At 46.2% G+C, this 144,179-nt stretch overlaps 3 protein-coding genes across 3 annotated transcripts; 1 reads left to right on the forward strand and 2 right to left on the reverse strand.

Annotated features, from left to right (window-relative positions):
• Positions 1 to 2,318: 2,318 nt before the first annotated feature.
• On the forward strand, positions 2,319 to 3,199 carry LOC142573229 (protein D2-like). Its single transcript, XM_075682827.1, has one exon. It carries the CDS (start codon positions 2,478 to 2,480, stop codon positions 3,078 to 3,080), a length of 603 nt encoding a protein of 200 aa, XP_075538942.1. The 5' UTR covers positions 2,319 to 2,477; the 3' UTR covers positions 3,081 to 3,199.
• A 35,713-nt stretch (positions 3,200 to 38,912) lies between these two features.
• LOC142570756 (uncharacterized) lies at positions 38,913 to 59,302 on the reverse strand. Its single transcript, XM_075679096.1, has 2 exons — positions 59,158 to 59,302; positions 38,913 to 39,818 (listed from the first exon to the last, which is right to left on the reverse strand). The coding sequence occupies exons 1-2, from the start codon at positions 59,300 to 59,302 to the stop codon at positions 39,646 to 39,648; spliced, it is 318 nt and encodes a 105-aa protein (XP_075535211.1). The 3' UTR covers positions 38,913 to 39,645.
• A 6,395-nt stretch (positions 59,303 to 65,697) lies between these two features.
• On the reverse strand, positions 65,698 to 119,799 carry LOC142570757 (uncharacterized). The gene is made up of 3 exons (XM_075679097.1): positions 119,625 to 119,799; positions 91,498 to 91,668; positions 65,698 to 66,280 (listed from the first exon to the last, which is right to left on the reverse strand). The coding sequence occupies exons 1-3, from the start codon at positions 119,797 to 119,799 to the stop codon at positions 65,883 to 65,885; spliced, it is 744 nt and encodes a 247-aa protein (XP_075535212.1). The 3' UTR covers positions 65,698 to 65,882.
• Between the last annotated feature and the right edge of the window lie 24,380 nt (positions 119,800 to 144,179).

Genomic DNA, 144,179 nt, shown 5'->3' on the forward strand with positions numbered 1-144,179 from the left:
GCAAGAGCTTGGTGGCAGAACCCACCGCCCCGTTCCAAAGGGAACGCTCATAACATCCATCCATCCTTCCATCCATCTATTACGAACTAATGGTTAGTCTGCCTGAACGACTAGCCTCAAGAGTGTGTTAGTCGTCCTGAACTCGTTGGCTGACTGGATGTGTGTGGGTTCATTTCGGAGGTTTTAACAGGAAACAAAAATATTGAAACCACTACTTTCGTCGTGACACGTTGTTACTTTGAGCTGAAAAGCGGTGCAATTTACTCATTCATTTATTTAGCATACCCTCCGGGCCAGAGCCATAATAGAAGGGAGTGGTACAAAATGAAATATAGTACATTGAAAGTAAAGGAGAACGCAGGTTGATTATTGAGTGCAAAACACATTGTTAGATTACAAAAAGTTTCGTTCTATAGAATCATGGCTGGCATGCCACAAAACAACAACAGCAAAAATCCAGGTTCGAGAATGTTAGCTAAAGTTTCACGAAGAAGGCTGTTATCACTCACATATACATTATCAGTGGGAAGGTGGTTCCAATCTATACACGTGGGAGGGAAAAGAGACTGGGGAAAATGCCTTGTGTTAGATAGGTTTCGGACAGCGATCAACTTAAATGCCCAAGTTGGTGGGTGATCGATCGATGGCCGCCACCGCAGCTCAGTCGGCAGTGCAACGCAATGCGAAGGGGTTCGGCGGCCGCCGGCGACAAGTGATCCGTTCGTCCACTTTCGTTTCCCTTCACTATGTTCTACATTAACATTTCAACTACAGCTAATTTGCCTGATGCTTTCCTTGGCTTCATTGTCTCTTGGCTTTATTTGGTCATGATCAGCAAATATGAGCCCATCTGCTTCCTTTCTCGACGAACACGGAGTGATACATAATGTGGTCTTGTAATGAATTGCGTGTGCGTTGTAAGATAAATGATAAAGGCCATTAAACAGTGCTAGATGTGCAATTCTACGTCGAACAGACAACAAAGGAAGATTAAGATTACATCTGATGGACTAGCAAAACCGCTGGAAGATTTCAGCCAGCACTGTAGTTACTTCGTGAAAAGTTGGATTTCGCGAGCGGTTTCCAAGTGTCCCGAATAATATACCTCACAGATATTATTGCGCTGGTTTTGCCTCCTGGTTAGTTTAGTGGCCACTATCTTGGATTTGTCCTGAACACGGTGCTTTTCCGTTGCAAATAAAGCTAGCTAAAGAAAGGCAACCACAAAGGTTGGCTTCCTTCAGGTTGCGATCCAACTACAGGCAAGTATGTTTACTACTTGTCTCTCTAAAGTCACAAAACACCTGTCTCATTTTTTAGAACGAAATCCTGTTATAACAGCTTCATTGCAGGACTTTAAGATAAATTGTTCCAGAGAAACAGCACTTCTAATTCATAAAGAATATCTATAAAAATTTTAAACGCAGATAGCTAGTCTTAGAATATTTTTATATACTTTAAGAAGGCTCACGATAGCTTAAACAATGACGCCTTTTTGGTGAAAAGAGGAAAAAAATGATCAGAGGCCCTGCGCTAGAGCTCGTACGTTTTTAATTGAACCGTATCAGTGTGTCGACGTGACTGGTTAGATATGTGGCGAACAATGTCAATCAAGAACGGGGCACTTCAAGGAAGTGTTTTGGGGCCACTTCTCTCTTATCTCTAGATTAATGTCGCCGTAAATGCTAACAAAAATGCAACCTTTATTATATATGCCAACGAAACGAGTATATGTTTTGGTGGAAGCGACCCGAATAACTGAATTGATGCTGCAAACACCAACCTTTCTAGTCTTCACCACTGGGAGAATTGAAATGCTTTACAAGTTAGCGTGTCAAAAACTTAATCAAGCCAGTGAATTACTCGAGAATGCTTCTACGCTACTGGCTGGCTGAATTTGCAAGAGCAGTAGGGGTGCAAGCGGGGCCTAAGAGTCGCAATATGGCGTGTTTGTTTTTCTGCCAAAGAGAGAAAACTCACGAAATGAAAAATAATTAAAAAAGCATCAAGTGACCATGTGCCCGCGCGCACAAAGTAGCAGTGCCATTAAACGGTCTCAGTGGGAGAGCAGGCTGCTTATCTGAGGCTCGCCACTTAGGGCAGCGCGTTCCTTTGATGACACCGTTGTCAGTGGCGTCTGTTTACGCGTCGTGGGAAGAACGCGCGTGCTATTATTATCGCCGCCGCTCGGCCCACGTGACTGGTGAATAGCTGGCTGTCGCTCAATTTCCATGTTGTGGTCTCCGTCCACTGCCCAGCGGGGACGGTAACAGCGAAGGCGGCAGTGTGGCCTTGCGAGCCCGGTGCACCTTGACCGAACCGGTTCCCCACCTTAGGCGGAAGGAGATTCCTTCCCGCGCGTCCTTGTACGATAACGTTGTTCGCGCTCGGCAGCGCGGCATCCATTCGCCAGGCGTCCACTGGCGCAGTGAGGCACAGCTTGAGCGCCTGCTGCGGGGGCGTCGCACGGCGCAGCGATGCAGCTGGCGGTAGCTGCTGCAACGATCCTGGTGCTTTTCACGTGCCGCGCGACGGAGCTGGACAGCAGGCAGATGGAGCTCCTTGACAAGGCCAACAAGAGCAGGATTGCACCCGACTTGATCGAGGCAATTCCGGGGGCCATTTTCGAAGCGAGATTCGAGGCGGGCCCGATCGCCATGGGAAACCGCTTCACCCCGGAGCAGGCGTCCGCCGCACCGTCGGCCATCGAGTTCCCGAGAACCGCCGGAACAATGTACACGATCACCATGCTGGACCCGGACGCGCCCAGCATGAGCGACCCCAAGTTCGGGCCCATCCTACACTGGCTAGTGGTCAACGTGGAGGCGGGAGACGTCAACGAGCCCGTCAACTACGAGCGGGGAAATGAGCTGTTCGGCTACCGCGGTCCCAAGCCCCCCGCAGGATCGGGTCCGCATCGGTACGTCTTTCTGGCATACAAGCAACAAAATATCATCGAGTCGCCCCAGATGGTTCCGTTCGACAAGAGGAAGAACTTCAAGATTGCCGAGTTTACAAAAGAACACAACCTGGGTAATCCGATAGCGCTAAATTACTTTCTCGCCGAGAACGCAATATAAACTACTCTCTCGCAGATAATGCAATATGCATGTAACGACACATTGCAGTTTGTGTACATGTTTTGTTAAACTACGTTTTGTCATGAAGCGTCTTTTTCAAATAAAGTTCTTTGTAATCACCTTTTTGTAATGGGTCTGGTAGCAGCCTAGGCTGCGGTGGACTTAAACGATTTTACACATATATTACACATTATACAGCAGCTGAGCGTTCGAAATTATGTGTCATTTCGTTTCAGATATTTACCCTAAGGGCCCGGCATCAGGCACTACATAGGGGCGATAAAAACAAGAAACTTCGAAAGCGGGTTATAAGCATGAAGAACAAAACATAACTAAAGAACGCAAATGTTTTCAGCATTAAACGTAAACAGTACATCTAGTAGCAGCATGAAGTAATAAATATGTAATGCAATAATACAAGATTGAGCTGCAATGCTATTAGTATAATACAACAAATGCATGATAGTGTTCAACGTTAATAAGGCGCGGGGTAACATTGTTCTTTAGAATAAATCAGCTGGAACGGCAGGTTTGCTTATTAACCCCTGTATTCAAGAACATTACCCAAGTTGAAGCCTTGTCTTGACTTAAATGACGCCTCTCGTAAACGCGCCCGAGGAAACGCAATGAGCGTCATGGGCACGTCCGCGCCAGGCGTCTCTCTGATCAAGTCAAGCGCGGGCTTCAAGATGCATTCTTGAATCGGGCTTCAAGTTAAGATGCGTTCTTGAACTGGGCTTCAAGTTAAGATGCGTTGTTGTATACGGCGGTAAGGTGGGTTATTACTAGAGCCGATTGTAAAAAAGATAATTCCTTGATGTTGGCAATGGAAGGGCGCTCCACCTTTAGTCTTGATAAGACTAAAGGTAAGTGTAAATATTTTTTAGCCCGAGCGAAAAGTGGATATTTCTTGTGTTCGTGGTCAATGCGGGCGGAGATTTCGGCTGCTGGATGAATGAATTTGCGTGAAAGGCGCTGTCACGAAAATGAACAGTTTCAACAAAGAATAATCGCAAATATTTTCTGCTTAATAGGAAAGTTAAAATGCCAAGTGTTGTTTGTATGGATGACACAGTGGGGCAGCGAGAATACTAGGAATAGATTAATCCAGCGGCTTTAAATTGACTGAATTGATTCCAGCATCTCAGAAAGGCAAGCTTTATGGGGAGGCCATACGTTAGAAGCGTACTCTAGTGTCCATTCATTTAGCGAAATAAATGCCTGAAGTTTGGTGTCTGACTTAGGCGCAAGCAACGTTTTAGAACGCAAGGCTCTCTAAATGCTTTGGTAGTGATTAATTCAACATGATCAATCCATTTTAGATTGTGATTGAGCAGAACACTTAAGCATTTAATCACCGAAACTGCTTCAGCTGCAGAATGTTTAATTAGATATTCGTTAGGCAAGAAATTGATACAGGGACGAATGTTAATTTTCATCTGCCATTTGCTGCACCATTCTGAAAGGGTCGGTAAGTCGGATTGCAGAATCCGTCTGGTTGGTTATTTCTTTATATATTGCGCAGTCATCTGCAAAAACACGCATAGAAGTCTACATGTTGGTCGATATATTGTTTCTGTCGATTAAAAATGACAGTGGTACCAAAACTGATCTTTTTGGGACATGCGTTTGGTGAGATACGTAATGACTGATTTTAATACTCTGAAGTCTGCCTTGTTTGTCAGTTAGTTTGGCTTGTCCATCTGTCCATTGTGTTACGCTGACGACGACCGTTGTCGCCAATGACGACATCGAACGACAATTGTAGTAGTTGCCAGACCACGTCTTCATCCTCAGCTTCACCATCTACACATGGTGAAGAAAAAAAAGAAGCTTATCAACAATCGCCAGCTATATGATTCGGACAAATGTGACTCGGGAAATGTGTGGTGGAGTCCTTTTCTATTATTCGAGGCACTTGGCGCATTGCATACGAACAAAAAAACTTTGAAAAAATGCATCAAATGAATACACCCAACCGTCTTTGGTCCAGGTACTTGAGCAATGATTGGTGCATTCGTTTCCCGTTATCCAATGGGTAAAATCATTTGCCACATTCGGCTGACCTCCTTGAGCATGTTGCGCCTAATGTCCAGGGGAGAGACACGAATAGTGTAACCAGTGTCCGCCATGTACACATTCGTCGGGCACTTAGCGCACGTTAGGGTCACCATTCGCAGAACCACAGGCGCATGTGACCGCGCAACCTCAGCCAGAAGCCTGTTGAGCGTGCTCACTATTGAACTATCGCACAAGAATAGCGCTGGGCAATTACTAAAAGTTTTTGCGTTCCACACAGACTCTGAGAGCTGTGCAAACAGTGCACGTATTTTGTAGGCTAGAACAAGCGATAATGTAGTGGACGAGCATTTTATTGCGTGCATAGCATAGAAGTTGTTCCTCACAAGACTGCGGTGTTTTGCCGTTGAATTCTTTGGTCGTGCTTCTAGAAACAGCGTCAGCGCCGCAAAAGAGGCGTACACGAAACCTATCAGTATCAACCTGAAATATGGCACATTTCCACAATATAAGATGCGCCGAGACGCAAGGGTTCGGTGAAAAGTAATGCCGAAAGCATCGATGGCGTGAATGCTGACAACGATGTCGCAGCACTAACATCACACACTTCACAGAATTAGTAGCCTACACAATTCACAACAAGCAGTGTCTTATGTTGCAGCCCCGCAAATTTACTTGTAAAAGAATGGCTCAGGTTTTATAGGGACCACTGCGTCATTTAACTTGTGACATCAATTAATTGTAGCAGAAGTTTTGGTCTCATAGATGAACAATGCCCAGGCGGAGCCTTGAGAATGACTCTTGTAGCTACCCGCCGTGGTTGCTCAGTGGCTATGGTGTTGGGCTGCTGAGCACGAGGTCGCGGGATCGAATCCCGGCCACGGCGGCCGCATTTCGATGGGGGCGAAATGCGAAAACACCCGTGTGCTTAGATTTAGGCGCACGTTAAAGAACCCCAGGTGGTCAAAATTTCCGGAGTCCTCCACTACGGCGTGCCTCATAATCAGAAAGTGGTTTTGGCACGTAAAACCCCAAATATTATATTATTATTATTATAGACTCTTGTAGCTCGAAAGGCAAGAAGTCTTTAAAATACACCAACTTCCTCGTTGCTACCAGATCAACTATGGATTTGAAGAAACACTGAATTGAATGAAGGGTGGAAAAAACTTTATATTTGAAGGTTACCTCATATTCCAAGCTGCCAATGCATCGGCCAAGTAGTTGCTTGAACGTTGTCCTACTGAATGATTGGATCAGGTATGACTGTGTTCACAACTGTTTGAAGCTTATTGCACTGACCACAACGCAACACTACCATAATAACAAAGATGAAAAAAGATATGCAACGAGATTGTCTCGCAAATATATAGAAAAAAATCAAAACTTATGCACCTACAGTCTGCACTTTTCTTTTTGGTAAACCACAAAATGTAAGAATAAACAAAAATGAAATAATAAATAAAATTAGAATTTTTTCATATTCATACTTTAAGTAATGCATTTCATATGAACACATCCCTCCCCATTAAACCAGCTAATAACCGCTGGATTCTCGTTATTCTGCCGGTAGTAAGTGAGCACAATTATTTGAGGAAAAGCAGGCCAGTAAAATTATATGGTGGTCTTCAAAGTGGCAGAATGCTGTTGTCGAAGTAAATGAGTTGAGAGCCGGAGGAACTGCTGAAGATTTTGTTTGTTCTTGGCGTGGGGAAGGGGTGCGGGCGTAACTATTAAAAGTGAAAATAAAGTTAATATTTTCACTTCCTGTATGTCATAAGTGCCGCTAATTGGACAACCGTTCACCGCGCAGCCTTTCCGATCTGTGCCGTTCGACCACGTTTCTTACAGCGAAGCTGGCTAGCCGATTCGCCCGTCCGCCCGTCCGTCGCGCCTGTACGTCGAAAACTCCTCCGACGCTACCCCAGGAGCATGCGCGAAAAAGAAGGAGTCGCGGCGGTCGCTCTGAATGTTATCGACCATCTTATGACGCATGACCTTCATGGCCACATAGAAAACATAGGATGGCGGCGCTCCTTCACTCTCATGGGAGGGTCGAAAAGCATGACAAAACGCAATCGTGTACCCCCAATCGTTGACTTTAACGTTGGCCGAGCGCGCACCGACGGCAAGTGAATTGTATCCTTCCTGTTGGAATGGTTTGGAATTGAGTTCTAGACGGGCGTCAGTGTGCCGACTACGCGTCACCGGCCGTGTATAGATTTAATCTTTGGCAAAAACTTGTATAACATAGCAGTCCAACCGATAGCGGTGTACCACAGCGACCACAAAGCTATGGCCACAGTTGTAACGAATGAGACAAATAAAGACAATAAAAACCACCAAGTCAAATGTATGTGTCTTTATTCAATGAATATAGCAATCGTATAGAAATAAATATAAATCAGTATAGTTGTCAACATAGTCATCCGAATACAGCTTCGCCGGTTATCCTTCTTGACAGAGTGGTAGGGCACTAAATTTTTGTTTCTTTAAAAGTTCCTTACGGAAGGGGAAGGCAAGTGTATACAAATACGAAAGAACGTTGCACCTGGGCTTCCGCGCGGTTGCGAAACAACTCAGGAGGCGATTAGAAGCATTCTATTTCGATTAAACTTCGTAAAGCGCATAGGCCTCACGATCAAGGCGCTCCAGTGTTGCTACAGCGGAGTGTGTTATAATCTTGGAGGTCAGGTTTTGAAGCACGGCGAATTCTCCACCTTTGCGAACAATGGTAATCTGCAACGTAAGGAGGCTATAATTGAATGCAAATTACAAGATTGTTCTAGTAGGCTTTGTATCATTCAAGTCATCGTGTTAGGGCGGCGTCTGTGCACGTCTGCCAGCTACGGCACCCCATTAGCTGAGCGTGGAGTCGCTGCACAGACGTCCTTCGTTTGGTTGAATCCATCCCTGGTACATGATCTGAGAAGTGGGTCGCCTTCCCGTTTAGGCAAGAAGCTGACGGAACGGCATCTGCTGGGATGGAATTAGCGAAACCAACGGATCTTCTTCTTCTGTCGGGCAGCATCTCGAAAAACTGGAACCGCTTCAAACCGAAGTTTGAGTTCTTCCTCATGGCAACAGCGTCAACGATGGTACCAGGGTAGCAAGGCGCAAAGAAACAGTACATGGTTAGTATTGCTGGAAACAAAGCGCTGTTAGTATTTAACTGTATTTTTTCAAAAATTGGACAAACAAGACAATGAGACTTTTGGAGAAAATTGGAGGAATACCAAATGAGGTGCACGAACCTATTTGAACGAACATTTGGAATGAACATTTTTTCCCGACTTACGGAAGGAAGCCTGCAGCTGTAACATCGTAAAACAGGTCAACTCCAGAATGACGAGATTATGTCCGGCACCAATAATCCCAAACCGCATGGAAAAATTCCTAACGAGAAGACCTTGGTAGTGTCAAAGACAGTACAGATGTTTAATTTTGCGCAAGTAGCTGCTATTCAAAATCAGGCATGGACACAATGAGCAAGTGCGGTGCAGAAAGCATAAATCTGCAGTGAAACTACAACCAACTTCAACCGGGTCCAAATGCGGCAGATACAACTGGCTTCACGAGCGTAGAAGATAATCAGCTTTTGGCAAGGCCAGCTTTGTTGGTAAAACTACGAATAATTTTGCACTGTGCTCTAACAACGGCCCTCGTGTACACCAGTTACTCAGCAAAGACGACAACGGCTTCACCATTTTGGACATCAACGCCTGCACCGTTGGAACCAAAGCTGAATGGTTCATAGAGGAGAACATAGGCGGCCAAGCAGTCTTCTTCAAGGTAGAGACGGGCCCTCCCGCTAACCTGCTGCCTTATTCAGTCTTCCAAAGGTGCCAAGTAAATCTGAAGTGAAGTAGAGCGGTACTTTGCACCTATAGCGGGCATATTATTAAGCACGTTCAGTGTGGTCACTCTGCAAGTTATCGTAAACGACCGACCTTGTAAGGAGGAGATTTTCATTGCCAAGAAAGCAAGCACTATTAGCAAGCGAAGCGCTCGGTTTTGCGTCGCGTTGAGAGGATGTCGTAAGCACGTAATGCGCAGATAAAACCATGAAAGAATTTCATTCGCTGTTTCGCGACACTGTGTACGTGCACACTAAACATTTTAACACCCTTAAGGGTGTAAATCAGTTTGTCGCCAGACGAACACCCTAAGGGTGCTGTTGTCTACACCCTACAGTTGGGGTGCCACTATAGCACCCTAAAGGAAGGGTGTCCAGCAAAATAAATTTAGGGTGTAAGGGTGCTCGTCCAAATTAACACCCATCTGTGTGGGTGTTGGAAGGGTGTACACCCTTTTATTTCTAGCGTGTATGGAAGGCAGACTCGGCAGTACACGCCTTCAATTACTACTATGTACAGCGATCCCCGCGCAACTATTGCGTGTGCCAGAAGGTTCAAGTTCGGCTACCAAACGCACTGTCGAACAGCCGGCCTTGAAGCTTCGATGGGCATACAGAACACCTATACGTGTGGATCACATTACATATTAGTAATTCATGGTGTATATTGGAAAACCTGTCTTCGCTGCACAAATACAACCTAGCAAACTTGACACTTTTGAGCATGTATATCAACACCAAGGTTATCACGATTTCCATATCCAAATAATATGCAACACAGACTGGTAAGATATATGCTGCATTTGCAAGAAAACGCAAATATATTTATTGCATGCTGCAATACAGAGTACAACATATACATAAATCACATGAAATATAAACATGCACAATCACCAAACACATCGGTAAGTACAAGAACATGTACATTCCCCACAAAGGTACCTAAAATATATGTATTGATCAAATCTGTTATTAGAGAAGAAACTATGTATAGCGGCACTGAAAGAGCCTGGGTTGATTCGCAGTGTTTTGGGCCACATAAAGGAATAAATTTTTAGTATTAGGCTCCAGTGAACGAAAATTCAAGTTTTGATGCCTTAAAAAAAGGCATATTGCAAAGGTGAATTAGGGAAGCAATTGAAATGCAGAGCAAACGCACAAGAAAGGCACGTGTTATTTTGTACACTAATGTAATCGCAAAGCATTATGAAAAGTTTGGAAAGTCGATGTAAAGCATAACTGGCCAACATTTTTCAGACTGAAACAATACTTTCCAAGCATAGACATGCTTTAAGTGAGGTTTATGCCAGAAGCCTTATTGCTAATTTTCTATTTCCAACAAGATTACTTGAGCACAAAAAATACGTAGAATTTTTTAGTGCCTACATAGTTTGTCCTCTTTTCTGAAACGAGAGTTCTCTGGGCTAAAGGTGCTGTGTAGCGGTTTTTCTAACTACAATACCAGTTTCTATAAATTTTTGTTTTGTAACTCTAAGGCACTGGTACATATACAATATGTAGTTTGAAAATAGGTTCTTTTCTTACTATAAATCAAAAGAGTGCATATTCCACATCTACTAGTGCCTGGGTGCAAAGTGCAGTAGGAGGCCTGATAAAAACAAACCACTGTTGATTAAACGATTTTGCTGAGCACAAAATGTGGACAGTGTTTTAAAATACATAGTAAATTTCTAAATTATTTGCACTTAGATGCAGTAATTCAAGATTAAGGCATGCTATAGCATGTGAGCATGCAAATTAGCAAATATGGTTTAATAAATTAGCCATACTCTGGTTACTAAAAGAACACAGGCATAGGCAGTCATGCAAAAGTTCAAGTTAAATATCACACTGTTAACATTTGCCAGCAAATGGCCGTATCAAACATTATAATTATACTGAACAAGGGTAGTTTCTTGGGATAGTTTGCAATTAATGAGATAAAATTACGTACAGCTTGAATGACAAGAACTGCGAGAGATGACAGACTGCGCTGACTTCCAACAATATTTAATTATGTTGCCACATCATGTGTACTTGTACAAAAGCGGGCATGCGCAGAATATGAGTCACAAGGGGTGTCTAACAGCAAGTGACTGTACTAAGAACATCGCCCTTTGAAAAAAATAAACATTATAATTTCTATTTGTTGAGATACAAGACTTCACTAGGAGTCAGCACGATAGAGGGGTTACTAACGCACACACTAACCAGTTTTCTAGTGAAATCTGTTTCTATAGTTTCCCGGATGACCTGTGTCTCGCTAAAGCTTCCGTACCTTCAAAGAGGGGCACGCAGCCGCAGTCCCAGCAATGGATGCCGAAGTGGCCTTGAATAGTGTTATGGACGTTGTTATCGTGCTCTCCTAAATGATTGTTTAGGCACCTGCCTGTCTGTCCAACAAAGTCAAATGAGATATTGTAAAGCTTTGCCTCCTTAACCGCCTCAATAAATCTTGCTCACACGAGATGCAACATAGCGTTGCTGCACAGGCTGATTGCCTTTCTTGGGTTGGCTACCCTTTGGCCTTAATTTCAGGCATAGCGGAACAGCTTCTGAAGTGCACAAAACATGATGAGCGTGCTCGGTCAAGGAACCAGCCGGTTGATAGACACAGGTTTGCAGTGCTACCGTATGTTCATGATGTCTCCCATAGGCTAAAAAAGATTAGGGAACCTACAGAAATCGCAGTCCTTTTCTCAGCCCCGGAAAAGCTGGCAAGGCTCTGTAAGTGTGTAAACACGCCTGAATCACGTCAGAGTTGTTGCTCTGCCGGGCACAGAAAACGTTTTGCGATGTGTGCAACGAATGTGGTTTCCCAAATTCCCATTTTGAGGCAGTAAATATATTGGACAGATAGGCAGGCGCCTAAATGATCGTTTAAGAGCACTATAACAACGTCAATAACACTGTTCAAGGCCACTTGGGCATTCATTGCCGGGACTGCGGCTGCATGCCCCTCTTTAAGATACGGAAGTTTCAGCGAGACACAGCTCACCCGGTAAATTATTGAAGCTGATTTCACCAGAAAACTGGGTAGTGTGTGCGTTAGTGGCCCCTCTATCACGCTGACCCCTAGTGAAATTTTGTATCTAAACAGATAGAAATTGTGATGTTTTTTTTTTTCAAGTGACCATGTTCTTTTTACAATGACTTGCTGTTAGAACACCCCTTGCGACTGGCTTTCATTTTCTGCGCATGACCCCTCTGTGTATACACACACGATGTGGCAACGCAATAAAATATTGTTGAAAGTCAGTGGAGTGTGTCTCTCGCAGTCCTTGTCCTTCACGCTGTACGTCATTTTTTATACTGAACAGCCAATATTGATTCAAAATTAGAAAAATATAGTACACATCTGAGCTGCAAAAATGCAAGTGATGCAGCAAATGGCCTTTAGCTTTCCAAAAGAAAAAGAAATGTTCACGGTTAACCACGAGGTGCAGGGACTCCATTCTCTGAGCATCTTGACCAATAAATGCAGCGCATGGCATTGCTGGAATCTTGCATCCTGCATTAGCAAAATAAGAAGAGAATCATGAGAATTCAGCCCGTGCAATTACACACGTACTTTGCAGAAAAATGATAATTAATGTGACTGGGCAGAATGCACCGCTCAGGCAACTGGGCAAGACAAGTGAAAGGTAGGAAAAGTTTCTATTTTGCAAATTAAGGAATTGCATGTTACTGTGAATGCTAAACCACTATGTCATTGTGAACACACGGTACATACAGCAGCAAAAACATAAATTTACAGCAGCCTTTTCACCATAGAAAATAAGAGTGAATAAAGTTTAAAGACTACCAATGACATCTCTCAACAACAGACATTTGTCCAAGAGTGTGTATGTGACCTTAACACAAAATTGACATTATGAAATCTGCAATATATCTGCATTACACTTTATAAGTACTGCAGGTGAGAAGCTTACGGGATATGGCACATTAAGAGTTAAATGCACAAGGCATTAAAAAATGACTGTTTTTACACAACATTATTACACTAGGAGACAAAGAGAACTGTTTTACAGAGTGTGCACACAAAATGAAAATGAGGGAATCCCCACTGGCATTCTCATTTGCCCTGAAATACATGCATCCAGCCCAACAATATCCAACTCTACAATGCAGTTTATTAGACACTTTCTGCATCCTAAAATTTATCGTGTATTTCTTATTTATTAATTTAGTAATGGGCATTTTGGCATACTTTCCTCGAAAATTTAGCATGTGTGATCAACTATTTTTCTTAGAGCACGCCCCCTTCTTTCAATGGGTTAGCTTGGCAATGCACTGACAAGTAGTATTCCCTTATTTAAACTTATGATCCTTCCTCATGCTCCCACTTCATGCTCTAAACTGTGATGCCACTCCGATGCAGTTTATGTTAATCTGTGACTATTTACATGGTCCTTCTTTCTGTAGCCTCTCAACTAGAGCCTGAAATTTCTTGTCTCCTAGAACAATCGTTTTTCTTGCCCAAAACATATTGCACGGTTACCCCTCATAGGGGGTGGGGGGGTGTACTGTATATGAGTTTTCACATATTCAATGAACCTCAGTGACACAACCATTTCTCATCCTGTGTTGCTACTACCCGCATGAGTCACAATGGTTGTAAATTGGCTACCTGCCCTCTCTCGCTTAAAAGTACATTTTGCATGTGGAAAATAACCACAAGCATCACATTTCATTGAATGAGTGCTCCTGTGCATGTTTTTTTTTCCGTCCTGTAATGGCTAAGTTCAACATGGTCAAGTTGTTTGAAAACTGTCTAGCCTCAACCAATACTTTGTGTAGTTTCAAAATTATGATACATTCATTTTTCAAAACTTGTCCCAAATTCAGCACGAGACATTTTCATGATGCAAATGAGGTAAGGTTGTGCTCAGAGACTATGATAGGCCTGCTATATCCTGCAAAACTATGTGAAATGAAATATGCTTGCAATTTTCGTGAGCAGCTAGCTCAGTACAATTAGGCACATTACCTGCGGAAACGTTTTTTTAACGCTCTCGAGAGGTCCTGGTTTCTTGTAATTTCTTCAAATCCCTTGCAGTCTAGATTGCAATCCGGTGCATTTTGATTTTGATATTGTATTCAAAATAAAAACAGCTGAAATTTCAAGGTTTTGATAATTATATGGGAATAAATTAACGGTAGAAGAGTGTAATGCAATGAGCAAATAACAAGCTCATTGCAGAGTAAACAAATCTTCCTTTCCTGCAAATAAATTGGTAGCAGGAAGGTCATACGAAATTAGCAGTGAATGCACAATAAAGAATATGATGCTACAATGCCCCGGCATTCTGTGAATATTCTTGCACAAAGAAAATCCTCATTATGAAAGACCATCAAGAAAATGCAAATGTATACTTTGGATCAGCAGTCATACCTGCAGTATGGACTGTACCATCAAAAACAAAATACAAAAAATCAAATACAAAAGCTCAAGTTTACCCGCCATGTCACCTGTAAATATTAGTATCAGGTCCACTCGGACATTTCATATTTACTTTTATCCTTTTTTTCTCGAACTCTTTTCTGCAATCTTTTAATCCCATTCCCCATCCCTATACAGAGTAGCATGCCAGCAGTTATATACGCGCCGGCAAAATTCTCTGTTTTTCCAATAAAGAGCCCTCTCTCTCTCTCTCGGCAATATTTACAACCACACACAACTGCACATCATATCAAGCTTAGGCGGCCAAGGAGCCTGAGTTTTAAATTATAACTTGACTTATTATATTACACTACACAACTATATCTACTTACAATGTTGTCTTCTCAACCGCTTTCAAGAAGACATTAACCATCTGTCTGAAGGCGAACGCAAGTGGCTTGCTCTTGATGGGGGGCGCCAAGGCTGGGCATTGTGAAATTGCTGCTACCATCTGCATGACCTGCGAGAAACGACGCTCTAAGTACAAGATAAACAAATGCTATTAGAGCAAAAGACAAGATCATTGGCAATGAGCCTCGTTTTGGTTTGAACGAGAAAAGCCAAGAATATGGACTTTGTGCTGCTTACTGAAGAAGCAAGCCTCCTTCCAGATGTTGCAGTCATGCATTAAGATTGTCACACAGCTGCATGCTTGTATGCTGCTGTCGCCAGTACGCCAGTATGCTTTGAAGTTTATTATTTCAAGTTAAATTGATTTTGTGTTTTCTTGCCAATTCTTGGCAAACAGACCAGCAATGAAATAGCTCACTTACACACATACTCCCTTTTGAGGAGAGAATTCACACACACGCACGCATGCATGGGCGCACACACACACACGCACACACATGCTTCTACAATATGAGCAGCTTCGTGTGCTGGACACACATACATTTTTTTTATCCTGTGTCACTCCTACTGCTAAGGCATAAAAAATCCTTTGTGTTACCAACCACAAACTCCTCAACCTACACCACCAGCTTAAACACTTTCTCGAGAGCCAGGACAAGCCTTCTAGCTTCCCCAGTGCTCCAAACTGTAGTTACGAATTTCAATAGGGCTATAGGCGACAGCTCTCGAAGGGCATGCAAATTACTCGGAGACCTAAAGCTTGTATATGATACCTCTAAAGCACAACGCTTCAAATTTTCAAAATTCATTAAAGCTCCTGAAGACAATTGCTATATACGTAGAACGTCTCGAATAACCTGCCGCTAACAATTTCTGCGGTTGTCTGCATCAAAAGAAATGTGGGCTAATGGGAAATCCACGTCTTTAAAACACACTACCAGATTTCTTAATCATTTATTTATGCTCTGGATGTACCGTTCCTTTCACAATAAAAAACAAGGCTATTGATTTATCAGTGCATGGGAGGAAAAAGGACGAAGCGTATACTTGGCGCCTTCCCACTGGTCCTCCCGAGAAACGGCGCCTCTACAGCAGTTGTCCAGGGTGGCTTGAAACCAAACTCGGCTTTCAGGCGGGAACATTCGCTGCACCAAATCGGAAGAGTTTTATTGCGAGTAAAACTCTACCGGCCTCATGCAATACACACGCACGCACACAAAACGCACCCACACGCACACACAAGTATACGCACTCTCAAAGCGCAGACACAAAAGCGCGCACGCGCACATTGATGAACACAAACAAGCACACATACATGCATGCAGGCAGACACGCTAACACGTGCACGCACACACAGCGACCCACAGACAACACACTCACAAAACACGTACGCACTAGACACGCGCAAACACGCCGGCCCATACAAACCGGCATGTACTGAACGCGCGCACGCACGCGCGCGCGCGCACACACACACACACAGCGAGCCGAGCGCACGCACGCACACACACACAAAGCGAGCTGAGCTGAGCGCACACACGCACACACAAATCAAGCCGAGCGCGAGCACGCGCACACGCACAGACAAAGCGAGCCGAAAAAATGCTGAAGGCGTCCGGCAAGCAGCAACAGCAGCACGCGACCGCATCAGGGAGAACCAATACCGCGCCGGTTCCTTCGAAAGGTGGCTAGGCCAGTCCTTTTTCTACGCGACGCAAAAGTGGTCGACCACATTTAACTGAAGTGCGAACGACCGTATTACAAGCAGCCGCGCTGAACGCACAAGAGAATCACATCAATGAACGTTCAAGCGCTGAGAAACAAAGCGTAACTATGCAGGCGCACCACGCCCGATGTAGATTTGACAAACATTAGTCACACGGGACGCGATCGAGGTAGTTAACTTGCCCTAGTAGGAGTGCAGCTGCTCTTGCTCTTACATTAGCGAATTATGAATTATGCTACGAGATCACAGTGAGATATTTCTAAAGCGAACAAAACAAATACCAAATAAACGGGCACTTGCCTGAAAGTTTCCATCATGCCAGTACTACCGACCGGGCACGTTGCAACTTCTCGTTTCAGCCTTCGTGGATCCATCTTCCAGTGCGTACGAACGCTTTGCTTTGAAGTGGGGCACGAGTAATACACAAAGCATGGGCCACATCTTTTTCTACCCCGCGCGCAAAACTAATCACACGTTTAAAATTACTTCGCACAGCGCGCGACGCGAACGCACGCGAAAACGAGCATGATGGCGCAGCTTCCGCCTTCCCGTCCTGCCGCGCGCCGAAGTGATGGTACAGCGTCGGCCGTCACTTCCGGTGGCTTTTCATTGGGCATGGGGTGGCCGCGCAAATTGAACGTTTATTCTGACAGGTTTGCTTGCTCGCATGGCCGCCTGTTTGCTGCTGCTTCGTTGTGGTCTCTAACTAGAGCGGTGAGGCGGGTAGTTACTACTACGTTTCGTGCGGGGCATTTTATTTTGGGGTGGGGGGCGCAGTCTGTGCTGCATCACTGAGGGTACAGTACACAAATCGGGACCGTGAGCGAGACGATCGGTGCTCTTCTGCTGGTGCGATTAGATTATTCGCTGCGTCCGAACGAAGCAACTTTGCGAGGTCACAGCGTAGTTTCAGCGATATCATGGCTCGATAAAGACGCTCACATCTTGGTCGTGCGACAGCGACGCGTAAACATTCATGAGGAGACTGAAGACTGCGTTTGCAAGTGCGTATGCTCTGGATAAGAAATTACAGCTTTGACGACACCAGCCCTTAATATATAGGCTCAGCCTTACAAGCTGTATTTGAGGATGCACTTAGAAAGCAGATCAGTAGCTTAGTAAGCCTCTGAATGAATTAGGCAAGTTACGTGGAAATTCGGGTTTGAGAACTTCCAACGTGATCTCGCCTCTATAAGTCTTCTTTATGGATTCACCATGCAAATTGTATGTTGATGCCATTGTACAGCAGAGGCTCGTCCAACAGCACGTCCCTGTTTGTTCAGCAATGTATCCAAACAGCTTCTTCCATTTCACCACTTTTTGTTGGGCTATTAAGGGCACCGAAATATTAGTGCAGAATTGCGCAAGTTGCTCTCGTGTTTTCGCTCTGCTACTGCAGTTTTTCTAGAAGTGTTTAATTGCATGTTAATATTCCTGTGAGCACGAAAAATAATGATAATGGAATTGTAAGTGAAAGGGCGTTCTTTTTCTGGATGATACATTTTTGGAGTGGCCGTCATGCCAGTAACATCAGAATCCTTGAAGAAAAATCGACAGTCACTTAGGAATGGGAAAACTTAATCGCTTCACGCATCTACACTTGCAATTGTCACGTGACCATAATACGTTAGTTCATACATTCTCACGTGTTCTTCACAATACTACCTTAATCTCCCGTAATCCACCGTGCTATAGTTTGTACGAACCTTAATGCAATTTATTCCACCCTTATTCACATTATTTCACATTATTTACCCATAATTGCTCATACTTAACGTTGTTGTATTTACTACCTTCTGTATCACTACTGACGTCATACAAGACGGTGATGACTTCACATTTTATTTATTTATTATATACATTCAAGGCCTAGTAGGCACAACAGAAAGAAGTGGTGAAAATATGCAATAATTGCAATGCAGCGCAAAAATAGAAAATCAAACCATAAGATAATTTGAACGGTGACTTTGAATTAGTGGTGTCACAAATTGAGACTGTTGAGGCGGGAAGGCGGTTGCATTCAGTGGCTGTTCTTGGCAAAAAGGAAGAATGGCACATCAATTTTGTGTTGATGGTCGATGCGAGACGAGAACTTGGTGTGGTGAAAAGATTTTCTTTACGGGAAGGGTTAAATTAGCATATTCTATGAAAAAGACAGAGACGAAAGTATTTGCGACGTAACCAAAGGTCAGGTTCACCTATTGTTCTTTTCATGGACGTGACGCTAGAATGAAGTGAATAATTTGAGAGAATAAAACGGGCGGCGCGGTTCTGAATGCTTTCTGAATGCTTTCAAGGGAAATGACAAGATTGGCATGAGCAGGGTCCCGTATGGATTGTTGTTGCAGAGAACACCACTTTTCCTACCTGAAAGGCCATGAAACGCTTTCGCATTAAAAATGAAATACATACACACATTGCTCAATGCGTGGACGTGTACACGTTACTCAGATTTATGCATCAATACGTTCAACACCCTTCAGGCGTCGATTTAACACCCTTCTTTGAGCAAAGTCACACCTTATGTGTGGTATCCACCCTTGTGATAGGGTGCATTGGCCGAAAAGGGTGCTAAAAGGGTGTGGGCATGGGTGTAAATGCCGAAAGCACCCCTATTAACACCCATAAGGGTGTAAAAATGTTTAGTGTGTGCGTTATTCAGTAGTTGGGCAAGAAAGACTGCTTAAAAATAAAATTCTGGGGATTCGGGAGTCAACACCACGATCTGATTATGAGGCGCACGCCATAATGGAGGACTCGGGTTAATTTTGATCGCCTGGAGATCTTTAACGCGCCCTCAATACGGGACACGGGTGGTTTTGCATTTCGCCTCCATCGAGATGCGGCCGCCGTGACCGGGATTCGATCCCGCGACCATGGCGGCTGTGTAGTCGCGCTGTTAAGGACGAGGTCGCGGGATCAAATCCCGGTCGCGGCGCCCGCATTTCGATGAGGGCGAAATGCAAACCCACTTGTGTACTTAGATTTAAGTACACGTTAAAGAACCCCAGGTGGCACAAATTAATGCCGAGTTCCTCACTATACTGTGCGTCATAACCAAACTGTGGTTTTGGCGATCGAAACCCCAGAATCTAGCCATAGCCGCTAGGCGACCGCGGCAGGTCGTCCAGTCTAAAACAAGCCATTTCCTCTATAGTTGCCGTTGTACAAGGAGTACAGTTAAAACTATGAAAAATAGTGATTCCGAAGTCAATGAAACCGGAAATGCTTAAGCGCATGCATACACGAGAAGTATTTAGGGCTGAAAAATAGCAAAGCAATAGCTCGGAATTTAGTGTTTTGATTATGACTCAATGTTCATGTTGAACACATGTTACACAACTGCAGTGGTTGCCCGAAGTATGTCTAGCGCAAACAAGCGAAACAATCATATTGAGACGAGCCCCAGCGCATGCGTGCTACCAATTTGGTGTAGACATTTTCTAGCACGGCGCTAGCTCGTATTTGTGTCTTCCATGCACTAACATATTTTCCAGAATTTGAAAAAAAAAACTAGGTGATGCAACAGCGACTACCCTAATCTCAATATGGAGCGTTGCCATTGCAAAATGGGATTACCGTTAGAAGTTTGTAGTTACAACTGGCACCAGCTTCCTCTCATCAATCGGCTTTTTTTTGCATCAAGGGACGACTTCCATCATACAACATTGAATACCAGTTTACTTGCTCGCTCTAGTGCGCTCAGAAGGGTGATGTTTTGGGGTAGACAGTTTTCAAGCTAGCCCAGTGGGCTTAGTGGGCTCGTAGATAAACGTGTCTAGATCGTAAATGGAATAATGAAGAAAACTTCAAAAACCAGGCAAGTACCCGGGGGGGGGGGGAGGCTCGGCCTTCCCAACGAAAATTAAACGGCATACCGCCCTTCCTCCCCGCCCACACCATCACTCCTCGCACACGTTCCTAAAGCACTGACAAATCAATCTATTCGGTAGTTAACATTTTGATGCCTTTTACAGCGAGAGCTTTTGCATATGACTAACCTTACATAGTTCTTTCGTCATCCGTCAACAGAAAAAATCATCGTGTGGTCCGATCCTGGCGATAGTGCAAAAAGAGTCCAAGCTCAATGGCACGTACCCCTTGTTGCGTCTCCGGGGTAGCGTACCGTACTGCTGCCGAGAAGTAGCGACGCCTGCATATCGAAGCTCGACCGACATTACTTATTGGGTAGCGTGGCGTTGTCGGCGGGCTGCAAGCATCCGGTAGACCATGGCGACGAGCAAGGGCGAGACGATTTGCTAGTGCGGAACTTGCACGGTTTATTCAAAGGTAGTTGAAAGTAAATAAGAAAAGCACGAAGTATCAAGTATGAAGTATAAAGTATGAAGTATATCACAAGTACATTTCGGAGCCCCTTAAATAGGCTCTCTACAAGTGTGGGCGGGATCTTGCTTCCGTCGATGACACGTGACAGGCACAGAGAGAGGGCCCCTCCTCCTGCATTATCGAGCACGGGGAGGAGAAGTCGATCCTCTTTTCGACGAATACGGGGAGGAGGTCGGGTGAACGACCTCTTCGGCGCCGTGGGGTCCGGCCAAATAGAAGGTAGGGGGATGATGTATCACCCGTGGTGTCCGACCAAGTAGAGGGTAGCGGGATGACGTATCGCCCGTGGTGTCCGACCAAGTAGAGGATAGGGGGATGACGTATCGCCCTTGGCGTCCGACCAAGTAGAAGGTAGGGGGATGACGTATCGCCTTTGGCGTCCGGCCATACCTAACAGCATCTCCGGCGGGGGAGGAAGATCCCGACGTGTAGGGGCCAGCAGCCGCTGTACGAGGGATCGGCGTTTCGGTATCAGGATTCCCCGTAGAGGTCACGAACCCTTCGTTCGTAGCAGGTAGATTCCGGGGAGTGGTCATCCGTCCTCGTGGCGCTCTTGTGACTTTTCTCCTTGGTCCAGTCCGGTGAAATTGGTCTTTGCAAGCCGGTCTCGCAGCTTTTCGTCTCCTGCGTGGGCAACCAATCACCCCAGAACAGTGCCGGACCCACAACCACAAAGCAGCGAGCACAAGGCCACACTCCCCCAAGACACACCTGGCTTTTTAAAAAAAAAGAAAACCCGCTACACCTTTCCCATTTCCTACGCGCGTCCTCCCCCCTCAACACTAAAACCAGCCATTTCTTGAAAGCGTTAGGACGCGGTTATTAAAATCAGCTAACAATCGGCTTCACTTCGGAAAAACATATGAATGCACGAAAAAAAATGCCACGGAAACCCGGATGAGCATGGGGCTTTCGATACTCTAGGGGCAACGACTTAAACCGTCGGCATTGCCCTTAAGCTTACCCTTCTTGTAGCGAATATTGAAGGTGTACTGTTGAAGAGCCAAGCTCCAGCGCAAAAGACGACCGTTTTTCGTAGACATGGACTGCAGCCATGTGAGGGGACAGTGGTCAGTGTCTATGGTGAATCTTGAGCCAGTGATATAGCATGCTAGCTTCTGTACCGCCCAAACTACGCAGGCGCATTCCTTTTCTGATGCACTGTATGCTTCCTCACGAACTGAAAGCTTTCTACTGGCGTACAGTACAGGATGTTCGTTCTCGTCATCTTTCTTTTGACAGAGCACCACCCCCATACCCCTGTCCCTGGCATCACACTGAAGAATGAATGGCTTAGAGTAGTCGGGCGCATTCAACACTGGCTGACTCGTTAGTGCGTTCTTTAGCATACTAAAAGCCTTTTCTTTTGCGTCATCCCACTTTACCGTTTGTGGTTCTGTTTTTCTGAGAGCATCCGTTAAAGGACTTGCAATCTCGGGATACCGCGGAATATATCTTTGGGAATAACCCGCCAAGCCAAGGAATGATCTGATGTCCAGCTTGGTGCGTGGTTGCGGGAAGTTGTCTATCGCGATCAGTTTAACCTCGGAAGGCCGACGATGGCCTTGCCCTATTACATGACCTAGATAAGCTACCTCCGCGCGCCCTAATTGGCATTTGAGAGCCTTAACAGTTAAGTTGGCCTGTCGTAGACGACACAACACGGTTCTCACGTGTTGCATATGGTCCGCCCATGATGAAGAAAAGATAGCTATGTCATCTAGATAGGGAAGTGCAAAGTCCCCCATTCCTCGTAGCACCTGGTCCATAAGGCTAGAGAAGCAATATGGCGCATTCTTCAATCCAAAACTCAGGACTTTCGGACGAAAGGTTCCCATCGGGGAAATAAACGTTGCAAGACGGCTTGCCCTCTGGGTCAACGGAACCTGCCAATACCCTCTGACTAAATCGAACGTAGAGATGAAATTAGCACTGCTCACCTTTTCAATCCTTTCCTCGATATGCGGTATTGGATAAGTCTGGTCCTTCGTGATTAAATTGAGGCTGCGGTAGTCGATACATGGCTGCGGCTCTTTTCCTGGGACCTCAACCAAGATAAGAGGCGAGGTATAACCACTCTATCCTGGCTCGATTACACCTAGCTCTAACATCTTGTTTATTTCAGCGGTCATGACTTCACGTTGACGAGGCAAAACGCGATAAGCTTTCGAACGAACTGGTTCCGACGAGGTTAACTCGATATCGTGAACGATCGCAATTGTCCTGCCCGGCGTATCTGAAAATACGTCTTTAAATTCAAACACGAGTTCCCTCAGTTCGGCACTTTGATTGGGATTCAACTCCGCCTGTTCCACTAACTTATCAATGGTCTCGTCAATGTCTTTTGTCTCCGTCACTGCTGTTAACTCTGGAAAGTCGACAGGCAACTCCTCAGATTGGTTATTCAACAAGGGTTTCAGGATTATTCGCTTATCCCCAACTTCCAAGCGTCGCGTATGAGCCGTCCTGTCATAGTAATGCTCAGCATTGTTTTGTGCTTTACGCATTTCCTGCTCAACAATCATTGTGGCAGGGCTTACGTTTAACAACTTTCTCCTACATTCTGCCTCTCGCGACATTTCAGGTTCCGTTGCTTTCCTGGTGTTTTCATTAGCTGGCGTACTTTCCGCCTCATCCCCTATAGGGCTATCCTGTTCAGTACTAGTTGACCAATCAGCTGTCAAACCGGTTTCTTTCACCACTGGACTTTCATCCACTGCTTTAGCCGCGAGCTCCTTTGCCTTGGAACGAATTAGGGCTTGCACTATTCCTTCACTAAACCCGATTCCCTTGCGTCGTAGCAAATCCTCTGATTTGTTAGAAAACAAACAAGGATACTGCGGCGGAAGATGTGCCGAGACGGCGGCTTCAGTGTCGAGTACTCCGAAAGGGCCTTCAATACGAATTTTGGACACCGGGAGACAAACACTGGAGGCCTCTACGGCTTGCCTTATCGAAGCACATTCCCCCGTGAACTAGCCTGCCTCTACGTACGACGGGTGCACTACGTCCATTGTGGCTGCTGAGTCGCGAAGCACTCTACACGGTTTGCCGTTTACCACGAGGTCTTGAATGTATGGTTCTAGGAAACTCAGATTTTATGCGTTACTACTTAGTGACATCAACACCAGTTTGGGATTTCTGCATCCCACGGAGATATGCCCCGTTTGCCGGCAGTTGTAGCAAACTACTGGTTTCTTGGCCTTGAAAGCCATTTTCTTTTGCTTTTCTGCCCTCTGTTCGGGTGACTCTTTTTCTCCTTCGCTGTCCTCGTCACTACTTTTCCCTGAATCTGATCTTTCCTTTGTTTTATACCGACTCGACTTTGACCATCGTTTTGGTTTGTCGGGTCTGCATTTATTCATCTCCTCCTTAGGAGCTTCGTTGCCTTCGAACGCACGGCGGGTTACGTACTCCTCAGCGAGATCGGCCGCTCTTGTGATAGTGTCTACGCCTGGCCCATCCTGAACCCAATGTTTGATGTTTACTGGCAGCCGGCGGTAGAACTGTTCCAAGGCAACGCACTGAATTGTCTTGTCGGCGTCGCCGAGTGCACCCTCTTCTCTGAGCCATTCCTTCAGGTTTACCTCCAAGGTGTACGCAAAATCTGAATATGACTCACTCTTGGTCTTCTCGACTTCCCTGAACTTTCGCCTGAATGCTTCCGCTGATAATCTGTACTTTTTAAGCAGATTTGCTTTGACTTCATCGAAGTTATCTGCTTCTTCTTTCCCCATGCGGGCGATAATATCAGCTAACTCAAGTGGCAGTAACGTAAGCAACCGTTGCGGCCACGTGTTTCTCGCGAATTTTGCCTTCTCAGACGTGCGCTCAAACTGTACCAGAAAAAGACCTATGTCCCCTCCTACTGCGTAGGGTGCCATCAAGTCTGTCATTCTGCGTTCATTTTCGCGTGCCTCTGTGCTTGGTCTTTCAGAATTTTGTGCTTTCAAGAGCTCAATCTCTAGGCGCTTCATTTCGAGGTCGCGCTCTTCTTTGGCCTCCCGTGCGGCTCGCTCTTCTTTGGCCTCACGTGCTGCCCGCTCGCGCTCCTTTTTAGAGCGCAGCTCTTTGGCGTCCGTTCCTGGGTTTCGCGTCGTCGTCGGCGTTGTCGTCGGCCTCGTAACCAGCTCCGCCCCCCTTTCATCCCCCCAGCGCTAGCAGCGACCGACTGATGCCGCTGGATGCCGCCGACGCCGCTAGAGAGTCAAGATAACGTGACTGCATAGAACACCGTCGCCGCCATGCAGAAAGAGGAGGAAAGGGTCCCCCCCCCCTGTTCTTGTGTGGCGGATAGGGTGCTCTTCAGTTGCCGACGCACCGGTTATTTCACGTAGGCCCCGGCACGTCGACGAATACGTGACCACCTTCCCACGGCTAGACCTGGTTCTTAGCGCTGCGGAAGCGAGGGTATCATATTGTTTGTGTCGGCATCGGCGGCGTTGTCCCTGAAACCAACTCCGCAGCTGGGGTTGACTCACTATCGGCGTCAGTGGCATCAGTCAGTCGCTTCTATCTCTTCCCTCCTCCCTTTATCGTGTTGTCCGCTTGCTGCGCGCGCTTCTGCCCCCATCGTTTGCCGCTGGGTGTACACGCCGCCCCCCTCCCCCCTCTTCCTGCGAGTCTCCGGTTGTCAAAGCGCCGGCTCGAACTTAATTCCTTTCTTCGCTCCTCCTCCAATGCAACCCCTGTGCGGTGGCAATCAGAGAGCCAGATTGGTGGCGGCGGATCTGTATATGTGCACCGCCCGAGCCGAAATTGCCGCTGCCTTTCGCCCTGTGCGGTGGCAATCAGAGAGCCAGATCGGTGGCGGCGGATCTGTATATGTGCACCGCCCGAGCCGAAATTGCCGCTGCCGTTCGCCACTGCGAAATTATCTGCCAGTTCTTTCTGAGCCATGAGCGAGACGACCGATGGAAGTCCTCCGTCTGCTGCTGCTGCTGCTGCTGCTAAACGAGCTGCCAGAGCAGAGGCCCAGCGCCGTCGCCGTCAGAATCCAGAGGTGCGTGCCGCCGAAGCAGAAGCTTACCTAGTGGAGTCTTTGTTAAAGGAATACGTGTGAAAAATAAAAAAAAAATTCTGTGATAGCGCATACATGTGTTGCTCGATTTCTTTGCCTCAATCTATCGAAAAGGTGAAACAGCTTATTTGCTGCGCTCAAATTTCGCATTAGGAAGTAACGTAATCGTCGGTCTTCTTTTTCCTCTAGGCGCTTACGCTCTTCCTCTCTTTCTTTAATGCCCTCTAGGCATTCCGTCAGTTCCTCGTCGTCTGCCCCGATCGCTTCGATCGCCTCAATGATCTCCGGCTTTCTCTTTGATTCGGCAATTTGGAGGCCCAACTCTTTGGCCAAGCTCAACAATTCCGGCTTCTTTAGTGCCTTCAAGTTCATGGCTGCCCTTAGTGCTGCTAAACCTTCACTCTATACAACCTTGACGTACTCAAACTTCCGTCAATGGTTTAAAGAAAAATCACTGCTATGTACTTTGAAAAAATACGTAAAAGCCAAGTGATATCTCAGTGAAGAAAAGCCGTGCACTCACCATATGCAGTCATGATCCAGACACCTTCCTTCCGAACGTTGTTGCCAGAACGAAGAGGCTACGATCTTGTAGTTGTCGTCCAAGTTGGGGTCTCCAGGATTCCGTATCCCACCGCTGCCACCAGTTTGTTGCGTACTCCGGGGTAGCGTACCGTACTGCTGCCGAGAAGTAGCGACGCCTGCCTATCGAAGCTCGACCGACATTACTTATTGGGTAGCGTGGCGTTGTCGGCGGGCTGCAGGCATCCAGTAGACCATGGCGACCGAGCAAGGGCGAGACGATTTGCTAGTGCGAAACTTGCACTGTTTATTCAAAGGTAGTTGAAAGAAAATAAGAGGAGCATGGAGTATGAAGTATCAAAAGTACGTTTCGGAGCCCCTTAAATAGGCTCTCTACAAGTGTGGGCGGGATCTTGCTTCCGTCGATGACACGTGACAGGCACAGAGAGAGGGCCCCTCCTCCTGCATTATCGAGCACGGGGAGGAGAAGTCGATCCTCTTTTCGACGAATCCGGGGAGAAGGTCGGGTGAATGACGTCTTCAGCGCCGTGGGGTCCGGCCAAATAGAAGGTAGGGGGATGACGTATCGCCCGTGGTGTCCGACCAAGTAGAGGGTAGGGGGATGACGTATCGCCCTTGGCGTCCGACCAAGTAGAAGGTAGGGGGATGACGTATCGCCCTTGGCGTCCGACCAAGTAGAAGGTAGGGGGATGACGTATCGCCCTTGGCGTCTGGCCATACCTAACACCCTGTGGGCTAGGGAACCTGTAACGCGCACTTAGAAATCTTCGCGATGGGCCCACCCACGGCATAGGTGAAGCTGGCGTTGAGCGCTCCGCCTACGTGGGCCCATTGAAACGTAGTGCAATGCCGGGCCGACCCGCGACGGATGTGAACCAGGCGTTAAGCACTCCCCATACGTGGGTGAAGCAGTTTGCTTTTCATTTGAGAGCTTTGACTGTCGTCAGCTCTCGCTGCCATTGCATTTTCACAGAGTGGAATGGTTGTCAATTTTTTCACTCCTTTTGGATAGCGGTAGTTATCGGCATCTCCTTGGGCGTGAAGGCCAGTTTTCTCATCGATTGGGTACCCGAGCGATTAACTCGAGATGAGTTCACTTGTCGCCATGTATTCAACGATCATGCACATCGCTGTTGCTTTGTTAGTTCCACCTTCTTTGTTTAGACTGATCGAGGGACCAGGAAAGGCATTCGGTTCGTAGCCAGCCGGTCTGTATGCTCGAGGAACGAGTTGCGGCCGGAGAAAACGCCAGTAGCGTTAAACTTTTCTTATTTTTTTCGTTATTTCTTCGAGTGACGGCTCGCCGCGACGCTGGCAGATCCTCGGAAGCATATACCCGCGATAACGGTTAGAAAAGGTGGAAAATATAATATTGCCAAACAGCGTCCATCATCAAACCCTGCAATAACCGTTAAATTCATAAACAATATGATTGTCACCCGTTACCTCGTCTGGCTTTTCGCTAATTGTACAGCACTTTTCGTGCAAAATTGCCAACTTGAAAGAAGTGTCGCGAAGAGTTGAGAAATTAAGCGATCTTCCAGAAGAGAGAGCGAAGGCAACTGCCAGACAGGAAGGAAAAGCGAAAATTAACAAATTTTAACAGTTTGTGAAAATAGCTATGGTTCAACATCTCTTTACTTAAAAAGGAAGTAGAGAAAAGGGCCCCGAAAGTGGAGAATAATTCCGTGTGTTTTGAATCAAGCTTCTACAGTTGTCAGAGGAGCTGCCTGACGTAGCCACTTCTCTGCTGTGCTAATCGGAGTGTTTTTCCAACCTTCCGCGGTGGCGCGGTACGCCTATAGCACCACAGCGTCCTGCACTCTACTCGGTTGTACACACTAAACATTTTAACACCCTTAAGGGTGTAAATCAGTTTGTCGCCAGACGAACACCCTAAGGGTGCTGTTGTCTACACCCTACAGTTGGGGTGCCACTATAGCACCCTAAAGGAAGGGTGTCCAGCAAAATAAATTTAGGGTGTAAGGGTGCTCGTCCAAATTAACACCCATCTGTGTGGGTGTTGGAAGGGTGTACACCCTTTTATTTCTAGCGTGTATGGAAGGCAGATTCGGCAGTACACGCCTTCAATTACTACTATGTACAGCGATCCTCGCGCAACTATTGCGTGTGCCAGAAGGTTCAAGTTCGGCTACCAAACGCACTGTCGAACAGCCGGCCTTGAAGCTTCGATGGGCATACACAACACCTATACGTGTGGATCACATTACATATTAGTAATTCATGGTGTATATTGGAAAACCTGTCTTCGCTGCACAAATACAACCTAGCAAACTTGACACTTTTGAGCATGTATATCAACACCAAGGTTATCACGATTTCCATATCCAAATAATATGCAACACAGACTGGTAAGATATATGCTGCATTTTCAAGAAAACGCAAATATATTTATTGCATGCTGCAATACAGAGTACAACATATACATAAATCACATGAAATATAAACATGCACAATCACCAAACACATCGGTAAGTACAAGAACATGTACATTCCCCACAAAGGTACCTAAAATATATGTATTGATCAAATCTGTTATTAGAGAAGAAACTATGTATAGCGGCACTGAAAGAGCCTGGGTTGATTCGCAGTGTTTTGGGCCACATAAAGGAATAAATTTTTAGTATTAGGCTCCAGTGAACGAAAATTCAAGTTTTGATGCCTTAAAAAAAGGCATATTGCAAAGGTGAATTAGGGAAGCAATTGAAATGCAGAGCAAACGCACAAGAAAGGCACGTGTTATTTTGTACACTAATGTAATCGCAAAGCATTATGAAAAGTTTGGAAAGTCGATGTAAAGCATAACTGGCCAACATTTTTCAGACTGAAACAATTCTTTCCAAGCATAGACATGCTTTAAGTGAGGTTTATGCCAGAAGCCTTATTGCTAATTTTCTATTTCCAACAAGATTACTTGAGCACAAAAAATACGTAGAATTTTTTAGTGCCTACATAGTTTGTCCTCTTTTGTGAAACGAGAGTTCTCTGGGCTAAAGGTGCTGTGTAGCGGTTTTTCTAACTACAATACCAGTTTCTATAAATTTTTGTTTTGTAACTCTAAGGCACTGGTACATATACAATATGTAGTTTGAAAATAGGTTCTTTTCTTACTATAAATCAAAAGAGTGCATATTCCAAATCTACTAGTGCCTGCGTGCAAAGTGCAGTAGGAGGCCTGATAAAAACAAACCACTGTTGATTAAACGATTTTGCTGAGCACAAAATGTGGACAGTGTTTTAAAATACATAGTAAATTTCTAAATTATTTGCACTTAGATGCCGTAATTCAAGATTAAGGCATGCTATAGCATGTGAGCATGCAAATTAGCAAATATGGTTTAATAAATTAGCCATACTCTGGTTACTAAAAGAACACAGGCATAGGCAGTCATGCAAAAGTTCAAGTTAAATATCACACTGTTAACATTTGCCAGCAAATGGCCGTATCAAACATTATAATTATACTGAACAAGGGTAGTTTCTTGGGATAGTTTGCAATTAATGAGATAAAATTACGTACAGCTTGAATGACAAGAACTGCGAGAGATGACAGACTGCGCTGACTTCCAACAATATTTAATTATGTTGCCACATCATGTGTATTTGTACAAAAGCGGGCATGCGCAGAATATGAGTCACAAGGGGTGTCTAACAGCAAGTGACTGTACTAAGAACATCGCCCTTTGAAAAAAATAAACATTATAATTTCTATCTGTTGAGATACAAGACTTCACTAGGAGTCAGCACGATAGAGGGGTTACTAACGCACACACTAACCAGTTTTCTAGTGAAATCTGCTTCTATAGTTTCCCGGATGACCTGTGTCTCGCTAAAGCTTCCGTACCTTCAAAGAGGGGCTGCAGCCGCAGTCCCAGCAATGGATGCCGAAGTGGCCTTGAATAGTGTTATGGACGTTGCTATCGTGCTCTCCTAAATGATTGTTTAGGCGCCTGCCTGTCTGTCCAACAAAGTCAAATGAGATATTGTAAAGCTTTGCCTCCTTAACAGCCTCAATAAATCTTGCTCACACGAGATGCAACATAGCGTTGCTGCACAGGCTGATTGCCTTTCTTGGGTTGGCTACCCTTTGGCCTTAATTTCAGGCATAGCGGAACAGCTTCTGAAGTGCACAAAACATGATGAGCGCGCTCGGTCAAGGAACCAGCCGGTTGAAAGACACAGGTTTGCAGTGCTACCGTATGTTCATGATGTCTCCCATAGGCTAAAAAAGATTAGGGAACCTACAGAAATCGCAGTCCTTTTCTCAGCCCCGGAAAAGCTGGCAAGGCTCTGTAAGTGTGTAAACGCGCCTGAATCACGTCAGAGTTGTTGCTCTGCCGGGCACAGAAAACGTTTTGCGATGTGTGCAACGAATGTGGTTTCCCAAATAACCATTTTGAGGCAGTAAATATATTGGACAGATAGGCAGGCGCCTAAATGATCGTTTAAGAGAGCACTATAACAACGTCAATAACACTGTTCAAGGCCACTTGGGCATTCATTGCCGGGACTGCGGCTGCATGCCCCTCTTTAAGATACGGAAGTTTCAGCGAGACACAGCTCACCCGGTAAATTATTGAAGCTGATTTCACCAGAAAACTGGGTAGTGTGTGCGTTAGTGGCCCCTCTATCACGCTGACCCCTAGTGAAATTTTGTATCTAAACAGATAGAAATTGTGATGTTTTTTTTTTTCAAGTGAGCATGTTCTTTTTACAATGCCTTGCTGTTAGAACACCCCTTGCGACTGGCTTTCATTTTCTGCGCATGACCCCTCTGTGTATACACACACGATGTGGCAACGCAATAAAATATTGTTGAAAGTCAGTGGAGTGTGTCTCTCGCAGTCCTTGTCCTTCACGCTGTACGTCATTTTTTATACTGAACAGCCAATATTGATTCAAAATTAGAAAAATATAGTACACATCTGAGCTGCAAAAATGCAAGTGATGCAGCAAATGGCCTTTAGCTTTCCAAAAGAAAAAGAAATGTTCACGGTTAACCACGAGGTGCAGGGACTCCATTCTCTGAGCATCTTGACCAATAAATGTAGCGCATGGCATTGCTGGAATCTTGCATCCTGCATTAGCAAAATAAGAAGAGAATCATGAGAATTCAGCCCGTGCAATTACACACGTACTTTGTGGAAAAATGATAATTAATGTGAATGGGCAGAATGCACCGCTCAGGCAACTGGGCAAGACAAGTGAAAGGTAGGAGAAGTTTCTATTTTGCAAATTAAGGAATTGCATGTTACTGTGAATGCTAAACCACTATGTCATTGTGAACACAAGGTACATACAGCAGCAAAAACATTACTTTACAGTAGCCTTTTCACCATAGAAAATAAGAGTGAATAAAGTTTAAAGACTACCAATGACATCTCTCAACAACAGACATTTGTCCAAGAGTGTGTATGTGACCTTAATACAAAATTGACATTATGAAATCTGCAATATATCTGCATTACACTTTATAAGTACTGCAGGTGAGAAGCTTACGGGATATGGCACATTAAGAGTTAAATGCACAAGGCATTAAAAATGACTGTTTTTACACAACATTATTACACTAGGAGACAAAGAGAACTGTTTTACAGAGTGTGCACACAAAATGAAAATGAGGCAATCCCCACTGGCATTCTCATTTGCCCTGAAATACATGCATCCAGCCCAACAATATCCAACTCTACAATGCAGTTTATTAGACACTTTCTGCATCCTAAAATTTATCGTGTATTTCTTATTTATTAATTTAGTAAGAATGGGCATCTTGGCATACTTTCCTCGAAAATTTAGCATGTGTGATCAACTATTTTTCTTAGAGCACGCCCCCTTCTTTCAATGGGTTAGCTTGGCAATGCACTGACAAGTAGTATTCCCTTATTTAAACTTATGATCCTTCCTCATGCTCCCACTTCATGCTCTAAACTGTGATGCCACTCCGATGCAGTTTATGTTAATCTGTGACTATTTACATGGTCCTTCTTTCTGTAGCCTCTCAACTAGAGCCTGAAATTTCTTGTCTCCTAGAACAATCGTTTTTCTTGCCCAAAACATATTGCACGGTTACCCCTCATAGGGGGTGGGGGGGTGTACTGTATATGAGTTTTCACATATTCAATGAACCTCAGAGACACAACCATTTCTCATCCTGTGTTGCTACTACCCGCATGAGTCACAATGGTTGTAAATTGGCTACCTGCCCTCTCTCGCTTAAAAGTACATTTTGCATGTGGAAAATAACCACAAGCATCACATTTCATTGAATGAGTGCTCCTGTGCATGTTTTTTTTTCCGTCCTGTAATGGCTAAGTTCAACATGGTCAAGTTGTTTGAAAACTGTCTAGCCTCAACCAATACTTTGTGTAGTTTCAAAATTATGATACATTCATTTTTCAAAACTTGTCCCAAATTCAGCACGAGACATTTTCATAATGCAAATGAGGTAAGGTTGTGCTCAGAAACTATGATAGGCCTGCTATATCCTGCAAAACTATGTGAAATGAAATATGCTTGCAATTTTCGTGAGCAGCTAGCTCAGTACAATTAGGCACATTACCTGCGGAAACGTTTTTTTAACGCTCTCGAGAGGTCCTGGTTTCTTGTAATTTCTTCAAATCCCTTGCAGTCTAGATTGCAATCCGGTGCATTTTGATTTTGATATTGTATTCAAAATAAAAACAGCTGAAATTTCAAGGTTTTGATAATTATATGGGAATAAATTAACGGTAGAAGAGTGTAATGCAATGAGCAAATAACAAGCTCATTGCAGAGTAAACAAATATTCCTTTCCTGCAAATAAATTGGTAGCAGGAAGGTCATACGAAATTAGCAGTGAATGCACAATAAAGAATATGATGCTACAATGCCCCTGCATTCTGTGAATATTCTTGCACAAAGAAAATCCTCATTATGAAAGACCATCAAGAAAATGCAAATGTATACTTTGGATCAGCAGTCATACCTGCAGTATGGACTGTACCATCGGCAATATTTACAACCACACACAACTGCACATCATATCAAGCTTAGGCGGCCAAGGAGCCTGAGTTTTAAATTATAACTTGACTTATTATATTACACTACACAACTATATCTACTTACAATGTTGTCTTCTCAACCGCTTTCAAGAAGACATTAACCATCTGTCTGAAGGCGAACGCAAGTGGCTTGCTCTTGATGGGGGGCGCCAAGGCTGGGCATTGTGAAATTGCTGCTACCATCTGCATGACCTGCGAGAAACGACGCTCTAAGTACAAGATAAACAAATGCTATTAGAGCAAAAGACAAGATCATTGGCAATGAGCCTCGTTTTGGTTTGAACGAGAAAAGCCAAGAATATGGACTTTGTGCTGCTTACTGAAGAAGCAAGCCTCCTTCCAGATGTTGCAGTCATGCATTAAGATTGTCACACAGCTGCATGCTTGTATGCTGCTGTCGCCAGTACGCCAGTATGCTTTGAAGTTTATTATTTCAAGTTAAATTGATTTTGTGTTTTCTTGCCAATTCTTGGCAAACAGACCAGCAATGAAATAGCTCACTTACACACATACTCCCTTTTGAGGAGAGAATTCACACACGCACGCATGCATGGGCGCACACACACACACACGCACACACATGCTTCTACAATATGAGCAGCTTCCTGTGCTTGACACACATACATTTTTTTTATCCTGTGTCACTCCTACTGCTAAGGCATAAAAAATCCTTTGTGTTACCAACCCCAAACTCCTCAACCTACACCACCAGCTTAAACACTTTCTCGAGAGCCAGGACAAGCCTTCTAGCTTCCCCAGTGCTCCAAACTGTAGTTACGAATTTCAATAGGGCTATAGGCGACAGCTCTCGAAGGGCATGCAAATTACTCGGAGACCTAAAGCTTGTATATGATACCTCTAAAGCACAACGCTTCAAATTTTCAAAATTCATTAAAGCTCCTGAAGACAATTGCTATATACGTAGAACGTCTCGAATAACCTGCCGCTAACAATTTCTGCGGTTGTCTGCATCAAAAGAAATGTGGGCTAATGGGAAATCCACGTCTTTAAAACACACTACCAGATTTCTTAATCATTTATTTATGCTCTGGATGTACCGTTCCTTTCACAATAAAAAACAAGGCTATTGATTTATCAGTGCATGGGAGGAAAAAGGACGAAGCGTATACTTGGCGCCTTCCCACTGGTCCTCCCGAGAAACGGCGCCTCTACAGCAGTTGTCCAGGGTGGCTTGAAACCAAACTCGGCTTTCAGGCGGGAACATTCGCTGCACCAAATCGGAAGAGTTTTATTGCGAGTAAAACTCTACCGGCCTCATGCAATACACACGCACGCACACAAAACGCACCCACACGCACACACAAGTATACGCACTCTCAAAGCGCAGACACAAAAGCGCGCACGCGCACATTGATGAACACAAACAAGCACACATACATGCATGCAGGCAGACACGCTAACACGTGCACGCACACACAGCGACCCACAGACAACACACTCACAAAACACGTACGCACTAGACACGCGCAAACACGCCGGCCCATACAAACCGGCATGTACTGAACGCGCGCGCGCGCGCGCACGCACGCACGCACGCGCGCACACACACACACACACACACACAGCGAGCCGAGCGCACGCACGCACACACACACAAAGCGAGCTGAGCTGAGCGCACACACACACGCACGCACACACAAATCAAGCCGAGCGCGAGCACGCGCACACGCACAGACAAAGCGAGCCGAAAAAATGCTGAAGGCGTCCGGCAAGCAGCAACAGCAGCACGCGACCGCATCAGGGAGAACCAATACCGCGCCGGTTCCTTCGAAAGGTGGCTAGGCCAGTCCTTTTTCTACGCGACGCAAAAGTGGTCCACCACATTTAACTGAAGTGCTAACGACCGTATTACAAGCAGCCGCGCTGAACGCACAAGAGAATCACATCAATGAACGTTCAAGCGCTGAGAAACAAAAGCGTAACTATGCAGGCGCACCACGCCCGATGTAGATTTGACAAACATTAGTCACACGGGACGCGATCGAGGTAGTTAACTTGCCCTAGCAGGAGTGCAGCTGCTCTTGCTCTTACATTAGCGAATTATGAATTATGCTACGAGATCACAGTGAGATATTTCTAAAGCGAACAAAACAAATACCAAATAAACGGGCACTTGCCTGAAAGTTTCCATCATGCCAGTACTACCGACCGGGCACGTTGCAACTTCTCGTTTCAGCCTTCGTGGATCCATCTTCCAGTGCGTACGAACGCTTTGCTTTGAAGTGGGGCACGAGTAATACACAAAGCATGGGCCACATCTTTTTCTACCCCGCGCGCAAAACTAATCACACGTTTAAAATTACTTCGCACAGCGCGCGACGCGAACGCACGCGAAAACGAGCATGATGGCGCAGCTTCCGCCTTCCCGTCCTGCCGCGCGCCGAAGTGATGGTACAGCGTCGGCCGTCACTTCCGGTCGCTTTTCATTGGGCATGGGGTGGCCGCGCAAATTGAACGTTTATTCTGACAGGTTTGCTTGCTCGCATGGCCGCCTGTTTGCAGCTGCTTCGTTGTGGTCTCTAACTAGAGCGGTGAGGCGGGTAGTTACTACTACGTTTCGTGCGGGGCATTTTATTTTGGGGTGGGGGGCGCAGTCTGTGCTGCATCACTGAGGGTACAGTACACAAATCGGGACCGTGAGCGAGACGATCGGCGCTCTTCTGCTGGTGCGATTAGATTATTCGCTGCGTCCGAACGAAGCAACTTTGCGAGGTCACAGCGTAGTTTCAGCGATATCATGGCTCGATAAAGACGCTCACATCTTGGTCGTGCGACAGCGACGCGTAAACATTCATGAGGAGACTGAAGACTGCGTTTGCAAGTGCGTATGCTCTGGATAAGAAATTACAGCTTTGACGACACCAGCCCTTAATATATAGGCTCAGCCTTACAAGCTGTATTTGAGGATGCACTTAGAAAGCAGATCAGTAGCTTAGTAAGCCTCTGAATGAATTAGGCAAGGTACATGGAAATTCGGGTTTGAGAACTTCCAACGTGATCTCGCCTCTATAAGTCTTCTTTATGGATTCACCATGCAAATTGTATGTTGATGCCATTGTACAGCAGAGGCTCGTCCAACAGCACGTCCCTGTTTGTTCAGCAATGTATCCAAACAGCTTCTTCCATTTCACCACTTTTTGTTGGGCAATTAAGGGCACCGAAATATTAGTGCAGAATTGCGCAAGTTGCTCTCGTGTTTTCGCTCTGCTACTGCAGTTTTTCTAGAAGTGTTTAATTGCATGTTAATATTCCTGTGAGCACGAAAAATAATGATAATGGAATTGTAAGTGAAAGGGCGTTCTTTTTCTGGATGATACATTTTTGGAGTGGCCGTCATGCCAGTAACATCAGAATCCTTGAAGAAATATCGACAGTCACTTAGGAATGGGAAAACTTAATCGCTTCACGCATCTACACTTGCAATTGTCACGTGACCATAATACGTTAGTTCATACATTGTCACGTGTTCTTCACAATACTACCTTAATCTCCCGTAATCCACCGTGCTATAGTTTGTACGAACCTTAATGCAATTTATTCCACCCTTATTCACATTATTTCACATTATTTACCCATAATTGCTCATACTTAACGTTGTTGTATTTACTACCTTCTGTATCACTACTGACGTCATACAAGACGGTGATGACTTCACATTTTATTTATTTATTATATACATTCAAGGCCTAGTAGGCACAACAGAAAGAAGTGGTGAAAATATGCAATAATTGCAATGCAGCGCAAAAATAGAAAATCAAACCATAAGATAATTTGAACGGTGACCTTGAATTAGTGGTGTCACAAATTGAGACTGTTGAGGCGGGAAGGCGGTTGCATTCAGTGGCTGTTCTTGGCAAAAAGGAAGAATGGCACATCAATTTTGTGTTGATGGTCGATGCGAGACGAGAACTTGGTGTGGTGAAAAGATTTTCTTTACGGGAAGGATTAAATTAGCGTATTCTATGAAAAAGACAGAGACGAAAGTATTTGCGACGTAACCAAAGGTCAGGTTCACCTAGTGTTCTTTTCATGGACGTGACGCTAGAATGAAGTGAATAATTTGAGAGAATAAAACGGGCGGCGCGGTTCTGAATGCTTTCTGAATGCTTTCAAGGGAAATGACAAGATTGGCATGAGCAGGGTCCCGTATGGATTGTTGTTGCGGAGAACGCCACTTTTCCTACCTGAAAGGCCATGAAACGCTTTCGCATTAAAAATGAAATACATACACACATTGCTCAATGCGTGGACGTGTACACGTTACTCAGATTTATGCATCAATACGTTCAACACCCTTCAGGCGTCGATTTAACACCCTTCTTTGAGCAAAGTCACACCTTATGTGTGGTATCCACCCTTGTGATAGGGTGCTTTGGCCGAAAAGGGTGCTAAAAGGGTGTGGGCATGGGTGTAAATGCCGAAAGCACCCCTATTAACACCCATAAGGGTGTAAAAATGTTTAGTGTGTACGGGACTGGCGCCCACGCATCGTTACGCAACTTCCCAAATAGCAACACTGGTCGGTTTTGGCACTTGAATTGGTAGAGCAGTAAACGAGGGATCCAAAAGAACTGTGATTGTTCCGCAAACATGTAATTTTTCTATAATTCTTCCAGGGCTAATTAAAGAAACGCTACTAGAGATATTTATTTTTTACTTTCGCTTGTTTACTTGTTCTAGGCAGCGTTCTTCCTGCGCTTCTATCATACGCGAGTCCATTTGATGTGGTTCCTTGTTTGCCAAGTAAAGGAGTGGTGTATCTCACAGGCATACCTGTGAGGTACACCTTATTTCAATTTTCTTTTGCGGGTTTACGCGTCTTTATGGCGAATGGCGGGCATTGTTCGCATTTGTACTAGTGAAGCTAGCTACCTCCTCCCCCTCATTTGCATAGGAAGAGTTACTTTGGGTTGGGCCTCCCCCGAAAAAAAGGAATCCTGGGTACGTGCCTGTAAAGAACCCATGATAACTTCTGGCTCGGTGTACTGGGCTACCGCACTGCGCCTCTGGACGGCGGCCAACCGCCATGGGAAAACGGTTACAGGGGGGAACACTTGTCGCGTGCCTTCAAGACACCACGCCATCACTCCACTTCTTATGGACAAAGCGGAAGAGACCGGAAACGAGACCGGCGAGTGCACCGGCACACGGGAAGGGCGAAGTGGTCCTGGTGAGAGCCAGGGCGTCCACCCACGGGGCCTACGCCCTCGATCAACGGGTGCCACTTTCATGCCAAGCGGTCCCCGAAGACAACCGTCTACTAGGACAAAAGAGACATCTGCTTAAAACGGGAGAACTATTCTAGCGCGAGAGTGCAATGCGTCGCACAACTAGGGCACACGAGACACCGAGCGTTTAGCACGATGCTCAACTGTTCGTGCTCCGTAGGGACACTGCCTTCAGCGCCAGTCCGAGGCGGTGTACGCGGCAAACGATACTACCGCAACGGCTGCACTATGACAGTCATTTTAAAGAAATCTCTTCAATTCCTAAGCAAAACAAACTTTCTTTACATAAGGGGAAATGCACCATGAAAGTCATTATGGTACGGCGACATCTGCGCATGTCAGTCAGCTACGGTTTTTATTTATATGCGTGAGGGATCTATGAATAAACGTTGCTTGTTTATTTGGACCCGTGTGTAGTACAAGCTGTACTACAAGGGCTTCTTTATTGCTTCAAATGAATGCAGTAAAGTGAATGCGGCTTTTTGTATGTGAGCACGAAAACAAGCGTTGACATGGGCTTACGGGAATGGTCACGGGTCTCGACGTCGCCTGAACAAATATGTCGTAGAGGGCGCATTTTGGACACCACCTATTCGAAGGAAGAGAATGGTAGTCGTGGATGGCACTGTATTAATGAGGTGATGACATTTTGAGTGAATGACTTAATAACATGTTATTGGTGGAAAGGATGGATCCTTCGTCGAGACAGGGCGTCGGTGCTTCTGGGCGTTGTAATTGAAGTAGTCGCTCTAAAGGTTCTGAGGTTTAGTCAGGTCAGTCCTATAAGGAATGAACAAGCAGTGATGGGAAATAATCAACGGACGTGCAATAGCGAGGTACCTGCGGAAGGCCCGAGTTCGGCACCAGGTTTAAACGAGATGATGACCGCTGCCCAGGGTCATGCACGTCCACACACATCAACTTATGCTTCTCTGGCACGCACGCCACGTCTACAGGTGGTGCAGTGTCAAACCCTGCCGTTTCCCCCTTGTTGGGCCAGGCTTCATGGTGATCGTTGCCTGGTTTCCTGTCCTAGCGAGAGCAGCGTCCAGGCAAGCAGGGGTGCGACACTGCGTGCGAGGCACAAGTAGCGCCACGTGGGCTCCTGCGGCCACGGACGGTCCTGCGCATAAACGAGAACCCTTTCACGTTGAATACGAAGAGCACGCCGCACGGCGCAGCGGGCGAGCGTGATTGGCCACCGCCATCTCCGCCTTTTCTACGCAACTGCTCTTACGCTACCAGCAGCAAGTGAAACGCTAACAAGAAGAAAGCGCCTAGTATCTTGCATTGCTACATTTAGAGGTCTGTGTGCCGTATTTTCATATTTACGTTTGAAACGCAGATTCGGGACTGCTTCAAACTGAGTGTACGGCGTGATTGTGCATCGTTGACATATTCTATTACACTTGTAACAGGTACTGCGATGATTATTTGTCTGTTCACATTTTAATTGATGCTAGTCACGCGAAACGTTACTAAATTTCTCTGTTGTCTGTGGCAACATATTATTACAGTGCATTTGGACAGGACTGTGAACGCAAGAGGAGACGAAGAGGGAAGCCGACGCACTATGTACAACTGTTTACATGGGGAAAAGTTAGTGGCAATCGCGCAGGCTGGTAGAGAGGCTACAGCTCCAGGACAGAGTCTACCACTTCCTCTTCGTCGCCCTAACCCTAGCGTTATCAGGAAACAGGCCACGGAATGCCGGCTTTAGAGGATATCTAACAGGATATGGTTGCGGTGTTGTTCTCGTTTTTAGGGTGTCTGTAGTCGAATTTGTGTACGGAATTGCTCGCGAAATTTATTTTTATGTGATCTCACAGAAATCATCGGGATTTGCGTAGAAAGGAGCTTGTTGATTAGACTCAAGAACTGACCAAGACTGACCAAGAACTGACTCAAGACTCAAGACTGACCATGCGGCAACGTAGTGTTTCCTACTAAAATTGCGACATAAAGCACTGGCGCTGCCATTGTTCAGCTAGAATGGAAATGATGGTTATTACACGGACTTGTCTGATCCATGTGCCAAAGTTAGCTTTCATAGCGTGTCTGATGTACAACAGCGCAACGTCTCATTCGTCGATCTTACCGTCTTCATCCCTTACAGCCGTTCGCGAATTTTTAGTTGCAGCTCCGAGTGTTCTTCTCTTATATGGTTCCAGTATCTTTCGGGGCGTCTTTATCTTTTTGCGAATGTTTTGCACCCAACTTCACTTGCGCACTTAATTTTCTCTTGCTCGAGCTCGCTCGCCATCCTTTTCTTTTCGCGGTATTTGCTCCAGCGAATGACGTTTTGGCTTCTCCACAATCCCTTGACGCCTGCTTACGCTCGTCTGTAGCTGGCTTTATTTCCTTGTTCCACCACTTACGTGCTTTCCTCTTTCCAATCCAACAATCTTTTTCTTATCTTTCCTATCTCCTCCTGCATAACGTCTACCAGCTCCTTATATTCCCAGATTGCTGTAGGAAAACCCTCCATTTTCTTCTTGATGTATTTTTTGCAATCTCTGTTATTTACTTTTTGTTCATGTTTAGATATTCTGATGCTATTGCTTCATGCTTTGCATTAGCACCTCTCCCAAATTTTAAGCTTAAACCTTTATAATCGCTAGCCGGCCAGCCCATCTTTTCCGTGTTTATCATCATTTGGTATAGTTGCTCGCACATCGTTTCTGAGACTAAGGCGTAATCGATACATGACTGCCGATTTCCGCACTGCCATGTTACCTGTCCACGAGACTTATTCTGCCGGTTAACTATTATAAGGTTCTGGTCATCGCACATATCCAGCACTAGAGAAACGTTGCAATCAGTATTTCCGACTAAATAACCCATGCGCGCGTTCACATCTCCCACTAATATCACCTGGCCCGATTTCTCCAACTCATTAAAGAAACCCTGAAATGATTTTCACGATTTTGAACAAACGTACCGAGTCGTTAGAGTGGGCCCTTCTTATCATTAATTGACGCATCTAAGTGTTCCGCGTAAAGCGTGCAATTTATTATAAGGTTTTAAAAATGTACATCGCTGCCGATCGCAGCACATCGCTAGGCTGAATTATAGGCCGCGCCCTACCCTGCCCCAATGACGTTAGTAGGGCGAACTATCCGATTGCCTGCTCAGGGCGCGTCATCAAAATTTTTCCAACTTTATGATGAAAAACTGTTGTTCGTAATAGTTGGAATGTTAGTTCATTTGTTTCTACAGAAAGAAAGCAACAGAAGGTGAATGTCCAAAAACAATTTCTCACTACACTTAAGTACTTCCCACCCACAGCAAGCATCGTCTGCTTGTGTTACAACGTGCTCACTTTTGACGAGACCTCCGCGGTCAGAGTCGGTCTCAGTCTTTTCGCCAGCACCTCCATTCGACTTTGAAGCGTTGTGGGCTACAAACGTAGCGACTGGCAATATGTCAAGCTGCGACATCGTGTCCCGCTACAAGGCAGCAGACGAGCAGACTGGCTGCAGCGCATCGGACTGCCGCTGTCCGATCGGCGCCAGAGTTTGCGCGTTTGCGGCCGTCGCTTTACACCGGAAGATTACTAACGCAATGCACACGGAATACAAAGGAATAGAGCAACCCGAGTTAGACGCACTTATAACCTTGGAAGAAATATACGCGGCAGCCCAATCTTTTCGCAAAAACACGGCTCCAGGAAATGATCGGATTACTACTGCCGTGATCCGAAACCTCAGTGACGCAGCCCTAACACAAATCATGAACTTCTTTAATGAGAAAGTGTGGAGTGAGGGTGGAGAACTCCCAATAGAATGGAAAGAGTCCAATGTCACCCGAATACCAAAGCCGGGTAAATCCAGGGCTCTCCAGTACCTAAGACCGATTTCGCGGACATCATGCGTGGGAAAGTTGTTTGAAAAAGTGACCTTAACCAGAATGTCCAACTACGTAGAGACGGAAAACCTACTACCCAGCAACATGTTCGGCTTCAGGCCACACATATAAGTGCAGGACGTGTTCCTCCTTCTGAAGTACGATGTCCTGCACCCGATCAGAGGCTCGAGTGACAATTTTATACTGGCGCTCGATATCAAGAAAGCTTTTGATACAATCTCCCATGACTCGATCATGGAAGGCCTGGAGTCCATAAACTGTGGCCGCCGCATATATGCGTACGTTAGGTCCTTCCTGACACACCGAACCGCGACAATAGGTCCGACACTTTCGACCTCCCGAACAGAGGCACCCCGCAAGGAGCTATACTTTCTCCTATCCTCTTCAATGTGAGCATGCGTAAGCTCGCCATTGAACTACAGCAGGACCCAGATTTAGGCGTCGCTATTTACGCGGACGACATAACTGTTTGGACACGAAGAGGGTCGTACGCGGAAAAACAGGACAGACTCCAGAGATCAGTGGACAAGATAATGGCTTTCACGGACGAAGCAGGGATGAAATGTTCCCCTGAGAAGACCTAGCTGATCAGAATCAGGCCTAAATACGCGAGAAAAAACGATATCGTACCAACAACGATACATCTGGATGAACGTCCCATTAGGGAGGTGAAAATACTGCGCATTCTGGGAATGTGGGTACAACAGAACGGAGGCACCACACGCCATCCAAAAGTTGAGAGCCACCGCAGCGAACGTAGCCCGTATGATACAAAGGATATCCAGCAGTAAAGGTGGGCTAACTAAAGTATAAACGAGCAGGCTGGTCCACGCCTTTATAATTAGCCGGGTCACGTACGCACTCCCGTACCAAGCACTAACAAACCAGGAGATGAAACAACCTAATACAATTATAAGGAAAGCCTTCAAGGCAGCGCTTAGCCTCTCCGAAAATGCTTACAATGATCAAGTTGAGAAACTGGGCATCTACAACAGCTTTGAGGAATACGCGAGCGCGCTCCTCATAGCTCAAAGAGAGCGGCTCTGCTCAACGAACCAGGGACGTGTAGTTCTAGAAAAGCTGGGCTTCACGCCACGACCGCTGTACTGCGACCGCTGTACTGTCTGTTACTAGACAGGGACACGAGATATCATATCACGGTGGCACCGATACCAAAGAATATGCACACAACGTACCATGCAGGTAGAAGACGAGCACGAACTGCAACCTTGCGGAATCGTTTTGGGACAGGTTCTACCGCGTACTACACAGACGCTAGCAGAGCCAGTAGAGAGACTCACACGCTAGCAGTCATTCAAAAACAACGTGTCATAACGGCCACAGTCGTAACTCGGTCCACGTGTGCGGCCGAAGCGGCTGCAATAGCCGTGGCCATTGCAGACGCGGAACACAGAAATGAATCGGCAGTCATACTCTCCGACTCGCAGACAGCGTGTCGCCTGTTTCCCAAAGGGACGGTACCCAAAATGTTACGTAGAATTCTGGGACAAACCCTGACAGAACACCACGACATTATTTGGTGTCCTGCTCACGAGGGCTTGGAGAGTAACGTTGCGGCAGACCGTACAGCTGGACGATTCAACAACCGAGCTGCGGCCGAGCCGAGCGCGGTACTTCTTTCAAGCACTCGTGACACTCTTCTACAACAGCGGGAGGAACGCAGAGGGTACGGTCATCCACACAAGGCCCTTAACAGACATCAGAGTAGGGACTGGCGACGCATTCAAACAAACAGCTTCCCCAACCTGCATCAACTCAGTAAAATAAACCCAACTAGATTTCTGGACGTCTGTCCATGGTGTTCTAACAAACCCACACTACAACATATCACATGGGAGTGCCTGGATCGGCCTTCACATATTACTAGCCCATATATAACTGCACATCCATTTATGTTAAATAGGCAGTGGCAGGCATGGCTTGCGGACGAGGGAAAGGAGAGCCAAGCCCAGCGAGCCGCTCGCGCCAGTAGAGCCCTGGACTAAGGGCCCAACCACGCTCGCCTACTTTTCTTTTTGAAAAAATAAAGTTACTTTCCTTCCTTCCAATAGCATTTCGCGAGTCCGGTATTCGCGAAAACGCAAACGCAAGTTTGCCCGTTCCGTTTAACTGGATGTAAAAAACGTGCGCTGCTTAGCGTGCGCTACACTAGCCCAATTTACATGAATGCGACAGTGGCGCATCGCATTTCCAAGCGCATTTGGGAAAGGGGACGCGACGCCGTTTACATGTAGCGCATTAACTGGATGGATGGATGGATGGATGTTATGAGCCCCTTTGGAACGGGGCGGTGGGTTGCGCCACCAAGCTCTTGCTACTATACTGCCTAATATCCTACCTAGGTTGAACAATGAAAAAAGGAAAAAAAAACTCTGAACTACCATGCCGAAATTTTTTGATCCCCTATTGCGAACTGTGCTTTTGTACGTCTCCGTCTTTTGTCGTTTCCCTACTATTCTTCCACCAATCCTCCAGTCGCCTCTTACTAATGTCTCTTGCGGACATGTTTGCTTTACCACTGCTCCCACTGAACCCAAGGGCTTCAAGGAGGCCAGTGGTGCCTAAATCGACCGCTGGGTAGACGTCTTCACATTCTAATAAAACATGCTCCGTAGTTTCCCTAGCTTTACCGCAGCAAGCACATGCTTCTTCTTCCTTCTTATATCTCGCTTTATAGGTGCGTGTTCTAAGGCATCCCGATCTCGCTTCGAAAAGTAATGAGCTTCCCTTTGAGTCATCATAAATGGTTTCTTTCCTGATTTCGTTTTTTCCTCTTAAGTAGTTACTCATGGCAGGTTTATTTTCCATTGCCGCCACCCATGACATTAATTCAGCCTCTCTGACTTTCCGCTTGACCTTCTTCGTTGCTGTGTTACCCACCCTACGGGCCGCATACTTGCTGGTAAGCTTCCTATATTTTTTCCTCCACTGTGAATCAATGTTTTCCATATTCGACGATCTAACTTTCACGAGAACGTAGCGCCACATGGTGTCGTATAACGGAAGTGCAGCCGACTTCCGGTGTAACTGGTTTCCGGTAGTGGGCTGAGTGCACATTGGTGGCTGAGCGCCGAGAAATAGACAGTTTTTAGTTTAGCGTACGCAACTTATAGCGTACGCTGTACGCTATAGCGTAGCGTACGCTAAGCAGTGCAGGTTTTTTTACAGTTTTAGTTGGCCAGCGAGATCTTCGGATCTGAGAGGCCATATGCCGTCGTTGCGGCTATTTCCCGACTCTAGCGAGAGGTAGCGCTGACATCTGGGATGTTTCTTTCGTTAGGCTTCGACTCGTTGCAAACGAGAAGCGATCTCGAAAACACCACAAGGTTATCTATAACACTCTGTCGTCGAAGCGGCCTGAGACTAAGCAAAAGCCGCTTACACAATCATTTGCTGCGAACGAAGTGCAGTTTACAAAAGCAATGCCAAATTCAATTCGAAGCGGGCAGCCGGGACCTCCGCCATGTTGGTGGCTAATTCGTTCCCATAATTTCTAATGCGACGATCCTGCGTTTACATGATGGAGGAACGAAACTGAGGAGAGGCCCTACCCCTAAAACCCCTGAAACTTCGTAAAGTAGTGCCACTCTCCTCCTCCGCCTTTACTCCTCTCTTTCACGCTCCCTCCTCGACCATGGCGCCGCCTACGATGCTCGAGCGCAGCAGGCGACCTTTCGCAGAGTGAATGCACGCATAGCAAGGCAGTGCTCTTTAGGCGTTCACGTTGGCTTTCCAGCTCCGCGTAACTTCGTGTACAGCATAGAATTTCAAGTCGGATGCTTGTAGAAATTCGGTAACGGTAGCGTTTGTTTCATTTTTTTGATAACTGTTTCTTAAAAAAAGTATCTGAAGGAGTGTGAGCGCTGTGCGTTGACGACTGCGAATGTATCGCGTGCCCTACAATTAGGTACGCAACATTTGTCAAGGGCGTGCCGCAAGATCTTGTTGCGAATGGTTGTAAATAACACGTTTACCATCGAATGACAACCTCTTGGTTTCCAGCAAGCCCTCAGTCTAAAGAATCCGCGCCGCCCTTACCATGTGAATTCGCGGTGCGTATGAGCTATGACGTACAAAGGCTGACGGGGATCACTGCTCTGGAGGTTCGAAAGTGTATTACAAGCTACAGTGCCGCCAACGTGCGTGCTTTCCAATCTAAGCGCGCGCAAAGCCTCAGAGGTGGGTGCTCGTGCTATTATGTTTCTCGTGTCTCAACGCCGACAGAAATACCGCGGCCGATCATCGAGTCGGGACTGTGCGTACACAAGAAAATAAAATGAGTTTTTAGCATTCGTGCGCGAAGCGGGAGCGCGATAACAATGCTTGACTAAGTCTCAAACAAGACTACTGTGGCCTGCAGTATTTTTTTCAGGTTAATGACTTATCACGAATAACACTTCATCGTGCGTTGGTTCATCCGTTTACTAAGTGACGTACCTGTCGCGAACCGAGTTGCACTGAGGTGCATGCATTCAGGACGGTTGCACTCCCTTCGAAGTAACATTTGCGAGACATGACTTTATTAGTGAAGTCATGATCGCGCAAAGACCCCCCCCCCCCCCCCCCGCCATGACGCGGCCGAAATTGCGTCAAGCGAAATGATGTTTTATTCATAGGTTAGAATAATATGAAACGGCATTCGAGTTGCAAGTTAACAGTTTATTTTCACATAGCTGCATTACAGATTTGCCTTTTCAGTCACAAGCCCGTGTGCACCATTTTTTGTCTCATTGCGTAAATAAACGCACCAGCCTAAGAGTCCTACAGCAAGCGCGTCTCAATTAGGCATAATGGCTTTAGAAACTAATAGTGGCATAGATGAGCAAGCGAACCACTATATGAGCGCGCGAACTAAACGAGCGAGCAAACGACTAAACGAGCGTGCGAACGAACGAGCAAACGACTAAGCACGAACGACGACTAAACCAGCCAGGGAACAGGCGGGCGACCGCACGTTTTCTTTGCGAGTGCTCCACCGCCGCATCTTAAGCTTCGCACACTTTAAAGCTCACGCGAATTAGCACATACGTCTCAATTACCTATGATGCGGTCGCTCGACGACGAACGCACCGCGTAACACGGTTTCGGGAGAGCACGCATGCTTTTCATCGGTGCCTCTGTATCGCAAATCCACCGGGCGACCGCCAACGAGGAACACGAACAAATGAGTCTATCTAAAGAAGGCTAGTAAAGGCTGTTTCACATATGCTGCGACTGCAACGACGAAAATCGGTGCTGTCGCACGCGTCGCAATGCGATTTTTAGAGGGCTCATTTCACACGATTGGGATTTCAACAATGCGACTAGTGCGACGCCCAGGGTCGCTTACTGCCAGGTTTTGTGGCACACGCTGCATAATTCTTTTATTGTAGTGAATAAAACGTTTACACTATAATATTATTGATTTCTCTTGATTAGAAGCAAATAATATGTACGTTTACTAATTTAAAAACGTTAGTTAAGATTTGTCTTGGAGTGCGCGACAGCGGTTTCTGTAGTTCAGTGCGACATCGAGCACGTAAACAGATGTTCGCAGGTGGTTCAGCGGTTCTTTATTCTATGGTTCAGCGCTGTGTGTTGTCTTATCTACCTTCTATGACCGTTTCGTTCTGCCTGCGCTACAACAATCTACAAGATGACTTATCGACAAGTTCATACAGCTACCCTCACCGCGTATGCAGTATTCGGAATTCGGCTGCCACGAAGTTGTCGTGTCAGCCCAACAAGATCCTCGCGCTACCCGTGCTCGGCGTCAGCTTCTGGAGAAATGATGCGTGTATATTGCCCGTCATTGCGCATATGTGGTGCCTCCTCCTAGCCATATTCTTACGCCAAACGCAAAAGAAGCACCAACCCGAACGCCCGCGTGTGCCTTTGAACGAAGCCTCAAACGATTTGTGTGATTACGACGTGGAATGAAAATTGTGTAGTGAAATTCAACCTTAGCGCTAGCCTGGTTCGTCCATCGCCGTGCTTGCGCTGCGAATATATATGTGGGAGCCCTCTCTAAATATTTCTAAAGGCGCAAAAGCCGACGCATCAGATGTTTCGAGCAGTTACCGTCACTTTTGTAGAAACCTGTACGTTGTAACATAGCATTCTAAAAGACACGCTTCTCGTTCACTTTGTTGTCCCGTGTCTCGCGCTGGTAGTATACTCGGAACTTCTAACAAGAAGACCGTATCAATACGCGCTATTCATAATGCAGAATCGTAGGCCCACGGCAGGCGCACTTGCCGTAGAATTTTCCAGCTTTCTGCTCAGCCTCGCACACCTCTCACGGTTAGCCTGTTTTGTGGAAATAAGTATTATTATTATATTATTAATGTTATTAGATATTATAGTTTCTTCACGGTAATTTATAGCAATCATCCAGATTTCTTAAGCTAGTCATGCATTTAACCTGTATTAGATCAACATTTTTATGGCATGCTTATGGGAGTCATTTCAAACTAGATTGCTCAGCCAGAGAAAGTAGAAATGCAAGTTCAATGTTTATTCCAATTTGGTATTCGTAAACAGGTTGTATTGGCAGAATTTTATGCCTGCTTGCATTTCCTGCAATTCAATGTTCAGAGCTAGAAAAACTGATTCCTTTTCTTGCTGTCGAAAGGCTGCTTCAATGTCGATAGCAAGCTATAATTATTCATTTCGAAAGTGTTAAGTAATGACTATATGTCTGAGCTTATCACTGCGTTTTTGTTCCACGAACACAATTAAGTTTTCTCTCTCCCTCTCATTGACAGCCATGGAATGAAACCGTTCACTTTCATAAGTATCAGGATACAAACATTCTGGAGTTTGTCCTGAGCATTTGTCTGCATCCTATAGTGTGCATGTTTGTATCAAGTTCTGGGGTTACAATCGCAGTGATCTACACATATTGTTATATTGCAACAAACAAATTTATTTAACTTTGTTTTCAAATCTACAATGTGGCCATGCAGTAACGACTACATTAATAAGCAAAAAAAACTGCAGATTCAGTGTGCGTGTTGGAATCCATGCGAAGTGAAGTTTTTGTCAAGTGGTCAATTAAATGCTGTTAAAGTAACTGCGATATATACAATTTGTCTTGATTTCAACAATCGAACATGTCATGTTTTGCAAGGTTTGCTTATGCACCGCATAGGTCACAACCTTAATGTCATGTAATCTTTATGCATTACACTGTTCACAAACCACACCGAAACGCTAATGGCAGTTAATGTAGATGCACGCTGCGAGACACCAACACAGTGACGTTTGTTGAGCAAGGAATGGTGCGAGGTGTATACAGATGAATGAATGACGTGCTTATGTACTTATTTATTTATATACCTCGCAGGCTGCAAGGTTGGAGTATTATGCGAGGGGGAATAAAAAAGTTGTTACAAAAGGAAGAAGGGCAGAACATTAAGAAAAAAAAACAGCAAAAAAGCAGTACCAATACATTGCACCAACTAGCCCAACGTATTTTACCGGCACAACATTATACAATACTTAACAAACAATAGCAGAAAAAGTTACTGCCCATGCATCCTGTACAGACGGTAAACCAGCGAAGCTGAAATGTGCGGCCCCGGTGTTTATCACTGAGTTAATTCCAATGGTTTATTCAAGTCTTTCTATATTATTGGTTATGTCTGTGTTTCTTAATGAGGTTATGCACATGCTTGGCTTGGGTTTATCACATTGTTTATTTGTAATGCCACACATCGTACTTTGCAAGATCACCATCATGGAAAGTGCAATGAGTGGTTCATTGTGTTAATCCAGCGGGTCCATCAAAGTATTTCTGAATTATGTTATGCACTTGTGTCTTGTAATGCGTTAATCATAATGTTTATGACTCAGTTATGCACTGTAGTTACCAAGTGACGCACCGGGGCTGCACATCTCATTTAATTAAATACAGGGACACATTTTTGAACCTATTGGGAAGTCGGAGAGAGACTGCTGCACGCGCGCTCTGCTGCTAGAGCTGCTGCTGCTACTCGTGAATTCATTAACTATATTGCAACAGAAATACGATGGACAAAAACGAAGTGAACACACAGAGTGCTTCATTCTAGTCTGTTGTCTATCTGTTGCACTCTAGTTAATAATGAATACACACAAACTCATCTAGTTTTCAGTTATTATGTCAGGCTTATAAGCCCTCTTGTGTCCTGGAATATCTGCATGGCTATGTATCCTGTAATTTAATTTCTGGCCATGTGCTTACAAGTCGCGTGTCAATCTCCTGATTTTCCTGACAATCTTGTGTGTTGTGCAGGCCCAGACAGTTTCTGGTGAATCCATGCAGGGTGTTGCGCAGGGTGTAATCTGCACTACAAGTGCTGCTTTGATTGCTTTCAGTTCAGCTTTTCTAGGTGTAGGATGACCTGGAATGGTACTCACTTATATGGGGTTTTGTTTTATGCAGTATCATACTACTGTTACACTGCTATTGCCAGGTCAGTGTACATATTATATGTGCCTTATGTTTGCTTGCATCTTCATGATTAGCAAACTCCTCTGTGTGTTTGGCAGTTGCATACAGTCTCCTGGCCTAATTGTTTGCCCCCATATTTAACGGTATGGGCCTGTTGTGTTTCAAGTTCAGGTACTCTCGAGGTTGTATTTCTGAAGGGAGGGGTAGTCGTCTTTGCATCTCACATGCTAGCTGGCATAGTATCTTGGGACGAGGTTCTGAGCTCTTGAGACAAAGAATTTGTGCTGCAGGCTGCAACTGTACTCTGTCTAGGTGCTTGTTCGTTATCTCTTTCTCTTAGAGGTCTTCAAGCATGGTAAAGTTGGAAAGACCTATTATTACTACCCGATGCCTGTATTCGATGAGTTGTCTTTTTTGTGTGCTGCTGGTAATTCATACTGTACCATACCTTGGACACAAGCACAGCATCTGCGATTTTCCATAGTATCCACTCATCCACCCCCATGATTTCGAGATTATTCTTTTCAACAGGTGTGGAAGCTGCGTCCAGGCATTGCATAATTGTTTCACCCACGTGCCGTCATGGGCTTACACTAGCTGAGGATTTGTGGATGTTGACTTGCGGGCATATTTGTCCAGCGATGTGGATCACAATGTGCAATCTGGGGTAGTTCTTGATTCTAGTCTTTCTTTTTTTTCTGAAGTCAATATGAGCTGGGACTTATCAGAAAGCGAGAGGCCAGAGTGGCCAAGAAAGTCTGTGCAGTGTTGTCGAGGGCTTGTTGCATCATTCTTGATTTCTATAGAAGGTAGCTTTCCCATAGACTGTAATACACCATAGGCTGTAGTGTTTCTTCTAGTATGCCCGTGTTGTTGGTGTGTGTGGTCCAAATGTACCTCCAACTCTCACCTGAAATTTTCTGTCTTTCAGAAAGTTACTGTTTAAGTGCTCTACGAGAAACTTTATTGCTCATCGTTCCTCTTATTAGATTAGCATGAGACAGTACTGCTGTTAAAAGCCTCTTCACTCTCTTCATTCTTTCATAAGCGGTCTTACACAATGTCCTGCAATAACGTTTCTGCTGCTTATGGCCCACTCATATCTGCCAGGAGGGACAACTCTTGAAAAAGGTTTTCATTGTGCTATGTGTGCGACGTAGTATGAGCATTCATGCCTTGACATTTATACATCTGTTGAACCAGCTTCCTGACAGAGTACTTGCTATACGTGATCATGCTTATTTGTGCAGTGCTGTTGAACAATACATATTGATGCAATGAATATTTACACACTCGAATTATCACGAAAGATGGTTGTTTTACAATTCTGCCGTTTGTTTTCTATTGATGTTAGATTTTGCATAAGTATGCCCCTCTATGCAATAGTATTTTGAAGTTTAAGGGTTCAATAAAAGGTGAACTAAATCTTAGTGCAAGAGATTTTTTTTCACCTATGACTCCCATCGAAATGCGACTTCCATGGCTGGCGAATCCACCCCTCGCCTTGTGTTAGCAGCAGAATGCTATAGCCACAGTGGCAGGTGAACAAATTGAAGAACAATATTTATGTCTCCAATTTTTTTTCTTGCCTGTATGTAAGTAAAGTTTGGAATAAGGTTGTCATTGCAAAAAAAGCCCAGTTTGTGGTCCTTTATTGAATAAACCACATATTGTGTATAGTTGAAATGCAGAAATTTGTTCTAAAATCCTCGGCTGATATATATTCTTACAAGTAGCATGGTATTTCATTACTTATAAAGATAGTAATCGCAGCGGATATCGTTATATGGGTTTACACACTAATATATGTGATCACAAACTTATTAGAAACTTACTAGAAACATGTAAGGTATGAATGTTTCTGCACATTTGATCAGCTGTGAACGTGCAAGAACTGCTTGTACTGGCTGAACTGGCTGACTTCACTGCACAGTTTTGATTTACTTTTCTCCAGCGTGTCGTTTTATACTGTTTTATCCCCACAAGAACAGGCCGTTTGCCTGCTTTTCGCATTGTTGCACGAGTTCTACATGATTGTGCAGGAGGGCACGTTGTCACTGTGCCACTATAGCAAGCAATTTACTTAATCTACTAGGTGTAGAGTTAATTACCTTTCAAAGCAAGTGTTAATACAGATGCAGTAAGAATACAAAGTCCGCAACATAGTCAATGTTTATTGGTTTATGTGCAAAAAAAAATTTCTCCAGAGATGAGGTGCAACTTAACGTGCATGTAATATTTTATTCAAGCCACGGATTTAATGCTATAGTTGCAAATTCATTACGATAGCCGACACTTTTGCTCTGTCAAATTTAATAAGAGGTAAGATAAACTTTCAAGATGCATCGGGAAATTCACGCTTGAAAACCGACAAGAAAATGCAACTGAACGGTACCGCGTTCAGCGCAACGTTCATACTTCGGGTACTTTGCTGTCTTGTCATTTGCCTTTGCCGAGGTTGAAATAATTCAAGCTGCTCCGTAAGCGCGATTTTTGCATGCTACTCAACAAAAGAAAATTGTGACGACCTCGTCGTCTGCTGGGGATCGAACACCTCCTAGCACTGACAACTCGCAAAGGCGTATGAAGCAAATGTGAAAATGCACTTCATTTGCTGTGTAGCTTGTCAACAAACGCATAGCAATTGGAGAAGAATATGCGGTACAAGTTATTTATTCTCCCTTCGCGTACGTACCAAATTCGACGATCCACGTCTCCGCGCATTGCACTGGTCGTGCGAGACGCAATTTTCCAAAACAAACCGGCGGAATAGCTCCGTTCACAGCTCTCCGCACAATTTCGACGGAAAATCGCAGCGATCGGTGAGACGGTGCGACTGTGCGACCAACCGGCTGGTCGCAGCCGAAAAACGGGGGGTCGGCACTGCGACTGCGATTTTCATCGCAAACGACGGAAATCGCACTTCCGGTGCGACGAAAATCGCATCATGTGAAACAGGCTTAAGTAACCACAAAAGGCAAAGGGTTGCTCTCCTGAGGCGCTTTCATGATCGAGACTGAAATTTTATCAAAAGGACTGCGCTGAATCTTAAAAATTTCGTAATCACGTTATCGCACGCAACCTCGCGTGCCCGCGAACTCAAGCCGGTTGGCGTTCAAAACGATTAAGCGCACCAAATATGACTAACACGACCACGTAGTGCGCATATAAGCAAAGCAGACGTTGCGTAAAAATCATGTTAAAGCGTGCGTACAAATGACAACATGCACATTGAACTGTGCAATATCTACTACGTTATTGCCCGCAGCACAATACGCAAGCCTGGCACATACAATACTCTGAGAGAGCCACAACTTACATCACATAGTCGCGCGGAGGAAGATGGTCGGAAGTTCTCCCTCCCGATTCGGTGAAGCCATGTCATTCTTCTTAACGCGTTGCGCTTACCGGACGGTATCGCGAACATATTCTTGCCTTTGCTAAAACTATATTGGCATCCAAACGCGCAGCAGGTCATGGTAACAGAAAATGACGTGAAGCGACGTCGCACTTACCATAAAACATCCTTCGAGGCGTTCACAAGATCAAAACAACACAGAATAGGAACGGAAGGAATGCCGCCAACAAGCGCCGCTTCTCGAGCAAAGATGGCACTGAAGCGCGACTGTAAACAAACGAAGCCGGCGCAAGGGGCCACGTGATGCCATTTGGCCAATAGCGACGCGGCGTCGGCTTCGGCCAGAGCGCTGGAGGAGGAGGTGGCGTCCTTCAAAGCGTGGCACTACTTTACGAAGTTTAAGGGGTTTTACCTACACCCTCCGCGCGCTAGGAGAAAAGTGTGGAGGAAGTGACGTAGTACGGTCTCCTCTTTTTTGCTGATTTTTTATTTCTTTGTCGTAGCGCGCACGCCTTTCGGGCCACAATGGCGGCGTTGTTTTGGTTCTGTGCGCTCACACGTGTTGCTCCGTAGGTTTCGTACCGTGGCAAAGGCGCCGTGCGGGCAGGTTTTTTATTTATTTTTATTTATTTGAGTACCCTAAGGGCCCATTAGGGCATTACATAGGGGGGGACGAAAAAGTTCAAGCATGAGTGAAATCTGTACAATGTAAATATATGAAGGCATTAGGAACCATAAAAAACATCTAGCAGAAGCAAACAAAAAAAAGAAAGAAAGAAAGAAAAGGGTAACGAAATTTATACAATGTTTAGTAGTGTGAAACACGCATAAGAACCTAGAATGTGATGCAAACAATCAGTACCCATCGGAACACGATGGGTACTCAAATCAAATAAACGTTTAGGTAAACAGCCGACACAGATACATAGCAGATGAAACGGAGTGAATTTTACACAATGCCAAGCACTTTAAAACGCTGTTTAAGTAAATATTCAAGAAAATGTGGGTTCTGACAGGTTGACACACTCTAAACAGGTTAGTAGTGCTGCATGAAATGATGATGATTCCGTAAGCGAGACAATGTTTGCAGGTAGCGAGTTCCATTCGGCAATAGATAAAACGAGAGGCGAATTTTGATAAGCGTTAGTCCTGGCAAATATAGGTTTTACTTTATGAACATGGTCTGTGCGGGTAGAGATGTGGGGAGCGGGAAGAATATGGGCTCGAGCGAATGCAGTGTTGCTGTGGTAAAGGCTATGGAAGAAGGTCAACCGTGATAATTTCCTGCGCATGCCAAGTGAAGGGAGATTAAGTAATTTCTTTAAGGCGGACACACTTTGATATCGCGAGTATGAAGTTAAGATGAACCGCGCAGCTTTATTTTGAACTGATTCGAGTAGGTTCGTGAGATTAGACTGATGGGGGTGCCAAATTATTGACGCATATTCTAAAGAAGGCCTGATAAGAGTACTGTATGCTCGAAGTCTGGTATCTGTGTTAGCAAGGTGTAAGTGACGTTTCAGGTAACCAAGTTTTTTGCATGCTTTTGTGGTGATGTGTTCAATGTGAGCATTCCAGCTTAAATTGGAGGTAAACAGGACACCCAAGTACTTGATTGAAGATACTGAGTCAACAGTAATACCGCGTATTGCATATTGGTCAGAGGTAGGTTGAGGTATCGAAGCAAATTTTACGTGTTTAGTTTTGGCTATGTTAATTTCCATCTGCCATGTGTCACACCAGCCAGTTAGTTTTGTTAAATCAGACTGCAACACAGAGATGTCGGCAGGGCAGCTTATTTCATTATATAAGACGCAGTCATCTGCGAAGAGACGTATATGTGAGGTAATATTAGTTGCGATGTCATTTATGTATATTAAAAATAGCAGTGGCCCAAGGACGGATCCTTGAGGAACTCCCGAAGTGACGTGAGTGCGGTTAGAAAAGCAGTTGTCGAGACTGATTACTTGAAATCGGTTCGTTAGGAACTCCTCAATCCATCGCGTCGTGTTGTAGTTAAGCTGTAGGTTTCTAACTTTCAGTTTTAGTCGATTATGAGGTACTCGGTCGAAAGCTTTAGAAAAGTCAATAAAAATGGCGTCTGTACTAATCAATCTGTGCAAAGAAATGTGAATATCTGTTACGAGTTCATAAAGTTGCGTCTGACATGAGCGATTTTGGCGAAAGCCATGTTGGTTATTGAGGAGCAGGTTATTATCGTTAAGATAGGCTATAATGTGAGAGTATAGGATGTGTTCCAGTAATTTGCAGCAGATAGATGTCAGTGATATAGGTCTGTAATTATTAGGGTCTGCTGTATTACCTGATTTAAATACCGGTATCACTAATGCTGTTTTCCAATCTTCCGGTAAGCACCCTGTATCGAGTGATTGCTGAAATATTAGAGATAACAAAACTGAAGAGTAGTGCGAGGTTAATTTTAGAAGTTTAGCGCTTATACCGTCAGGACCTGGGCTCGTTTTATGAGGAAGCCTGTCAATGGCACGAGAAACACCATGTTCCGTTATTATGATGGATGAAAAAGGGAATCGAATAGATGGTTGTTCAAGTATGTGAGTGTTATCAAGTGGCAGTTCGTTAGTAAAAACTGCAGAGAAGCATTTGTTAAATAGCTCAGTGCTATCTTTTGTGTTGAGCACTGCCCCGTTTTCGGGAAGTAGTAAGGGAGCAGTGTGATCTGCTTTTGGGTTAACTACTTGCCAAAACTTTTTCGGATCAGTTTTTATCATATTGGGAAGGGTGCAATTAAAAAACTTGTGTTTAGCTTCGATAATTGTTGTTTCTGTATGGCGTGCTATGGTTTTGTAATTTTGCCAGTCTTCTGGAGCATTTGTTCGCGCAGCTTTTCTGAACGCTCTTTTTTTCTTGTTTATACACTTCTTCACTTCGCGGTTAAACCACGGATCGTTCTGCCTTGAGCTGATGGTCATTCTTGGTCTTCGTGATGGTCATGCGTTGGTCTTCGTGTTTTGTTGCGCTGCGTTATCTGGACCGTGCTCTCCCGGATGTTGCTGTGGCCAGGTGGGACAGGAGGAACTAAAATTCGTGAAATGAACGCGCATGCAACGCTGTACGTAATTTACCGTGCCACGGCAATGGCTACGGACGAAGGAATATCCTCGGGAAATTTTGACCTTTTTTCGCGGAGTCATGCTAACGTGCTAACGATTGCTTAGTATTGCTGCGGAGCGGGCGCGTCCGAGCACCACGGTGTCGCGCAGCGCGGCGTGGTTTCGCGAGAAATGTAAACAAGAGAGGAGAGCTGGCCCGATAGGCGGAGCAACGCCATGAGCAATGCCAACTTCCGGCTTCACTTTAGCTTCACAAAGAGTGACGTCAGGGCCTCGCCTGAGTTTCCTTCCTCCGTGGCTAAACTAAAGCTGTCTATTTCGCGGCACTCAGCCACCAATGTGCACTCGGCCCACTACCGGAAACTAGTTATACCGGAAGTCCGCTGCACTTCCCTTATATGACACCATGTGGCGCTACGTTCTCACGAGAGTTAATGCGCCACATGTAAACAGCGTCGCATCGCCTTTCCCAAAGGCGCTTGGAAATGCGATGCGCCACTGTCGCATTCATGTAAACGGGGCTTGTTTAGTGTACCCGCTAGTATAACCACACTTTTAAACTTACACGCTCAAAAAAATTTGTACCTGTGGGGCTTATGAAAACGAAAAGGGAGGGAACATACGTACGCATGTGAATCGTTTGTTACCTTTCGTGTTCGTGCCTGTTCGTGCCTGTTCGCGCAGTCATCTGTGACTCAGTCGTTACCTGATAGGACCGTTTCGATCCATTTTGATTCCTATTTGAAGTGTTTCTATTGAGGTAGCGATTACATGAACACTCCAATCTCATTTCTGCCACCGGCGTCGCCGTCGCCGTGACGTTCTGTATAAAGTCAAAGGGCGATAAAATCTTCGCCGCATGCTGTACGCTGTATGTGAGAGTGAAAGCGTACGAGGATGGAGCCGGCGATCGCTGCTCAACCCGGCATACGAAAAGGAGGAAAGCGGGGAGGAAGCGCGCGGTGTTTCGTTGATGACAAGGCTCTGGGGGAGGAGGGAGTATGGCCCAATTCCCACCCTGAGTAGGGAGGCGTTGGGGGAGGCACGTTCTACTGTGGGAGGCGCGGGTGGCCGCGCGAGCCCGGCCAGGCCGCTGTATCGTGAAAGCGAATTGCGATGGGGACACACTCCGCCGCGCGCTGTGTTTTCGTGAGTTCACGTTGATGCTAGACGCAGCAGGAAGGTGAATTCGCTCGCTGCTGCTGCCGCGCTCCCTCACTCCAGCGTTTCGACAGCAAGCTTCCGTGGTCGTCGAGTGAGATGTCTGCTTGTGCGCGAGAGACACCATCGTTGGTAATTTAGTTTGTATGCCTCTGTTTACAAACTTCCACGGCCGTTAAAAATACTAATTTTACTTTGTATAGCTAGCTATCGACTAAATCGCTATCGCAATCCACGCTTCGCCTTTCGGGCGAAAGTGCGAGTTATCTTTTTTGACAAATTTTCAGCATCTGGATCGTTCTTTTTTTTAAATGTGTGTTTCTCTGCATACTTTATATTGTAGGGAGAGTCATAGTTTAATGAAAGCTTCATTGTTCGATTCAAGCATACGCAAGTCTCCCTATCTGAGACGGAGGTGACTGAGAGTCAGCGAAAAAAAAAAGAAAGAAATATGATGATATATGGTGATTCTATTGCGTCCACATTTTTTAGTTGAACCGAGCGACGCAGCAGCGTCAAGTACCACGTCAAGTGAGAAGCCGCTCACCTGCGGGTATCCCGGCGGTGCAGTGGAGTCCAGCCGGTGCATGGCCAAGTGGAGCAGCAGCGAGGCGGCGTAAAGCACTGCCGCCGCCAAGGCGGCCGGTCGACGGCGCTGCTTGAGCCTGCGTGCGTCGCGCGAGCGTCGTCATCTCGCAGGCAGAATGTGTGGCCAGTTAAGCGCTGCATCGGGGGAAACTGTCAAAGAAGCCTTGCACTGCGACCATTTTTCAGGATGTTGAAAATGATCTAACCTTCTGTGTGCGTAAAGCGTAGAGAGACAACTGTCCAAGAAGCAATTATTAGTATGTCTGCACACATACGTGTCTAAAAGTGTTCGCACATATATTGGTGTCAAAATTATATATTCTTGTTTATGTACTTGTACAAAAATTTATTTATTTTATTTCAGAATATTGCAGGCCATTGCTCAGACCAAGCAGGAATGAATTTACATTGTTACATAACCAAATGAAAGTAAATATAATCCTAAAGAAATAACTCTAGGCGGAATTCCATTCTTAATAATGCATCCCCTTGACCGGCAGTTATCTGGGGGTGCTCAGCAACAATGACTTCATTTGTGGAAAGAACTCACGCAAGTCGCTACGTTTTCGCACTTCCCAAGATTTCCCAAGTAAAAAAATGGCTACCTTCAAATGCTTGTAAATGATACTGCCTTGCCCCTTGCTCGCATTCGTGGAACTTCTTTTGCAAATTGCACCTTTTGTAACTGTATTTTATGTGTGTATTTTACCTTATAAAAAGAGAAAAAGAAAGAAAGGGAAAAACAAATGAAGAAAGCAGTAAAGCGCCTCACTTGAGAGAACATAAAGGATAGTTATATCGACCGCATCATCATCATCACCAGCATATTTGATGTCCACTGCAGGACGCAGGCCTCTCCCTGCGATCCCCCTGTCCTACGCCAACCGATTTCAACTAGCGCCCGCGAATTTCCTAATTTCACCGCCCCACCTAGTCTTCTGCCGTCCTCTACTGCTCTTTCCTTCTCTTGGCACCCATTCTGTAACCCTAACGGTCCACTGGATATCCAACCTATGCTCTACATGACCTGCCCAGCTCCATTTCCTTCTCTTAATACCGATTAGAAGATCCGATATCCCTATTTGCTTCCTGATCCATACCACTATCTTCCTGTCTATTAAAATTACGCCTAACATTCTTCGATCCATCGCTCTTTGCGTGGTCCTTAACTTGTTCTCAAGCTTCTTTATCAGTCTCCAAGTTTCTGCCCCATATGCCAGTACCAGTAAAATGCACTGATTGCACATCTTCCATTTCAATGATGATGGTAAGCTTCCAGCCAGGAGCAGTCATTGTCTGCCCTATGCGCTCCAACCCATCTTTATTCTTCTGTGAATTTCCTTCTCCTGATCAGAGTTCCCTGTGATTAGTTGACTTAGGTAAACCTACTCCTTCACACACTCTAGAGGCTGACTGGCGATCCTGAACTTTTGTTTCATGGCCCGGTTGTTGATCATTATCTTTGTCTTCTGCACAATAATGTTCGACCCCACCCTTACACTCTCTCTGCTGTTGTATTAAATCCTTTTTTTATAACTCGTCCCCAGTGTTGCTGAACACTACAATATCATTTGCAAATCGAAGGTTGCTGAGATATTCGCCGTCGATCTTTGCTCCTAAGCCTTCCCAGTTTAATAGCTTGAACACTAGTGAATAGTGAATAGCATTAGACCGATTGTGCCTCCTTGCCTGACTCCTTTCTTCACAGGAATATTCCTGCTTTTCTTGTGGAGAATTAAGGTAGCTCTGGAACCTCTGTAGATATTTTCCAAGGTATTTACGTAAGCGATGTTACGTTTCGCCTCCGACGTGCGGTATAGCCGGCGCGGATGCAACGGACGCCGTGGCTTCGTTCACAGCGGCGCACATTTTGGCCAGTTCAGCGCTGTCCCAACGCCTCCTGCTGAGCGCGTCCAGGCATGTTTCAATGCCACGTTTCTTCGTGTGTGTGTGTGTGTGTGTGTGTGTGTGTGTGTCTGTGTGTGCGTGCGTGTGCGTGCGTGCGTGTGTGTGTGTGTGTGTGTGTGTGTGTGTGTGTGTGTGTGTGTGTGTGTGTGTGTGTGTGTGTGTGTGTGTGTGTGTGTGTGTGTGTGTGTGTGTGTGTGTGTGTGTGTGTTGGTGCCCACGCTTGTCAAAGCGCGGCGACCGGGGAGAGGAGCTCCCCAACTGTGAAGCGAGGAGGTCTGATCGGCGCCGGCCCGGCGGATACGTCACTTCTTGTCACAACGTGTCCGTGCGCCGCCGTCACGTGCGCCTCTTGCGAGCCGTTGCTTCTAGCCCTCGCCTCCGAGAGTATAAAAGCAGCTGCCCCCGGACGCCAACAGAGAAGCTTCGATTTATTCAGTCGAGTAACGTGGTCTCCCGTTTCTCCACTTCGGTCGACCTGACCGGCCGCTCTTTTGCGATGCTAGAATAAACAAATTGTTCTGTTAACAGTCGACTCATCCTTTGCCAGGACCTTCGGATGCTTCCAGCTGTGCCCCAGGCCGCCAGGCCAACGCTACCATTGGGGCTTGCGACCCATTTGCAACAGCGGCCTGTACTCCTTGATTACGTAATGCCTCTATGACTGCTTGTATCTCTACTGAATCAAATGTCCTTTTGTAATCTATAAATGCCATATAGAGAGGCTGAATGTACTTTGCGGATTTCTCGATTGCCTGATTAATGACATGTATAAGGTCCATTGTAGAGTATCCCTTCCTGAAGCCAGCTTCTTCCCTTGGATGACTAAAGTCCAGTGTTGAGCTTATTCTGTTGGATAATATTTAGGTCAATATTTTATATAATACTGGGAGTAAGTTAATGGGTCTATGATTTTTCAATTCCTTAAGGTCTCGCTTTTTGTGGATTAGTATAATGTTTTCATTCTTTCAGTTTTCTGGAATCGTTGATATCGATAGACACATCGTGTAGCAAGCCGCCAGTTTATCTAGCATTTTGTCTCCTCCATATTTGAATAAATCGACTGTTCTTCCATCTTCTCATGCAGCTTTCCCCCATTTCATGTCTATGAAGGCCTTTCTAACCTCATCGCTAGTTAAAGAGTCTCTGCAAGCTGTTCATTACTGCTTCGAATGGATTTATCGTGGCTCCCCTGGGCACTGTTACTGTACAGATCTGTATAGAATTCTGCTTTTACGATACCTTCGAGATTGCTGATGATATTCCCCTGCTTATTTCTCAGTGCATACATCTCGGTTTGCCCTATACCAAGTTTCCTTCTCACCGATTTCATGCTGCGTTCAATTTTTTTACTGCTTCCTCGGTGTTTCTTACGTTATAATTTCGAATATCCCGTATCTTCTCCTTGTTCATGAGTTTTGGCAGTTCCGCGAGTTCTATCTGATCTTTTGAGTTGGACACTGTCATTATTTATCGCTTCTTTATTATGTATTTTGTTACTTGGGAGAGCTTACCGACTTATTGCCTTGCTGCCTTACCTCCCAATTCATTTGCATCTTCTAAAGCCAGCCTAGTTACTTCTTCATTCACCACCTCTATGTCATCTTGATCTCTTTGTTCTAAGGCTGCATATTTGTTTGCAAATACCAGCCTGAATTGGTCTGCTTTTACCCTTACTGCGTCTAGGTTGGCCTGTTTCTTCTTGACCAATTTTACCCTTTCTCTCTTCAAACTGAGGTGAATCCTAGCCCTCACTAACCTATGATGACTGCCCACTTTACGTTACCTAACACTTCTACATCCTACACTAGGCTGGGATCGGCAGAAAGTATGAAATTTCTTGTTCCTCCATTAGGGCTTTTAAAGGTCCACTTCCTGCTGCTACGCTTCCTGAAGAAGGTATTCATTATTCGGAGCTTATTCCTTCCACGAATTCTGCCAACATCGCTCCTCTCTATAGTGTTCCTAGAATAGATGCCGTAGTATCCAATTGCTTGTTCACCAGCCTGATTTGTCACCGCTTTTGCATTGAAGTCACCCATTACTACAGTATACTAAGATTGCACTTTTGTCATCGCTAATTCAAAATTTTCATAAGACTGATCTACTCCCTCATCATCGTGACTGGATGTTGGAGCGTAGGCTTGTGCTACCTTTAATCTATACCTCTTATCAAGATTTATTACAACTACTGCTACCCTCTCATTAATGCTGTGGAATTCATCAATGTTGCCCGCTACGTCTTTATGTATTGGGGAATCTTACCCCGTATTGCTTCTTATCTGGAAGACCTCTGTAAGAATGGACATGGCCTTTAGTCAGCACTATATAAGCCTCACTAGTTCTTTTAATCTGACTAAGTCCAATAATATCCCAAACAATGTCTGATAGTTTTTCAAAGAGTCCTGCTAAGCTAGCCTCACTCGACAGAGTACGGGTGTTAAAGGTTGACAGGGTCAGTTTCCATTGGAGGCCTGTCCGGGTCTAGAGATTCTTAGCACCCTCTTCTGTGCTACAGGTCTGGCTGCCGTCTTGGTCATGGGCTCCGCAGCTGCTGGGGACTGAGGCCATTGGTTGATCGAATGAGTCATTTGGGAGGTAGTGGCCGAATACTGCACCAGGGAGGCCAATTCCTGTTCTGGTGAGGGAGGGCCTTTTGTTGAAGCGTAGTAGGCATTCCTAATTTGGTTGTACCTGGATTAGTATAGCCCCACTGGCTCACGGCGTCTTTTGCCGGTCTCAGTCGCCACTCCAAGCCTGGAAATCCGAGCATCCGAGCAACCGAGCCTCCAACATAGCTCAGTCAGATAATCCTGCAGGCGGCGAGGCTATCTTATCGCGGAGAAGTCCAGCCCACAGGGCCCTACAGCCTTATCATCAAAGAAAGCCCGCTTCGGCTGCGCGCCTCGTAAGTTGCTGCGGATAAATTCTTAAACATTTGTAATGTTATGGAGTGTACAGCGCTAACGTCTATTCAAGCATTAGGTTCCCCGAATACACTTGCGAGATCTGTATAAACAAATTTCCAGGTATGTAGGCTTACAACCAGAGAACGTCGTCCATTTTTACAGCGAAGTTCTATACCTCTACCGTCCAAGGAAATTTTCGTGTCGTTGGCGTGGTAAGCAAGAAACGCCCCATACGTGGGGCGATACCAAAGATAGTGCAACGCCGGATCGACCCGCGGCGGAAATGAAGCAGGCGTTAATCTGTACGTGCCGCGATCACGTTGTAAAAAAAAATCTCAGTGCCCTTCTACTCTGCAGAGCTATCGAGGAGGAAGAAATGGTGGAACGGGCCCCTTACCATACCGGGAACGCTTCAAACCTATACGCTGGCAAATCAGGAATGCGATACCTTATTTAAGCTACAGCACTGCCGTTTGCGAGCAGTGAGACATGGTTTTTACACTTCGCGCATAGAAGGAATCGCTGACCCTGTTTCCGCCGCGCTCACCAAAAGTAAGAGAGACATAAAGGAGAGATGCATCAACCTCACAATAGAATTGACGGGAATACAAACGGAAACACGCAAGACCGAATAAGTGGGAGAACGAATCGACCACAGAGTCTCCGTTTTTGCAGCCGTGTACGTACGCACCGCGGAGGAGCATTTCATGATTGACACTTCGATCAGAGGAAACATCAAGCTGCTGCTAACCGCTCTGAGATTTTAGAGCGATAGCATAAGAGGCCTAATGGTATTAGGGGCAATACTAGTAGCATTAAGCACCATAATAATAGCATTAAGATCCCGATAACCTTAAGGACTATAATAGAAGGAGCGGCAGAAACCGCTGCTCGTAAAAAATATAAAAGGAAATACTAAAATTGAATAAATAAAGAAAAGAAAAAAGAATGGAAAGAAAGGCGAAGTAAGCGAAAGAAAAAAGAAAGAAAAAGAGAAAAAGGAATAAAACAAAACACTAAGCAACCAAACGCTTAGTTTGTTTGCTCAGTGTTTTTTCTTCTTTTTTCTTCTCTTTCTTGTTTTCTTTATTTTCTTTCGTCTTTTTCATCGTCTTTCTTTTTTCCTTTTATTTATTGTCCCCTTTATCTCCCCTTTAGAAGAAATATACCTATATATACTATATATAGCATATGTCGCCTTCACGAAGACAAGTCGACTTGTCGGTACTTCGGCTCCCGCTTTCTCCTTGTTCTCGTTTTGCTCATCGTCTTGAATTTACATCTTCCGCCTTCCCCCTGTTTTTCCTGGGCACAACCTACAGACATGATAGCATCGGATTGTAATTTGAATATACGAGAAAACATAATTCTGTTTCGCGATAACTCAAACAAATCTTTCTAGAGTTTCTGCCATCCGTAGACCGATCACGGAGTCAGCCATTTGCGCGCGCCGGCGCGCGAATATCTCGGAAGCCACGGAGCCCGTGTCCTTGAAACGCTCCAGATGGCGCTCGCCTCCGCCGCAGCGAGGCTCACGCAAGGGGCCGCGTTTCGACCAGAAAGCCCGCCTTCGTGCATAGCGTTCGCCGCAAGCGCTTCCCGGTAACCGTTACGGCTACGTACGCTGCAGTGGCCGGGAAGCGTGAGAAGCACTCGGGGATCTTTGAGTGCTATCGCGTTTCACTCATAAAAGCGAAGCATAAGCGTCCTCCAAATTTTTTTAGTTCTTATGTAATGAACCATCGTACGCGTCTATGATAACAGAGGTGGCAGAATACGAATGTAGCGGTGTGCTTGAATCTTTCGGCGTCACTCGGAGCTCACAATTTCCGCTTGTGTTCAGGGCAGGCAAAACATTTGTACCGATAGCCTAGCAAACTGCATGGTGCCAAGGGAAAAAAAAACGGGAAACGAGCCGTTGGACCGTGGCACTATCCGGCCCTTCGAAGAAGCCCAGGACAAGTGCTGGCCGCGCATGCGCCACTAATTCCTTGCGGCACCTGTCCAGCGTTGAGACGAGGCCCACGGCGCCCAGCAGGTAGGCGAGAAGGCTGAGCACTGGCGGCTCCAGCTCGGCGCCCTCCTGCAAGGTGGCCGCTGTCTGCCAGAGCTCCAGCCCTGCCAAGAGTCCCTGAGCCCAGTAGCCCAGGCACGCGCAGCCACGCTGCAACGTCGCCGTGCTGCCGCGGTGTCGAAGAAGCGTTCGTTCACTGCTCGACCGACCCGCGGCTGCCTCCAAGTCGGCTCGATCCACAACCCTAAAGTGACCTGTCGAAGAGGAAGACGTGCGTCAAAGAAATCCCACTTTACGCATAGAGTATGGGTTCGGTTTCAGTCTATTGATTAATATCACATTAGAAACAAATGCATGAGAAAAGATAGCAAGGAGGTCCCGAAGCAAGAACTGTTGAGTAGACCTCCAATAAAATTTGCATGTAAGTTAATTTTATCTACTGAAATAACAGGGAAAGGCTGTGCGGTGTGCAAGCAAATATGTAAGTCTTGCGAGGTTGCGTTCCATTTTGAGGCCGTATAAAGCTTGCGAAACGAGGAGGGTGATGACAATATGTGTGGTGGCGTTCTTCCAGAGTTTTAGGCGCCATGGTTTGGTTAAGTCCAATAGCCAGAGCTGCTGGTTGGTTGTCTCTTGTGATCATAATGCCCTTTAGAAGCACCTGGATGGTGTATAGCGTTAGTCAGCGCCCAGTGAAATCTTAGCTCGTCGTTTTCTTCCCGGTCCCCTCCAGACCAATGCGCATGCGCACTGCAGCTCAGCGGCAACGTCAGTGTTCTCGCAGCATGCGTGCGCACAACAAGCTATTGCCAGCCGTAGCTGGCATCCGTCGCCGAGCCGACTGAGCGGAGAGTCGGCGCTACTTCTACTTCGCTTGGTTGTCTTTCCTGTCAAAGGGCGCCTCCACGTCTTTAGACAACCTCTGAGCCACCGCAAGCGAGCGACTCATGTGCCGTTGACAATGGGACGACACGAAGACGATGGCGCTAATGCTGACGTCGCTTACTGGCGTAGAGCCTACGTGTATAATCGCTGTCCGAATAAACCAAGTCAGCGGCGCAAGATGGGCGACCCTAAATATACATTCTCGAAGGAAAATGGTACAACGTAGATTCGGGGCAGACCTGTAGTGAGCTCGTCGTCGTCGTCAGACCAACCGATGCCTTTGAGCGCGCTACTTCCCCTTGGTTCATTCATTATAGCTGGTTACAATAACGAAATGTGACAGTATTTCTTCGCGTTTATTGTTGCTCATTGCTAGAAACTATAGTTAATTTGCAGGTGGAAAATGGATAACTTTTTACGAATACCTAATCTTATCTCTTCTCTGCGGCATAGACGTTCGGAGTCTGGGCCGTCATGGAGAAGCTGGAATCGATTACAACCAAGTGCTTGGCAAAAGCACCTAGTTGTAAGTTTTCCTTCTTCGACAAGGATTAACTCTTCTCCACATGTCGGCTTCAGTCGTTTTTGTCTTTTTGCTACCACACCAGATGAAGTTTATCACGAGGTATTAAAGCTAAAAAAACGGGGCTAGGTATAGATAATCTTCAACCAGTTATTGCTAAGGTCGTGACATATTACATGTTGTCGACAAGCTCAAGAATAAAACATGTCAAACAGGGGTGATTCCACAACTTCAAAAGGCCAAGGCAGCTTCAATGTTTAAAAAGGGTCGGCATAATAATTTCGCTTCTTGTCGACCTAAGCTATACAGCCGTTCTTGAGTAAATTATTTCAGAAATTCTTAGGAAATCGAATAAAACACTGTCTTGGAAAGTTAGGCTCCATCACATGAGCAATTTGATTTTTGCCCCCCTTATTTAACATAACTTGCATTACTAGACTTCACGAACGAAATAAAAACGTATAATGACAAGGGGCTTTCGGCAGCAAGCTTTTTCGTTGATTTAGCGAAAGTATATTTGGCAGGATTACACACGCTTCTTAAAAACTAGAATGATTAGGAATTGGAAAGCTTCTACGCAGCTGCTTAATCGAACGTGCACACGTAGTCAAATATGCAGATAGCTTATCGTTTCCGGTAGCAATTATTCAGAGGTCTACATTCGGTCAGGTTTTTTTTTCACTGCATGTAATAGATTTACCTACTTGTATCAGCCACTGCTATTGCATTTTTTTCGCCGATGACAAGACACTTTATTCATGTCATAATATCTTAATTAACCTTACAGCAATACCGAACGTGGACTTTCGAACCATTGTACACGGTGCCGTAATAATTGTCTCGAAGTAAAAGTGGCGAAAACTAAATGCATGCTTTTTCACTCGTATCTAAAGCAGACAGCACAAGTGAGCTGCTCTTAAGGCTTCATCTTATCGCCTGGTCATGTTGCGTAAAATTTCATGATGTTCTATTGGTCCCACAATTGAAATTTATTGTTCACACCAGAAGACTGACTCGCAAAATTGCATTTGAGTTATGCGTGCTAATCAAGGCTCACTCTTAATTTTGAATAGCACATCTTGATCTCTCTCTACAACGCTTTTCTGCATCGTCCCCTTAACTACCGTTTATTATCATGAGAAGGCACTGACTTAGCGCCCCTGACATCCTTGTACTACCTTCAGAACCGTATGCCCGTTCTCATAATAACTTTCAGTTCATATCCATCTGCTTACCCGACTTCTTGTTCGGTCCAAATGATCAATTTTAATATTTTGCGTTCTTACCATAGTACCCATGTCCTCAGCTTTTAAAAAATACCTATCACTTTGGGATGCGTGACTTTAAAATACTCAATGAAATTATTTTCATTGTCCGATAGACCGGAAAGTGGGCGTGCCCCGTCATTGGTACTTCATTTCTTCTGAAGCTTTCATGGCATGAAATCAACTTGTGCTCAACACAACTTTTGGTTTTCGATTTTGAGATTTTCTATTTTATGTAGTGCATCGTACCATAATCGGGGGGGGGGGGGAGGTTCTGTGGATCTCGTCCGCTGCTCTTTTGTTTGTTCTTACTGGCGCGGCCTCTTCGTACAATACCTCGCGCTCATCAAGGTCCTATTTCGTGCCTTTTTTGGCGTTGCTCATGAGAAAACGCAAAGGCTATCGCGAAAACATAAGTTTTACTGCAACTTCAACTGCGCAGAGGTGCTAAAGGACATACGGGTCACTGCTTGACTCTTCTATGTTTCTCTCTGCACTCTATCAATGGACTCGTGACGGGTAGAAAAAGAGATTTCAAACTGAAAGCCGACGGAGAGCAAGAAAGGAAGGATTGAAGAAAAAAAAGAGAAAGGCTACAGCAAGGCTGACCACACACTAAAAGAGTGTAATTCTGAGGATATTTTGATAAATCTAGCAGTCTCACAGCACTGTTTCGGAAGCACCAGAAAGACACGCGAACCTATACGGCTTCGGTTTGTTTGGCACAAAAGCAAGAATAAGAACATAAATCCCCCCCCCCCCCCCCCCCCCCCCCCCCCCCCCCCCCCCCGCAACCTCTCCTTCTTTGGCCTCCTAGCTTGCGGTTCAGTTTTCCTTTCTACAAGCGCTCCATTTTAATTTTTCTCAGAATGCGATTTTATGACAGTTTCCTACCTTCCTCTAAATAACAGCCGGGCGTATGTGAAAGACATTTTGTGATATATTTGAGTAAGTGCCCAGCGCAACTTTGAAAATAGAATGAATATTAGCAAGCCACTTGCAGTTGAGGAAATAAAAAATCATGCGAATCCCATGTACTGGGGCAATCAATGCATGCGAATGTTCTTGTGCTGCTTGCTTTGATTGAATATAGTGAGCGGTGATGTTGACGGCGAATGCTTAATTTCCTCAGAATTTAAGGCAATACGAGAGCAGTGAGTTGTTGTTAAACGTTGCCTTGCGTACGCCACAGTTTTTTGTCGGCGTAGTAAACCGAACACACAGGGGGAGGTGTTTGCCTGAGGCGTTATCCTCCGCCATATTTCATAACCTCTGAAAGGGCCGAACATATTGTTGGGTGTACGTTCCGTAACCACAATATCATTATGAGGCACGCCATAGTGGCGGACTCCGGGTTAATTTTGACACCTGGATGTTCTTTAACATGTCCCTAAATCTGAGTGCGCGAGTGTTCTTTATTTCGCCGCCGTAGCTGCCGAGGCCGGGACTATACCCCCGACCAATGCCACAGCTGCAAAGCTTCCACGGCGGGCACAGAAATGTTGATTTGACGGTCAACCACTTCAGTAGTGCTGCCTAGACCCTACGGTTCACTTTAATGCGGCTCTGCTTCTGCACGCCCTGCGCAAGTTGCACGCTTGAGAATTTGGCGTAGCGTTTATTTTTCAAAAATAGCAGTAACGTAGCGTACCATACCTTGAACTTAAATTTGCACCGTTTGCCCGTAACCATTCTAGTGCCTATAGTAGTAGCGTTTCCTTGCCTTCTCACGACACCTTTTTCCCGTCCCTCCTTGTAGGGGAACTGCGAGCGAAAAGTGGCAAGGCTTTCGCGACTTCGTCAGTTCCACCCATTCTCTGTCTCCTCTCCCCCTCCTCTCTACTATTATATGTAGCTTCCCTCTGGCCTTGCACGATAGTGAAAAGGTAAGTCCTGAAATTCCTCCAGTGGTCTTGCGAGGGGTCACGGATAATTACAGCTGACAAGAGGCTAATGTGTTGACTCCCAGGGAGCTCCAGAGGGCATTGTGAACATTCGACGCGGGGCAAAGGTTCAAACGAGTTTATCGCGTCACTGGATGGATGGATGTTATGAGCGTTCCCTTTGGAAGGGGGTGGTGGGTTGCGCCACCAAGCTCTTGTTATTACATTGCCTTATGTCCTACCTATTGTCACGAGCTCTCGTGACAAAGGGCAGAAGGAGCGCGAATGACAAAGAAGGATGGGGGGGAGAAAGAGGACGACGACGTTCGGCGGGCTACCTTTGGACCGCTCCCAGAACAACTCCAACCGCTTGCCTTGACGTGGTTTGTATATTTAAGTAAAGGGTTCGCGCGTAACTTTTGGTGGAGGTGCGGGCTAACACACACTACCGACAACGGAGCCACCAGTACAAGGCCTTCGTAGAAGTCGCCGCCTTGCCGGTCTTTTGCCCTCGGCCACCATCATGCCTCGAGACGAAGGTGCTTTTAATACTGCATCGGCAGGATAAGCACCGATTCAGCACTACCTAGAGCCACGTACGTTCTCCGCAAAGGCAGCGCAAGATGGCGATGAGTGGCTCAGCCATTATGAGCGGGTAAGCCAGTACAGTCACTGGAATGGTGCCTCCCAACTGAGGAACGTTGCCTTCTTTTTGACCGACACGGCGATGGTCTGGTATGACAACCATGCGGACGCACTAACTACCTGGGCCTGTTTCGTTGAGGAGATCAAGAATTGTTTTGGCGATTCGGATGCTAAGAAGAAACGAGCGGAATTAAAGTTAGCTCAGAGGGCCCAGGTCCCCGGAGAGACATGCACCACATTTATTGAGGAAGTTGTAAATTTGTTCAAGACCGTAAATCCTCGAATATCAGAAGAAGATAAGGTGTGGCACCCTTTAGAGGGAATCGCGGAAGACGTATATAACTTCCTCATTGGAAAAGACAGCTTGAAACCGTATCAGACGTGATGGGGCACTGCTGTACGTTCGAAACACTGGAGACTCGTTGAATTCCACCGAAATTTGGAAAGCTAGCTAACGTCACGACTCTCGCCAGGAAAGTGTGCTTTCTGTTTCCGAGGATACAGTTGTGCCCACTTTATCCACGATACGTGTTTCTGTTTGTTCAACTTGCAATCCATTTGATGCTGCAGGGGATTCTGTACATGTGAACTGCCTTAAGAAAAATGTGTTGGTTCCGCATTGCATGCTGTCGGTGCTGAATGGATGCATAGAGCTGTGGGTGATAAATTGTTCTACTGAAGCAACGGTGCTGCCTCTAGGCTTAAAGCTTGCCGCACTTCAAGAAGACTCGTCGATACCCATGGCAGGGCTTACATAATATACGGACACAGGAGAAGCTGGTAACATGCGCTCTGTGAATTCAAAGATCCTTTGCATAGTCACTAAATCACTCAGTGACCGTAAGCGTGAGACGTTGGTAGCCCTCCTTGCAAAACATTCCTCAGCATTCGACTTCGCGCAGAACGACAGCCCGCCATCAATCCCTGCTTCCGCATCACCGCATCAACACAGGGTCTGCCCAACCGATTCGACAAAAACCCTATCGTGTGTCGCCCGCAGAGCACAAAATAATCAGACATCAAGTCGAAGAAATGCTAAGCAAAGGAGTAATCCAATAATAATCTAGCCTTTGGGCAGCACCAATGATATTGGTGAAAAAGAAAGACGGTACATTGCAATTCTGTGTTGATTATCGACGCCTGAACGCCATTACTGAAAAAGACGTGTACCCACTCCCCCGAATTGACGACGCGATCAATAGCCTTTTTGCGACCTCTTATTTCTGTTCTGTCGATCTGCGGTCAGGTTACTGGCAAATTGCCATGCACAGTGACGATAAGGAAAAAACAGCATTTGTAACGCCTGACGGATTATTTGAATTGAACGTCACGCCATTCCAACTGTGCAACGCTCCCGCAACGTTCAAAAGGTTCATGGACACCATACTGCGCGGCTTGAAATGGGGAGCTTGCATGTGCTACCTGGACGACGTTGCGATCTTCGGGCGAACATTTAGTGAGCATAACAAGTTCCTGGAGTTGGTGCTGGACTGCTTGAAGAAAGCCGGCCTTGTCCTGAATTCGAAGAAGTGCCATTTTGGTGAACGACAAGCTCTTGTGCTGGGATATCCGGTCGATAAGGAAGGCATACGACCAGACCCACAAAAGACTGCGGCTGTAGAGGCATTTAAGGAACCTCACGGTGTGAAGCAGCTACAAAACTTTTTAGGCTTATGCTTCTACTTTCGCCGATTCATTCCTAGATTTGCTGACGTGGTCCATCCTCTTACGCGCCTTCCCCAGAAAGGCGTTCCTTTTGAGTGGGCGACAGAGTGCAACTCATTTAGTCAATTAAAGTTCCTCTTTACGCCGCAGCTTATTCTTCGCCACCTCGATCACTCAGCATCTACAGTGGTTCACACCGACGCGAGTGGTGTTGGCATCGGCGCTGTGCTTGTTCAGCGCATCGACGGAAGTGAACACGTGATGTCGCACGCTAGAGCTCCATGAGTCGCTCCAAGCGTAATTATACAGTGACCGAGTAAGAGTGCTTGGCGGTCATCTTCGCGGTACAACTGTTTCGTTCTTACGTGTACGGGCGCCCCTTCATGGTGGTCACGTATCATCACTCACTGTGCTCGCTCGGGAATCTTCGGGACCCTTCTGGTTGACTTGCGCGTTGTGCTCCACGTCTACAAAGAGTACGATTTTGTTGTTTCGTACAAGAGCAGCCGACGACACGCTGATGCTGATTTCCTCTCTCGGATACGACTTCCAACGACTGAATGCGACGCTGACAACTTCGATCAATACATCGCCTTTGTATCTCCGGAATTTCCTGATATGGGTACCTTCATATCCGAACAGCAGAAGGACGACGACAGTTTGCAGCCGCTCTTCGCGACCTCACGTGAGCCTTCAGGAAATAGCCGCTTTCGCCTGCGTGACGGCGTCCTGTATAAGAAGAGCTACTCGACCACTGGCGCGCGCTACCTTTTGGTTGTCCCCAAGAGCCTCCGCAGTGAAGAATTCTGCGCCATCCAGGACGATCCAACCTCTGGCCATCTTGGCTCTACAAGAACGCTCTACCGTGCTCAAGAGTGATTTTACTGGCCCAAGATGTATCGCGATACCGAACGGTACGTCGCCAGCTGCACCGAACACCAGCGTTACAAGCGATCTCCAAGCACACCGCATGGTCGACTTCAACCAGTTACGCCTTCCAGCGCCCATTTCGAACAAGTTGGTATAGATCTCCTGGGCCCCTTCCCGCGATCCTCCAACGGCAATCGTTTGGTTATTGGGGGTGTAGACCACTTGACCAGTTATTGTGAGACGGCAGCGCTGCCATCGGCAACAGCAGCAGAAGTCTGCCTTTTCCTATTATACTCCATCATTCGCCGACACGGGCCTCCTCGAATTATAATTAGCTATCGTGGGAGACAATTTACCGCAGTTGAAGAGACCCTTCGTTTGTATTCAGCTAGCTTCCGGCATTCGAAGCCATACCATCCACAAATCAATGGTCTGCTTAAACGTACAAACAGAACGCTTGTCAACATGCTATTAATGTATGTCGATTTCGCACATAAGAACTAGGACAGTGTCTTGCCTTTTGTTACCTATTCATTCAACACCGCAAGACATGAGACCACCGGTTACTAAGCGTTCTTTCTGCTTTACGCTCGGCCACTTCGCTACACGCTGTTAGGTATGACCGGACGCCAAGGGCGATACGTCATCCCCCTACCCTCTACTTGGTCGGACCCCACGGCGCCGAAGAGGTCATTCACCCGACCTTCTCCCCGGATTCGTCGAAAAGAGGATCGACTTCTCCCTCCCGTGCTCGGTAATGCAGGAGGAGGGGCCCTCTCTCTGTGCCTGTCACGAGTCATCGACGGAAGCAAGATCCCGCCCACACTTGTAGAGAGCCTATTTAAGGGGCTCCGAAATGTACTTGTGATGTACTTCATACTTTATACTTCATACTTGATACTTCATGCTTTTCTTATTTTCTTTCAACTACCTTTGAATAAACCGTGCAAGTTTCGCACTAGCAAATCGTCTCGCCCTTGCTCGGTCGCCATAGTCTACCGGATGCCTGCAGCCCGCCCACAACGCCACGCTACCCAATAAGTAATGTCGGTCGAGCTTCCATAGGCAGGCGCTGCTACTTCTCGGCAGCAGTACGGTACGCTACCCTGGAGTACGCAAAAAACTGACTGGCAGCGATTGGGATACGGAATCCTGGAGACCTCAACTTGGACGAGAACTACGATATCGTAGCCTGTTCGTCCTGGCAACAACGTTCGGAAGGAAGGCGTCTGGATCATGACTGCACGTGGTGAGTGCACGGCTTTTCTTCACTGAGATATCACTTGGCTTTTACGTATTTTTGGAAAGTACATAGCAGTGATTTTTCTTTAAACCGTTGACGGAAGTTTGAGTGCGTCAAGGTTGTATAGAGTGAAGCTTTAGCAGCACTAAGGGCAGCCATGAACTTGAAGGCACTAAAGAAGCCGGAATTGTTGAGCTTGGCCAAAGAGTTGGGCCTCCAAATTGCCGAATCAAAAAGAAAGCCGGAGATCATTGAGGCGATCGAAGCGACCGGGGCAGACGACGAGGAACTGACGGAATGCCTCGAGAGCATTAAAGAGGCAAAAGAAGAGCGTAAGCGCCTAGAGGAGAAAGAAGAGCGTAAGCGCCTAGAGGAAAAAGAAGAGCGTAAGCGTCTAGAGGAAAAAGAAGAGCGCAAGCGCCCAGAGGAAAAAGAAGAGCGCGACCGTGTTGCACGCGATGCACTCGAAATGAAGCGCCTAGAGATTAAGCTTCTGAGAGCACAAAATAGCGAAAGACCTAGCACAGAGGCACGTGAAAGCGAGCGAAGAATGACAGACTTGATGGCACCCTACGCAGTAGGAGGGGACATAGGTCTTTTTCTGGTACAGTTTGAGCGCACGTGTGAGAAGGCAAAATTCGCGAGAAACACGTGGCCGCAACGCTTTTATACGTTGCTGCCACGTGAGGTAGCTGATATTATCGCCCGCATGGGGAAAGAAGAAGCAGAGGACTTCGATGAAGTCAAAGCGAAGCTGCTTAAAAGGTATAGATTATCGGCAGAAGGATTCAGGCGAAAGTTCAGGGAAGTCGAGAAGACCAAAAGCGAGTCATACTCAGAATTTGCATACACCTTAGAGGTAAACCTGAAGGCATGGCTCAGAGAGGAGGGTGCACTCGGCGACGCCGAAAGGACAGTGCAGTGCGTTGCTTTAGAACAGTTCTACCGCCGGCTGCCAGTAAACATCAAGTATTGGGTTTAGGATAGGCCAGGCGTAGACACTGTTTCGAGAGCGGCCGATCTCGCTGAGGAGTACGTAACTCGCCGTGCGGACGAAGGCAGCGAAGTTCCTAAAGAGGAGATGAATAAATGCAGACCTGACAAGCCAAAACGATAGTCAAAGTCGAGTCGCTATAGAACACATGAAAGATCAGATTCAGGGAAAAGTAGTGACGAGGACAGCGAAGGAAAAAAAGGAGTCACCCGAACAGAGGGCAGAAAAGCAAAAGAAAAAGGCTTTCGAGGCCAAGAAACCAGTAGTTTGCTACAACTGCCGGCAAACGGGGCATATCTCCGTCGGATGCAGAAATCCCAAACTAGTGTTGATGTCACTAAGTAGTAACGCAGAGAATCTGAACTTGCTCGAACCGTACATTCGAGACCTCGTGGTAAATGGCAAACCGTGTAGAGTGGTTCGCGACTCGGCAGCCACAATGGACGTAGTGCATCCGTCGTACGTAGAGGCAGGCCAGCTCACGGGGGAATGTGCTTCGATAAGGCAAGCCGTAAAGGCCTCCAGTGTTTGTCTCCCGGTTGCCAAAATTCTTATTGAAGGCCCTTTCGGAGTACTGGACAATGAAGCCGCCGTCTCGGCACATCTCGCGCCGCAGTATCCATATTTGTTTTCTAACCAATCAGAGGATTTGCTACGACGCAAGGGAATCGGGGTTAGTGAGGGAACAGTGCAAGCCTTAACTCGTTCCAAGGCAGTGTACGGATGTCCAGTGGTGGAGAAAACATGTTTGACAGCTGATTCGTCAACCAGTACTGAACAGGATAGCCCTATAGGGGATGAGACGGAAAGTACGCCAGCTAATGAAAAAACCAGGAAAGCAGCGGAGCCTGAAATGTCGCGAGAGGCAGAATATAGGAGAAAGTTGTTAAACGCAAGCCCTGCCACGATGGTTGTTGAGCAGGAAATGCGTAAAGCACAAAGCAAGGCTGAGCGTTACTATGACAGGACGGCTCGCACGCGACGCTTTGAAATGGGGGAAAAGGTAATGATCCTGAAACCCTCGTTGAAAAACAAACTAGAGGTTCAATGGGAAGGACCGGTTGACATAATTCAAAAATTATCTGAAACAAACTACGTAATCACGGTACCGGGAAAACGAAGGACACCCCAAGTGTACCATAGTAATCTACTTAAACCCTACAAGCAGAGGGAAGCCATTGTGAACATGTCCCTGAACCAACTCGAGGAAATGCCTGTCGACTTTCCAGAGTTAACAGCAGTGACGGAGACAAAAGACATTGACGAGACCATTGATAAGTTAGTAGAACAGGCGGAGTTGAATCCCAATCAAAGGACCGAACTGAGGGAACTCGTGTTTGAATTTAAAGACGTATTTTCAGATACACCGGGCAGGACAACTGCGATCGTTCACGATATCGAGTTAACCTCGTCGGACCCAGTTCGTTCGAAAGCTTATCGCGTTTCGCCTCGTCAACGTGAAGTCATGACCGCTGAAATAAACAAGATGTTAGAGCTAGGTGTAATCGAGCCAGGAGTGAGTGATTATACCTCGCCTCTTATCTTGGTTGAGGTCCCAGGAAAAGAGCCGCGGCCATGTATCGACTACCGCAGGCTCAATTTAATCACGATGGACGAGACTTGTCCAATACCGCATATCGAGGAAAGGCTTGAGAAAGTGAGCAGTGCTAATTTCATTTCTACGCTCGATTTAGTCAGAGGGTATTGGCAGGTTCCGTTGACCGAGAGGGCAAGCAGGCTTGCAGCGTTTATTTCCCTGATGGGAACCTTTCGTCCGAAAGTCCTGAGTTTTGGATTGCAGAATGCGCCATATTGCTTCTCTAGCCTTATGGACCAGGTGCTACGAGGAATGGAGGACTTTGCACTTCCCTATTTCGATGACATAGCTATCTTTTCTTCATCATGGGCGGACCATATGCAACACCTGCGAACCGCGTTGTGTCGTCTACGAGAGGCCAACTTAACTGTTAAGGCTCCCAAATGCCAATTAGGGCGCGCGGAGGTAGCTTGTTTAGGTCATGTAATAGGGCAAGGCCATCGTCGGCCTTCCGAGGTTAAACTGATCGCGATAGACAACTTCCCGCAACCACGCACCAAGCGGGACATCAGATCATTCCTTGGCTTGACGGGTTATTACCAAAGATATATTCCGCGGTATTCCGAGATTGTGAGTCCTTTAACGGATGCTCTCAGAAAAACAGAACCACAAACGGTAAAGTGGGATGACGCAAAAGAAAAGGCTTTTAGTATGCTGAAGAACGCACCAACGCATCAGCCAGTATTGAACGCGCCCGACTACTCTAAGCCATTGATTCTTCAGTGTGATGCCAGTGACAGGGGTATGGGGGTGGTGCTCTGTCAAAAGAGAGATGACGAGAACGAACACCCTGTACTGTACGCCAGTAGAAAGCTTTCAGTTCGTGAGGAAGCATACAGTGCATCAGGAAAGGAATGCGCCTGCCTAGTTTGGGCGGTACAGAAGCTAGCTTGCTATATCGCTGGCTCCAGATTCACCAAAGAGACTGATCACTGTCCCCTCACATGGCTGCAGTCCATGTCTACGAAAGACGGTCATCTTTTGTGCTGGAGCTTGGCTCTTCCACAGTACACCTTCGATATTCGCTACAAGAAGGGTAAGCTTAACGGCAATGCCGACGGTTTAAGTCGTTGCCCCTAGAGTATCGAAAGCCCCATGCTCATCCGGTTTCCGTGGCATTTTCTTTCGTGCATTCATATGTTTTTCCGAAATGAAGCCGATTGTTAGCTGATTTTAATAACCGCGTCCCAACGCTTTCAATAAATGGCTCGTTTTAGTGTTGAGGGGGGAGGGACGCGCGTAGGAAATGGGAAAGGTGTAGCGGGTTTTCCTTTTTTTTTTTAAAGCCAGGTGTGTCTTGGGGGAGTGTGGCCTTGTGGTCGCCGCTTTGTGGTTGTGGGTCCGGCACTGTTCTGGGGTGATTGCTTGCGCACGCAGGAGACGAAAAGTTGCGAGACCGGCTTGCAAATACCAATTTCACCGGACCGGACCAAGGAGAAAAGTGACAAGAGCGCCACGAGGACGGATGACCACTCCCCGGAATCTACCTGCTAGGAACGAAGGGTTCGTGACCTCTACGGGGAATCCTGACACCGAAACGCCGATCCCTCGTACAGCGGCTGCTGGCCCCTACTCGTCGGTATCTTCCTCCCCCACCGAAGATGCTGTTAGGTATGGCCGGACGCCAAGGGCAATACGTCATCCCCCTACCCTCTACTTGGTCGGACACCACGGGCGATACGTTATCCTCCTACCCTCTACTTGGTCGGACCCCACGGCGCCGAAGAGGTCATTCACCCGACCTTCTCCCGGGATTCGTCGAAAAGAGGATCGACTTCTCCCGCCCGTGCTCGGTAATGCAGGAGGAGGGGCCCTCTCTCTGTGCCTGTCACGTGTCATCGACGGAAGCAAGATCCCGCCGACACTTGTAGAGAGCCTATTTAAGGGGCTCCGAAATGTACTTGTGGTATACTTGATACTTTATACTTCATACTTGATACTTCGTGCTTTTCTTATTTACTTTCAACTACGTTTGAATAAACCGTGCAAGTTCCGCACTAGCAAATCGTCTCGCCCTTGCTCGTCGCCATGGTCTACCGGATGCCGGCAGCCCGCCGACAACGCCACGCTGCCCAATAACTAATGTCGGTCGAGCTTCGATAGGCAGGCGTCGCTACTTCTCTGCAGCAGTACGGTACGCTACCCTGGAGTACGCAACCACGCTCGACACCGTGTTTCCTTACTTCGCTCATGAAGATGACTATATTACCAAGATCCCTGTCGAGCAGAAGCGCGACGCTTCGCTCGGCTAAGCACCCTCGCTTCGCGAGATCGATCAAGGATCCGCTACGACGGCCGTCGCCTGCATGTATATTTCGATCCTGGTGACCTTGCCTGGCTCTGGACGCCATTACGGAAGCGCGGCTTCTGCCAGAATTTCTTGGAACACTATGTTGGACCTTACATTATACTTGAACGCCTTAGCAAAGCCAACTATCGCATTGCACGCCTCACAAACAGTGGACGACACTCGGCCAAAGCACAAGTCACGCCCATTGCCCGCCTGAAGCCTTACAATTAACGAGCGACTGATTGATTTGCCCGGTGGGCTTCGTCTGCCAATGAGGAAATGTCACGAGCTCTCGTGACAAACGGCAGAAGGAGAGCGAATGACAAAGAAGGACGGGGGGTGGAGAAAGAGGACGACGTTCGGCAAGCTGCCTTTGGACCGCTCCTGGAATAAACGCCAGCCGTTTCCCTTGAGGTGGCTTGCGTATTTAGGTAAACGGTTCGCGCGTAACACTATGGTAAAAAGAAGAAAAGTAAATAAATACCCACCGTGAATTCTCATTACAAAACTTTATGAACCCCTACTTGGAACTTTGCTTTCTGTATGCCTCCGTTGTTTGTCATTTCCCTACTTTTCTTCCAGCAATCTTGCAATCCCTCTTACTAATCACTATTGCGGACATGTTTAGTTTCCCTCTGGTCTCCCTGAACCCAAGGGCTTCAAGGAGGCCAGAGGCGCCTAAATTGACCGCTTGGCTGATATATTCGTATTCTAATAAAGCATGCTACATCGCATCCCTTGCTTTACCGCAGCAAGCACATGCTTCTTCTCCCTGTTTGTATCTCGCTTTATAAGTGGGTGTTCTAAGGCATCGTGACCTCGCTTCGAAAAGTAATGAGCCTCCCTTTGAGCTATTGTAAATTGCTTCTTCCCGCATTTCGTTTTTTCCTCTTAAGCAGTTACTCATGGCAGGTTTCTTTTCCATTGCCGCCACCCATGACATAAACTCAGCCTCTCTGACTTCCACCTGACGTTCTTTGTTTCTGTGTTGCTCACTATGCCGACTGCATACTTGCTGGTAAGCTTGCTAGGGTTCTTTTCATCCACCGTGAATCAATGTTTTTCCTGTACAAATACCTGGGACCATCTCCCAGCCCATTTACTTTCTTCCATACTCCTCACTCGTTCTTCATAATCAATCTTACTTTGCTTCCCTGCCTTCAAAGCTCGTCCAGCCCATGTCACCCTGCATAACTTCATTTGTAGTCTTACCGTGAGTACCCAATGCGAGGCGTCCCACTAACCTGTGGCTGCCATCGAGTCCTGATTGTACGCCTTACTTCGAGCAAGCAACCGCCTTCCCAAATGTAAGTCCTGGAACCATTACACTTTTCCACAACCTCCGGAGCACCTCGTACCTATTGTATCCACATAGTGCTGTGTGTTTCACTATGGCTGCATTTCTCTTCCCCTTTGCTGTTATTGTTTTTCCTGAGTTTCCATGTATGTATTGCCGTCGTTTGTCCATATACCAAAGTATTTATATGCGTTTACCCTAGGTATTTCCTGAGTTTGTATTGACACTATCTGTTGGTGTGTTCCCTGTTTTCATTGAATACCATAATACCTGATTTTCTAGTGCTAAATTTGGGACCTGAATTCTCGCCTTTCTGTCCACAGATATTATCCACACGTTGCATGCCACTTTGTCTGTTAGCTAGTTAGCTAGCAACACATTGTCGTCCGCATTAAATCAACCTGGAAGCTGCTGCTCTATTTCTGTACCCGCCTGTTTGTATGAGAGAATAAACGTGATATTACTTCCTTCTAGCGCACTCTCCATACTCACCTTGTGCATCATAAACAGCAGTAGGGATAACGGGCACCCCTGCCTCAGTCCCTTGTTGATATGAACTTTCTCCTCGCTCCTCATCCCTTTCCATTCAACGAAAATGGCGTTTTCTAGGTAAATATCTCTCAAAAGTAGTCGACAATCGTCACCTAAGCCTTCCCCTTCCAGAATGTCTAATGTCTAAAAAAAGCCACACATTACGGTGTCCTTTCTATTTTGGATATTTCAATAGAATGACTAAGGAAAAATATGTTATCATCCAGGCGCCTATCGATTCTGAAGCCAATTTGAAGTTCTCCCAATATGGCCATTATTCTCTGCCCATGCTTGCAGCTTTAACTGAATTGCCTGCATTGCTAACCTGTGTTTTACCGATGTAATGGTCAACGTTCTCTACGAGTGAATTCTATCTTTCTCCCCCTTACCTTTATAAATTAAATTAATTCTACTTTCTCGCCAACTGTCTAGTATTCGTCTATATTTTAAGGTTTTTCCTACTGCCTTCAACAGGACTTCCTTACGTTTTGGTCCTACTTCATTAATTAGCCTAACGGGAACCTCGCTCAGCGCTTTGGCTATGCGCTTAGGAATTTTCTCCTCGGCTTTCATCCAGTTGCAATTTGTCAGTACCAGTTCTCTTTCCATCTCGTTCTCTTTCATGCTCTTTTTTTTCTCGGATTCAACCTCGTCATTGCATTTAAAGACTCGGCAGTTATTTTTAGAATGTAATTGAATGCCGCGTCCCTTTCCAGTCTGTTTTCATCTTCATCAAGCATATGTTGTTGCATTGTTTTAGACTTCCTGTCTCATAAGTTTATGTGGTTCCAAAATATTCTAGGTGCGGCCTTCTTTTTATCACGTATTTCTGGCCACTAACGTTCACTTTCACTTTTTTCTTTGCTCGCACGAGTATTTGAACCATAAATTTTTCTCCCGGCATATTGTCCATTTTCTGGCTTCTTCAGCCTGCGGCATCTGCGCCTTCTTTGCCTGCCTGTGCTCTCGGGATGCTTTCTTTCGTTCGGCGATCGCTTCTCGTATCTCCCTGTTCAACCAGCTTTTCTGTTTCCTTTTCCCTTTCCAACGAGCATGTTGCTTTTCGTTTCGTATTTCTGTCGTAATTATACTGAGAAGCTCACTATATTCCCACTCTTTGCTCGGCCATTTGCCAAGTTCTTCCTCGACTCTTCGGGCTATATTTGTTATTTTTTCAGTGTTAAAATTTGCACTGACTATTCTGCACTTCTTGCTCTCTTTCCCAACTGCATATCCGATTTTCAAAATGATGCGTTTATCGTCATTCCCTATGCTGCTATACCCTTCCTCGTCAATGACCATTTCTGTCAACTTATCATGAATTCTTTCTATCATGAGACAGTAATTAATTGTTGTTGCCGGTTATTCTCGTTATTCCATATCATCCTTATCCACAATAACGAGGATATATTGCTCACAAAGATCTAGCATTGACTTCCCGTTGCTGTCGCTATAGCCATCTTGATCCTGTATGTGGGCATTCGTGTCACCTAATCGGCCTCATTCCTGAAAGCTTTAATATCAGCACTTAGGCATTCCACTAACTCTTGATTCTTCTCTGTGCAATTTTTCGCGGTCCAGAAATGTATTACGCACAGCAAAGTTTTCCTTCCATTCATTGTACCTGATAACCAAAGGTGCTTTTCCATTTGGCTCCCTGATGGATGAGCATTCCGACTCCCCCTTTCTTCCTTTCTGATTTAGTTTTGTTGCACCCTTCTCAAACACAATTCTCAATCACTGGCGGCTCTTCCGTGTCTCTAAGGTGCATTTCTGTAACCGCATACACCCCTATTAGTTCTCAATTTAACTGCTCCTGAATCTCTACCAACTTTTCCGTTCTTCTTCCGCGCTGCATATTTATGTAGCCTACTGCACGGCGATCTCTCCTTGTTTTCCTTCTTTTTATGTTATTGGCGGCCATATTCCCCTAGGAGACCTTCTTCATTACTACCTACTCTGGCCTCCTGAGCGCCCGTGGGCCCCCTAAAGAAGCAACCACGTGATGAGCTTGTCACCAGCCACTTCTCGTCTAAGTCTGTGATTGAAGTGGATCCCGTCTCGTTCAAAACCACCACACCTTCTCACTTCCCTGTTTACTTCTACAGCCTCGAAACGTTTCTCTGGGCTTATTGTACGTATAGCCTCATGAGCAGCCACAACGGCTCTTTGTACGTGACTGTCGCGTACAGGTACCTCCGGCGCCATGCACACCACGATCTGCAGCTGAGGGGACATCTCGCGCAAGTCGTCGACCTCCTTCGCCTTTGCGCGCTGCCGCGCTCCTGTCATGCTTAGATACGCTGTGAACCCACCCCCGGACGCGGTGTGTCAGACAGCAGTAGCTGCAGCAGCAACCGCGGCAGCAGTGAGAAAGTTGAAGGTGGAAGCAAATGATACTTCGCTTTAATATAAAGCATGTCATGTCGGCAGTTGAACTATGCAAAAAAAAATGAAAAACGGATCGCTAGTATTTTTTATGCATTGAAATGAGCATAAATCAACGTGTGTAGCGTACCTTTGACCTTCACTTCGCAAAATTCGATAGCTCTGCGACTAATGGTTCTGTGAAAAAAGCTATGCACAAACAGCGCAAGACATGAAATGCATTTTTCTAAAGATTTTGAGCTTTAGCCACAGCTGTACCATAACTGAAACCATATCAAAAAATTAAAAAGGACATCCATGTTTACGACTATTCTGATACCAATTCTTTTAGGCCGCCTTTCAGAGTCTCGCACCACCTTAATATCTTGCCGATTGCATACTCTTTCACTAAAAATAGCCTCGTTGATCGCAGGCAACATTAACCTGCTCATGAACACCCCCCCCCCCCCCTTCTACGCTGAAATATCAAGAAACACAAAGATCGCCGCATTTTCACGTAGGGTTACATAATTTTAGCCAGAATAAGCACTTATTACGAAAAATTCACTGTCATATACATTTGAAGCTCGCGTCTAACTGGCATCAAACATGTGGCCATCAAACTTCCTTTCATATTTCCCTAAAATTTATTTCTTCATCGTCATCATCATCATCATAATCATCATCAGCCCGTTTTATCATTAGGCTGCAGTACGAAGGCCTCTCCCTGTAATCTCCAATTACCCCTGTCCTTCGCCAACCGGTTCCAACTAGCGCCCGCGAATTTCCTAATTTCATCGCTCCACCTTGTCCTCTGTCGTACTCGATTGCGTTTCCCTTCTCTTGGTACCCATATTCTGTAACCCTAACGGTCATTTCATTTCATTTCATTTTTATTCCTTAAAGACCCCGTAACGGGGTATTACATAAAGGGTGGGTTACACAGAAATAAGGAGAAACCATGTGTTAATCTATGGTGAAAGGTGATTGGTGACCCTTTCTATGAAGGTGGATGGACAAGGGATGGCAGCGGTGTCGCCCGGAAGGCCATTCCAGTCAGCTGCTGTACGAGGAAAAAATGACGTAGAAAAGGTAACGGTGCGTGCACGTGGGCGCGCGACTTGAAGAGGATGACCAGTGCGGTTAGATATGCGTGTTGGTGGAACAATGTATAGCGGGATGCCCATCGAGCTATGAAAGAGTTTATAGAATAAACAAAGACTGGCGATACGACGGCGACATGAGAGAAGGGGTAAATTAGATTCTAATTTTAGTGATGACACACTCATATCATAAGAATACGAACGATGAATGAATCTACTGGCACGGCTTTGAAGTGACTCAAGGGCGTCTTGAATATAAACTTGTCGCGGGTTTCAAATTGGTGAAGCATATTCCAATTTTGTTCGCACGAGAGTTTTATAAGCGAGCAATTTTACGTTCTTAGGTGCGTTATGTAGATGACGTCGCAAAAATCCAAGTGTTTTATTTGCAGATGATATGACGTTAGTGACGTGCAAAGCCCAAGAAAGGTCATGGCAGAAAGTGACTCCCAGATACTTAAACGATTGAACTGCTTCGGCAGGAACGCTGCTAATCGCATAAGAAAAAACAAGTGGAAAGCGGCGGCGGTTGAAAGATAAGGTTTTGCATTTGTGACGGTTAAGTTCCATGAGCCAATCACCGCACCATTGCTTTACATGGTTAAGATCACTTTGAAGGGTTACTTGATCAGAGGCGTTGGCAACAGTGCGATAAATAACACAGTCATCGGCAAACATTCGGATATTACAAGATACATGAGTTGGTAGGTCGTTAATGTATATAAGGAATAAAAGCGGGCCAAGGACGGACCCTTGCGGAACGCCTGATGTTACTGGAAGGGAAGCAGAGGTAGCATTGTTCACAAAAACAGCCTGAGAGCGGTTATTTAAAAATTCACGGATCCAATTTATGATGTCGGGGTGAAGATTCAACATTGAAAGTTTGAGTAGAAGGCGTTTATGGTATACTTTGTCGAACGCTTTCGCGAAGTCCAGAAAAATGCCGTCAGTCTGAAAATTGCAGTCTAATTTTGCATGTAAGTCGTGCGCAAACATGGCCAGTTGTGTTTCGCACGAAAAACCCCTGCGAAATCCATGCTGCGCAGGATTGAAGAAATTATTCGAATCGAGAAAGTCCATGATATGTGTGTAAATGACATGCTCCATGATTTTGCACGGGATACTGGTTAAAGAAATGGGTCGGTAGTTTAGCGGTGATTCTCTGATACCTGACGTGAAGACTGGAATGACCTTTCCGTATTTCCAATCAGCAGGAAGCTGGCCCGTGGAAAGTGACTGTGAGTACAGTAAACACAAAAATGATGCACAAATGTTTTGAGTGTTCCTTAGAAATTTTGAGTTAATGTTATCGATCCCGGCTGATGAAGATAGTTTAAGTTTGTCGATTATGGCAGAAATTCCAGATGCGACAAAGAAAATTGGCGGCATAACAGTTCCGAAGACATGGGAGTGTACAGGGGGTGGCATGTCGGTTTCTTTACTAAATACGGATGAAAACGTGGCGTTAAACATATTAGCACATTCAAAGTCAGTAGCCACTTCACCTGACTCTTTCGTAAGAGCGACAGTGGATGCGTGGTTTGGGTTTATAATCTGCCAGAATTTTCTTGGGTTGGTAGTCAGCATTTTCGGCAAGTCAGCGTGGAAAAAAGAATGCTTAGCGTTGCGAATTGCCGTTAGATATGTTTTTTCAGCTGTATAATATTTCAGCCAGGCGTTTTCATTATCCCGCAGTTTGGCGGAGCGGAAGAGGCGTTTTTTTGTTTCTAGTCTTTAAAGTGTTTTAGTAAACCATGGTTTTTGAGAGCAGGCACGGAAACTAAATTTAGGGATGAATTTGTCGACTAATATATCTATTTTATCCTTAAATAGCGTCCAGTTTTCATGCACTGAGCGACAATGAAAATTTTCTTGGAAAATTGGAAGAAAATGATTTAGTTCGTTATTTATAGCGGTGTAATTTCCCTTGTCGTAGAGTCGTATGGTCTTTTTGGTGGTTTGTCGTTTTAGTGGAGTAATTATAAAGTCGGCTTGAACTACTTTGTGGTCACTTATTTCTGGCAAGTATGAGATAGATTTTATGGTTTCAGGGATACTGGTTAGTATTAAGTCTAAAATGCTTTCACAATCTTGGGTTACACGGGTTGGTTTGGATTTGATTTGAGTAAGGTTAAAATTAAGGCAAACATTTATAAACTCGATTGCCTCGCTGTGGCATCCTCCGTCAACAGTTAGGTTAGGCCAATCAATGTTTGGAAAGTTAAAGTCACTCAACAAGATTATATGTGTACTAGGGTGCTTGGTTGAAAGTTCACTTAGTACGGAATTAAGTTTGCCAGGGAATTCAGGGTTTCTTTGCGGGGGTCTGTAGCACACGCCCAGTAAAACGGATTGGGGTGTAGCTTGACATTTTATCCATAGTGTCTCGAGATCGGATGAAAGATTAATCAATGTGGATGGTAGTTCCTGGTTAACCGCTATGAGCGCTCCTCCTCCCTTTCTGCCATCGCGGTCCTTGCGGAATACTTGAAAATTCGGCAAGTCAGCCAGGATCTCGTGATCAGTGACGTCACTATTAAGCCATGTTTCTGTTAATACGAGTAAGTTGCTGCTGGAGGATGAAACAAGATTAGAGACGAGTTCACGTTTTGAAATAAAGCTGCGAATATTCGTAAAAATTGCGGAAAGATATAAGGTAGTTTGCGGTGCTGATTGGGGTGTGCTTGAGGATAATTGACATCGTGGTGATTGCTACGTGAGTTCCTTTACTGTCTGGGAGGATTCATCAAATACGTAACGTTTTGAACCGATGAACAATGTTTTGAAGCTCAACTTAAATGCTGTAGATTTTGTTTTGGCGAAGGTCACTAGATGCTTTCGGGCATGCCGGACTGAGGGTGAGAATTCTTCACCAACGCTGAAATTTGTGTCTTTGAATTTCTTTCCTTGCGATAAAATTGACTGTTTGACTTTAAATGAGTTAAATTTTATGATCAAAGGCCGGACACGATCAGGTGAATGGCGTCCAAGGCGGTGTGCGCGTTCTATATGTGAAGGATCGGTGGTTAGTTGAAGGTTGTCACTGATGTGACGAATGACTATTGCTTCAGAATCAGCGAAGGATTCTTTAGGATTGGGATCATGAATGCCATAAAATATAAGATTGTTTCGGCGCGAGTGGTTTTCGCTGTCGTCTATACGGGATTCAAGGTCATGATACTGGCGGGGTATTTTAGCGCTTAAAGTTTTGAGGTCATCTAATTCAGTGCGCATGCTTGAGAGCCGACTGTAATGTGCTTCAAGATCAGTCAAACGCTTGCATATGTCAGTCAATGTTACGTCCGTAGATAACAGGTGATCTTTAACAGTCTGAACTTCAGAGATTAGTTTGGTTTGGCCTGCGGACACAATTCTTAGTTCAGCGAGCACAGATTCTAGCGTGGGTCCCGGGTTAGTTTTAATATCCCCTGCCAAAAGTATTAAAGAACGGATCACTTGCGAACATTCGGCAATAATAACAACACAGCACTGCGGGCTCGGCAGCTGTACTAAGAAGTAATTGCTTGATTTTTTACAAAACAGAACCTGCGAGTTACCAACCTGCATGGTAAAGATGAATGGATTAGTAGACTGGGCTTTCACACAGCTACCGAGCCCACAGAGCGGCGAGGTGGGCTCGGTAGCTGTGTGAAAGCACAGTCTACTAATCCATTCATCTTTACCATGCAGACACTCACCGTCGTCGCCAGCACGCTCCTGGTGGCTCTTCTGCCTGCCTACGCCGTACCTGCACCGAATCTCGCCCCCAACTACTTCGAAGATGGCCGTCACAACTGGCGCCATCCACTGACCACTCTGCACGTAACTGTCCCGCCACCAGATGTCGCAATCTTCGATCCAGCCTAACCGCCGCATTACATGACCTGCCCAACTCCATTTCTTTCTCTTGATGTCAATTGGAATATCGTCTGATATCGTCAATTGGAATACCGTTTGCTCTCTGATGGAAACCGCTCTCTTTCTGTCTCTTAACGCAATGCTTAGCAATCTTTGTTCCATCGCTATTTGCGTGGTCCTTAACTTGTTCTCAAGTTTCTTTGTCAGTATCCAAGTCTCTGCATCATATGGCAGCACCGGTAAAGTGCACTGATTGTACACCTTCCATTTCAATGATAATGATAAGCTTCCAGTCAGGAGCTGACAATGTCTGTATTATGCGATCCAACCCATTTTTATTCTATGAATGTCCTTTTAATGATCGGGGTTTCCTGTGAATAATAGACCTAGGTAAACATACTCCTTCCCAGGCTCTAGAGGCTGACTGGCGATCTTGAACTCTTGTCGTTCCCTTGCCCGGCTATTCATCATTATCTTTGTCGTTTGCATATTAGTCTTCCACCCCACTCTTACGCTTTCTCTGTTAAGGTCCTCAATCATTTGTTGTAACTCGTTCCCAGTGTTGCTGAACATGACAATGTCATTGGCAAATCGAAGGGTGCTGAGATATTTGCCGTTGATTTTAGCTCCTAAGCATTCCCCGTTTAATAGCTTGAATACTTCTTCCAAGCACGCCGTGAATGGCATTGGAAAGAGTGTGGCTCCCTGGCTGGCCCCTTTCTTTATAGGTATCTTCCTGCTTTTCTTGTGTAGAATTAAGGTAGCTGTAGAACCTCGTTAGATATTTTCCAAGGTATTTACGTAAGCGTTCTGTACTCCTTGTTTACGTAATGCCTCTATGACTGCTTGTATCTCTACTGAATCAAATGCCTTTTCGTAATCTATAAAAGCAATAAAGAGAGGCTTATCGTACTCTGTGGATTTCTGGATGACATGAATAATAACATGGATGTGATCCATTATGGAGTATCACTTCCTGAAGCCAGCTTGTTCCTTGGTTGACTAAAGTCCAGTGTTGCCCTTATTCTATTGGAGATTATTTTGGTAAATATTTTATATAATACTGGGAGTAAGCTAAGGGGCCTATAATTTTTGAATTCTTTAGTGTCTCCTTGTTGTGAATTAGTATATTGTCTCAGCTTTCTGGGACACTTGCAGTCGATAGACACTTCATATAAAGAGCCGCCACTTTTCCAAGCATTGTGTCTCCTCCATCTTTTATTTAATCGACTGTTATTCAATCTTCTCCTGCCGCTCTTGCTCGTTTCATGTCTTGCAAGGTCCTTCTGACCTCATTGCTAGTATTGGAGGAGTTTCTTTATCCTGTTCATTACTGTTTCTAATGGAGGTGTCCTGACTCCTCTGGGTACTGCACAAGTCAGCATAGAATTCTTCCGCTTCTTTTACTATATCTTCGAGATTGCTGATGATATTACCCTGCTTCTCTTTCAGTGCATAAATCTTGGTTTATCCTATGCCAAGTTTCTTTCTAACTGATTTCACGCTGCGCGCATTTGTGTGTGTGTGTGTAAATTGTGTGTAAACAACTTCGTGTTGTTTCTTACATTGTATATCGCTTTTTTAACTCATTGGTTGGATGGCTTGTCTTTTTTCCTCTGCTGTATCAAATATCTAAAACCAGAGTAGCTTATTTCGTTTCAATTTCTGAAGTCTCCTGCATTTTTATCACTAATATTCTTGTTCACCATGTCTTATTCACCGACGATATTTCTCGCCCAAGGTACGTGGATGTCGCGTGCCTAATTTCAAGTTATGTTCGCGTGCTTGTGGCATTTTTTGGACATACAATGTTCACAATTTTTGCAACTTTGATTATTTCGAATTCGTTCTGATCGCAGTTAAATTATAGGTCTAACGTTACCCAAGACTGCACCCAGAGGAAATTTCATAATTCTTCCGGCGCCAAGCGGCTCAAATATGAGATAAAGCTTTCCAATTTTTGACGTCCCACTGCCTATCACGCGCTTTTGTTTCGTCGGGAATATCAAAAGAACAAAATATAAACAACAGGCATGCAATTCCGAATTCATTTTCTTGAATTATATTTAGCCATCTTCCACTAAATAAAGGAGATGTACGTTTGAAGGAATAGATTACCAGCTCCAGCTTTATTCATTTATGTTCGCGTAATTTCCACTCTCAAGAAAGACCTTAGGCAGAAATGGGATTACATTGCCGTCGCAAGGCGCACATAGAGAGAAAGAAAATTTGAATTCTATTGCGAAGACGCACATACAAAATGACGGCATTGCACATGCACGCCAGAAAGATAGCGATGGCCGCCGATAACAAAACATGAGAAATGCGGTCAGATGTACGCAACAAATCGATAGATACTAATGACGCCTGGGTTTTAATGTTTCTCTCCGCGGTGTACTTTTAATTGCTCGCCGTGGCAGTGCGTGAAGAAATTTGAGCAAAACAGATTTCATACCTGGAGCGGCCTCTACGTAGAGCTTCGCGGCACCCTGGCTCTTCTTGCAGGCGAGCTCGCCGGGTCTGAGGAGCACTTCGTCGGTGGCGTCCGGGACCCGCCGAGTTGGCGACGGCCTCCGAGACTCGTTCCGCCCTTGGCCTCCATGTGCCGCGTCACCCCGGCTGCAGTCTGCACGTTTAAGGTCGTCTCGACGGTGAGGAGGTTCTGGCCAGTTTCAGGATTAAGTCAGCAAGTGTGCATTGGGGGCATTACGAAGCGCTATCGTCGTGATGTTTTCGATGAGTGTATTCGATGGAAGCCTATTAGGCGCGTTGTGTACAACTCGGCGTTCGCCAAATGTGGTGTTTGTGGGAAATTGAGCATTTGCAAAGTGTACGAATCTTGCGGTTTCACCCAGGCTGCCGCGCATGAAAATGATGGAGCCAGCAGACCCAAACATTATGCTGGACCACCTGGAATTCTATTTAATATATAGAGGGTGTCCCAGCTAACTTTAGCCAGTTTAAAACGATGCGAATGCCATGTAGCTGGGCAGAACAAAAATAATGTTTGCCGTCGCTCGGAGATACTGAGAGTATTTTTTGCATTCCGTCTAATTTACATAATTATTCTTAATTAAATATTCAACATCTCAAATATTATAATTACATGAAAAGTGTCAATGAGAAAATTGTATAGCAACATGAAAAACTCGAGATAAAACTTTGTGTTGCTTAATACGTTACACATACGCCACACACAAGTGCTTTTCCGAACCGGAAAGACGCCCGCGAATGCACGCAGAATTGCCGCCGACTGGCCACTCGAGGCACTTCGCGTGTGTGCGCGGGCTTCTTTGACGCTCGGACAAACGTGTTTATGCATTGCAATTCATATGTATTCATATCACTTTAATATATTATTTGAGAATCAAATAATTAAGACTAATTATGTAATTAAGCGGAATGCAAAAGATACTCTGAGTATCTACAAGCGGCGGCGCACATTACCTCGGTTCTGTCCAGCTACGTGGCATTTGCATATCTTTAAATCTTGGTACATAGTAGTAGGGATACCCGGCATATGTATAGCTTCTAGAAAGCTGTGGGAAAGCTATGGCTGGTATCGCAGTTGGTGACACAGACTGACTGCGAGAAAGTGCCAATTTACTGTCCATTTCAATTTTCCAGAACAGAGCCATACCAAATGCGAGAAACAAAATTCAAAAACGCAAAATATATTCAGAATACTCAAGCTACTACAAGTGCCTGATATGGTCATTATTGAAAAACAATATAGGCACATTTTTAAAATTTTATTTAACATTTCTGATAAAAATGATAAAGGCTGTTTTTCGGAAGCTATTTAGAAAATATTGTTCGATACAAAAACGAAAAATACTTTCATGCGAATGTTCGAATGCACTCATTGTCTGCTGAAATTTAATTTGAGCCTCAACGTTACGCAGCAACAACACTGTGAACCTTGAAGACAGCATTTAACCTATGTTTACGTGCATATAGAACAGTGTAGCGGTGTAGTGTAGTGTAGTGTGAATTTTCGCAGGACAGACATGGAGAACATGCACCATTTGTATGGAAAAATGAAAAATGGTGTAATTTATTTTTTGGGGGGGGGGGTGTGTTAAGGAAAAAGTAAGGTTGTGTTGAACGTCGCCAAATTTGATCGTAAATTCGGCTTCACGCATGACATGAGGACGGCGAATGCAAAGCTAAGAGCTTATTGCAGCGCAACCGATATCACAGCTAATGATAGCACGCTCTTCGACATCCAGTCCTTCGGGTGCCGTAGGCGACCCCACAGATATGCCGGATCAGAACCAAGCACTTGGTTGTTTTTTCAGGAAGCTTGTGTTGGCAAAGAAGGCAGCGCAAGAAAGAACGCCGGACTGGGTGTCCTTTTTGGATGCAGGCACATACGTGATTGCCTGGCTTTTGAAAGTGCTTTCACTCACCTTAATTTTTTTTGTGTTTCTGAACCCTTTACTCTTGTGAATTAAAATATATACGTCGGTGTGCCGCAGTCGTCTAGTCAGTATTATCACACGTGTGTGGCCCCAACAACCTGTTAAATATTATGCTCCGAAAAAGATGAGAAGAAGCCGAAGTTAGAAGCGAGCGTGGAGCCGAGCGCGCGTCTGCATTTATTTTAGTTGTTTTTAGCAAGCGTCGAATAAAGAAGACATTCTCTACTTCGCCTCCGCTTCCTGGTTTTCAACATATGGTGCCGCGACCAGGATATCAGAGCTACAGTTGATGACCTCTGACGATGAAGCGAGCTACCTGAAGAGGTAGCTGACTAACGACTAATGACTAACTGACTAACGAAGACAGACTTTCGAAAGATGAGAAACACGTCCTGAAGAACTTCGTGGAAACAACTGTTAGAAACAATGGTCGCTATCAAGTTGAACTGCCATGACGCAGCAATTGTTCCTAGCTTAAAAATAACGGAGATGTCTCGTTAAGGAGGCTGGAGTCATTGCAGAGACCTCTACATCCAGAGCCAGAGTTCCAGAGGAAATATGGCACTGCCCATTAGGAGCTACTATAACAAAGACTTCGCTGGAAGGTCACAATGGACAGTACGAGTGAACATATCACATACTATATGCCACACAGATCAATAGTGCGACGCGACAGAACTACGACTAAAGTACGGGTGGTATTCGACGTCACTTCTCATGCTTCGGACTCACCTTCACTCAACGACGTCTTGTGGACAGGGCCGAATTTGAACCCCAACATCCTCGACTTACTGCTGAAGTTTCGCAGCTTCAAGATTGGAATTTCCGCCAACATCGAAAAAGCGTTTCTTCAAATATCGCTGGCTGAACAAAACCGAAACGCGTTTCGTTACTTCTGGTTTGAAGAAGGGTCTTCCAATATTGAAGAACTGCGCATCACAAGTGTTCCTTCTGGCGCATGCGGCAGTCCCTTTCTCCTTACTGCAACTCTGCGACACCACTTCCAACTGGTAGAAGACAAATATCCTTCTACTGCCAAACTATTGAAAGATCTTGACAGAATGGCAGCAACTAATAGTGTGTCGGCTACTGAAGGACAGTCATGGAATTCTTGGGCCGAAACTATCTGCTTCAGGAGTCCAGAAAACGAAGAAGCCGATACAGAGGCAGAGACAGCGACAAGAGAAAGCGATGCCATGAAATTAATAAAAGAGGATATGAAACTTTTCGTATTTTGTCTACCGTGGGATGATTTCTATTTAGTTGTGTGTGAAATATGTAACCGTCACAAAACCACCGGCTCTGCGAAATCACTTGGAGCAGCGGCATGGGAGCATTGGCACATTTGGTCGGGGTGACCACACTGCTGACACGTCCGTGCTCCACCCGGCGGGTGAAGGGAAGTCGTCAGGGCATAGCTCCTTGTCATCGTCATCATCATAGTCGTCTTTGACGTCATCGTCTTCCGCCCCGCGACACTCGAGTGGGCCTGCCGGACGCGCGCCGTCAACAGGAGAGGCTCCATCTGGGTCCTTATTGTCAAGGAGGCACAGCAGTGCGGTGGAAGGCTAAAACGCAACAACCACACGCTGGCCCCCGTTGTCTGGGTGAAGCGAAAACCACTTCCACGACAGCCTGACGCCGTGGCCGCCCGCTACAGCTCGCCAGGCCATGAAAACGAATTACCTTCAGCCCAGCAGCCACCACCTGTAACCCCTGGAGGTATAGGAATGCTGTCTGGGCCGGGGCCAGGGCAGGCCAGTCACATAACACCTGACGCATGCACCAGCAGCACGTCAGCAGCGGTTCCCACTGCGGCACCTACTCCCATCAGGGAGACACCTGCCAGCAATGGTTCCACCACAAGCACAGCATCAAAAGACACGTCGTCGTCACGCGAATTACTTCAACGAAGAGGAAAGACGGGGAATGCGGGAGATGGCAATTCAAGACAATGAGCAAAACGTGAACAAGGTGAATGCAGGAGCCAACGTTTCGACAAGTGGACTTGTCTTCTTCAAGGCGACATATGTCGCCTTGAAGAAGACAAGTCCACTTGTCGAAACGTTGGCTCCTGCATTCACCTTTTTCACGTTTTGCTCATTGTCTTCAACGAAGAGGGCAACACAGAGAACATGTGTTAAACAATTTCTGGAACAGGTCGCGACGAGAGTACCTCCAAGAACTTCGTTCAGCTCACATTAATGATAACAGACGCTCAGAATCAGTGAAGCTTGGAGGCAGTACTGATAAAAGAATTAAACTCACCAAGACAATTGTGGAAGATGGGACAAATGACAGAATCATTTCCGGGCAGCGACGGCAAAGTTCGCTCATGCAAATTGCGCACTTCTAGTGGCAACACGTTGCGGAGACCGGTACAAACGCTGTACCACCTAGAATCTGCTGGACAAGCTCCGTCTTGAAAAGAAACAAGCAAGCACACGCAACTTGTGCGGCCGGGAGCTATTAAATATTATGCTCCGAAAAAGATGAGAAGAAGCCGAAGTTAGAAGCGAGCGTGGATCCGAGCGCGCGCCTGCATTTTTTTTTAGTTTTTTTTTGACAAGCGTCGAATAAAGAAGACGTTTTCTACTTCGGCTCCGCTTCCTGGTTTTCAACACAACGGAGCTTCGTATCCTGGTCACGGCATTATTTGTTTTCTTTTGTTGGAGCGTTTATGTAACCGCCACACACATCAGCACTCGGCGAAGCGTACCTTTCCACGCAAGCGGCATTGCAGCGCCAGTGCGTTCCGGCTTCCCGTTCCTCCGACGTGCTGTGGCCACGTGTGGCCGCGAAGGCACACGGACTCGTCCCAACGTACTCCGACGGGGCAGCGATAGTGGCCCCAGTTCAGCCGCAGTCAGCATGTGAAGAAATGTGAAGTGATGCCAGTGGTGCTTCCGAAAAGTCGGATTGTTTTTAATACTGTATTTTTGGACGGTGACCTTCGGACGCGACCGTATCGAGTGGAAGACTTTCAGGACGCCCTTGCACAGTTCAGTTGTTTTCTGAGGGCGATGCCCTCCGGACATTCCAAGGGAATCATGCGTTAGAGGAGGTGGAGGAATGAACGTTTGTTTTGTGAAACAGCGAGAAAGTGTTCTTTTTTTTTGCCCTAGGTGGGCGGCTCGCTTAGTCCAGAAAGCCGTTGGCTAATGCCGCAGTCCAGGCCCGGTCCACCACACTACGCTGATCTTCCAGGCTCTGTGCCTTTAGCACTGCCTCCCACGTTTCTTCGATCGCTCGTAGCGGTTCTGGGGCATCATCTTGACTATTGTTCTCGCGGTGCGGGCACACCAACACCATGTGTTGGAGGGCGTCTGGTACCTCACAATATCGGCATAGGTATGAGAATTCGGTTGGGTGCATTCGGTGCATGATAATTCCATGGACATAAGTATTCGTTTGTAGTCTGCGGAAGGCGGTGGCTTCTTCCTTGTTTAATTTTGGATGTGGTAGAGGATATTGTCTTCTTTCCAGTCGGTAATGTTGCAATACTGCGGCATAGTTGATGGGAACGTCCTCCACCCTCGACGCTTTCCGGAAACAGTGCGGCAGGAAATCCCGGTTGGTATGCTCTCGGGCGCCAGCATGTGCTGCTTCGTTTCCTGCCAGGTGTTCGTGGCCTGGGGTCCATGCGACGTAGCTTTCGGGTAGTTCTTGGCGTCTTATTTCTTTCAGAATCTTCACTGCTGCGGCAGAAATTCGGCCTTTTCGTAGCTTTCTACATGCCGTTTGCGAGTCGCTCAAGATTATTGCTGTGTCTTTGCATGTGGCGATGCCGAGGACGATGGCCACTTCCTCCGCCGTTTCTGGATTTCTGGCCGGTATGGTGGCAGCGATTAGCTCCTTCCCTTGGTTGTTGGTCACGGTAATTGCGTATGCTCTTCTACCTGAGTATTTTGCCGCATCTGTATATGTCGTGTTGGGGACCTTTGAGTATTTCTTGCTCAGCGCGCTGACTGTTGCTTGTCTTCTGTCGTTGTGGTATGTTGCATGCATGTTGCGAGGTATTGGAGCGACTGAGATAGAGTCACGAAGAAGTGGCGGCAATCGGGCTTTCGCGTCTGAGTCTGCTGTGAAGTTTTCGCTGTATGCGAGTTTGCGAAATACTGCTCTGCTTGTTTGAGTCAGCTTAAGGCGTTCCAGCTGGCTGGCTCTGTGCGCTTCACTCATTTCTTCCCAAGTATTATGAAGGCCAAGCTTTAGGAGTGTCGTGGTTGAGGTCGTACTGGGCAGTCCTAGTGCGCTCTTGATTGCTTTTCTGATGATGATGTTGAGTTTTTCAATTTCAGCTTTTCTTGAGGAGTAGATACGGGGTGCCATATGTGATCCGGCTTATAAGGAGTGCTTGGATTAATTGGACGGTTTCTTGCTCTTTAAGTCCTCTTCTTGGGGTGGTTATACGCCGAATGAGATGGGTTACTTGTGTTACGGTCCTCTGAAGCTTCGGAAGTGTAGCTGCGCCAGAACCTTCTTTATGTATTGTGAGGCCAAGGACGCGAAATGAGCCAACTTGAGTGATATCGATTCCATTGAGTCTGACGTTGGGATCTAGAGCGACGTAGGCTGGTGGTCTTCCCCGGGTCCTTGCCTTGAGTATAAGTAGCTCTGATTTTTCGGGGGCGCACTGGAGCCCGCATCTTGAGAGGTACTGTTCTATCTGATCGATTGCCTCTTGGAGGGTAGTTTGCTATTGGCCGCTTGTGGACGCTTTTGTCCATAACGTTATATCGTAGGCGTATATTGCATGGCTTAAATCTTCGATTCCTTCGAGTCGTTGTGGGAGCTTAATCATGGCGAGATTGAACAGCATAGGTGAAATGACTGACCCTTGTGGAGTTCCTTTGTTGGGCATTTCGAACTTGTCGCTTCGGATGTTGCCGATGCCCACCGTAGCCGTGCGATCTTTGAGAAAGTCGTGTACATATTGGTAGGCCGGATTCCGCAGTTTGTGTCTTGGAGATTTTGGAGGATTGCTTCATGCTTCACATTATCGAAGGCTCCTTTAACATCTATTGCTAAAATAGATAACTTTTTGTGGCGTTCTAGGTAGTCCACGAGGTCTTCCTCGAGGTGTAGTAGTATATCTTGTGCTGAGAGGTGCTGTCGGAAGCCAAACATTGTGTCAGGCATGAGTCCTGAGTCTTCGAGGTATGTGGCGAGGCGATCGTGAACCATGTGTTTGAGAAGCTTTCCGGCGCAGGAAGTAAGGGATATGGGCCGTAGGTTGCTGGTTTGTAGTGGCTTGTTGTGTTTTGGGATCATAATGACTTCTGCGTGCTTCCATTCTGCCGGGAGCTTGCCTTTTTCCCAGCAGTTATTCATGTAGTCGAGGAGTCCATTTAGGGTCTTGTCTGGGAGGTTTCGTAGGATCTTGTTGGTCACCTTGTCATTTCCTGGCGATGTGTTACGGGTCAATTTGGCAAGGGCGGCATGGGGTTCAGGAAGCGTGAAAGGGCTGTCGAGGGTGAGATTTGGTTCGCCTTTGTACGGTCGGGGATCGGTAACTTTGGAGGCATTGTCTCCGACAAGTTTACGCTTGATTTCTTCCAGAATTTGTTTCTCAGTTCCTTGATGGGAGTTAATGATTTTCATGAGGTCATGTCTTTGTTGAGTCTTGGTTTTGGTGGTAGCTAGAAGGGCTCGCAGTATATGCCAGGTCTTCTTCGTGCTGAGTGTGGCTTGAAGTTGGTCGCACAGCTTATGCCAGTTCTGACTGCTCAATTGATCTCCGTATTCTTCTGCTTGCTTTGTTATGTGAGCAAACCGTTTCTGCAGCTTGCGGTCAAGTTTTATCTTTTTCCACCGCTTCAGTAGTCCTCTTCTGGCATCCCAAAGATGCAGGAGGTGAGAGTTTACGGCCGGCGTGTTCATTGTGAGTTGGATGACTTTAGTATGCTTCTCCGCCGCCTTGACCACTTCGGTGAGCCACTCGTCAATATTTTCAATGTTTTCTTCTATGTCATTATCTCGGAAGGCCTTCCAGTCCGTCAGCCTTACCGTTACGGTTCTGCTCGGCTTCTTATGGTGCAGGATTTCAAGCTGAAGGATGTGGTGGTCGCTGCCGAGATTTTCTTCCAGTCGGGTCCATTCCGCCTTGGATATTCCTATTGTAAAGGTGAGGTCGGGATTTGTGTCCCTGGACACACTGTTGCCTATTCGAGTCGTTAGTTTAGGATCATTCCAGAGGGTGAGGTGATTCTGTTGCGCCGAATCGTACACTCGCGCTCCTTTCTTGGTCGTGTGCTAGTAACCCCATGCTGTGTGTGCAGCATTAAAATTCCCCATTATTACGAGTTTATGGCCTTTAGATAGTCTTCTGGCTTGCATGATGAAGTTTAAAAAGTCGGATAATGGATCCCTGGGTGGACTATATAAGCATAGTACGTATAGTCTTCGGTGTGTCTTCTTCTCAGGTAGCACTTCCACTAGGGTGTGTTCCACGGTTGTTCCCTGGATTGTGTGACCTTGCGTGGTGAGATTTTTCTTCATCAGGATGGCTGTTCTCTGAGATCCGGTGTGTATCATATCCCTGTATGCGCAGATCGGTGTGATAAGTTTCTTGGATGGCAATGATATCTGGTTGTGCCAGTTTGGTCAGTTCTTGGAGGTTTGTTCTTCTGGTTCGGGTAGAGCAACAGTTCCATTGCCAGAGCTTCATTGGGAGTTGTGGTAATATCTTCTTGGTATTACTCGCCATCTTGTCCGATATCGTTGTTTTCGCCCCGGGCCGTGGATTCCGGTCTGGCTGCATTGTGGAGGTCTTTACGTGCTTTCTTGCGAGCCGTGCCGGTGTTGTTGAGTAGCTTTTCTACTGTGGCTTTCGTTACGTGGTTCTGCTTGGCATAGGAGATGAAGTTGCTGAGGTCTTGGAGGGTAGCATGTATAGCGGCCAGCTGAGTGGTGATGTATTGCTGGAGCTGTTGTGTTATCTCCTTTGCGAAAATGGTCATGGCCTCCTGTATCTGCTTCTGCACCTCCATTGTTACAATTTCCTTTATTCTTTCTTCCGTAAGGGGCGGTGGGATGTTTCGTTTTCCTTGAGGTTTTGAGGCTTGATTGGTGGTGTTTTGTTCTTTGCACCTTTGTATGAGCTTGTCAATGAGGATTTGCTGATTTTGGAGTTGTGCTCGCAGATCTCGTTCGGTTTCGGTGCGTTCTTGTGCTCGTGCGTTTCCTCCTGCAGCGTCTGCATACGTGACTCGCTTTTGTGGATTGCGTGTACGAGATCCAGACCGCGATCTTGACCGGGGTCTATTGTTTGCTTCATCGCCTGTTGATTTGGAGTCACTTCTAGATCTGCGTGCACTGTGTAGTGAGGTATTGCTTGATACGGATAGTGCCGAGAAGTCTGAGTCTGAATTTGTGTTCCACCTGCGTTGCTGCTCTTGGTTCTTGTTTTCCCATGCAGTCTGATCTTGTGCGGTGGTGGATTTGGTTTCAGTTTATGTCGGCACCCCTTTCCTGCTGTCTCATGGGGTTGTTGACAGATTTTACAACTGGGTTGGCAGTCATGGTCTTCCGGTTGATTTTCCATCCCGCACATGTAACAGAAGTTGGTAAGGGGTTTCGGGCAGATATCTTGCCGATGCCCTGGTTCTCCGCCGGTTCTGCAGTATTGCACGGATTTCCTGTATGGTTTGCAGTGGTAGTCACGGCATTTATATATGATGTTGTATTAGACGTGCGGTCCGTCGAAGTAGATGAGTGCTGTAGACGATCTTCCCAGCATGAGTGCTGCGAGGACCGTGTATCTTGCGGATACTCGTAGTCCTTGTAGTCGTTCTTCTTCGCTCGTGCCTGCCGGGATATTGCAGATTACGCCTTTGCTGAGATGCCCTCTGGTGTCCTGACATGTGATTTAACTTCGTAAATGGACCCTCCAAGCTGGATGCTGGCGATCTTGAGGAGCATGCCGTACGCCATGTCTTTGTTTGGTGTACTTGCGATTATTAAGTTCTCGACATGTTGCACTTGAATCCGGATGTTGCCACAGAAGTATTTTTGGGACAACTTGCTAGCTCGGCCGATGGCATGTGTCACTGGCACCAATGTCCATTTGGAGAGTTGTAATCCCACCTTAGGTCTGTAGATGATTTTCGTGTCGTCCACTGGAAAAGGCGGAAGTCTCGGTTTTCTATAATGTGGCATGTTTCTCGCAATAGGTATTGTTGCTCCGGCTTGCTGCGTTCGTAGTTGGTCTGCTCCCTCGGCTGTGGGTTTTATATGCACCTGAGTCTTCTTGCCTCTCCTCTCCCATGTGTGCCATTTTTCCTGGATGTTTATCGCCTTTCCGCTGCTATCGTCATACGTCCACTCCGCTGCCAGTTGTTGCTGCTCTCTTATCGTGTCCATCTGCATCTCAGTGCTGTCGTTTTTCTGGTTCAGTTCTCGTGCAGTTCTTGCTGCGTCGGATGCCTCAGTCATTGGTACTGAGCGGCAGCGCCAAGTCGCTCTCGAAGAGAGCGTGCGGCGGCTCACCAGCGCTCACGAGCCACGGGACACGCTTCGCGGGTCACGGGTCACGTAAGTTCGGCTGGCCGCTTAGCCTTGTAGGGTTAGCTCCGTTAGCGTGGCGTGAAACCTTCAAACGGCAAAAAATGACGGGAATTCCACGTACCGCTCATAAACTTGATATCCTCCGGTACCGCTTCCCGTGCCGCTTCCGTCGATGCCACAGTTTCGATGAATAAAATCAGGTGTCCGGAAAATTGCCGCAAAATGCAGGAGCCCATGCGAAGTGAGTCAGCACTGCTTAGCCCCCTAGCGGGCTCATGCGTGGGTAGTCACGTTTAACAACTCAGTGCCCGTGAAGAAGTGGTTGGAAATGAGCAACATCAATGTCAAGGGGCGGCGATACCTCGTTGTCGATCCTAACAAGCACCAAGTCCGTGTTAGGGTGCACTGGGTTCTGCGCAATGTCCGCGGCGAAGAAGTGGGTGCCGCATTTTTGCCGTATGGCCAAGTGTCTTGACAAAAAGAGCACGGTGGCAGCTTCATGGCGTCGCCGATGTAGGGCCGACGATGCGCGTACGTGTCCTGAGCTGGAAGTTGAAGCCTGGAACCACCGTTGAATACGTCCCCCATAAAAGTGGAATTGCAGGCGAGCCGCTCCTCATGGTGGTCGCTGGACTATTGCCTGCGCTGCCAAAGGAAAGCTTATATTCGCCGTGACTGCCGCGTCCCTCGTTGCCCACGATGCAAACGATTTGGGCACGACCAAAGTCAGCGTGTACTAACTTACTTTAGTATGACAGGACCAACAAGGAAGTCTGACGTGCTGGTGCACGTAATGAACGAAACGGAAGTGGAAGAAATGACCGCGGTGGCTACGGACACCGCAAAGCCGGTACGAACGCGCCCAGAAACTTTAGGACAACCAAGATCTCCAAAACATGACAAGCGTGCAGGAAACGCAACAAAATCAGGCTGCTGAGGTGATGCCAGATGCTTTGCAGACAGTAGGCAGCAGGAGTGCGAGTGCCTTTCTTCCTTTATTCATTTATTCAAGACATTCCTGACAAAATTCCTTGGGGGACGCGATAGAAGGCAGTGAGCGTGCCTGACTGGGCCACGCCACCCTTGGCAGCTGCGATCACACAACCACATAATGCAATGACAAAGAAATAGAGTAGAAATGCGGAAATTTGAACCATGGTAAAATTTAGACATCAATAATTTTTTGCCTTTTTTGACATCAACAACATGCGAATACATCTTCATGCAGGTACGTACAGGTGCATGATACAGGTATGTCGAAACAGCAGTCATCCGGGCACAAAACACATATCGGACTTCCACAATGAAAACAAAGACTCGCGGAGTAAAAGGAAATCAACTAAAATCAGTCCAGCACTGTCTTTATTCTGTATTAAGAAAAAATTTTTCATGATAGCTATTTCATGATATTCGTTTAGTAGATCTGGCTTCTTAAAAGTTAGTTTTTGATCGCCGTATTTTGTACGGGAGCACTGCCTGGGTATGAAATTCTTTCGTAGGTAGTGCAGGACAGGTTTCACTTCATATCTGGTTCTGAATGTTGTAGTTGTGCGGTACTGCTGCGAAAATTTTAAGGCCAGTGTATATTTATATAACTTATGAATAGTCAATATTTTATTTGATTTAAAGAAGGGTGTAGTGTCTTCCGAAAGTTCTGAATACCCGATTGCACGCACCGCTCCTTTTTGCAAAGAAGAAAGGCTCTCTAGGTTAGTCTTAGTCGTTGTTCACCATACTAAGAAACAGTAACATAACCAGGAATCAATAAGTGCGCAGTATATCTGCCTTTTCACCGCAGACGGGATATAATATCTTACTTTATTTAAAATTCCAACAGCTCGCCCCAGCTCACTTCAGACTTTATCAGCCTGAGACGTCCATAATATGTTTTCTTGAAATGCCACCCCCAAAACTATAACTGATGGAGATTGTTCGATGGTAACGTTCTGAAATTTTAAATCCAATTTTACAGTCGGGTGGGTTCCTCGCGGCAGAAAGAGTAAGCATTTCGTTTCACTGATGTTTAATTGGAGAGTATTAGATTGAAGCCACAAATCGAGACCTGTTAGCCATTCGTTAGCTAGGTGAATTACCTGTTTTACATTAGCACTGAGAAGAATCCATTCGTGTTGTCTGCATTTAAAATTAACTTCGTATTTTTGTTAATGTTTACAATATCATTAATGTATAATAAAAATAATGTTGATCCAAGTAATGATCCCTGTGGAACACCAAATTTTACAAATCCTGTCAGAGTTTACGCTGTTTATGCGTGTAAATTGAGCTCTCGAAGTTTAGTAGTTTTTTATCAATGACCAGGCTTTGCTGCATGGTCCATAGGATGGCAATTTCCTTAAAAGCACATCATGTTGGATACAGTAGAAAGCTTTTCTGAAGTCCAGAAATATTCCCAGTGTAGCTATATTCCTTTCAATATTGTCTAGTATGTGCTCATTTATTTCAAGAAGTGCAATTTCAGGCTAATTGTTTTTTCAGAACCCAAATTGTTCGCTTACCTTGATATTGTTTATCATCAGAAAGCCAGAAAGTCCTTTATGTATTATGTTTTCCGCTATCTTTGCAAAGAGACGAAGCACTGGGATTGGTCTGTAATTGTGCTTGTCTGTAACAGAACCGCCTTTATGTATTACGGCCACACGGGCTAGCTTCATTGCGTCTGGGAACACTGCAGTTTTAAGTATAAGGTTGAGAATATGCATAACGGGGATACTTACTATTTTCGTGGGGACTTTCAGTGGTCTAGATTTAATATCATCAACTCCAACGGCGCAATCGTTTCTTAAGGCCTGCTAAGTTAAAGGCCTTCTGTCTTTAACTCTGCGTTAGAATTATGCGAAGAACTTGAGATCAACGACAATATCACGTCTGATGCGTCAGCGACCGCAATGAATGCTGAGACAACCGACGATAGCCACCCTCTGCAAGGCCCGAAGGCCCGCCTGCAAAAGCGACCCCGAAGCGTCGTTTGCCATTCGTGCCGACGGCACCACGGGACGGGATAACGGAGACGACGCCGAAAAAGGTGCGCCGCGCTCTTCGGGTGTCGGTGCGACAGGCGACCGCAGGCTCCGATGGACCGCCGGTTGCGTGGCCGCCGTGGCGCTGACCAGCGCTCTGGTGACATGGACGAAGCCAGCCGCACCGGGGCCAGCATTTGGGGAGCGCCAGTGAGCACAGAGGTGAGCGCCATACGGTCTGCCTGCATCTCACCTGACGCTAAAGATAAGTTTCTGGTGTCACTACGAGTGGCACATCTGAACGTTCGTGGGCTACCAGCTAGCAAACATTCCAAGAAACTAAAACTGAGAGCGAAGAACGGATGCATCGCACGGTAGAGGATTTTTGGACGCGTTGAAACGTCTGCGTATGCCACGCAGTTGGCGCTTCTCTGGGCTGTGCTTTACTTTTACGCAACAATTTAGGCATTGAGGAAGTGAATGTTGTCGCATCCGAAGAGGGAAGGCTGCTTGTATATTATTTCTTTTTAGAATTTTTGCCGTGTGTGCTCCCAATAATGAAAAATGAGCGTGTAGCACGTTCTTTGAGAAACTTGATCTATACTCGAACTCTGACAGGCGTTTTCTTTTATTAGACGACTTCAACTGCGCATGTATGGCGGGACTTAGACTGACAAGCGCCTCTGTTCGGGATAAAGGTGCGAGGTATTAAGATGTTTTGATTGAGGCTTACCACTTAGACGATCTCGGCTGTTTATTGTGGCAAGGTTCTTGTCCTAGACATTTGCAGCGTGTTATTAGTGCGAGGCTGAACAGAATTATACTAGTTTAGAGTTTGTGGCACTAGTTCAGAATTTCAGAATTATTTATTGGTAAAAATAAAGAAATATTACGTGTGTTTAGTATACATTAGGAGGTCCCATAGTCGAAGACTGTATAGGGACCTCCTGTTAAACACACTTAGGATGGTATGCAATGTTTAAAGCAACAGCGGCACAGATGAGAGCGAAAGAGTAATATCGAAGCATGTTTATAGCATATCAGTAATATCAGAGTCCTTCCATGTTTTTCTGGTCACGAAACTCCGCCGTCACGCTATGTGTTCTAGGTTCATATGCTGCCCAAAGGTGCCGCGACGCGGCGCCACTGTGCCACAGAGGGCATCGTTCGCGTACCGAAACGCGTGCGCAGTGCGAGGCGAGCTGAGTGCTCGGGTGCGTTCTGTGCATGTGCTGCGCTATTTTTCGAGTGCTGGGCTGTTAAGATGAAGTGGCGGGATGGGACAACGATGCCGAACACGTGTTGCAAGTCACAGCTGAAGAAGTAGAACGGTGGTATCTCTAACAAGCCATTTAAAAAAAAAAATGCTGTATTTCTGATGTGGCTACTTGTGTTCGTTTGAGAGTTGTTTTGCCATGTGTTATGAAATTTTTATGCTTTACACTTTCTTGTTTATAGACCGTTTCATCGGGCGAGGAGGATAGGGCGCGCGGAGAGCCTTTCCTCCTCTCTGGCTTGGGCGATCCGGCGCGGCGCTGCTTGAAAGTATTGCTGTCGCGTGCTGCGGAACGATTTCGAGATGTTTTAGATGGTACTTTGTGAAATTTACGCCATGTTCGTTCATATAAGGTCGTCAGGGAAGCCTTTCGGTGCATCGGTAACTACTGTAGGCAGAAATATGTCTTGGGGGCGCAAAAATGTGACGCGCATAATCAGCCGCGGTGTACGCGCATTGTCAGTCGCGGTGCGTGTATGTGTTGTTTACTATTTTGCTTATATCGATTTTAATTCAACAAAGAAAACCGGCGTCTCTGTACTACCAGCATTAAATGGTAAATCAGCTCACTGTCTGATCGATTGGCGTAGGGAGTAAAACATAAAACATAAGAGCGCATGCTCGTGCACGGCCAACCTAAGGCAACCACGAAACATCTGAGCGGTAGGCGCTATCAAATATTTCTGATACACTGGCATCGTTCTCACGCATTTCAAGTCTAGTATGCTTGAAATTATCATATGTCTACGCTAGCGTTGCTGCATGGGGCCCATGGCGCTGCTCAACACAGCGATCACTGCGGTTGGTGAGTCAGCACGACACATATATAAGCTGTGTGCTTCGGCATTGCCTTTTTGGCCTGTATACGGCCATAATATATGAGAGGGTTCGCATAAAAAGAATGCGATGGCTATTTTTGAGCGCAAAATTTCTGTAATACGTGTCATTACGTCGTAGAGGACTGAACGAACACAACCGAAAAAAAAATTCGGTTATCATCTTATTTCTCTAAAAAGCAAGTTAAACGGGCTAACGCCGCACAACGTTTATGAATATATAACCGCTGATGCCGCATGCTTGGACCATGCGCTATATAGAACAAATATATCTGTAACCCAGCACCTACTACTGCTTAGGATGCTCGCACAGTTCGTCAACGGTCGCTTTGCGGGAGAAGCTTAATTCAGACTCTAAGGTATGCTGCTATTACTAGCCAAAACTATTTTATTCATGGGTGGAAACCTCACCCATCCAACCTAGTAGTCACGCAATGTAACCTGCAGCGAAAAGTTTGAACGCTTGTCAAAGTATAACAACATAGCTCCTATCGTAGCAGAACGCTACCCACGCTGTTAGGATCGTCGCGTATGTTTCATGGCTCCTAAACCGCAGCTTAGAAATAGAGGATAATACTGCAATAAGGTCACATTAGTGATTGGAACATTCAGAGATACACAGTTGATCTCCGAGGCTGATTGTAGGCTCAAATATGCGCGCAGACATCGCGCTGCGTGTTCCGTCCACCTCAACGCCAGCAGAAATTCCGGTCATGACGTCTTAAACCACTTCAGCACGTCTCACAGAACCGTTTACCACGTAGAAGGCGCACGTCATACTAAGCAGACCGCACGACCGCGAAAATAAACGTCAGAACCTACCGCCGAGCGTATACCTGCCATGCAAAAGACCGCTTTCACCCAAGCCAGTATGGCGCTGCTCATAGGCGGCGCCACTGCGTTCACAATATGGCGGCGCCTACGAAAAAACGGTCTATAGAAACAATCAATTATGCATTATGTATTTATTGCCATTCGTTTGCTGGTGTTTGTTTCCTGCCCCCCAATGCATATCTCTCACGTTTTATGTTATTTCTTTATGCTTATTATGTCAGTGTCATGCTTTTAACAAGCTTCCTGCATTGTGAATGGTGGACCATTCGCGACCGGACGCATCTGTGCTGTCTGTATTTCGCTCCGATTATTTTACATGATCAATAAATGATCGTGCTTGCATGTTGTTCTGGCACCAACACGTTCTATTGCTTTTCTTAATCGAATCATAAAGTTTTTAACATATTGTAAATAGTTGCGCATTAAGAACCAAAATACCTAGTCTCGCCGTTTGTGCCTCGAAACCACGAGCAGCGTGAATAAGTGCTGGGCTTACTGACGCTTCTAAACGACTGCTTGCTAAGGCAATTGCCTAATTACAGTACAGCTAGTTTCAACTGCGCAGGTCCTAACACTTCACGTTCGCCTTAATCCGTTGCTAAAAGCCGCAACAAAGACATTTAGTGGCGAAGTTTGTCGTGCATCAATCCTACCTAAATCTCATTCAGAAATGGCATCGCTTTGCAGAGAAATCTTAAGCGCACGGAGCAGCTCAATTTCCTTTTCTTTGTCATTAAGTATTCTACGGTAGCAGCCCTTTGCAATAACAATTTGATTCTTTTGATCTCCTTATAAGATACTGCCCACAGTGAGAGTCCTTCTCTGCCACAGTTTAACAGAAAGTTAACAGTTGTGCTCGGCGAACATACTGACGCTATGCGCAACGGAGAGTTGGCGCTTACTTACTGGTAAGCGGGGGTGACAGCCCATATGTTTGCATCTGGTGATAAGTGGGACCACTGGCGCTTTGTTGTGAATGCGCGGTGTTTAATTTCAGGCAAATATTGAAAAGCGAAGCCCACTGAAGTGTTGAGGCGAACGGCGATGATGTAGAGATCTGGACCGAGACCACCCGGCCGTGTACAGCGAACGCATTTCGACGGGGGCGAAATGCAGAACACCAGTTTATTTAAATTTAGGTGCATTTTAAACACATTTAGTAGCGAAGTTTGTCTTTCATTATTCCTACATAAATGTCATACAGAAATGGCATCGCTTTGCAGACCTTTAGGCCCATTTAAAGACATTTAGTAGCGAAGTTTGTCTTGCATTAATCCTAAATAAATCTCATTCAGACATTTATTTACGTTTATTCAAATTTAGGTGCATTTTAATGGATCCCAGGTGGTCAAAATTAATCCTGAGTCCCCCACTACGGCGTGCCTCATGATCGTATCGCGGTTCTGGCTCTTAAAATCCCAGATTATTTTTTTTTGTCTGAGACCGCCGCAAGCTCTATGTTATTTGCGGCTTTCTTTTTTCTTCCCGGGCGCTCATATTATGGCAGAAGACGCGTTCAGGCAGTAATTTAAGAATATTCAATATTAAAAATAGTTAGGTGAAACTAAAGCGACGGTTGAGGAAGTTGAGAAAGCTAGAATACCGAGGCTGCCCCACACACAACCACAGCGGTATAGCGGCGTTTGCATGCCCTCTCATGCACGGTTGCGCCTCTAGCGGCGGGCGCTGGCTCTATATGAAACTGAGGCGGCAGTTTCGTGACCAGAAAAAAAATGGAAGGACTCTGGTAATATCAACACTTCTTAACAGCATGACAGTATAAAAAGCAGAATAAAATTAGAAAAAAACAGACACTATCAGTAAGAATTTGACATAATAGTTCTGCGGAAACCCGCAAGGTGGAGAGGAGTAATTAGTAAAGGAAAAATGAGGCATCCACCCAAACGTAGCTAAGTGCTACAAAGGAAACCCATGGGGGTCCCTCGAAAGAAAAGCTTCGCAGTTGAGGGAAAAAACTCAACTGCGAAGCTTTTCGTTCGTGCGACCCGTATGGGTTTCCTTTGTAGCACTTGGCTACGTTTGGGTGGGTGTCTGATTTTCCCTTTATTACCTATTAGTAAGTATGTATTGTGAATGCTTTTAGTTCTCTTTTAAATTGGTATAAACATCTTGCATTTTTGATTATGGGTCGTAGAGTATTCCAATACGATATCTAGGAAAATTACGCAGTCTGTTGACCACAGTTAGTACGGACTTTAGGCAGAAGGAAATTACTATTGAGTGCAAATCTAGTATGTCAATGAGCTATCAGCTCACAAGGTGAGAATCAGGTCGATGGTAGTTCTTTAGTCATGCATTTGTAGGATAAAATGACTAGACTATATTTGATGAGATCTCAAACGGTTAGGATGTTGTTTTCATGTAGTAGTGATTTTACATGCGCAAAATGTGAGCTGCTTGAAATAATTCTTACAGATCGGTTCTGGATTATCTGGAGGAATGCCAAGTGAGTGTTGTAAGTGTTAAACCAAAAGTAGAGGCGTATGGCTCGATAACGCTTACGAACACTGACTATAAAATTTACACGAAGTATTTAGCTAAGTGAAAATAGAGTTTTATTTCAGAATTAGTTGGATCGCATCGAACATGCGGCGTGAAAGGTCGTTCAAGTACTGCAAATGCCTGTGTCGCTCGCAGAATTCTGGAGTGCTGTGGTGCTTGTGATGACTGAATAGTAATGATGCATCTAGGCCTTTCAAAGGCATTTGACCGTGCGTCACATGTCTTTTCTGTCCTCGAACCCACCAACATAGGTAATGCGATATTAGATGGTTTAAAAATTGCTTGCAGCAATTCCTCGGTATGCGTCATAGGGAATAAAAAATTGCAGTTTTGTCTTAAAGGCGAAGCATCGATTGCGAAAGCGAATTAGCAGACTGCCATACGAAGTAAGGTTAGTACTTTTATCGGTCGCATGAACTTGTAAACATTCGCCTGCTAACTAAATGAACAAGCATGGTAGCAGCGCGCGCTACAAACACGAACGCTTCCCACTCGATGGCCGCGGACGCTCGCTGTCAAAACGCCGGCGTGAGGAAACGCGGCCGTGAGCGGAGTGGCCTTCGTACGGTCCATCGCTTCAGTGCGAATTGAGCGCCGAGAATACACAGCCCGTATGATCGCTCTCGTGATGCAGCCGTAGCAGTATGCCGCCTCCCTTCCCTGCCTCGCCACGTCGGGTGCCTCGCGCACAAGACGGCGCGCTTCCTCTTCGCTTTTCTCTCTTTCGTGCGGGCGAGATTGAGCCGCGATCATCGGCCGCACGCTTTCACCAGTGCATCCCGGTGCGAGATAGGCTTTCCGAGTTTCTGGAAAACCAAAACGTTTTTGCAGACACCATGTTCGGGTACCGCCCGCACCGGTCTGCGCAAGATGTTCTGCTTCAACTAAACCGCGAAATTCTAAATCCCTCAATGACAAGGCAGTACTCGCCCCCGATTTGAAAGGGGCTTTCAACAATGTCAGACACGACATTATTCTGACACACCTCTCCCAAACCTACTGTGGACACAACACGTTTCAATACGTTAAGCAATTTCTCTCCGACCGGCAATCGTAAATACGGATACAAGATGAAGAACACGGCCCCTACCAATTAGGCACCAGAGGTACCCCGAAGGGCGGGGTCCTCTCACCCCTACTATTCAATATGGCAATGCTGAAAATCCCGGCTCAGCTGGGGAATGTAGAAGGCATACAGCACGCGCTGTATGCCGACGACATCACAATCTGGGCTAAACACGGATCGGTAGGAGACATTGAAGCCAACCTGCAGCAAGCGGCGGAGATCGTGAATGCCTACGCCCGCCGCTGCAGCCTTCGATGTTCCCCGGCCAAATCGCAATTTGTGCACATTCGCCCCTTGCCGAAGTGCACTACCATAATCGAACTGGCCCTATCAAATGGACTCATCACAGAACACGATCAGATCAGAGTACTGGGTCTCTTTATTCATAAACACCGCTGAGTCGACACAACACTGACAAAACTGCGCAAGGTGGGGGACCAGGTGGGCCGCATGGTTTGCCGGGCTTCAAATAAACGCGGGGGGTTACGGTGCAAAGATGCTTTGCGGCTGGCGCACACATTCGTAGCCAATCGAGTGTTGTACTCGACTCCTTACCTCCACCTTCTCAGGTTTGACGAGAATGCCCTCGAGGTGATTCTCCGTAAAATTTACAAGCATGCTCTCGACCTCCCCGGGGCTCAACACATCAAACCAGCGCCTCCTCGGCCTGGGAATGGTCAACACCTTCGCGGAACTCCGGGAAGCACACTTGACGAACCCCTACACAAGGCTCTCAAATACGCTGTCGGGTCGCCGCCTTCTTGCCCACCATCCACCATCCAACACTGACGGAAGAGCGCGTGCGCATCCCCGAAATCTGGAGATACGCCCTGCACGTGCGCCCTCTTCCGGCTCACATGACACGAGACGACCATAGTGGCCGGCGCCTGGCGCGGGCGGAAGCATTGGCACGTCACTATGGGAACAAGCACGGAGTATTCTACGTGGACGCCTCCGGCCCACACCATGGGGGTTGGTATACGGCCGCAGTCGTCCACCAAAACACCGCGGTGAACGGCCTTACGTTCAAAGCACAAGGCATAACACATGCGGAAGAGGTGGCCATCGCGCTCGCCGCCACAGAGCAGGACTCGCGGGTCGTTATTAGCGACTCGCGAGGGGCCTGCAGAAGCTTCGAAAGGGGCTTTATTCCCTATTTGGCGTACCGCTTACTTCAAGGCAGCAATTATCTCGGGGTCCCCGCGTCCCGCAACGATAATATGGACTCCCGCGCACGAGGGTCTCGAGGGCAACGAAGCGGCCGACGCCGCTGCCCGCGCTGTCACTCTCCGGGCATCGCCCTCGCTTCCCGTCGCTGCGGACTCCGACCCCAATCCGGCACTTATCTTCAAGGAAATCACCCAACACTACCAATACGGCCATGCAATCTTTCCTAAGTCCTGTAATGGCCTCACGAAGGCGGAGGAGCGTTTATTTCTTCGCCTTTGTACTAAAACACTGTTGTGCCCGGCAGTCCAAAAACATTTTGACCCTGCGTGCACAGGGAAGTGCTCGCACTGTGAGAAAAAATCTTCGGACATTTTTCACATGGTGTGGGCATGCCAATCAACCCCTCACCTTCCCCCTATAACCAACCCTACCCGGGAGGATTGGGAAGCAGCCCTGCTCGGCAGTGGCGCAGCCAGAAATTTCGTTCGGGGGGGGGGGGGGGAGGGGGCTCCGAAGCTAGGAAAAAAATTCTAATTAGAAAATTGCAGAGCGGTTTGCAAAACGTCCGAATAAACAGTTTCTGTCTTTCTATATATCTATTAAGTATTAGTGAATTCCAGCTTACTGATGATGCTTGCGAAATACAGAACACCAAGTGACATGCCCGGTTGCGCTTCGTGATTGCACTGCTCCCCAACGTTCCGCGCACAAACAGCCATAGGTGCGCTGCCGCTTAAAAGGTGACAAGGCAGCGACGTAGGCGTTGGCTGTCATGTGCCATGCCAGTCATGTGCTCCCCTCACGAAAGTTTGCTATAGCGTTAAGTAGACACAGCGGTTATCGCTTGTGCAGCCGGAAGTAACAGGTCCGCCGTTTCGCGATAGCTGCAAGCAAGTTTAACATCCCTAAATAAAATAAAAAACTCAGCTTTCAGAAGGCTGAAAATGGTAGAATAAGAGTATCCTAACTTACCAGACGCAGTCTTTCACTGAATTAACGTTTATTTTTCATGCGCTTTCACAGCAAGCGCTCGAAGAGGTCACCTTCTGCAGCGATACAACACTGGGGTCTTCTAAGAAAGCTTGCTGTCGCTGCCTTGAGCACCGTCGGTGAAATGCTGTGGCGCAGTCTTTAGTTATATTCTCCTGTAAGGCTTCTGGAGTCGTCGTTTCCGTCGTGTGTACGTGATCCTTAATATACCACTTTCGGATTATGAGGCACGCCGTAGTGGAGGACTCCGGAAATTTCCACCACTTGGCGATTTTTAACGTGCACCTAAATCTAAGCACACAGGTGTTTTCGCATTTCGACCCCATCTAAATGCAGCCGCCGTGGCCGCGATTCGATCCCGCGACCTCGTGCTCAGCAGTCCAACACCAAAAGTCAAGAGGATTGAGGTCGGGTGAGCTTGCAGGCCACAGGATAGGCCAGCTTCTCCCTATCCATTGCCCTAAGAAGGTAACATCAAACCATCCTCGTGCTTGACTGCAGCTGTGGGCTTGGGCTCCGTCGGGCTCATACCACATTGCGTCAAGCTGGGCTAGTGGCATGTTGCAGCAGAAGTCTTAACCGGACCTTTGAGGAACTCACTCTTGCCGGTCAGAGTGTTGTTAAAAAACACCGGGCCAATGACTGTGCTATATTATATTCCGCACCAAACGTTAAAAGACCACTGGTGGCGGGATATTCCTAGCGAGTGGGGATTTTGCTCACTGCAATAGTGTGCGTTGTGGATATTTGCTTGGCAATTTCAGGAAAACTTCGCCTCTTCAGTCCGGAAACCTTGGTGTGAAAGTCAGAATTCTGCTCCTCCTGAATCAAATCCAATCGTCGAGTGTCTTTCGGAGAACCCTTGACTGCAGGCATTGATGCAACTGCAGGTGATACGGGTGAAGTCCAGCTGTTTTCGAAATCATCCAGGCAGTTGAGTTGGACACACCGAACTGTGCGCTCACGCTGCGCTTGCTGGCATGTGGATTAGCTGCCATGAAAGACAAAACGTTGGAGCGAACCTCATTATTTATGAGTGAAGCTCTGTGCCTCTTTCTGGTGAAGCTGCCGGCTTGCTTCAGCGACTCGTAGGTGTTGAATATTGTCATCGAGCACGGTCACGTACCCGGGTGCCAGCTTCGAAATATTCTTGCATCCTGCCGTCTCTGTCCGCCTGCAGCTCCTAGGGCAAGGATAATGTCTGCTTTTTCTTCGTTGGAAAAAGGCATCCCGATATTGATCGCGCTTTAACAGCCGATGCACGATAGTCTGTTTATCGTTGTGTGGAACTACCACCTATCACCACCACCACGTCCGTCAGTCGCTTTACGCAGCGTAGGAGATAATGGCAATAATGGTTGCTAGCTTAAATCGAACAGCCAACGCTTGTGTCGCTGCCCTGTCACTTTTTAAACGGCAGCGCGCCTATGGCTGTTTGTGCGCGGAAAGCTTGCGAGCAGTGCAATCACGACACATCGAAATGAAGAAACGCAATGGAAACCATGTTGGCCACAATCGAATGCCTACTTTGGGCACCTAATGTAGCTACCGAAGGACTATCGAAGAAAACGTGCGACGCGTGGTCCACAGAGAACCGTATGCATGCTGCTTGTTGTCCTACACTGGCGAGATAAAAGTATTTCCGTAAACGTCGCGATAGCACGAAAGGATGGCGACGCCCTCAAGCGAACGTGTTGCACTCTGTCGAATCCCCACAATGGAGGCGGCTAGCGACCACTGCTTCTTTTTGTCGTCTGCTAGCCAGAAAGCGACCAAAACTCTCGGAGGCTAAAATGCACTTGGCCAGAGAAAAACGAACGCGCACCAAAGTGCGCCGCGCGGTTGTCAGGGCAACACGTGAAAAACGCATGACCTCTGTCTGGCTCTGGCAACCCGCGGGTAGCGAGAACAAGAAAATTGAAGAGGCTCAATGTGGTCCTTGCGAATAAAAGTCAAAAGTAGAAAAAAAATTGGCTGAAGGCTTAGCTTGGTTAAGCCTGGACGATTGCGAAAGCAATATCCTTGGCTGCGCCTTTGTTCGGCTGATGGTGTGGACATGGTTGCCCTTTGTTAAACTTATGGCTCTACATCATCCGACGTAGCGTAAGGCAGCGCGCCGACCACTACGAGGAGCCGAGCTGTAGCCCCCTTTATCCTCATAGCGTGGCGTCACATCAGCGAGCGCCCTCTCTTTGTAGCGCCGCAGCAGCGGCGCGCAAGGCTTCGCCTCCACCATCGATGCCGCGAGCTGGGGCCCCATGGAGGAAGGAAACTGAGGAGAGGCCCTACCCCCTCCGCGCTAGGAGAAAAGTGTCGAGGAAATGACGTAGTAGGTTCTCCTCTTTTTTGCTGATTTTTTATTTCTTTGCCCTAGAGGCCACGCCTTTCGGGCCACAATGGCGGCTTTGTTTTGGTTGTGTGCGCTCACTCGTGTTGCTCCGTAGGTTTCGTACTGTGGCAAAGGCGCCGTGCGGGCAGGTTTGCGTTGGTCTCCGTGTTTTGTTGCGCTGCGTTATCTGGGCCGTGCTCTACCGGATGTTGCTGTGGCCAGGTGGGACAGGAGGAACTAAAGTTCGTGAAATGAACGCGCATGCAACGCTGTACGTGATGTACCACGCACGGCAATGGCAACGGACGAAGGAATATCCGCGGGAAATTTTGCCCTCGCTAACGTGCCATCGAAGGCCGAAACCGATGCGTTTCACAATCTGTACAAAGAACGCCATGCAGGTCAGTGATTCCTGCTTTTGACAGCGCATATGATGCATTTGCGGCACGTAGAACGTACGTTATGAATGCATAGTTCGTGTTCAGTAACAACTTGCATTTGTGCATATTAAAACACATGTCGCTTAACTGTTGCTTGTTCCTCGCAGTACTCGCGACATCACGAAGTCTTTTAAGCAGAGCGCGTTCGATGTTCATGCACACCTGCACAGGTGTATCTCAATACACGTGCTGATAGAGCGTTACGCAGAATATGTGCATTTTGCTGCCCTCGGCACCATGCGCCGGCCAGCCGACGCTTCTTCCTGGAAGATGGGAAACAAGCGGCTGCTTTGACTTAAGGAACGAATCCTCCCTACCGCAGGCGTATCTTATCTGTGCGCGCGAGAAGCGCAGAGAAGTGGAAGCTAGCGGATGCGCTGCAAGATTGGGCAAGGCTCCACAGAACGTACGCCTGCGAACACATCAAACATTCCATGGTCGCACGTAGGCCCGTTCTACGCGCATAATGTACTGCACCTTGCGCCGGATATCGCAAAACTTTGGTTCCGTGATGCTTCACTTACTGTGGTAAGAAAGCTTCTCAGGCCGCAGTCAATGAGTCTAAACGCAGAGTCAGAAATGACATTCCGCCTCCTCGCCGGCGCGCTGCCGTAGTGATGCGCGGCCACCCGAAGTTTGTTCAATAAAGCACGACGATTCCTCAAGCGAGAATGTGTTTTTGCTCATATACTCCAAATAGATCGCAAATGGGTCGGTGTGTCGTACGTGTCTCCAGTGCGTTCTTGTAGTGCAGTGAGAATGCGTACATTTTTTTCGTATCGCCAGACGTCTAGCTCGCAAGTCCCTCTGAGAGCCCCAGGAAGCCCAAGCTGAGCAAATCAAGTAGAAGGCAGCGATAAAGGTGACATTCTTTGTGCTTAGATTTAGGTGCACGTTAAAGAACCCCAGGTGGTCAAAATTTCCGGAGTCCTCCACTACGGCGTGCCTCATAATCAGAAAGTGGTTTTGGCACGTAAAACCCCAAATATTATTATTATTAAAGGTGACATTCTTTTAAAAACACGCAAGAACTGAGGAGCGGCCGGTACCTGCAGTTGATGAGAACAGACCAGTTGGCAAGCCTTATAAGGCATGCTTATTTTAATAAAAGCCGGTAAAAGCGGTCGATTCGACCTCACGGCCAAATTTGCGATGTTCATTATGAACTTCTTTCAACACGACTTCGGCAACGGTAATGCAATGAGGCATCGCGATTGTTCAGTATTGCTGCGGAGCGCGCGCGTCCGAGCAGCCCGGTTGCGCGCAGCGCGGCGTGGTTTCGCGAGAAAGGTAAACAAGAGAGGAGAGCTGGCCCGATAGGCGGAGCAACGCCATGAGCAACGCCAACTTCCGGCTTCACTTGAGCTTCACAAAGAGTGACGTCAGGGCCTCTCCTTAGTTTCCTTCCTCCGTGTGGGGCCCGTCTCTCGGTCTGGCGTGACGTCACACCAGCGAGCACCCTCTCTCGGTAGTGCCGCAGCAGCGGCGCGCAAGGCTTCGCCTCCACCATTGATGCCGCGAGCTGGGGCCCCGTCTCTCGGTCTGGCGTGACGTCACACGGTCACGTGACGCGCAGCTGTGTAAGGAGGCGCCACGACCACGGATGGGCCGAAAGTGCGAGCAGTATAGCTTTCGCAATAATAAATAGGAACACAGTTACCTTTTCTGGCTTTAACGTGTTGATATGGACGCTTTGGCGCAGGTGAAAAAATTTTTACATCCTTTTCTGTGACATGATGGCACAAATGAACCATCAAAACGCTTCGTCTCATCGGACCTCGCTGTGTGCTTTGTCAACTTGTCTGATAGTGCATTGATTTGGCTTGTCTCGTTATATATGGTCCGATGTACGACTTTAGAAAAGTCAGTGCAGCTTTGCGTCAAATGTTTATAAGAACTTTAAACTCACAAAGTTCAAAATGTAAAGCACGACTTTGGAAATGTCAATGCACCTTTCGCATCAAAAGTTATGTGATCTTAATACCCATAAATTTTCGGAATTGAAATCCATGCTGTCCGTATATACCGCAGCCTCTGCGAGATGCCGCGACAAGCCCGCTCGCCACCAAAGCGCCCTTGAAACTGCTGGGATGGGGATCATTGCGTTATGTGACTCCAGGTGCATGGGCGTTGCCACGATATCCAACCTGAGTTCACAATGTTGGCGGCGAATTGACTTTTCGAGCGTGAAAAATACATTCTAGACAAAATCCAGAACGATTTCCAGCGCCGGGGGTTGTTTGGTCGGCGGTGCATCACAGCAAGAAAAAATTTCAGGGGTGGCTCAAGCCGCATAAGCCACCCCCCCCTCCCCTCCCCTGGCTATGCCGCTGCTGCTCGGCTGCTCCGACCTGGCGAGCCAGAAGGCCCTGGTCGGCGGTGCCCGAGCCGCGGCAACAGCCAATGGGCTCCTGTAATGAGGTGCCCACCTAGTCTTTATAAGGAACGTCCCCTTAAAGGCTGCTCCCCACGCTCCCTGTAAATACTTCGAACAATACAGTTTTTCAGTCAGTAAGCCAGACGCACCTAGACTCTGCCCATTATCTTCGTGCAGCGTCTCGCGTCAACGCCAACGAAGCGGCGAGAACACAGCGCTCACGGAGCTGTCAGTACGCGCCTCACTCTGCCACTTTGGCAGAGTGAAGACGGAATGCCAGCGAAAGCTGACGACAGTTAAAGCTCTCAAACGAAGAGAAAGGGCTTTAGCTGCCGTACCATCTTCACAGAGTGGAATGGTTGTCATTTGTTCGTTCAGCATCGCGGGAACGTTCTTAGTCGGTGGTCGTTTCGCGCCGACCTCGTTTACATTCTCGTTGCTAGCTGTTCCGTCTGGCGCTCCGTGTACGCAGGTTGTTCTTCGGATGCACGAACTATACGTGTCCGCCCCAACGCAACTGTTTTTAGCACCGATACCTTTCCTGCTTATATACTGCGATAACCTTGACGTCACGGTATTTTGCATGGCGAGCGTTCTGTTCCGCATTTTCACATCTGCGCCGCGGCACTGCACCCGTACGTGATCACTCACAAAGCAAACAATGAAACCCATTTTGTATCGGTTTGTTAGAAATCGCTAAGTCCGTCTCTGTTGCCTGACGCGGAAAGAACTACGGAAGGTCAGAAATATACGGCTTTCGCTTCAAAACGCGAAAGTGAAACTAGAATGTCGCATCTGTTCTGCTTGATAGAGCGGCTCCGTTCTACTCACCGGCAGAAGGCTGCTGCTCGTGTGCTTCGATCGCATGTTCGCTTGTCTCCGTCGAGTCGTCATGGCGAATGCCTGCTTGCTGGCTTTTTGAGCTGCTGTCATCGTTGTCGGAATCGGCTCCGTCTGCTGCACACCGAAGCCGCGGCGCCGGCAGCGGCGGTGGGCGGCCGGCCATTACGCGTGCCACCGGAACCACAACACACGTGCTCATTGCCATGGCAACCGCAATGACTGGTCGGCGGTCGATCGTTTGTTAGGGACTCCGAAATGGTCAGCGCGGTGCACAGCTTGGAGGCCATGCCTCCTCGCAAAGAACTTTCATGGTAGCGACCAAGTACTAAGAATACCCAGTATCTTTTGTGTGGACATGCATGCACTTTACACCGGAAAAACCTAAACTGCGTAACCCACCACCGTTAAAATGAAGAAAGGAAACTTCTCTCGGCAGGATATGCACTGTGGGATGAACGGGCGCCCGTTTCACTCTGTCAAAGCCTCCGAGATTGGCGCCCGCTGGCAGTTTTTGCTTTGGCCATCCCATTCGGTGAGCTGCCCGGCAAATAGGTGTAATCCGGCACGCACGCCCGGCCTCCCCGTGGTAGCACTGTTAGCCAAGGGTTCTTAGTGTGTCACGATCTATATGGTATTTAGTATCTCCAAGGGCTCTGGAGTCCGGTGGAGGCGGCCTTACCCATGAAACACGCAAGCAACTATTTCATGTCTAAAAGATGTCTTGAACGGCTAATTTAAAAGTCTAGTAGCTGTCTTGATCAAGTCATTTTGTAGCCATGGAGGTCTAGAAATACTTCAGTAAGCCCTGCTAACGTTACGCTAAATGTTGGCTAATGGATAGCTTGACAAGAACAAGTGAAAACTTCTTTTAGACATACTCTCAAATTTTTGCGGCAGCTGTTACAGTAACACGAGGTTTGCCCACAGTTACAATGTATTTTAAATGAGGCACGGACATCAGAAAAAAGTTTATATTGTCGGATAGAGTGATGCACGGGTACTTTTTCCGGATGTGAACCATGGGGATAGTGTAGTACAGCCTCATTGGTCAGTTAGTGCTTTTTACTTAGACCAATCAATTGAATGTCGCCTGTCAGAATAATTTTGCAAATAAAACAAGATATGTATTGTATACTGATATCATGCCAATGTTTGCCGATTACAATGCGTTGGTGGGCTAGTTGGTGCAAATCCATAAATACTTTGCCTAGCGCAAAACAACAGACACAAGAAAGACGACCCAGGACAAGGCGCTACTCTCTACTGAGATCATTTTATTGCGTCACTCCTTTATAGACAACAGAAACTAGATGAACATGCGCAGTGAGCACCATGTGCAGGAACCACAGTGCAGGAATCCGATCACAAGAGCGCACTCATGCGACAGAATCCAAAAACCATATTCAGCACTGTACAAGGTTAGAGAAGGCACACTAATGCACTGTGACCCCAATGACCGTATGAAGAATGCTTCCGATAACTCTCAGGCGGTGGTATCACGGCTCTTTTTGAAAATCTAGGTATCACGAAACATGGGTTTGCACTTGCATACTTTACAATGTTGAGCCAAATGGGAACGTGTGCCTGTTGGTATGGATCGCTCATGTTGTCTAAGGCGCTCCTTAACACAGCGGCCTGACTGCCCTAAATACACTTTGCCTCATGACAACAGAATCTTATATACCATACCGATGCTGTAATCTACAAACTTCGCGTGGTTCTTTTCACAATCTGGTTTTTTACTTGCTTTAGAAATACGGCTGCACGACATTGACAGTTTCTGAGGAGCACAAAACACTATGGGTGTTTGTTATCTAGTGGCGACATTCTTTACATTGTGAGCCACTCTATGGCAATACGGCACAACTTCAGGCCTCTTCTCTCGTGTAATACAGTTATTTTTGTCCCGCTTTCCTTTCAGATTCTTAAGCAATACCTCTGAGACTGACGTCACCACCACACTTGTGTAACCCGCAGCCTGCAGCCTATTTAACTGTGCAATGAAACTCTGGTTCGCAGAGTGATGACAAGATTTCATTAACGAAGATTCTAGACACATCAGAGCAATGGCGCGTTTCACAATCTTTGAGTGCGGAAACGCGTAAGATAAAAATTCCTTACGTGCATGTGGCGAGTACATCCAACAGGCGTGACCTGTTTGTAAAGATAGCTGAAAATCTAAAAACTGGAGTTTAGGTTTTCGCAATCCGACCAACCCGGTAGCAGTTCATGAAAATTTCATGTCCCTTCTTGAATTTTATCTACGTGCAACTTTTATCTGGTTCGCAAATAAGCTTTTTATTCAGAAAAATGGTGTGTATTAGTTCATGTGAGGCGCCTGCTCTTTGTAATATTCTTTTCCATCGTTTGTCGACCGCGCTCTTAAGAGTGCTTTAAGCAATGACTCGGTTCAAATTTTTAGATATGCTGACGATTTTCTTGTGATAAAACAGAGTAACAATGAATGCTCCGTTACGGTAGCTGACATTTTGGCTCTGTTCAATGATAATGGCAAAGGTTTAACTTTGACGCATGAGCTATCTAGGGACGGTAAACTCCAGTTTTTAGATTTAGATGAAATGGAAAGTGAATGAAAAAATAACTTGCCGGCGGTGGGGAATGATTCCACGTCGTCACATTACGCGTGCGATGCTCTCTATCAATTGAGCTACCCCGCGCCATTTACCCATCCACTTCCTAGACTATTTATGAGTTACTACTAAAACTTACCCTTGAAGTATTAGCCAGCGCCACCACTCACATGCCTTGGCGGCGGATGTGGAAAATCCTTTCTTCCGCAGGCGTCACGAGTACGTGATCTTTTTTTGAGTGAAGCCAACTGGTTAATCAGCCCAGGCATGCTAGCTGAAGGCGTCAATGTTGCTGGATTCGAGACCCTCGTTATGTAATGAACGAGAAGAAAGGAGGTTAACTGAGGGTACCGATTTTTATTAATCATATAGTTACGAAGAGGAAGCACGACGCAGAAACGTATGTATAACTATATACCCAAGAAAAAAGCTAGTGGTAAACGTGCAGGCTGGTACAAAGGTCACAGCTCTAGTAGACAGTCTACCACTTCCTCTTCGTCTCCCCCTTGCTCGCATGGTCCCGTCCGAATGCACCGTAACGTAAACCCCGGGGGCTGGATCGCAAGTCCTGGCACTTGTTCAAATGATAACGAACTAGATGAACAGTATTGATTTAAGCGAGACAAGTGGACGACGTCAATTCGTAGCTAGGATGATGATGGCGTGTCTTCAACACGGGTGATTTCGTTGCTTATATCACCTGGGCGTAAACTTTATTGAACAGGCGAAGGGGAAAGGGGGAGGTGGCTGATGAATCGGGCTCAAGTAAGGCCGTGGGTCTGCTGGGCCTTCTCCGCCCATTCTACCATTTGAAGCTGTCGGGCGACGTCCCCAGAACTGAGCCAGGCTGTCCAGTCAGTTTCGCTGCTGACGGGGGGATGAGAAAGCGGGAGCGAGGTGCATTCCCACATTATGTGTGTGAGTGTCCCTGTTTGTGAACAGAGCCTACATAGGTCGCTTTTCTTGCCCGCTGTGATTTTGTGAATGTACTTTGGGTGTGGCTATGTGTTTGTCTGGAGTCGCCTAAACGCGACCGCTTGCGTTTTATCTAGTTGTTTAGCCGGTGGTGGGAGCGCGCGACGCCTCAAGCGAGCCTATGGGCTATTTCGTGATAAGTCTCGCAGGGTTCCTCGGGTCTCTCCTCCTCGTTCACGCCGTCCGCATCCACGGACGAGGCTCAGCGCGCGAGATCTCGAGCCAAACTGTGAGCCGACGCGTTGCGGGCACAGACGCGTGAGCGGGGGTCCACACGTAGGTTTTCAAGCTGCTTAGGGGACGCCGCGTGAGGACATGGTACGCCTGTTTGGAAATTCTACCTCGGACGAAATTGCCGATGGCTTGCTTGCTATCGCTGATGATGGTATTCGCTTCCGCATGCATGGTCATGGCAATCGCGGTTTCGTCCGCTTCCACCAGTCAGCCAGCCGTCACTGTTGTCTGTTCTATCAATCCTCCGTTGAGATCCGCTACCACCGCGGTCATGAGGTTGCCGCGAGGGTGTCTCGCTGCGTGTGTGTAGGCCACTCCATCTTGCGAGCCGTAGCGTCGCCAAAAGGCTTCACTACGGGCCTGCCGACGGCCCTGAAGGAACTCGGGGTGCAGGTTGCGGGGTAAAGGCGGGGCTTAAATATGCCCCCTGACCTTTCGCGGAATCGTCATGAGCTCTGTAACCTCGGGGATGGCCTCGAGACTGAGCTTCCGGAGTACTGTGCGGCCAGCCGTGATTAGCGATAGACGACGGAGTTGGGCTGTGTGGTGAGCGTCTAAGAGCTCCTGGATCGTGTTGTGCATGCCCAAGACCTCTAGCCTTGCAGTGGCCGAATGGTCCGGAAGGCTTAGGGCTGCCTTTGTGGTTCATTGTGTTTAATTTAGTTGTCAGTGGCTGCGAGATTGACATATGGTGTCGAGTACATGGCTCTGCTGGTAATATATGCCTGCACAAATCGAAGCAGCTCGCCCTCGCCCGTGCCGTGGTGCTGATTAGCCACCCGGTGAATGAGCTATAGTGTGTAATTGGTCGCCCTCTGGAGTTTCTTTAACATGAGCCCGCAGCGCAGCGTGTTCTGAAAGTCTAGCCCCAATATCTTGATACTGGGGTGCTCCGGGATGGTAAGTCCTCCGACCTGAAGTTCAAGGAAGCACTTCGCCCGTGATATTCCCCCGGGACAGCTACTTCAGCCGGGCTTGATAAGGAGGTATTCGGATATTTCCGGTGAGCACGTCAGGCCCCTTGACTTCGCATAAGCTTGTACGATGTCGATGCCGCGTTGCGTGATCTCTTGAAGAATTTGTGGATCATCCGCTGCCACCCATAACGTCACACCGTCAGCGTAGAGGCTGTGGTGAAGTCTAGGGATAGAGCACAGCAGGTCAGGGAGCCCGCACCTTGCCGCGTTAACGAGAAAAGGGGAGATGACTGATCCCTGCGGCGTGCCTCGGCTCCTCAGCTTTATAATGTCAGTTGCATGTTCGCCGACTTTGATCCGGCACTTCCGGTCTGTGAGAAAGTTTTGGACGTATTGGTATGCTAGGTTCCCAACCCTCAGTTGGGTCAGGCCCTCGAGCACCGCTGCGTGGGCGACATTGTCGAAGGCCTTCTTCAGGTAGAGGCCCAGTAGGCACCGGAACCGGCGAGCGTCCGCCGGACTTTCGGATTGCATCACCTGCTTTTTTAATTGAAGGAGTGCATCTTGGGTGGACAGGTGTGGCCTAAAACCAAGCATGGACTGGGGCGACTCGTCCCCGTCCTCTACGTCTTCATTGAGACGGTCCAGGATCATGTGCTCCATCAGTTTGGCGACGCAAGATGTGAGTGAAATCGGCCTCAGGTTGTCTGCATTGAATGGTTTGCCTCATTTCGGTATAAAGACGATCGTGGACGTCTTCCACTCTTCCGGGATGGCGCCCGTCTTCCAGCATTCGTTCATGAACTCGGTGAGCTGCTCCATTGCGGCCTCGTCCAGGTTGCGCACAGATCTTCCTGGTCAGGCGGTCCGGACCCGGCGCCGAGTTCGTCCGCAGCTTGAAGGCGGCGGCCGACACCTCAGCGAACGTAATCGTCCTATTACCCGGTACGGCCTGGTATAGCATGACAGCAAGTTTTCCGATAAGCCGGCATGGCGAACTGGAGTCCACAGAACAACGAGATTTCCGAGAAATAAGTCAAGGTTCTGATGGCGACGGTCGTTGCGAGTCTTTTGTGACGAGTGAGCCGCTGTAACTCGATCATAGGCAATCTGGCGAGCCATACGAGCCCGACCAATGGCGTCACGAGCGTATTTCGTGGTGTGCCGTGATACTGAAGGGAGCAAGGTGTCAAAAGGCAAAGTGGGATGGCGACCAAACAAGAAGCAGAAAGGTGAGAAACCGGTGGTATCTTAACGTGACGAATTGTATGCAAATGTCACGTAGGGCAAAGTGCTGTCCCAATCACGATGGTTTACTGAAACGTATGTCGACAACGGAATCAGGGTGTAGACTAGCCGTATGTAAAAATACTGAACGATATCTATAAGGGCTCCACAGCCACCGTAGTCATCCATAAAGAAAGCAACAAAATCCCAATAAAGAAAGGCGTCAGGCAGGGAGATACGATCTCTCCAATGCTATTCGCAGCGTGTTTACAGGAGGTACTCAGAGACCTGGATTGGGAAGAATTGCGGATAAAAGTTAATGGAGAATACTTTAGTAACTTGCGATTCGTTGATGATATTGCCTGCTTAGTAACTCAGGAGACCAATTGCAATGCATGCTCACTGACCTGGAGAGGCAAAGGAGAAGAGTGGGTCTAAAAATTAATCTGCAGAAAACTAAAGTAATGTTTAACAGTCTCGGAAGAGAACTGCAATTTACAATAGGTAGCGAGGCACTGGAAGTGGTAAGGGAATACATTTACTTAGGGCAGGTAGTGACGGCGGATCCGGATCAAGAGACGGAAATAATCAGAAGAAGAATGGGCTGGGGTGCGTTGGGCAGGCATTCTCAGATCACGAACAGCAGGTCGCCATTATCCCTCAAGAGAAAAGTGTATAATAGCTGTGTCTTACCAGTACTCACCTACGGGGCAGAAAGATGGAGGCTTACGGAAAGGGTTCTACTTAAATTGAGGACGACGCAACGAGCTGTGGAAAGAAGAATGATGGGTGTAACGTTAATGGATAAGAAAAGAGCAGATTGGGTGAGGGAACAAACGCGAGTTAATGACATCTTAGTTGAAATCAAGAAAAAGAAATGGGGGGCATGGGCAGGACATGTAATGAGGGGGGAAGATAACCGATGGTCAGTAAGGGTTACGGACTGGATTCCAAGGGAAGGGAAGCGTAGCAGGGGGCAGCAGAACATTAGGTGGGCGGATGAGTTTAAGAAGTTTGCAGGGACGACACGGCCACAATTAGTACATGACCGGGGTTGTTGGAGAAGTATGGGAGAGGCCTTTGCCCTGCAGTGGGCGTAACCAGGCTGATGATGATGATGATGATGGAGACATCTCCGTAAGGGTGTGATTTAGTTGTTCAGTTAATCCGTTCGTTTGTGGGTGACATGCGGTTGCGAGCTTGTGTCCAGTGGAGCATGAACGAAGTATGTCTTCGAGAACTTGGGACATGAAGCAGCGGCCGCGATGTGTCAGAAGTTACCTTGGCGCGCTGTGGTGAAGATTCACATCCTGAAGTAAAAAATATGCTACCTCTGTAGCACAGCTGGTGGGCAGGGCCCGTGTAGTAGTAGCATAGCGGGCCGCATAATCTGTTGCAACGGCTATCCATTTGTTTCCTTTAATGAATGTGGGGAAGGGGCCAATAAGGTCTGTGCCGACACAGAAGTGCTCTTTGTGAACATAGATTGGATGAGGGTGGCCAGCAGGATGCGCACGTGGCCTTTTTCGCCGCTGGCAGTGGCCACAAGCCGCAACGTAACGTCGCACAGGGCGGTACAGGCCTGGCCAGAAGAAGCAACGTCGCACTCTCGTAAGTGCGGGAAATGACAAGGTGTCCGGCAGTGGGTGCGCCGTGGAGCTCAGCGAGAACAGTAGAACGGAGGTGACGAGGGACAACTAGCTGTAAATGCGGTCTATCAGAGCTGATCTTGCGTCGATAAAGAATGTCGCCATGGAGCACAATAATTCTGATTGAGCGATCTGATTGGTCAGAAGTCAAGCGCTCTATTTTTGACCGTACAATATAAGAATATTAACACCCTTAAAGGTGTAAACGACTTGTCCCATGGGTGACACCCTTTTTGGGTGTATTGCTACACCCCTAGCAAAGGGGTGTAAATTAACACCCCACAGAGGGAAGGGTGGTAATATGACGTCACCTTGCCTATGGGTGTAAAACAAGCAACACCCTTTCTATATGGGCGTAACACAGACACCACCCTTTCAATATGGGTGTAGCATGGACAACACCCTTCCAAAAGGGTGTTATCCCTGCAAGTATTTTAGCGTTCACTACAGCCATGTAGTTAATGGACAGACTAGCTGTTGTGAATGCTGCCTAGTCTTAGCTATGGTAATACCTTGTTCAGTATGAGCCAGAATCTGTGAGACGTCGTCATATTGCGCTTCTGGTCCGCCATGTGGTAGCATATATAACGTGGGACCCTTTCAGGCAAAAAATTTAAGTTTCACGATCGCAGCAATGCACACACCCGATGCTTTTCGTAATCTTCCTCTGCAGTGATAGTACACTGCCGGCAGGATGCAGAGCGCAATAACAACGCGCGCTGCACTAAGGACACAGGATATCCCGCACCTTGGTGCACCAGTACTTATCACTCCATGGAAACAGCACACAGCCAAAAGCATGATTTTACATGCATTTCAGAAATAATTAAAAACCTCCACGTTTCTTGGTCAAAAATTTTCGCAGCAACACCAGCTCGACCAGGAGGGAAAAACACCACAGCTTGTTGTTGTAGCTCATCTTGAATGCAATAGAGCGCGAGCAATGCATGGATTGGCGACGGTAACAAGTGCAGTACTACAGAAGCATGCGTTTGCCTGTCAATCAGTTTTTTGCCGGTTTAAGCACATATTTTATACCTCTATTCATCAAAGTTGTCATTTATCTCCACGGGATGCCTCTACTAGTACCTTCACATATATGACTTAAAGGTAGCACTGAAAGCCAAACAAAATGCAACAGAGCGCTTCCACTTCGAATAATGTTTCAGCATTTACAAACAAAACTGCATGTGTAGTTGCGCATACTGTTTAATATATAAGCATGCACTATTTCCTGAAATTTATGTATGCTTCATTTACTGCCAGTGACCTGCTTATACCCAATATTTTAGTTTATTTTTCACCATGTGCTTGCACTGAACATCCCACAGGCATTGTAAGTTAAGCTACCAGAACAACAATCAGCTAGTCTAAGGTTACCTAATTGAACAAAATCATTGTAAAATTTGTGACGAAATGTCAGAAGAAAAGTATTTATTATTTCATTAAAGAGAAATGGTTACATAATAATGTTTGCACATTTTAAAAGTAAAAAGGCAGATAAGGAGTAAAACTATACCAGTACAGACATAAGCAACAAATAATGGCACAGGCTTGTTCAATTAAATTTTAAGCAGAGAAGTTCTTTTAAATAACCTCACTACGAACTATCACATTTTCATTCGAAAAGCACTGCATCTTATTACGAAGTACAAAAATAACCGGCCACATAAGAAAGAACAAGTCTGAGTGTGTCTGCGAACACAAGGATAGGAAGTTGGGCGAGTTGGTACGGTAACATCATTTTGGATTGTAGCGCGAAGTGACACGGACACAGACTAGAAGCAGACAGCACGAGCGCTAACATTCAACTAAATTTTTATTGAAACGAAGAACACATAAATGTGGGTGATTGCAAAAGAACCGCAGCATAAGAACATGACAAGGTATAAAGACATCAGTTAAACATATCAGGACGTAGGGAAGTCAAAAAAGGAAACAACAAAAAGACACTACTTCAGATTAACACACGTGTTGTGAAGATACTGAAATTCGCATTCTAACAGAGACGAAGATGCCTCGCTAACGCAAGTTTCTCCTAATCTTTTAATGTGGAATGCCTCGATTATTTCCTGTGTGGTGTGGCATTTTTGTCTTGCAAGAATTTTTGTGTCTTCAAACAAAGGTTTACAACCGCAATTGAAACTATGTGACGCTAGATGTGAAGTATTAGGGTTGTTAAGTAAATGTTTGTGTTTTTCTGGTCGAATATTAATGCACCTGCCGCTCCGTCCAATGTAAGTCTTCCCGCACTTGAGAGGAATCTGATAAACTATACTAGTGTTACAAGGCACAAAAAAGGACACATGTCTAATGCCGCAATCATATTTTCTTTTTTGCCACCCTGTTCAAGTTTCGTATTTACCATAGGGCACATGATAGACAACTTGCGGGGCCGAGAAAACTTTATCCACGTCATATCTATTGGCCCCGTTCCCTAAACCATGGGATAATCTATGTACATAGGGCACCACAGCAAACTTTTTTTTTCTTGTTTCTTAGCGGGGCTTTTTATCCATTTTAAAAGCTTTTCGCAGGTTAGCGATAATAAATGCACAGGATAACTAGCCTTCTCGAGCCTATTTGTTGTGAAAAACTTTGTTTCATATTGTGTGGACATGACTCGCTTACTCAGCTCTTAAGTTTGCCATTACTAAGTCATGTCCACACAATATGAAACAGTTTTTCACAAGAAATAGATAGGCTCGAGAAGGCTAGTTATCCTGTGCATTTATGATCACTAAAATGCGAAAAGCTTTGAAAATGGGTAAAATGCCCCGCTAAGAAACAAGAAAAACAGAAAAATAAGGTTTGCTGTGGCGCCCTATGTACATAGATTATACCATGGTTTAGGGAATGTGGCCAATAGATATGACGTGGATAAAGTTTTCTCGGCCCCGCAAGTTGTCTATCATGTGCCCTATGATAAATAGGAAACTTGAACAGGGTGGCAAAAAAGAAAAGGTGATTGTGGCATTAAACATGTGTCCTTTTTTGTGCCTTGTAACACTGGTATAGTTTATCAGATTCCTCTCAAGTGCGGGCAGACTTACAATGGACGGAGCGGCAGGTGCATTAATATTCGACCAGAAAAACACAAACATTTACTTAACAACCCTAATACTTCACATCTAGCGTCACATCGTTTCAATTGCGGTTGTACACCTTTGTTTGAAGACACAAAAATTATTTCAAGACACAAATGCCAAACCACACAGGAAATAATCGAGGCATTCCACATTAAAAGATTAGGAGAGACTTGCGTTAGCGAGACATCTTCGTCTCTGTTAGAATGCGAATTTCAGTATATTCACAACACGTGTGTTAATCTGAAGTAGTGTCCTTTTGTTGTTTCATTTTTTGACTTCCCTACTTCCTGATATGTTTAACTGATGTCTTAATACCTTGTCATGTTCTTATGCTGTGGTTTTTTGCAATCACCTATATATATATATGCTCTTCGTTTCAATAAAAACTTAGTTGAGAGTTAGCGCTCATCCTGTCTGCTTGTAGTCTGTATCCGTGTCACTTCGCGCAACAATCCTAGAGCATATGTGAACAAAACATGGCTAGTAATAACTAGTGAGCACTACAAAAGTTGAACATGAAAACTAGTAATAGTAAACACATATACTTAGCTCAGCTGAACTGCAAAATATTGCAAATATCACAAAGACAGCATAAAAACTGAACAGGATAGAGCACTGACTGTTAGATATAGTTGCAATATGCACACCAAATCTAGACATAAAAAGTCAGAACTATACCGCCGGAAATGGTCATCTCTCCAAGAGACCACTGAGGAACAAAAGATATACTTTTTATAATTTCATCTCATAGATTACTGATCTAATTAAATTTGATACATGACCCCTTGTGTGTCACAAATCCCCTATTCTCATTACCTATGCATGATTACCAGCCTTGGTGAAAGAATGACTTGCACTAATGTTTTGAACACCGGTAAAAATGCTGCTTGTTCTCAACTTTCTGTTGTGACAGCACACTTGTGGGCAGTTGTGAACGCAGTTGCCTATAGGGCTCAAACACCATGTTTTGGCTGCACAGGTACTGTCTACCGAACACCCGGTTCAAGATAGCTTGCATCTCGCAGTGTGCAGCCACACTGGTGGCACAGCATTCTTTTTTCACCTTGCCAGTTGATAAAGCCTCAGCAGCTACAATCACTTGCGACTGCTCCTAAAGGTGCCATAACGTCAGGCAGCAAACACAGATACCACGTAGCAAAACTTTCAGAGTGCATTGTGTGAGTCGAGGTGTGTAATTTGTGCATTAGTTGGGCAGCACTGCCACATTCAGAACTATCCATTGCAGCTCCTAAATTTCAACCACACCAACAAAATAAATTAGGACACTTCCTTCAGTATGGTGTCAGATGCTCAGCTGCAGGCTTTCTAGAACCATGCATTATCTTCATACAGTGCCAGTAAAGCCCGTAGCACATCTTTCAAGCACTGCAGACAAGAACACCGATTGCACTGTACACAGAGCATCTGTTGTCCATTTACCTATAGAGGCAAGGTAGCCCCTAGAACACATTTTGTGACAGGCATGCTGTGCACTTTGGCCCCTGAAATGCAAGTGCCATTCGATACTTCAGTGCCTGTAGTGTCATTTACATCTGAATGAATAACGAATACATAGTAGTAACATAAAGACGAAAAAAAAAGCCATCAGCCATCGACTGTGTGGCAAATCTGGGTGCAAGGTATTCTCTTATCAAATATACCTGTAGGTATTGCGACCAATGTGCTCCCAAGATGTATGAGGCATTAGTCATTGCAGAGCTGTAAGGACATGATAATCCTAGGATGATTATGTTCTTGAGGCTTTCTTCCCCATTTTCCATCTTTTGAAACGTGTATATTGTCGTGAAAACAAAAATGCTACAACTGGCATGTGATAAGTTTTGCGTCTTATTTCCTAGGAGCTCATTGAAACGAGCCACGATGACAAATTCAAATGCTGTTACCTCATCATACATTCAAATTTCTTAAACACTAACAAAACCAGATAGTCATTAGAATGAGCATCACCTAAATACATTACACTGATTTAAAGTTATTGCACCGCATTGTGCCAGGTAAAAATGTTAGAAAAATAAAAATGTAAGATTCTACGGCGAACCGTGAAAACTAAATAAAAAATCACTAAGCTTTCTTAAACGGGTTCAGAAGCTTTACAACTGGTAGTCTTGGTGATGGACACGCTGATAGATGAGCAGCCATTCCACTGAGACGAGAATGTTGAGGGCTTCGCATGGAAGTCTGCGAGACACTGAAGAGGAGTTCTTGGTCAACATGAAGGAGGTTGCTTGCATACACGTCTGGGCCACCATACGGAATGCATGGTGTTAGCGGAACTTTTTCTCCCTGCATTGTGGTAAAAAAAGCATGGTTAAGTTTAGACGATATTTAATATGTAAAAAAAGAGGTGAGGCGTGCAGACAGGACACAAGAGCAGAGAAGTGAACACGAACGCAAAAAACATGAAAAATTTGATGAAATTGTTTTAACACATAAAATTTTGTACTATGTGTCATTAATTATGAGGGTTCATAACCGCAACATACTTCACATATAAGCAGGTAGAATTATCAGCTTGGTCGGTTTGTACAAGCTCGTTTCAGACAAGAAATCGAGTTTCACAAAGACAACCTCAACATTCTTGATTGAAAAAGGAACACCTTAGATGACATGCCGTCCTGTGAATGGGAATTGCACAGTTCAAGAAAAACAAATTAAAACTGGCACACCGATCCTGAAAAAAAGAATAAGCACCTGCTACTGCAAGAAGCTAATTAATTGATAGGTTTTAGTAGCACAAGGGCATCTTTGGCCAAAGATCGCCAAGTGTATACTGCAAGAAATAAACTTAGCGCATCTTAACAAAGCAAATATATAAAGATGACTGATGCCTCTCTGTACTACAGTTGAATTGCTCTAGCATGAAGTCATTTTAAGGCATGCACACATACCTACACACGCTACACCCAAGTGTAACAGCTGCAGAATTAAAACTGGGCCGCAACGAAGTCGCAACCTTTAACCCTTGTTCCCGAGCTGTACTAGTGACTGGAGGTAGTACCAATATCGCCAATGACGAGTCGCACTCTTTCTGCCCGATGTTAAGCTGCTCTGACTGTCAAAGATGAGTTACAGTCGGCATTGAGGGAAAGCTGCCCTCAAGAGCAGCTTTTATTTTTGTGTTATTTCTAACCAGAGACCAATGAAGTAATATATTTTAGAATGAGAATGACACCGAAAAAATGAGTACATAAAAAAGGTGGAAAATTTTGTACATTTTTCCGGAATTAACTTGGGGGTTTACGGGTAAAGCGACAATCCAGAAACTAGAACAAGTTTTGACATGCTTGCTACCAGTGAATGCTAGAAAATATGTTGGCATTCTGTAGTTTTGTCCAACAATGCAAAAGGGATTCTTAATAACTGAACAAATAAATGGAAAGGTATCATGAAGTATATTTCGTGAATGTAATGCAGAATCACTCAACTTCGGTTACTATATAATCTCCACTCGATTAACCTGCACTTTCTCAACTAGTTCAGGAGGTGTTAGAAGTGCTTCTTAAAATCCTCCTATTTATTAGACTAATCATATCTCTGTACACAAAGGCTACTAATTAGGTCCCATGCTATATCATCATCTTAACAAAAACTTGACTTAGTAATACACATGCTGTGATACGATTTGAGACCACATTGAGATGCTGTACAAGGTGAATTGATTATTTTTAAAATGAAGCTCCTGTTCTTGCAAACGAGAAGAAAGGATACTGAGGGTCAAAATTTTTCTTAATCACAGCTGGAAGATGCCAGGGAAGGCCCGTGGAAACTTATTTGTAATTTTCTATTTAAATGTAGAAATGATAAAGGGAAATTAAAATTGTCAAAAAAAACAAGCCATGGGGGAAGAACGAACCTACAGCCCTTGCATTAGGCATGCGATGCACTAACCACTGTGCTACCAAGGCAGCATTCAATGATCCACAATGGCCCCTCAGATTGTCGACGCTCGAACGCGGCCGTAGTACCACAGTGGTTAGCATATCACATGCGTAATGTGAACGTTATGGGTCCGTTCCCCACCCACAGGTGGATGACTTTTCATCCACTTTCATTTCCCTTGAATTTATCATTTCTATACTTCATATAAAAAACTTAAAACATGTTCCTGTATGCTTTCCTTGGCCTCATTATCTGCTGGCTTCTTCCAGTTGTTACTTCCAACACTTATACATATTCTCATCTGGTAAGTAAACAGCTTTTGCATGATGCTGGAATGCAATATAAAACATTATTGCAGGGCCGTGTTATGTAGAATGCCTTACATTGCACAGGCAAGGTGTATTAATGTCAATCTGAAAAAAAAAATCCCACTTTAGACAGAAATGCTGTGTACTGCTGTATGCAACAGGATTTAAACAAAGCAACTTGTTCAGAAATAAAGCCATCAAACAACGAGGAAATATGAAAACTAGATGAAAATTTGTGCAGTTGCATGTTAAAAATTTAGCACGGCAACAGATGAAGACATAATGAAGGAAGCGCGAGGATGGTTTATTTTGGACACACTAGGCAATATACTTGAAAGATGCATATGAGTTTACACGTGGAGAAATATTGTTTATGTAGCAGCTAAACTACGAACAGGCCTAGAACACACTGATACAAGGTGTCGAGCATGTAAATCTTAACATGCCCTTAAGTCAAAGAAACATGGCTCTTTCTCATGATGCGCTACACATGGCTGGCTCACACAACTTAGCCGCTTCTATATATGCCTTGTAAGTACCAGGTGGTCTGTGTGACTTGTGCAAGCTTTAAATATGTGCAAGTGCCACGTAGCTGGACAGAACCAAGGTAATGTCGTTTGCCATCGTTTTGAGCAAGTGAAACCAATTTTTGCGTTTTTCCTAATTAGGTAACTTGTTATTAACGATTACTTAACTGCTCAAATATTATATTCAAAGCAAAAGTGTCAGTGCGAAAATTGTAGACCATCCTAAAAAATTTCCAATCCAGCTTTCTACTGCTCAATAGGTGCAATACAATTTTTTTTTCAAGCTTGAAAGAAGCCTGTGAATGCATGCAAGAAGTGCCGTGCAACTAACCATTCGTACACCTGAACAGCATTTTGCTCCTCCTTTCATGCTTGAAAAAACCTTTTTGAAAAGAATATTTTAGAAATTGATTAATTATTATTGACTATGTTTTAGGGAAAATGCATGAAAGAGTGTGACTGCCACCTCCATTTTCGGCGACAAGAATTGACTCCATTTTCATGTCCGAATTCAGCTATTCATGATGCGTGTTTTGAGCTGGTTCTGTAATTTAGGCTGGTTTTGACTACTTGAAGCTTCGCACTCTAATAATGGAGTCTACAGTCTAAAAAGAAATTGGTACATAAGCGGTCGCTGTCAGTACTCCATACTCCTTTAACTTAGTGCAAAGTGTTTGTGAGCCAAAAAGTTGGTAGTTCTAAGTAGTATTTCCCATCCTGACCTGGTGTTATAGTCCAGTTACTATGATGCCATGCTGCTCAGTCATGCTGGTCACAGCTTCAATCTAGGCCATGGCAGCTACCCTCCAATGGAAGTAAAATGCAATAACGCTTATGGACACTTAGATTCAGGTGTACATTAAAGAAGGCCAGGTTCCCAAAACTTCAGGTTGTGACTTTGGAATGTAAAACCCCTAATTTAATTTGAAAATCTAAAGGTGCTTTATTAGGAGCAGGACATCATCTTGAGCATTTACTGCACTGCCATGACACCAAAAAGCTCCGAGTAAATAAAATCAATTTCTTAGACAATGTCTATATCTTGCAAACAATTACAAACACTTCTCTGCATGCACCTCTGTTGCTGTTATATTTAGTTCCGTATGCCAAGGCGGGTTCGGATGTTAGAACATCTTTCAAACGTGTTTTTGTTACCGCTTAAAATTTGTTGGGTATTTTGCGTCTCCGTGTTTGTCGAACGCACATTTCAGTGCATCAATTTCTTCAGAAAGTGCACTCGTCTTTATTTATTTGTGCATGCAAAAAGGGTTCAGAAGAACTGCTTATCTGTATAACAAGCAAAAAACAATTCTATGTAGGCTGCACAAAGAGAAAGGATTGGTTTGTAAATACGTTATTTAGTTCTGAAATAAAGAGGCAGCTGTCAGTATTCTGTTCCAAAGTAAAAATTGCCCCTACCTGGCTCTGCTTCATTTTGCGATGTTGATGGTCCATTCGGGGGCACTCAAATGATAGGCTGCACTTTGGCAATGTCGGGTGTGCTGTCACCAAGCCCAAGGTCGATCGACATCCTCACCAAAAGTCGAGTCCAAACTCTATAAAAGAAACATCTCATCATTTTGCTATCAGTTTTGTCATCTTGCGTGTTTCACACACGGCCGTCAGTGAAATATTTCGTCACTTCGATACTGAAAAAAATTCAAGCAATTTCTGGCAGTAAATGGAGAACATTAAAGAGCAAATACAGTTGCCAGATTGGATTGATCAAGTACACCAGAAATGGAAATAAATCAGTGATACTGTGTCTGTTGGCTCTGAATGCAAGAAATGTAAAAACAGGAACTTGCAGCCACGCCACTTCGAATTTCCCGCGTTTGGTACACCTCACGACAAGTTTGGCATCGTCCGGTACTCGGGGATAGCAATCGTTTAAACTTAAGATGAACGAGCGTCGGCATAAGTTAACAGGATACTTAATCGGGCAATATTTGCGCATAAAAGAACTCACGTAGCGAAGCTACTGTCAAATACCCGATGACGCATCTGCGGGTGGTGCGGTTTGGGCGAAAAATTCAAGAAGGAATGCGAGTTTCACTTGTTTCACGCCTACCAAGCTAAGGTAGAATTTGAGTTTCCTACTAAGCTATACTGGATATTTACGCTCCGAATAAAAAGCTGGAAATTTTGTTATGTCACATTGCATACGTATGAAAGTGAGGCAATTGCTTTTATTGTATTCTGCCCAGGCGGCATGTAGCAGCTACCACTCTCATGCAACAAAAGCTTGGAAGTGGTACTCGAGGCACGGAAAACAAACACATACAGCGCCAACGTTACGCCTCTTGGAGTTAGAACTACGCACGATCAAGCCAGTTTTCTAGCCTTCATAACGCCATGAACACGACCAAACATCGAGCGAAACAACTGTCTGCTTTCGAAAATTATTAGCGCTTCCATTTACATACCTATCGCTGCCACAAGCAAAAGTCCATGGGCTAGCTGTCCACAAGCCGCAGATTAGACTGACAGCAACATATTACGGTAACGTAAAACAATTTCCACGCTGACTTAGCAGCCGCGGTGTGCGCTAAGTGCCACAGTTCTCGTTTGCCGCTCTAGATTCACACCATGATGACGGGCACTGCATCTTTCACATGAAATATTGCACGCTTTGCTCCGGAGCTCAATAGGAGGGCGAAACGCATTTGCACGTACCTGAAATCCGCATTCCGGAAACCCGTCGACGCTTCCGAGAACGGGGCACACAGCCATACACCCGTACGGCGGCTTCTCTTGGACGTGAGGCACTTCTATCAAATATTTCACATGCGACATGTTTCACACCGATTGCGCGAAAACGAGAAAATGCCGCAGGTCGCAATGCGACGCCGTGCACCCGTGCATCTACCTATGAGCTGCATGCGCGGACTTGCAGAAAAACAAAACTATGCCAAAGCGGCAGGCGTGAAAGCATGGCGGCTCTCGTTGCGGAGACGAAGCGGACGAAGCAATGAAGCGCGAATGAATGTTGCCAACTGTTGGTTCCGCGTTATGCCGGCGGTGGTGGCTTTAGTGGCGTGTGTTGCGGCTGTCTAATTTTTTATTTCTTTTCCCCAAACAGTATAGCTAAGATCAGTTCTTTGTTTGCATTTTTGACTGTGTCGTTTGGTATTATCTTTTTGCCTTTTCATGCTATTAAGCAGCCAATTATGGCCTCCCAGGTTCGCGCTAGCCAGCATCGCGCGCAAATCTCGGAGGCCATAAGACAACGCGTTAGAGAATGCCGTTCTTGTCGTTGTTAATGTTTCATCATCATTTCTTCATTGAGATAGAGGCGTAGTGTCCCTTTTCCCGGGGTGGGGAGGGGGCGATCAAGACGGCATCGCTCAGCGGGGGGCGGTGGAGTAGGTTGGCGTTGGTTGTTATCGCGAAATTCGCGAACCTTGCGATTTTTTAATAACGTAAGCATTTCTGTACTTACCCAACAAAAAACCATCCGTCCGTCAGTCCGTAGCGCACGATATCTTTCAAAATAGAACCCGCAGCAGCGAGTGAATTCACCTTCGTGCTTGCTCTCGGTTCAACGCGTCAGAAGCGGTGAGAACACAGCGCTCACGAAGCTCTCAGCACATGCCGCACTATGGACTTTTCGCAGATCACTTTCAAGATAGGTGTACGCGCGTCTGTTTTCAAAACGAAGTAAACGGTGAGAACACAGCGCGTGAAGTTTTCAGCAGTGGGCACAGTCTGTCCGCATTGCAGTTCGCTTTCAAGATACGGTTCGCGCGGCCGTGCCACAAGCAGCCGCTGCCGGAGAACGGTTGATAATGGTTCGACGCGGATGAGAAGTGCTAAAGAGTGATAACGGCTCAAAACGAACGGAACTTCACCAGCGCACCTGGCCTCGCCACCTGCAGTACTTTGCTTGCGCCATTCACTTGGCGCCGCCGACCACAGCAGCTCGTGTCGCCGCAGCGCTGTCGCTTATACTCGTCGGATCAAGATTCATAACATTGATAACGACATTGACTGCGTGTAGGTGAGGAAGTCACAATGCTTACGCATACTCAGACAAATCCCAGAGAAGTTCCTGTGTTATTTTTTTTATCGTAAATGTGCAGTCAGCGGTGATCCAGATTTGACAATGCGTGTAAGACGGGTGCCAAGCTTTTCTTTTTATGAGAGTCTTGCCCAGCTCCCAAAGATCTGCTCAAGCTAAGACTTGCTGATGGCTGTATGTGGTTTTTTTTTATTGTCGCATGGGCCTCGAACCGCATGGATCCTACTTTGTAATGACATTAGAGCAGCATTCACGTCCAAAAGGAAATGCAGCCGGTACTTGGGCTGCCTAAGGTATGCGGCCCGGCGGCAGCTGCCCTCCCCTCCCCCATTTCCGTTGACAATTTAGGGGGAGAGGTCTAGAGCAACCTTACACCCCCCCTTCCCACAGTGGCGTAGCCAGAAAATTTTTCGTGTGATGGGGGGGGGTCCCAGTTGACCGTGGAGGGGGAAGAAACGGGGCCATTGCCTTAGCAGCAAAAATTTACTGTTAGTGAGCGTTACAAGTGCCCGGCGTGCCCCACTTGGCTACGCCGCTACTCGCCCCTCCCCCCCCCCTCGCAATCGACGCAAATCGAGCTATCAGAACGTGCATGACACGCATGCATGGCATCACATGAATGACAAGCCGCGAAGCTGGCATGGATGTCGTCACATCATCATCATCATCAGTTAATTGTGAGGTCCATCGCAGGACGAAAGTTTCTCCAGCGATCTCCAATACCCCTGTCTTGTGCTGATTCCACGTGTCTTCAAGTTTCCTAATTTTATCACGTCCACATTATACTCTGCCGTCCTCGACTGTGCTTCCCTTCCCTTAGCACCCATTCTGCAACTCCAATAGACCAGCAGTTCTCTCTCTTACGCATTGCAATGTCTGCCCAGCACGACTTCTTCATCTTTATGTCAACCAGAATATCAGCTATCCCCGTTCGCTCTCTAATCCACATCGCTGTCTTCCAGTCTATTATCGTCATGCCTAATATTTTTCATTCCATCGTCGTTGCGCGGTCCTCAACGAATTGCCAAGCTTCTTTGGTAACTTCCAAGTTTCGGTCCCATACGTTAGTAACGGTAGAAAGCAATGATTAGCAGTAAGCTCCCTTGTCATGATTTAGTAATGCCTGCCGTAAGCTCTCCAGCTAACTTTTATTTTTGTTAATTTCCTTGATCAGAGGCCTCTGCGAGTAATTAACGTCAATAACCGTATTTCTGCGCAGGTTCTAGAGGCTGACTGCCGACCATGACATTCGTTCTCTCGCCAGGCTGCGGAACATTACTTTTCTCTTCTGCATACTAACTTTCAATCAGACTCTTACACTTTCTTCGCCAAGGTCCTCAAGCGTTTGTTGCAAATAGTCTGCAGCGTTGCTGAGTATGGCAGTGTCATGTACAAACCGTAAGTTGGTGAGCTATTTACCATTAGCCCTCGCTCCTAACCATTACCAGTCTAACTGGTTGCACACCTTCAAGTATTCAGTGATAGCATTGTAAATATTTTGCCATTGATCATATGAAGCCTTTTGCAGATATCTGGCTATGCAAAGTCTGCGCGTTAGTGTCATCCATTCGATATCAACATTCGTGGGAAACTTCATTTTTGACCGCTGTTCGGAGTCTGCACGCTGCTGCCTAGATGCCCCGATCTAATCATTCCAGCTACCTGATTCAAGCGCAGGTAGCGCGCGTTTCATGTATAGCCAATATCAACGCGTTAACTGGCAATGTTCATTTATCATATACTTTAAGCTTGTTCCCTTACTCCCTTATAAGTAGGGTGTAAATTAGAATGACTGGGGTGTTTCAAGGGTGTTTTCTTGTTTAACACCCTTTTCCTTTAAGAAAAGGTGTTTCAAGGGTGTTTACAAGGGTGAAAAGATAAATACACCCGCTTTACACCCATAAGGGTGTGAAAGTTTTAAGAGTGTACATAGTCGCCTTTTAGCTGCTCAGTAAATACGCGCATGTCGCGAAACTCAGAACTTACCAGAACGGAAGTGCCAGAATCCGGTTTATCGTTGTCAGGAGGATCGACGGGGTGACGAGACAAGCAGTCGGCGTCGAGATGTAAGTGGCCAGGCTTGTACATCCTAACGAAAGAATATTCCTGAACTCTCAGTGCCTAGCGACAAAGGCGGCCAGTCGAGTCTTTCAGTGATGAAAGCCAGCACAGGGCATGGTGGCCCGTGGTGACCGAAAATGGCCGGCAAAACAAGTAAAGGCGAAATTTAGCCAATGCCCACACTGGAGCGAGGCACTCATGATCGGTGAAAGAAAAATAGCGCTCGGAAGGCCACAAGAGGCGACTGGCGTAGGCAATGACGCGCTCGTCTACGTTTTGCTGTTGGGCGAGGACAGCACCTATGCCATGGCCACTGGCGTCTGTGCGAACTTGAGTTGGTGAAGATGGATCAAAGTGGCCTAATATAGGAGGCGTTGTCAATAAGCGGATGGGAATGTTAAAGGCGTCAGCTTGTTCGCGATCCCAAATGAGCGCAGTGCCCTTGTTTAAAAGGTCGGTCAGTGGCCGAGCTATATGCGCACAGTATTCAATAAACCTACGAAAATAAGAGCATGAGCCCACGAAGCTGGGCACATCTTTTACTGAGCAGGGTGCAGGAAGTTCTTTAGTGCATGAATTCTATCTCAATGAGGATGCATATCGGTAGCACTGACGAGGTGATCAAGAACTTTGACTTTGCTGTGTGCAAAGTGGCACTTAGAAGAGTTAAGTTGAAGGACAGCCTTCCTAAAGACTTCAAGAATAGTGGCCAAGCGACTCAGGTGGCTGTGAAACGTAAGGGAAAATATGTGACATGCTCCAGATAACACAGACAGGTGGGACACTTATAGCCCAGAAGGAGACAGTCGATCATTCTTTCAAAAGTTGCTGGGGCATTACACAATGCAAAAGACGTACCTTAATATGGTAAAGGCCGTCCGCTGTAATGAACGCGGTCTTCTCACGGTCGTGTTCATCAACCGCGAACTGCCAATAACTGGATCGGAGCTGAATTGAAGAGAAGTATATGGATCCGTGAAGGTAGTCGAGAGTATCATCAATCCGCGGGAGAGAGTACACATCCTTTTTTGTGATGTTATTGGCGGTAGTCTACACAAAATTGCCAGCTGTCATTCTTCTTGACCAAGACAACCGGCGATACCGAAGGACTCTTAAAGGGCTAAGTTACACTTTTGGTTAGCATCTTGTCTACTTCAGCTTGGATAATGCGGTGTTTTGCGTGAGACACGCAATAAGCACGTTGGCAGACAGGACTAGCATCAGCGGACTTAATCTTATGGGTCACAACGGAAGTCTGTCCCAGCGGGCGGTCCTCAAAGTCAAAGACGTCGCGATAAAACACAAGGACGCAACAGAGATCCGCAGACTGTTCAAAAAGCAGGTCATGAGCGATCCTTTTTGAAGATATGCCGGGATCGCACGCCATGAAACTGATCGGAGAGCAGGTGGCTGCAGACGAGGATGGAACATCCAATACAGAGATGGCTGTATGGTCGATCGGAGAAGCGTTGCTGAGCGACATGCCTTCTGCGATAACTTGTGTACATGAACTAAAGTTCAAAATAGGAAGAAATACGCCGTTGTGGGCAGTAGTCCGGATAGTATGAAGAACGGAAACTGTGCGTAGCAGGAGAACATTGACATTAGGAGTCAGTACATAGTCACCGCCAGGAACAGATGGGAAGCACGGCAAATACATATACATGGCGGCTTGAGGCGGCAACCGTGCGAAGTCTGCAGAACACAAACGAGCCTCAGCTGATTTTTGAGGACAGCAGTGATTAGGCAGCTCGAGATGGAGGAGGCCAGCAGTACAGTCAATCACTGCTAAATAGTCTTATAAAAAGTCGACGCCGAAGATCAAGTCATGAGAACACCACACAAGAACAGCAAATAAAACAAGTGCTGAAACCAGCAACACTTAATCGGGCAGTACCTATGCCAAGGATAATAGGCGTTGCTCCACCGGTGACCTTGATAACACTGGATGCGGCAAGTGTAAGGACTTTCTTCAAGCGGCAACGAAGATGGTTGCTTATGATCAAGATATGGGTTGCAGTATCAACAAGAGCTTTAACATGTACACCATGAATTTTTACATCGACTATATTGCATCTGGTCGGCAGGGTAAAAGGCTTTGGCGGAGACGTCAACAATGCAGCGTCAGCTCCGGGAGCTGCATCTTTGTTTTCCGGAGGTACGCGCCCAGTTCAGGAAGACGGCGACAGGCGAAGCCTCTGGGGTGGCCTGGACAATGGGCTACGACATTGTGGCGAATGAGATTGGTGACTGCTTGGCGACGGTGAACGACGGCGTGCAGGTTCGGCTCGACTAGCGGCTGGAAATGGGGAAAACTGCCCTCTGGACGAGGGTCGTTCGAGAACGGCCTGGAGGACCAGCGGTTGCGACTTTAGTGGGCGACATGACCAACTCAGGTAACAGCAGATTTGTTGAAGGATGGTGGACAGATTGTTCTAGAGAAACTGGCCACCCTGTATACGCAATGCCTCATGACCTCGAGCGTACCGGAATCTTGGAAGAACGCTAACATAATCCTAATCCATAAGAAAGGGGACGCCAAAGACTTGAAAAATTATAGACCGATCAGCTTACTGTCCGTTGCCTACAAAGTATTTACTAAGGTAATTGCAAATAGAATCAGGAACACCTTAGACTTCTGTCAACCAAAGGACCAGGCAGGATTCCGTAAAGGCTACTCAACAATAGACCATATTCACACTATCAATCAGCTGATAGAGAAATGTGCGGAATATAACCAACCCTTATATATAGCTTTCATTGATTACGAGAAAGCGTTTGATTCTGTCGAAACCTCAGCAGTCGTGGAGGCATTGCGGAATGAGGGTGTAGACGAGCCGTATGTAAATATACTGAAAGATATCTATAGCAGCTCCACAGCCACCGTAGTCCTCCATAAAGCAAGCAACAAAATCCCAATAAAGAAAGGCGTCAGGCAGGGAGATACGATATCTCCAATGCTATTCACAGCGTGTTTACAGGAGGTATTCAGAGACCTGGATTGGGAAGAATTGGGGAGAAAAGTTAATGGAGAATACCTTAGT

Source organism: Dermacentor variabilis, chromosome 2 (assembly GCF_050947875.1).
Source record: "Dermacentor variabilis isolate Ectoservices chromosome 2, ASM5094787v1, whole genome shotgun sequence".
In the NCBI taxonomy this organism is placed as follows: domain Eukaryota; kingdom Metazoa; phylum Arthropoda; class Arachnida; order Ixodida; family Ixodidae; genus Dermacentor; species Dermacentor variabilis.

Coding starts and splice junctions, on each gene's coding strand:
- LOC142573229 (XM_075682827.1), top strand. CDS start 2,478: ATGCAGCTGGCGGTAGCTGCTGCAACGATCCTGGTGCTTTTCACGTGC.
- LOC142570756 (XM_075679096.1), bottom strand. CDS start 59,302: ATGACGACGCTCGCGCGACGCACGCAGGCTCAAGCAGCGCCGTCGACC. Junction 39,819..59,157: donor CACCGCCGGGATACCCGCAG/GTGAGCGGCTTC, acceptor GTTTATGCGCAG/GACCGTCCGTGGCCGCAGGA.
- LOC142570757 (XM_075679097.1), bottom strand. CDS start 119,799: ATGGCCGGCCGCCCACCGCCGCTGCCGGCGCCGCGGCTTCGGTGTGCA. Junction 91,669..119,624: donor CGAGCAGCAGCCTTCTGCCG/GTGAGTAGAACG, acceptor TTAAACGTGCAG/ACTGCAGCCGGGGTGACGCG. Junction 66,281..91,497: donor CTACGTAGAGGCCGCTCCAG/GTATGAAATCTG, acceptor CCTCTTCGACAG/GTCACTTTAGGGTTGTGGAT.